The sequence below is a fragment of the Perissodus microlepis genome, chromosome 18 (genome assembly GCF_051167445.1).
Source record: "Perissodus microlepis isolate ML-2025 ecotype Zambia chromosome 18, ASM5116744v1, whole genome shotgun sequence".
NCBI classification, from domain to species: Eukaryota; Metazoa; Chordata; class Actinopteri; order Cichliformes; family Cichlidae; genus Perissodus; species Perissodus microlepis.
The window spans coordinates 5,016,929-5,151,553 of NC_140478.1; the positions used below are offsets into that span (position 1 = coordinate 5,016,929).

At 39.7% G+C, this 134,625-nt stretch overlaps 3 protein-coding genes across 3 annotated transcripts; 2 read left to right on the forward strand and 1 right to left on the reverse strand.

Moving 5' to 3' along the window:
* Positions 1 to 462: 462 nt before the first annotated feature.
* On the forward strand, positions 463 to 12,822 carry cryz (crystallin, zeta (quinone reductase)). Its single transcript, XM_084912540.1, has 8 exons — positions 463 to 682; positions 4,877 to 5,029; positions 5,263 to 5,426; positions 5,890 to 5,941; positions 11,039 to 11,188; positions 11,272 to 11,373; positions 12,123 to 12,218; positions 12,558 to 12,822. Exons 1-8 carry the CDS (start codon positions 575 to 577, stop codon positions 12,717 to 12,719), a joined length of 987 nt encoding a protein of 328 aa, XP_084768666.1. The 5' UTR covers positions 463 to 574; the 3' UTR covers positions 12,720 to 12,822.
* A 119-nt stretch (positions 12,823 to 12,941) lies between these two features.
* Positions 12,942 to 25,455, forward strand: lrrc53 (leucine rich repeat containing 53). Its single transcript, XM_084912539.1, has 9 exons — positions 12,942 to 18,638; positions 18,703 to 18,802; positions 18,879 to 19,007; positions 20,433 to 20,531; positions 21,287 to 21,462; positions 22,057 to 22,220; positions 22,332 to 22,521; positions 22,615 to 22,807; positions 23,033 to 25,455. Exons 2-9 carry the CDS (start codon positions 18,796 to 18,798, stop codon positions 25,285 to 25,287), a joined length of 3,213 nt encoding a protein of 1,070 aa, XP_084768665.1. The 5' UTR covers positions 12,942 to 18,638; positions 18,703 to 18,795; the 3' UTR covers positions 25,288 to 25,455.
* A 9,424-nt stretch (positions 25,456 to 34,879) lies between these two features.
* Positions 34,880 to 103,266, reverse strand: tox (thymocyte selection-associated high mobility group box). Its single transcript, XM_084911885.1, has 10 exons — positions 102,699 to 103,266; positions 74,972 to 75,037; positions 70,214 to 70,315; positions 56,203 to 56,487; positions 47,040 to 47,285; positions 44,090 to 44,314; positions 42,349 to 42,429; positions 41,758 to 42,246; positions 37,527 to 37,687; positions 34,880 to 36,214 (listed from the first exon to the last, which is right to left on the reverse strand). The coding sequence occupies exons 1-10, from the start codon at positions 102,801 to 102,803 to the stop codon at positions 36,178 to 36,180; spliced, it is 1,797 nt and encodes a 598-aa protein (XP_084768011.1). The 5' UTR covers positions 102,804 to 103,266; the 3' UTR covers positions 34,880 to 36,177.
* Between the last annotated feature and the right edge of the window lie 31,359 nt (positions 103,267 to 134,625).

Consider the following 134,625-nt stretch of genomic DNA (forward strand, 5'->3'; position numbering starts at 1 on the left):
CGCCCCCACCATGATGCGGCCCTGGGCAACCGCCCAGTATGTTCCTCTGACAGTGCTCCACTTTTACAGTTTCAAATCCGAAAATTTCAGATTTGAAAATGAGCAGAGTAAATTTTCCTGACACACATACAACACAGATTAATGCCACATTAAGAACTGGACTTACTGTGCTGACGTGCACTGAAATTAGTGGAAAAGGATCCAGCTAACAACTGTGATCAGTGTCGAGTATCAGACAGACTTTGCATAATAATTCCAGTGTGATGTGTAAATATTGTGTGGTATTTTAAAAAAAAAAAGTACTGCTAAATGTAACACATAATACTTGTGCAGCTGTGCTGGAGTATCCCACAGAATTACAAAGTGAAAGCCGTGTGCGCTCAGTGTTGGCCTGGACTGCAGATGTAGTCGACGGAGCACTTCCCCAGCCGCACAGGAGAGGGCGACAATACAGAAAACCTTCAACAAACGTCCCAAAACGTAGAAGAAGCAGCGCAATTTGACGCAGTGTGGAAGTCCTAAAGAGTACGACGTCCGACTTTCAAGGTTGATTTATCTGAGCGCATGTGCGGGCATGTCAGGCAGCAGGTTGATGAGAGCCATTAGAGTGAGTGAGTTCGGAGCTCCGTCAGTCCTCAGACTGCGCTCTGACGTGGCTGTCCCTCAGCCCGGGCGCACACAGGTGAGACCCACGCAGCTGGACTACTCCGTGCAAAGGGCACACAGCAGCAGCTGCACGTCACAGTAAAGTCACGCGTGATGTTTGAAACACACTCACTGCTAATGCTTATGATCTGCGTATAGAGTTTCATGAAATCATAAACCTGCATTACGGTGTGTTTGATTTTGGTGCTTGGCCTTCTGCAATACTTCTTTATTGTCTGATCATTTCCTGATAACATTTAAATTTACAGCAATTGATTACAGAGCAGTGGGGAGTAGATTTCTTCACAGTGGACGTCTTTCTGAATGTACTGCAACTAAGTTTAAGAATATAATCCACCCACTGACCGTCTTCAATGCCCTGTACCAACACACAGCAGAGCCGCTACCTGAACGCTACTCCAACAGAGGTTGATTATCTTGTTAATAATTTAACCTCACTATGAGTGACTCTGGATACTGTAGCTCCTGTAGACCTCAAATCAGAAGTACTTGACTCCCTGGTATAATTCTCAAACACGTAGCCTAAAGCAAATAACTCGTAAGCTGGAGAGGAAGTGGTGTATCACACATTTAGAAGATCATCATTTAGCCTGGAGAAATAGTTTGCTGCTTTATAAGAAAGCCCTGCTACTGCTAAGCAGATGACACCCAACTTGTGTTTTATCTGGCTTCACAATTTATCTGTTCATGAAGCCAGATAACACACACCAATTAGTTAAACTGCAGGACTGTCTTAAAGACATAAAGACCTGGATGACCTCTAATTTTCTGCTTCTTAATTCAGATAAAACTGAGCTTATTGTACTCGGCCCTGAAAATCTTAGAAATATGGTATCTAACCAGATTCTTACTCTGGATGGCATTACCTTGGCCTCCAGTAACACTGTGCAAAATGCAGCCTTTAAGGCTGCAGACCCTGAATTGGGATACAGCTAGGGCTGCCACAAACGATTATTTTGATAGTCGACTAGTCACCGATTATTTTTGTGATTAGTCAACTAATCAGATCATCATCCATTCGATGTAAAACGTACAGCTTATTGCACCAGCAGCATCTGCTCTTATATAACTATCATTAGCTTACAGCTTTAAGTGTTTAAGGTATGTGCTAACTAAAAATAAAGACAAGATGATAGTTTATTAAATTTTAATGAAATTTGCAGATTGTTTAGGTGAAGTTTAATAAACTCAGCCGTCTGCTCCTTGATATCTAACATATAACGGGACACCGGAGTAAATTCTGGAGCATCTCACACTTCTGATAATCAGCTGTCTGCTTGATGTTTATTCAGCTGTGTAAAAACTATAACTTTGATCTCAGCCAAACCGATTTACTCAGGAACAAGTAAAATACTAAAAAAAGCCAAACAATAACAACAAATTATCTAAGTGACTTATATATGTTTAACCTGAGTAGCGAAAGACGGAGGTGGGTTTGAAGCCGGGAGTCCGGTGTTCTCACGGCTCTAGTGAGCCTTGCCCCCGGCTAGCTATCGAGCTAGTGGGTAACAGACATCTCTGAAAACGTCGGAGCGCTTTTGAAAATATGTGGTGTCTTGATAAACTGAGCAGATATTTGAGGTAAACACAGCTACATTCTCGCCTGAAAATATGTTAAACGTTTATTTTGTGACCCAGAAAGAATAATAAGAGTAACATTAAAACTAACTAGCTGCCGCCATTGTTGGAAACTGAGCTGGGCTGCGCTATGAATTCTGGGACAGAGCTACTTCTTCTTCTTCGGGGTTTAACGGCAGCTGGCATCCTTGTACATGCAGTGCTGCCATCTTCTGTTTCAGTCCGTTATTACACTCTTAAATCCTACTACTTATTCCTGCGTCTTTTGTGATCTTACAAAGCTTCAAACGATGCGTCGACTATTAAATTAGTCGTCGACGATTTTGATAGTCGACGTAATCGTGACTAGTCGACTAATCGTGGCAGCCCTAGATACAGCCATTGTGTTCATAGACCTCTCTGCACTGAATCATACTTGTTATTAATCTTTGGCTGTTCCACAGCATGTCTTTATCTTGTCTTCCTTCTCTCACCCCAACCAATCACAGCAGATGGCCCCGCCCCTCCTTGAGCCTGGTTCTGTTGGAGGTTTTTTCCTGTTAAAAGGGAGTTTTTCCTTCCCACTGTCACCTTGCTCATAGGGGGTCATATGATTGTTGGGTTTTTCTCTATATGTATGTAGGGTCTACCTTACAATATAAAGCACCTTGAGACGACTGTTGTTGTGATTTGGTGCTGCACAAATAAAATTGAATTGAATATTTGTGGAAGTCAGATATTAAGAATACTACACTAACATTGAGATGTAAAGCTGTCTCTTTAATCATAGCCAAGTAACCACATGTGAACAATATCTGTGCTACAACTGGAAATGGTGGATCGAGCCAAATATCGATAGTATTGATACCAACGCTGGTATTGGTATCTGATCGATACATTGTAGTATGTAGCCCACTGAATTGTGTTAAATATTAATGAAAAATATGCCTCCTAACTTGAAAGACATGTTTGACATGTTTGAACCTTTTTGTGTTGACTGTCACGTGTAGTTTATTTATACCCTACAGCAGCGGTCCCCAACCTTTTTTGCGCCACGGACCGGTTTATGCCCGACAATATTTTCACGGACCGGCCTTTAAGGTGTCGCGGATAAATACAACAAAATAAAACTAGTACCGGTACCGAAAAAAAGAAGATTTATTCATAACACACGTGAAAAGACCAAGGAAAACCGAGTTAATGATCAAAACGATAACAAAATAACGCTGAAAACCGATAAAAACCCTGAAAACCATACATTTCACACCTGAGACTCTACTCTCGTGGCCCGGTACCAAACGACTCATGGACCGGTACCGGTCCGAGGCCCGGGGGTTGGGGACCGCTGCCCTACAGCACATTTAAATAACAGAGGTTCACCCAAGTGTTTTAGACACCATTACATTTACATTCCAGGTCTTCAAAAACAAAGTTTCAAAACACATGAAAAACTAAAACTGAGACACTTTGTCTCAAAACTCATGATACCCTGCTCTCCACTACATCCTTTTTTCAGTAAAAAGTATAAGTATTTGTAAACTGGCACTGATACTTGGTATCAGATTAATACCAGATTCTGCAGTGTCGCAGAGCACTAGCTGCAAGCATAATAGAACAGAAAGGTATGACCATTACGGAGGGGTGGAAAAGGAACGTGTACCAACAATGACCTGACAGCACTGCTACAAAACAAGTGCAAATTCATCTCCCGCTTCCTTTCAGTTAATAAAGCCCATAAACACGACAAAACAAATATACTTGCCTTTTTCTGAATGATGTTAATATTGAATTCTACATGTGAATGTAGAAGTCAAATCTAATTTAATTATTAGCAAACAGTAGTACAAGTAACACTTGTTCTGATCACAGATCCTGGATGGACTTCTGCACTGGTTATCCTGTTCTCAAAGAAATGTACTGAATCACACAGGAATAAATTGGCACTGAATGAGTGTTAAATGTCTGTACAGTACTATCAAAGTGGCAAAAGGGTAAACCCCCACTTGCGTCAGAACATGTATCAAGTGTCATTGCAATTACATTTTTTTACTTGAAATAAAAAAGCTGTGAACATATTTTTAAGTCAGAAATCTGATTCTGTTATAGTCAATAGCAAATAAATCAAGGGTAAAATCTGAGAAATGTATCCAGAAATGACGGTCAAATTGAAACATTTAGAAATTTTAAAGATTGAAGTAGCTAAGATTAGAATTAATGGCCCGAGGTGGACAAACTTTTGTTGTTTACATGGAAAATGGACTGGTTCTTATATAGCGCTTTTCTGAGCACTCAAAGCGCTTTACACAACTTGTGCATTCACCCATGCACATTTTTTTTGTGCTTGTGTGAATGCTTTCTAACTAACATTCACACACACACTCATATGGATGCAATTTGGGGTTAGTATCTTGCCCAAGGATATTTGGCATGCAGACTAGGGAAACCAGGAATTGAACCATCAACCTTCCGATCAGTAGATGACCTGCTCTACCGCTTGAGCTACAGCCACCCCGAAACGGCCAGTGTTTGTAACCTGTGATTATTATTCAAGTTCAAGTGATTTAAATGAAATATTTGAATAATAGTGTTTAAAATCTCCTAATCTCTCAGCCCACATGGCATAGTCCATCTGAAGTCTCTCTCTCTCATATAGGTGTTGATCCGTGTCCATGCCTGTGGAGTGAACCCTGTGGAAACTTACATCCGAGCTGGGACGTATGCAAGGAAACCCACCCTGCCTTACACACCTGGCTCTGATGTAGCAGGAGTGGTGGAATCAGTTGGAGAAGGAGTGACTGCAGTGAAGGTTAGAGTACAGACGACTGTATGGATGTGATAGCAGCTACATGTCAGTGCAGTTATATGATCATATCGGGATCAGTCCTCCATCTTCTGCTTAGCATCACTTAAAACTTGTGTAAATCCAAGTTCAAGTTCATCCTGTAGAAAATACACAGAGACAATGCGAGAAGGAACTCTTACATAAGGAGATACAGGAGGTGTCCACAGTGTGTGAACATGTGTGTGTGTGTTTTCCAGGCAGGGGATCGTGTGTTCACCACAGCTACAGAGACTGGAGGCTATGCAGAGTACACTGTAGCAGCTGGCGACTCTGTTTACAAGCTGCCTGATGCTTTAGACTTCACACAGGGAGCAGCCATCGGGATCCCGTACTTCACCGCCTACAGAGCTCTGATCCACAAGTAAGACACACCTGTTCTAATCAGGGCGAGCTGTAGCAGGATTCCACCAGCTGCAGATCTTAAAGAGCAAAGCAATGAAATTCAATATAATATTCAATTTAATATTTCTAATTCAAATTACAAGGTCCAGTAAAAATCTTTTAATGGGCTTATATAACAACAGAAAGTGCTGAAAAAGTAATGTCAGCTAAAATATATTATAACAACAAGAAATACATGTATCTCTTCCTGCATATGACCAAGTCTACACAGCTGCGTGGTACTTATACTGTCCTCTGGTGGTCAAAACCTTGATCTTCTTCCTTCCACACTGACAAGTCCAGATATATGCATATCCCAACTCTGAACATACATCATGTTACAAAGGGAAGATCAATGTTTTTAATAGAGGGGGTGGTTAATTAGTAATGCAGCACCATACTGTTAACTTTCACCTACTCTGTGGGTTTTTTGTGTTGTGCAGAGCGCACGCCAAGGCTGGAGAGACCGTTCTTATCCATGGAGCCAGTGGAGGGGTGAGACTGTTCTTCAGCTCTAGGAGATATAGCTCCAATTTCTAACAAATCATCATTAGGCTGACCTAGATCCCTAAAATATCCTGCAAGGATGCCAAAGTATAGTGACACCAATCCGATACATCTAAACATATTTTAGGAGCAGCTGTTGTATTAATCTGTTTTTAAAGCCCGAAAAAGATTTTGAACACTTGCAGTGCTTTCCTGATCTGTAGGTCACGCTAAAACTTGTTTTGCCTTTCTTTCCCTTCAAAAGTGGAAGTGTTATGTGTGTGAGTGGGTTAAGGGAGAGTATGATGGAGAATACAGTGGAACCCTGACTTACGAAATTAATTTGTTCCCGAGGGTCTTTCGTAAGTCGAAAATTTTCGTAAGTCGAAGCACCCATCGCGCCTTTTGAGTGAGGCGATGCTGAACGATAGGCTATAGACTAATTGCTAACTAGAACAACAATACGTCGTTCAAGTGGAACAGTGAAGCGCAATTACGAAAGCCAAGGGGTTGTCACATGATTCGGAAGGCATTCTGGGCATTCTGTGCTCGGCCAATCAGAGCCAGCGGATTTCATAAAATGGGCATTTTGCCGTAACACGGGCAGAAATATTGGTGTTCAGTGCCTTCGTAACTTGAATTTTTCGTTTAACGGGGTATTCGTAAGTCGGGGTTCCACTGTATTACAAAGTTTGTCCTCGAGTCTAAATACTTCATTATGCATTATGAAAAATATTACAATATTGCACATGAAATACTAAAGGAATGAACAAAATGTGTAGAAGGAAGAAAAGTAGTCCTGATACTGATCCCTGTGGGACCCCATATTTGATGGTTATACTTTGAGATTTTACCATTTACACACACATATTGCTCCCTTTCCTATAATTTAATTTGATTACAAATATCATTCACACCTAATGTAAGGGAGCTTGACTTCTATTTTTATCTCTTGGTGTCAAAAAGAAAGAGTTTTAAAAAATGGCTTTTGTTTATAAGTGACACCCTGAAGAGGGCTAATAGTTATGGATAGATTTTCTTTTCTTGAGATAAAATATTTAATAAAACTGTTGGTAAGATTTTCATGATTTGGAACATTTCTGGCATTTTACTCAACCCTGGTGTCATTGAGCATATTGGTAAGATGTGTGCTATACCTTCAAATCATACTGCCTGAAGGAAGCATGTACAGTAGGATGCAAAAGTTTGGGCAACCTTGTTAATAGTCATTATTCTCCTGTATAAATCGTTGGTTGTTACGATAAAAAATTTTCAGTTAAATATATCATATAGGAGACACACTCAGTGATATTTGAGAAGTGAAACGAAGTTTATTGGATTTACAGAAAGTGTGCAATAGTTGTTTAAACAAAATCAGGCAGGTGTATTAATTTGGGGACCACGAAAAAAGAAATGAAATCAATATTTAGTAGATCTGCCTTTTGCAGAAATTACAGCCTCGAAATGCTTCCTGTAGGTTCCAATGAGAGTCTGGATTGTGGTTGAAGGTATTTTGGACCATTCCTCTTTACAAAACATCTCTAGTTCATTCAGGTTTGATGGCTTCCGAGCATGGACAGCTCTCTTTAACTCACACCACAGATTTTCAATAATATTCAGGTCTGGGGACTGAGATGGCCATTCCAGAACGTTGTACTTGTTCCTCTGCATGAATGCCTTAGTGGATTTTGAGCAGTGTTTCGGGTCGTTGTCTTGTTGAAACATCCAGCCCCGGCGCAGTTTCAGCTTTGTCACTGATTCCTGGACATTGGTCTCCAGAATCTGCTGATACTGAGTGGAATCCATGTGTCCCTCAACTTTGACAAGATTCCCAGTCCCTGCACTGGCCACACAGCCCCACAGCATGATGGAACCACCACCATATATAACTGTAGGTAGCAGGTGTTTTTACTGGAATGCTGTGTTCTTTTTCCTCCATGCATAACGCCCCTTGTTATGCCCAAATAACTCAATTTTCGTTTCATCAGTCCACAGCACCTTATTCCAGAATGAAGCTGGCTTGTCCAAATGTGCTTTAGCAAACCTCAAGCGGCTCTGTTTGTGCTGTGGGTGGAGAAAAGGCTTCCTCTGCATCACTCTCGCATACAGCATCTCCTTGTGTAAAGTGCGCCAAATGAACGATGCACAGTGACTCCATCTGCTGCAAGGTGATGTCGTAGGTCTTTGGTGCTGGTCTGTGGGTTGACTCTGACTCTTCTCACCATTCGTCGCTTCTGTCTATCCGAGATTTTTCTTGGTCTGCCACTTTGAGCCTTAACTTGAACTGAGCCTGTGGTCTTCCATTTTCTCAATATGTTCCTAACTGTGGAAACAGACAGCTTAAATTTCTGAGACAGCTTTCTGTATCCTTCCCCTAAACCATGATGGTGAACAATCTTTGTCTTCAGGTCATTTGAGAGTTGTTTTGAGACCCCCATGTTGCTACTCTTCAGAGAAAATTAAAAGAGGAGGGAAACTTACAAGTGACCCCCTTAAATACTCTTTCTCATTATTGGATTCACCTGTGTATGTAGGTCAGGGGTCACTGAGCTTACCAAGTCAATTTGAGTTCCAATAATTAGTTCTAAAGGTTTTGGAATCAATAAAATGACAACAGTGCCCCAAATTTATGCGCCTGCCTGATTGTGTTTAAACAATTATTGCACACTTTCTGTGAATCCAATAAACTTAGTTTCACTTCTCAAGTATCATTGTGTGTGTGTCTCCTATATGATATATTTAACTGACATTTTTTATTGTAACAACCAACGATTTATACAGGAAAATAATGACTATTAACAAGGTTGCCCAAACTTTTGCATCCCACTGTATAATCTAAACAGAACTGGTCCTATCACAGAACCTTGTGGAACTCCATAATTAACTTTATTGTGGGAAAAGGATTCTCCATTTATATAAACAAATCGGAGTCTATTATATAGATATGATTCAAACAACTGCAGTATCTGATGTGTAAAAGATTTAAGACCATATTAGTAAACCTCCTGTCTAATAATCCTGACATCTAAAACCTAAGGATAAGGTAAAATACATAAATTCAGTACCTTATATATAGTATCTTGATTTAATGTACTTAGTCCTGTGGTAAAATTATGTTGTTTGGCCTTTTCTGGCCTGATTGTGTATGTCACTGCTGTATAACTAACATGAAAACAACTAACCAGGGTAACTTTTTTCCCAGTTTTTTACACTTGTTTTTAGTACAAGATTGTCTTAGTTTAAGAACTAAAGAGATGCAGTTTTCCAGAACAAATTGTCTTTAATCAAATAATATAAACAGAAATGGAATAAATAAACAAATGTGGGGCTTTTTGACTTTTTTACTGTTACATAAATACAGTGGCTTGCAAAAGTATTCGGCCCCCTTGAACTTTTCCACATTTTGTCACATTACAGCCACAAACATGAATCAATTTTTTTGGAATTCCACGTGAAAGACCAACACAAAGTGGTGCACACGTGAGAAGTGGAACGAAAATCATACATGATTCCAAACATTTTTTACAAATAAATAACTGAAAAGTGGGGTGTGCGTAATTATTCAGCCCCCTGAGTCAGTACTTTGTAGAACCAGCTTTTGCTGCAATTCCAGCTGCCAGTCTTTTAGGGTCTGTCTCTACCAGCTTTGCACATCTACAGACTGAAATCCTTGCTCATTCTTCTTTGCAAAACAGCTCCAGCTCAGTCAGATTAGATGGACAGCGTTTGTGAACAGCAGTTTTCAGATCTTGCCACAGATTCTCGATTGGATTTAGACACCAGACAGGTCAGGGATAAAGTTATTGAGAAATTTAAAGCAGGCTTAGGCTACAAAAAGATTTCCCAAGCCTTGAACATCCCACGGAGCACTGTTCAAGCGATCATTCAGAAATGGAAGGAGTATGGCACAACTGTAAACCTACCAAGACAAGGCCGTCCACCTAAACTCACAGGCCGAACAAGGAGAGCGCTGATCAGAAATGCAGCCAAGAGGCCCATGGTGACTGTGGACGAGCTGCAGAGATCTACAGGTCAGGTGGGGGAATCTGTCCATACGACAACTATTAGTCGTGCACTGCACAAAGTTGGCCTTTATGGAAGAGTGGCAAGAAGAAAGCCATTGTTAACAGAAAACCATAAGAAGTCCCGTTTGCAGTTTGCCACAAGCCATGTGGGGACACAGCAAACATGTGGAAGAAGCTGCTCTGGTCAGATGAGACCAACATGGAACTTTTTGGCCAAAATGCAAAACGCTATGTGTGGTGGAAAACTAACACTGCACATCACTCTGAACACACCATCCCCACTGTCAGATATGGTGGTGGCAGCATCATGCTCTGGGGGTGCTTCTCTTCAGCAGGGACAGGGAAGCTGGTCAGAGTTGATGGGAAGATGGATGGAGCCAAATACAGAGCAAACTTGGAAGAAAACCTCTTGGAGTCTGCAAAAGACTTGAGACTGGGGCGGAGGTTCACCTTCCAGCAGGACAACGACCCTAAACATAAAGCCAGGGCAACAATGGAACGGTTTAAAACAAATATCCATGTGTTAGAATGGCCCAGTCAAAGTCCAGATCTAAATCCAATCGAGAATCTGTGGCAAGATCTGAAAACTGCTGTTCACAAACGCTGTCCATCTAATCTGACTGAGCTGGAGCTGGTTTGCAAAGAAGAATGAGCAAAGATTTCAGTCTCTAGATGTGCAAAGCTGGTAGAGACAGACCCTAAAAGACTGGCAGCTGGAATTGCAGCAAAAGGTGGTTCTGCAAAGTACTGACTCAGGGGGCTGAATAATTACGCACACCCCACTTTGCAGTTATTTATTTGTAAAAAATGTTTGGAATCATGTATGATTTTCGTTCCACTTCTCACATGTACACCACTTTGTATTGGTCTTTCACGTGGAATGCCAATAAAATTGATTCATGTTTGTGGCTGTAATGTGACAAAATGTGGAAAAGTTCAAGGGGGCCGAATACTTTTGCAAGCCACTGTATATTCTTGCATTACTTGTACTACCGTGGCTCATCAGTTTTAAATAAAAGTGACTAGAAATGTGTGCTAAAAGGAAATTTAGCTACAATCAAATACTTTCTTCATCCAATAGGTGGGCATTGCAGCCTGTCAGTTGTCCCGTGCTCTGGGTCTTCAGGTTTTTGGGACAGCAGGGACACCAGAGGGGATGAAGTTGGTCCTTAACAATGGAGCTCACCTGGCCTTTAATCACAGACAAGAAGGATACACAGACAAAATCATGGTATTCACTCACATAGAAGTCAAGTGGCAGGAAAAACTCGTTCTGACCTTCTGAAAAATGCTCTGTGTGTTTATGTATTCCAGGAAGCCACAAAGGGCCGAGGTGTAGATGTGATAGTGGAGATGCTGTCAAATGTCAACCTCAGTAAGGACCTCCAGATGCTGGCCTATGGAGGGCGAGTGATGGTAGGACTACAGTTTTTCTTTTTTTTATAGTATAGTCATGGGATCTTTTACTGGTTTATCAGTTTACTACTCCTCAGAAATGTGTTGTTAACAATCCAGCTGTGGTGGACTAATAATAATTATAGTACAATATTAAAAACAGGACAGCTATAAGGAAACACTCACTTCACTCCACACAGGGAGTAGTCAGCTGTTGTTGACATATCAGGGTGTGATAAATACATCAGAGGGTTCCCCAGGCTGAAATGTCCTCTAGCAACAATCAACTACAAAGCAAGAGGTGAGAAGCAAATAACGGACAAAGCAGTAGTGTTCACTGTTATTGAAGAACAGGTAGTATGAATAAAAAGTATGAATGACATGGTGTGCAGCAGTAACAGGAGGTTGTCTGTCATTCCCAGCTAGCTCCATACTCAAACAATGCAGCTCTTTATAAAATGTATTTAGGTCTTCTTTAGCTCAGCTTTGTTATAAAATTTTAAAAACACCCAGTTGTTCTCTGTATTCTGACAGACCTGTTGCGGCATAAAAGCATAGCGAACTAGTTAACTGTAGGACATAACAACAGGTGTAGCAGGAGAGCACTGATGAAAATGCGTAGCAGTATTTCTAATGTTATGTTGTCAGGTTTGAAACAGTACATCATTGTGCTGGGATTCATATCTACCAGAAATGTTCTGATATACAGTTATATACAGTAGTTTACAAATACTCATTAATCATACCTCTACTTTGCTCTTTTTCTTTAGGTTGTTGGCTCCAGAGGATCTATAGAGATCAATCCCAGAGACACCATGGTTAAAGAGAGCAGCATAGTGGGAGTGGCCCTTTTCTTTGCAACACCGGTACAAAACAACAGCATCACAAAATTTATCTAATTTTTTTTTTTAATTTCATTTTAAAATTTAGTTTTTAATTCAGTTAAGCCTATTTTCCAGAGTAGGTTTGATTGTTATTATTTGAAAATGTTTAGTTTGTTAAGGTTAGTGTTCCGTGCTATTATTGTTATTATTTTTTATTTTATTTAGTTTTCCAAGTAAGCAAAATCATGTACATTGGTAATGCTACTGCCAAAACCTTTGGCTATGACTCCATACATGATACATGATAAATATGTACAGAATTCTTATTCCGTGCCCCACTTGGTGATTTGGACATCTTTCTTCTCCCCCTGCTCCTCTCAGGAGGAGTTGAAGGAGTGTGGAGCTCTACTGTATGCAGGGATGGAAGCTGGTTGGTTGCGTCCGGTCGTCGGTTCCCAGTATCCGCTTGAAAAAGCTGCCCAGGCCCACCATGATATCATCGAGTCTCCCGGGGCTGCTGGGAAGATGGTCCTGACTATGTGATGACACGACCATGTAATGGGTCACAGGTCACCTTTACAGTTTTTACAGTTCAGGCTGTTTTTAAATGGGTGATACTTTAATAAAAAATTTCAGGAACGGTTAATGTCGTTGTTTGTTGCTTCTATGGCAAAAATCAGTTTGCTAGATCACAGAAAATAATGCAGAAAATCCTTAGGCTGGATTTGTTTTTACTGTACCATGGTGGTGCGATTTGCCAATTGGATGAAACCTTACTGTATTGAAGTTATTTCTTTAGTTCGTGTTAATATACTTTTGTATTTCTAAAGCTGAATTTAATAGTTTTTTTTTCCAGAATGATCAGAGTGTTTTTGCAGATCTCTCCATAAGGTCTGTTGTCACTGATTTTAGGTTTAGTTCTTGAGTAATTTGGCATATCTCACTCTTTTCTCCTTGTTACCCTTCCTTATGAAGGGCATCTTGACAGCCAGCCTTTGCCTGAGAGCATTTGTAATGAGGCTTCATTAAACAGTAGATGAATAAACTGAAGGACCCCATGCATATATCATGTCCTGTGTCACGTCTATTCTGGTGTTTTTCACCCTTTTTCTTAAGGACATGACTGCTCATCTGCTGTAGATAGTTTTTTTTTTTAAGCCTCCCACTTTTCTTTTGTCCTTCACTTGTTCAGTTTCCTCACATTGTTTTAAGAACACACTACACACTGTGTCAAAATATGCCAGGTTTTGTCATCTACGGTTCATAACATCATCATAAGATAGACAGAAAATCTGGAGAAATCTCTGTGTACAAGGGATAAGGCCAAAAATAGGTATTGCATATCTGTAATGTTTGGGCCCCTTGGTAAAATTACATGAAAAGCATGCATGATTCTGTCCTACCCTCAGGAACACTTCCTGAAATCATTGTCTGTGAACACAGTTCACCGTGCCTTCCACAAATGCAGATTAAAGCTCTGTTGTGCAAAAAGAAGCCATGCACCAAAAAAGCCACTGCCTTCTCTGGATTTAAAATAGCCTGTGACAAAGTGGAAAACACTTCTTTTTTAAGCCCTAAGTTCAAAAGCCTGAATCTCTAATGCCTACAGAACCGACAGCTTGCTCATCTGGAAAGGCACCATCAGTGCTGGAAGGTATATGCATGTTGATGGGTTTGTCTAGCATAAACCTATTTGCTGGAACGTTCAAGACAATTCTACTACACAGCAAAGCAAGACACAAGTTGCCAAAGTTCTTTGTGTTACTCGTGCATGAGGGAGAGAACTGGACGAGCGCCGTTCCTTCACTTGACCCCAGTTGCTCTCGTCTGCTCCCTCGTAACACTGCTCTTTATTGAGGTTACATGAATATGCGTAGGTTCATTAACATATGACATCTTACATAGGCGTACATGTAAACAAAGAGTACCAGTCTGTGCATGGTGTAGGTGTGTGTGCCTGGAAGTCCAGCAGTTCATCTAAACAAAAGGGACTTCTACTAAAACAGATATAGAGTAGGTTTCCTATAATATAAATCAGTAAGAGAAGGTATGACCTCTCTCATGACCTTAAGATGTGTGTGCATGCCAGAGTGCTCTGGAAGGCACACAGAGTCTTTGCAGACTGCTAAGGATCAGACATCCTATAATTATGACCAACACCAACATATGCATGCAGATGACATCTTTTTAATGTAAATAAACGAGATCAGCTGCATCTCTTCCAATAGCACGGCTTTGTAGTAGGAGGATCCGGTGCTGAACTAGTCTGCCTACAGTTTGGATCTTTCACCAGTTCAAAACATTCTATTTGTCATGAATGTAAAATATGGCAAATATTATATGGCAGACTCAGGACTTGAATCCAATATCAAACAAGAATGGGACAACAGTCCTCTCCCAGCAGCTGGTGTCTTCAGCTCCCAGATGTTTACATGCTCTTCCTGTCCAAACTTCCTGTCCTGTTAAAACATGTCATTGCCATCAAATTCAAAATCACCTTATTTTCTTTCTTAAAATAGCATGTTTTCTCAATTTAATTAGCCGATTGCTCATTTTGAAAAATGCACCATTTTTACCTCCTGGTAACTACTTTGTTTGCTGCTTAGCGTTATTTAAAGAAAAAAAATCTGTATTTTTACTGGCATCACTTCCTGACATCAGTGAATGTCCTCCAGCTTTAAGTTGGTCTTTAGTTCCTAAATGGAAATTAGAGCATCTTTAAATGCAGTATAATGTAGCATATACATAGCAGAGAGAACCAGAATCTCAAGACTGGCTTTGATTCAGATGTAGCAGTTACAATGTGCTGAGTCCTGCGTGGTGAAAGTGTGCTGATCATGGAGCTCTTTTGCTTGCCATGGTCAAATTTGTGACATTCATTCGGGCAACCAACAGAAATGCAGAATGACAGGAAGAAGGTGCACATATTACAAATAAAGACCATAAGTGGCCACACACAAAAAAATGGTTAAACATAAATAGAAAATCCTCACTTTGAAAGCAAATAGTAATTATTGTGTAAAAAAAATGCATCTTTTCAGTTGCAGTCACTCTAGACATCAGTGATAGAGATAAACAAAACAAACAACAAAAAAACTAAGACAAAGTTTAAGGCTCTGTTTCCAAGACAGACATGACATCTGTTCCTCTCAGGTAACAGCCAGCTCTACTGAGCATGCTTCAGAGACGGCCAGGTAACCTGAGCTAGACCCACTCATATACACAGTACGTGTTGCAGCACTACAGCAACCAGTAAATGATGGCTCTACAGCAGACAAGCACTACAGGTCATTCTGATGGATCATGTGAGTGGAGTGCACCATATCAGCAGCAGGGTTAAAACACTTGGTTAGGAACAGGTAAGGAACATGCTAATGTTTTTAATGGATTTCTATGATGACGATCTGACAATGATCTTTTTTAAAATTAATATTTAGATGTTCAGAATAAGAAACCAAGCTGTAGTAGATGACACTGGAATAAAGGTGCACAATTTGGTATTTGGTAAATACCAAATTGTAATTGGGTCACTAATAAGCTCTGTTAAAAGCATATTTTCCAAATGTTGTAACTGTCTAGTGAGTTGCCGTGACGATGGTGGGTCAAACTTATCCAAGGAGTCAGTCAACTAATAAGATGGGAAAAGTTTGAACTGGACTGAAACCTAATATCCCATGGTTAACATGTGTGTACCCTGACCATCACACTATCATAAGGCCTGGCGTGCTTCAGTGAAAGTCTCACTAATGTAGTTTCCAGGCAAGTTCGTAGTTTCTTCGCAGCACTTCATTAACCAGTGCAGTTCATCAGGAAATCTAGGCTATATTACCAGCTGGTAATGCCATTTTCGACTTAAACCAGCATGAGGGTGGCTTTACCTCAGGAGGCAGAGCAAGTCACATACTAATTGTGACTTCCTAATCATGTACTAACTAATCCAAAGGTCAGTGGTTTGATCCCTGATTGTTTCAGTCTGCATGGTCAAATATCCTGGATAAGATACTAAACCCCAAATTGTGTTTGTTGAAGTGTGACTGTTGGATAGAAAGATGGTAAACAGTGCTTGTATGAATGGGTGAATGAGACATAGACTAGAAAAGTGCCACATAAGAACGAATCCATTCAGTATTACCACTGAAGCTATGTTTGGGTTTCCTCACACAAACCCAAAGAGATCTGTGTGTCTCCTCGGGATTGAACTGAGGGACCTTCAGACTGTTTTGTGAATGTATAAACCACTACGCTGTGACGTTGCTCAGTGATGTTTTACTAACAGCAGGCAGAAGATCTCTAAAGCAGATATACTAGAAGCTGAACATCCTTAAAACAAAATAACACATCGTGGACTTCAGGAGGCACAGACAGGCTCACTGCCCTCTCATTATAAATGGAGAATGAGTGGAATCTGTCTCCACCTTCGGGTTTCAGGGCGATCACATCTCCGCTGATCAAGTGCAGCAGCAGCTACACTTCCTCTGGCTCCTGAGGAAGAATAACATGGACCAGAAGCTGCTGCTGCTACTGTTCCTCAGTGTAGAGCAAGCTCTCCTACTGTGTGTATTTCTGATGTCTTATTATTTATATTTTGTTCCTGCACAGTAGATGTGGAGCATCCACAATTTCATTTTTTATGTACAAGGACAATAAAGGGCTATTCTATTCTGTTCCACTAAGAAATGTATATTTGTCCTGGTCCTAGGTTCTTGCATTTACTTTAGAGTTATTATTATTACTGTTATTCTGTGCCTAAAGATTTAGATTACTGTCTGATGATTGACTTTCTATCATATTGTTAATTCTGAGCGTCAGTTCTTGTTGTATTGTGTGAGGTCTGTAGGCTGTTTAGTTTCTATGAAATTTTGGCTACAAGTCTAGATTGCTTTACTGTTATGGTGTTCGGTCTGAGTTCTTTGTTTTCTGTCTCATCCACATGTGTCTTGTCAAGAGACAACAAAGAGACACAAAACAGCTTTAAAGAAATACAGTACACAAAAAAGAGATGCACTACAAAACAACTTTTTTTTTTTTTTTTGGCTGCTCCCTTTAAGTGTTGTCACAGCCGATCATCTGCCTCCGTCTAACCCTATCCTCTATCACACCAACAATTTCTGTTCCCCTTCACTACATCCATAAACTTTTTCAGAGGTCTTCCTCGTTTCCTCCTGCCTGGCATTTCCATCTTCAGCATCCTTTGTCTAATATATCCACTTCCACCTCGAGTTTCTAACTCTGTCCCCAAACTGCTCAACCTGAGCTGTCCCTCTGATGATGTCCATCCTGGTCACTCTGTCAGCTACTGCCTCCAAACCCTGCATCATAGTAGGTCTCACTACTGTCTTGTAAACCTTCCCTTTCTTGCTGCTATCCTTTTGTCACAAATCCCCCTGACACCATCTCCACCTACTCCACTCTGCCTACACTCTCTTCTTCACCTCTTGTGTACTGTCTGTTGCTTTGGATAGTTGACCCCAGATATTTAAAGTTGTCTACCCTCACTACCTCTATTCCTAGGAGCTTCACTGTTACACCTGTCTCCCAGGTGTCTACTGTCTCTTCAGTAGTATTAAGACAAACTATAATGTCAGTTAAAACAGTTCCCTACAAAAGAAAGCTATGCAAAAGAACAACAGTGTCGAGACTCACAAAAATGGGGCAACATGACAGAGACAAAAGAGATTAACGTGACACACAAAGATGCATGAAATGACAACAAAGAGACTTGATGTGATGAAAACAGACACAAAACAACTACCAAGAAATTCAAAATCACTATGTAAAAATGCACGAGATCAGAGTGAAAAAAAACAGTGAAAAAAGAGCTTAGTGAAGATGGAAGCTCCACATTGAGTTCAGTGTTAATAAAACATAATACTTAAATAGCTCTTAAATCAGGTTTAAGTGGTGCTTAGACATTATTGTTTCAATCAGCAGTGCTGTCTGCGCTAGGAATAAACTGCAAAATGCGTTTCTTGTATAGGAGATAAAAGTCTGCCAGGTTGAAATATAATTGCACTCTGTAATGAATGTGTTGTCTTGCTGGTCAATCTGATGAGCCATTCTGCTTTATGGTTATTGTGGAGTAGCTTACATTTGTTTATCACCAGAGAAAAGTCCATTAGTAAAAGAGCTTTAGCAGAAACATGATAGGCCTCATTTGGCTACAATGTCGAGCTGTTATCCATCAGTCAGCCTCCTCTGGGGACAAACTATCTCCCCAGTGCTGCCTAACACACAAATACACATGGTGATGCATTACCATTTAGCTTTATTTGTTTGCTTAGCAACAGAGAGCAAACGTGTACTTGGTGATGGTGTTGGCAGTAAGAATTATTTTCAGTCTGTGAAAACACCTATGAAGACATCTGTATGTGTTTTATTCATGATGTCACTCATTCGTCTACAGTACTTGTGTGTTGTTCTTTTCAGGATGCTGCAGGCTAAGGTCCACACTCAGCCACGCAGGTCTGACTACACAAGATGGGTGATTATGGTGTTTTTACAGTGATACAATTACGTCTTTTTGTAGGACAAACGGATGATAATGGCGATACGGATAAAGCTGTATCAGGTTACGACCCTGTGGAAGAGAGGCCTCATCATCACTGCACTGTAACACAACATGTACAGTGAGTAGTACACATGGATTTCTTGCATCGCAGAGGCCCGCTGCAGGCAGTTAAGATTATGCAAATTTCTTTTCAGATATTTTGCTGATGTTGTTGCTGCTAGTCATCAGCGCCCAGCGCATGTCCCAAGTCCCGTTGTGTCCTGCTTCCTGTATGGTTTGTTCTGAGGATGCTGTCATCTGCCAAAGACTGACTAAAATTATAGGTAAAAAAAATATGCCATTCCCCCTCTATAACTGAAAGCTGAGCCGAAATAAGTGCATAGTCCTACTGTACGGTAGTCATATGAAAAACATTATTTGTCAGTATTCAGAGCTGAAGACAGCAAAACACGAGAGAAAGGGAACTAACAAAATAAAGGAGATAGTAACTAAACAGGTAAACACTGAACACAGACATGAAGGATTAACAATCGAATAAGAGGGTACTGGGATATGGAGGAGTGGGAGAGTTACGTTACACTGAAATAAAGCATTTCATGCTTTAATAATCAATTGTAAATTAATAAAATAATTTGCTAATTACTTTTTGATTATGTTTTTTTTTGTTTTGTTTTTTTTTTAAATATCCATTATATGGTAATTTAATGGACAAAAACACAAGGAAGTTTGATTAGTTTCCAAGTTTATTTGTGAAAGCAGACATTAGCTTACCAAAAACAGTAGTATTAAACCCGATTCTTTGATCCCCATGATAGAACAGAGAAAACCCGACTCAGAGTGGTCAAAACATTTATAATTCTTTATTCAATCATCTTCCGGAAGAGAGAGCCCTGCACAGCCCATAGCCAGCTGCAAAATCTCTAACATTAGAAGCTCAGCCTGTGTCTCATATAGTGTTATTTTGGTACTTCACATGTCACACAGTTTCAATACAAACAACTCCTTATATGTCAGTAGCTTCCTCTTTTTCTGCCTAGCTTCCTCTATTTATTAATATGCTTGTACAGCTGCACACGGACTTCCTGTTTTTCAGTCTGGCTGAGCACTTAGTTTGTGAGTCAAAAGTGGCCTTGGTTTACAAGCCTTCATTACTAAAATACATAAAACCATATAATCAGCAAATAAGCATTAAGAATATATATTTATTTCTTAACAGTAGCTAGCTAGTACCCCCATATCACAAACTAACACAAGCCTACAAGGGTAGGGCTACCTGGAGTGATGCTAATGTTACGTGCTACTTTCGTGTTACCTTCCGCAATTCGTAATACTAATTTGCAAATGGATTCACTAATACATATTTTATTGCACAATGCATTATAAAATGACAAAATGTAATAATAATAAAATCAATCCTTAAAGCTCAAAGAAACATAAAAGCCAGTATTGCAAAACATAAACTAAAGAAAACCAACAGAATTTGACATTACTAAAAACTGTCATATATTACACTTTTTTAAATAAGCTTATATAATTAATAAAACCTAGAAACATTTTTACTGTAATTCATTTTGTTTTGAATTCTTTCCCAGATTAGCTTATTGACAAGTGAAATTCCCCAAAACTATGATTTGATGTAGCATAATGCAAAATTTACCACTTTAATGTGGTAAATTTAATTCTCAGGTATGTAACCGAAAGGCACTAATATGCTGATGATGTTGTGTGTTTTTGTATGCCTTGACCAGTTGCTCCGAATACCACACAGGCTCTGCTGCTAACAGAAGGCTCAATTTCTACAGTTCAGCCTGCCTCACTGTCTGAGCTGAGCAACATTACAGTCATTGGTGAGTAAACTGGTGAGTTCTGAGAATTGCAAAACAGCAACAATAGTGGTAGGACAAGTTGATTCTGTTCACGGGGGGCATGTTCTGATATGTTCTGATTTAGGACCTGGATGGCTTGGGGATAGAAGCTCCTCTTGAGTCTCTCTGTTCTTGCCCGTATGGTATGGAACCTTCTGCCTGATTGCAGAAGTTTGAACAGTTTATTGAAGGATGGGACGGGTCCTTCAAAGTAAAGCAAAGTTAGTTTAAATAGTGAATCAAAAAGCAGCCACAGTGGTCAAGAGGGGTATTTGAAGGTAGCAAGAAAAAGCTTCTAATGCAGCTTTTCATATTCATTCTATGATAAATTTTGCCTCTCAAATTTACAAAAAATAAAGACTCGAGACTAACTACACACAAGCAAGGCAATTAGTCTTGCTTGTGTTACATGTTCCCTCTTAGTACAGCCTTTAACTTTTGATCCATAGAGGTCAGTGTGCCAAACCCTTTTGCTAGATGAAATAGAGTTACTTTTAAAACTTTGACCCACTAAACTTCAGAAGAAAGTCCTCTGCACCATAAAAATACTGCAAAACAATGGCAGATGACAGACAGAAAAGAACAAAAGAAGGAAAATTGTTTCTTTTTCCAGACTCTTTTTTAGAAACAATAGCATAGCCAGGCAACAGGACATCTTTCACTTTTTAAATGCATTAAAACATTTGGACTCCCGGTTTTATAGCGTTCAAATGTATTTCTCCCTGCTGATCATCCAGGTTTGAGTCATAACAACATCTCAGAACTTGGTAAAGAGTCCTTCAGAAATCTGCCCTTCCTCCGCACATTACTGCTGGACCACAACCTCCTGAACAGTGAGTCTCTACAGGGTGGAGCTCTGATGAATCTAACCCAGCTACAGGTCCTTACCTTGGGCCATAATATCATTAGCACGGTAGGTACCTTTACTGGGGAAAATGCTACTATTTGCAACAGTAGCATTTTCAGTTGAGAGATTTTGCAGTTAAGTGATTACTTCGTTAATCATGGATAGTAAGTCATGGAAAAGATGGATGTAGCCGTTGTCACTTTACCAGCTGAAGGTTCGAGCTGAACATTTTCAGCCATCTTAGTTTTGTGATGACCTGATGTGACTAACTCATCATATATGCTGAAGCATATCCTCCTTTTCTCCTTCTGGACACCTATGGGGACAGTAATGAGCAAAATGAGCATCATATTGTATTCAGCAAAAATTTAAACCAGAGATAGAAGTCACAAATGATGAGTAAAGTGTTTACTGAGGTAATAGAGCAAGGCTGCCCAGGGTAATCTTCCTATGGAAGCTGAACCTTTTTCTACCTGCTGGCATTTAGAAAGAAGATAACCTTTATATAAAACATAAACAGTAAAACCAAATACTATGTGCAGATGGTAGTAGATGTTTATCATCTTCCACAACGTTTGTTGTGCATTTAAAGAACATACAGCATTTTAAGTTTTGGGACTAAATACATGAAGTAAGAATCAACTCTGTGTTGCCATGCAGATCCAGGGTGGCTGGTTTAAAGGTGCCAAGGCTCTGCAGAGTCTTACACTGGAGGGAAACCTGCTCACCAGCTTAGATTCTCGTTCCTTCCCTCTAAATGACCTCAGAGAATTGAGGAATCTGGATCTGTCAGATAATCTGATTGAACATGTGGACAGAAACAGGTAAGTAGTTAATATTACTATGTTTATTTTTTTCCTTTCTTTAAAAGAAATAAAGGACCTTCACCAAACCTAATGTAATATATATATAACATTGTCCCCTCTGTGTCTTAGTTTCCGTGGCTTGGTGAGCCTGACGACTCTGGATCTTTCCAGAAACCGCCTGAGTTCTGCTCCTGTGGATGCTTTTTCTTACCTCACCTGGCTGACAAATCTCAACCTGCACCTCAACTCATGGAACTGCTCCTGTCAGCTGCTGGAGCTCGCCGACTTCCTGTCCACCTTCATCCAACAACCTGACAAGGTACAGGAACTCCCCCTACTAAACCTACGTCCACTCACCAGTACAACCTGAACTGACTTAAATCTTTTCTCTTTCTATTTGTGCTGATCTCAGATTCTCTACAATGGCCGTAGGATGGTGTGTGCGAGCGCTGACAACCCAGCTGTAACCACAGTGCTGGAGCTGACCGATGCCAATTGTGTCCCGTCCAATCAGAACATCACAGTGCATATAGAGCCAAGAGCCAGCGTAACGCCTCAGTTGTATGCTCGAGATCTAGCCATCACTGCAGTCATCTGCTTTATTGGTGAGAATGATAAACAACACAGGATAAAAGAACAATGATTTAACTCTTAGACATTAGTGAAAGAATAAGAAAAGAGAATTAGAGTATTAGATGGAGAATCATAAGCACAGAACACCCAGCTGAAACAACACAGTTCTAAATGATCAACATTCGAAAATAAAAACAGGAGAAAAATACACTGCAGAACCTTTAATACCCAATCATACTCATTCTCCTGTGCTTCAGGTGGCGTTGGCTTGACTCTGCTGATAGTTCTGATTTACTATCAAGTGTCTCGAAAGAAAAAAATGAAAGAAAGTAAAAGACTGAAAGAGCAAGAAGGAGGAAGCAGCAGCACAGCTAACCACCGTGTTAATCACCTCGATGTTAGAGAGAGGAGGAGGGATGTTTTCTTGCAAGAAAACAGCAGGCAGCAGTGGAACAAGGACGCCATGACTTTGGACACATGGGCAAATGAACCCAGAGACCAGTTTAGATTAAGAACTGATGAGAACGGTGGCTGTTTCAGCTGTGCTGACTGCAGCAGTGATGCACCACAGCTGAACCCAATGAGAAGAGAAAACAGGATGAATGGAGGGATTGAGGCAGAGGTGGACAGAGAAAGGAGAAAGATAAGAAGGATACCCGATGAGGAGGGGAAAAGGACAGAAGTTCAGCATAGAATCTTGAACAGGGACACCCCTAACAAGTTTGTTTTTCAAGAAAATACAAATTCATCTTCTTATCCACAGAGTGAAGCCTTTAATCAGAGAGCAGAGATCCTGCCAGCCCGCAAGAACGGCAGAAATGTGAACAATCACAGGACACACGCAGAAGTAAAGATTAAAGGATATGAGAGTTTACGCTGTGAAAGTTGTCACAGGACATACAGAGCAGAGCAGGACATGAGACAACGGAAGATTGGGACCAATCCAGGAGACTTTGCTCTCCCTAATGGCTTCTCTTCTCAGTACAGGCTGAATGAAAGCGGAAGGAATGCTCATAACCACTCTGACATGATGAAGAACACAGAGTTGAGAAAAGTAATCAGAAATGTGTCGTTTGATCTGCAGAGTTCAAGAACCCTGGAGGAAGGAAATAGTCAAACTGAGGACAAGAGAGAGGAGGACGTAATAAGAGACAAAAGAAAGAGAAGAGAAAAGAGGCAGAAAGTTCAGTCCAGCCGGTTGGTGAAGGTCAAACTAAACTTGAATCCACTAAGAAAAAGCAAAGTCCATCCAAGGAAGAAAAATGAGCAGGGTCCTTTGGAGAAAAGCAGCTCCAAGAAAAGCAAAGAAAAAAGAAAGGATGGAAAAGAACGTGAGGAGAAGGAAGAAAAAGGAAAGTCTAGCAAGAAAAAAATTAGAAAATCCTCCAAGATTGAGACATCGGCTGAGGTTGGAATCAAGGAAGAAGAGGTCGGAGGAGAGGAAGGACAGAAAAGCCAAACACCCTCTGAAAAAACAACTTCCAAAAGTGATAACAGTGACCAGAAAAGTACAGAAGACAGTAGATACCCAGAGAACAACCAGTCTGTGCAAAGCAGCAGTGCTGCTGACCAATCAGGGTCCACTATTGTTAGTGGACATGGGCAAAGTCTGCTGGGTAATAAGTATCAAGGAACTGGCCTGACTCTGGGTAGTGCTCAGCATTCGTCTACCAACCTCTCACTGCTTGGCTCAGCTGGCTCACAGCTAAGTGGCAGCAGCCTCTCTCTTCAAGGGGGGAACTTTCTGCTCAGCACCTTCGCCTCAGGATCAAATTTGCTGTTCCCCAGAGGTCCAGCTCCTAGTATAGCATTCAGTGGGCCTAACGTGGCTCCAAGCAGTGCTCCTACCATGCTTATTAGAGAAGCTGCAGGAGGAGTTCTGTCTGCTGCTAACCCTTTCCATGCAAGTGCAACACCTCAGACCGGAGGAGCTCCCTTGAACTTAGCAGCAAACCCAGGTGTTAATCCTGCAGTTGTCCAGTCCCCCTCTCAGAGCCAAATGCTTCCTGACAGTGCTCCTCTTGTAGCCAAGCCAAAACCTGAACTAGCACAGGGACAAGTCATTCAGAATGCAGAACTGCATAAGCTATCTGTTGAACCTCAAACATCCATGACCAAAGAGAACCTCCCTGCCTCGCAGGATTGTATGTCTGAGGATGCCCCCAAAAGACTCGAACCAGCGAGCACAGTGGAGAATATATCAATTAGTAACAGTCAGGCAGAGACTGGGAATGTACCTGTTGGTACAATAGTTGATATAACAGTAGGGGGTGTGGCTCAAACTGAGGTGCCTGCAGTGGAAAGGTCTGGAGCCAGCATGCAGGAGGCAGGTGTATCAGGTGTGCCCGGTATATCCACAGAGAGTGAATCCTCCACAGCAGCTGCTCTGCTACAGCAAGAGTACCTGCCTGAGGAAGGAGGCTCCCCCTCCCTCAGGAGGAAGCTGAGACTGGTGCTTCCTGAGAAGACATCCAGCCGTCCTCTCACTGCTCTGGAGAGGAAAATACGTTAGAAGCTAACTCAGTATTTAAACTACTTTTTATCTGAGTAAAAGGAGATAATGTTACTACTGAATCATTTTGAGATTTAGAGGATTTCATATTGTTTATTTTTTATCAATTAGTATTTTTGCATTTTAAAATCATTCATGGCCTTTGAAGCAGGATTTGAATAAAATTACATCACATGAAAACCGTTTAGTGGCTTTTCTGCAGCTTTCTGTCGTTCCTCACGATCTTCATCTACAGATGGTATTTCCTTGTGTGTTGTGACAGTATAGTTAAAAATGACGACATTTATTCGTGGACATGAAGCACAGTTTCATGTAAGGCGGAGCTTTTGCTTAGTTCAGCTGCTAACTTACAACAGCCATTTACACATTTGAGGTTATAATTGCTCGAGTAGTACAGTAAGTTCTACAGTAAATACAGTAGTGAAATAAAGACAACATCTTTCAGTGATCTGAGGACTAAAACACTGTAACTTTGACCTCTATGCAGATTGCAGCAGGTTTCTGGGGTTTTGGTGTGCATGCAGGATTGGGTTTCAGTTTTGGCCCTAGGATGGCTGTTTGCAGAGGATTAGGTTTCCTGGTCACACTGCAGAGCTCTACATGCTACCTACACAGGGGTCCATTTACTGTCTGAGCTTTCCTCCTCCCGTGAGTCACTGTGATATATTATACTGTCGAACGTCACTGTCTTGTTAATGTTGTTCATGGATATGATCACAGAGAAGGTGTCTGTGGTCCTGATTCTTAGATGGCATTGCATTTCTAAGAATAATAACTTTATTTGTATATCTGTTTTTAAAACACACAGTTTAAAAAAAAAAGTGCTTCACAGATTGGATAGAAGCACGTGTTAATAATAAGTGTACATTTAAACACACAAATACTTACATTAACTGCTGCATGCACACTTCAACACACATATAAGAAGAATGAGAGCCAAAAATTAAAGATGAGGGTAAAGGTAACTTATAAAAACACTTTTTTAATACAAACCAAACATTGAGCTGACCTGATAAGGCAGAGGAGGGCTGTTCCAAAGTTTTGGAGCTCCAACCTTAAAATTGTGGTCACAAAAAATTCATTTCACTTCAGTTTTATTTATATAGTACCAAAGAGAAAAAAATGGCAACAATCAAACAACCCCCTCTGAGCAAGAACTTGGTGATAGCGGGGAGAAAAAAAACTCCTTTTTAAAAGGAAGAAATCAGACTCAGGGAGGGGCAGCCATCTGCTGTGACCAGCTTTGGGTGAGGAAAAGAAGATAGGGCAAAAGACATACTGTGGAATAATATCTAATGATTAAATGCAGAGTGGTGAATAAACACACAATGAATTAAAACAAAGTGAGTGAAGAAAGCCTAGACCTAGTGCAGTTTAAGTAAGGGAAGATTCAGGGTTACCTAATACAGTATAAGCTTCATCAAAAAGGAAAGTTTGATCTTAGAAGTAGATCCAAACTAGGAGCTGGTTCCACACAGCGCTGCTTCCCATTATACTTTTAAAAACCCAGAGCAGGAACCACAAGTAAGCCTGTAGTCTGTTAGCAAAGTGGGGTGATATGGTACTATGAGGTCTTTAAGATAAGATGGGGCCTGATTATTAGATTAACACGGAGCCAATGAAGAGAAGTTATCATGGGACAACTATCTTTCTAGTCCCTGTCGGTACACTTGTTGTAGCACTTTGGATCAATTGAAAGCTTTTCTGGGAGTTTATAGGACACCCTGATAATAATGAACTAGAGTAGTCCAGCTTAGAAGTAATAAATACAATAAGTAGCGTTTTAGCATCTGTTGTTTGTAATGTGTTTGTAATTTTAGAGATACTGCAAAATGCAAGAAAGCAATCCTACATATTTGCTTAATTCAAAGGTATTGAAAGACAAAAACCTCAAAGATTTCTCACAGTGTTTCTGGAGGCCAAGTAATGCCACCCAGAGTAAGTATTTGGTTTCTAAGATTTTTAGGGCTGAGTACAAATACCTCAGTTTGATCTGAATTTAGGAGCAGCTTGTTAATTTGTAACACACCTAGATGGAGAAAGAGTTTTACAAAGGTAAGGACTTTTCAGCAAGCAAACTTTATAAACAGGCCATTTAAAGCCTATTTTAATGTCCTAATTCTTTGTAGAGCTTTCAAAACTGATATTGGATTGATATATGATGTGTTGCTGAATTATATATATTGCATAAAAACATACAAAGTTTGGTATGGTTTTGTACAGGCTAAACTGGTTAGCTGGCAGTAGCAGTGTAGTTTGCAGTGATGCACTATGGTGGGCTGATGCATAGCATGCTGTGGTGTTTAATGTAATCATTACATCAAGAGTAAAAAATGTATATTTGAGGTCATGATGCTGATTAGATTCACTCACAGACTCCCTTTCATACTAGCTTCCTTAGTGTCTAGGGGATGGAAATCAGCCATAGAGCTTGTGAAACATCTGCTTATATGTTGTTGAATTCAGTGGGGTTGATCCTCAAAACATAGTGAATATCAGAGTAGCAGCACAGGCCAGCTGATTGCAGCCTTACACAAAGGAAAATTGACTGAAAGTCACAAAATAACACCAGGAAAATGTATGACATATAAGAAGTGGTTGCAGTCCTTGCCTGTGGTTGTTAGGGGGCAGTGTGTACCTGCACACACAAACGGAGGCACCCTTCTTTTTCAGCAGCTGCACTTTTGATTTATGACTCAGATCTGGCACTTTGGAGACATAATTATAACAGAGGGAAAAATACCTAATTTGCTTGATAGAGTTAGGGGCCTGAGTGTTGAATTTGAACTCATTTTACCAAAAAGACAAAGGCTGACAGGAGAGAATGAAACCATTTAACATTTGATATGATCTTCTAAAATATCAAAATGTCAAATGTACACAGGTTTATATTCTGTGGAGGGGGAGGTTTCCCTCAGTATAAAGGTTTAACACTTATAATAGACCAAAGATGGTTTTGTGGGCAAAAATTATTCTTTTTCAAGGTACCAAACCAGATCTGGATTGGACTCCAGATACCCCCCAAACAGGTAACCTGTTTGGTTTTCTCTTCACCACTTTCTCTCTTTAGAAACCATGATGGCTTTGTCGTAGAGTACAGAATAAGTCCAGAGCAAATCAAAAACCCAGAACACTACCACAGTAAAGCACTATACAAATACAGGCCATTTACCATTTACAGTAAGTGCAATGATCTAGCAACAACCGAGGACCTAGTAGCAGGAGAGTAATCAAATTGTACACAGGTAGATAATTACTTAACTGTTTCCAGGTGCATCAACAAGGAAGGTAGGAGAGCCAGCAAGACCTTGCCGCTGAAACAAACAAGCAGAGTTACAACAAACACACATGCACACCACAGAGGAGAGGGAACGTTCGAGCATAAGGTGGAGAAACGGTAGAAAATGATGATAAACACAGGAGGACAACGAGACCATGACGTACCCCCTACCCCACCCCTCAACAATAAGAGGCTCCTGGTGACCTAACCTGGCTTGTTGGAATGCCTACAATGAAAATCTCTAACCAAGGAGGCATCCTTGACTGTGGAACCAAAGTCCTCTCCTCTGGCAGATAACCTTTCCAATCAACTATCCGGTCTTTAAGTGATGACATGACAAATCCTGCTTCCGGGCCCAAACTACCCTGCGTTTAATAAGGCTTTTGTGTTTTTAATATGTTTTAATGCGTTGTATCTTGTTCTATTTAATCTCAACAGTGGTTACAGTCAGTGATCACTGTCGGCCTCTCTCGGTTTTTATTACCTCTATTCATTTTAAAGCTCAGTTTTTAAAACCTTACGATGTAACTACAGCCCAGCCCATGCAGCAGTATATGAATGACTAACCTCGTATTGTGGATGGATTATCTCAGTTGTTCTCCTGACTCAAGTTCAGTCCGTTTACAGCATCCTGTCATGCGATTGCATTTGTTCGCAACCATCGGGAACCTTCACGTTAACTTTTATCGGGTGGGAAAAAGTATAGCATTCATCCTCCAGCTTCACTGTTTTAATTATGCTAACATAGCTGTGTCACTAGCGATCACGTACTAGCTAGCCTAACTTCAGTAATCCTACAAATGTCACTGCTGTTTACTTTACTGTCTTCATTTATGTTGAAAGTGATAGCAGAGGTATACGTCTTAATTTGTTTCGAAAATCCCTCAGTCAGAACATGGTATATTATATTTAGATGGAAACTAGCGAGCTAACTCCCTGCTAATTTCTAACTCCATTAAATTTCATTGATGCCTGGATGTTAAACTTGATTGTTACACCTGGTAGAGCAGCCACACTGATAATTTTATTACAGATGAAAGAATTTAGACAGTTTTTTCTCTCAGTGATGCCGCAGTGATCGTGTGACTTAGGGACCTGCAGCCGAGTTTGGGCCCAGGCACGGCTAATGACGTCAGACTTAAAGACCGGATTGACAATCAGGCAGACATTTGTTGTTTTCAGCAGGGCAGTTTGGGTTGCTCTCCAGAGGCAATGACAACATTGAATATAGTGTTAGACTGAAGGAACAATGACCTCACCTTCCTGAGATGGACACAATGGTGGTTGGTAACTAAGTGATGCCTCAAATGAAGAGAAACCAGTGGCCATATATTACCTGATTCAAACTGCAGAAGGCTTATAAAGCCAATTAGGTAGTTTGCTTCGATGTTTTGGTCTGTTCTGTTGGTTGGTACACACCAGCGATTCAATCTCCAAGGTAAGGGAACACAGGAAAAAGGCAGGGTGGGTTCTGACTTGGAGGTGGAATCAAAAGTGTAGTGGTGCCAAAAAAGGGGTCTGGTTTCACATTGAGACAGTTTGGTTGATAGGTCATAGCTAAGTTAAATCTAGCATTGATTAGGGCCTACCTGATAGGAGTTCAGGCATTGGGCTTCTGGAGGTAGGGCAAATTCTTATGGTCTGTCCACAAGCCAAAAGGTTGCTCTGCCCCCTCCAGCCAGTACCTCCACTCATCTAAAGAAAGTCTGACACTAAGTAGTTCTCAGCACACATAACATAGTTACACTTTGCTGGATGAGCTGGCAGAAGATAAAGGCACAGGGATATATTTTGTTGTTCAGTTGCTGTGAGAGGGCAACTCTTGGCCCAATCAAAACTGAAGTTGGGAAAAACCGTCCTTTGAGAGTGTTAAATGCTTTTGATGGGCTGCAGCATTCCATGACTCGTGAGAGGTAGGGCAAGTCTACCGAAATCTCTGAACTTCCAGTAAGTTAGGAAACCCTATGAAGTGTTGCAACTGTTTGACTTGTGGGGTCTGGCCACTCCATCACTGCTTGAACCTTGGCTGGGTATACCTTGACCTTCAACATGAAACTTGAATTTTTCACCCTTAACATAGTGTCTGCTCTCAAGTAATCTTTGGAGTACCTGATAAACATGGCGTTAATGGTCCAAAATAGTGTGAGACAAGATGGGAATATTACCCAGACAGATTAGTATGGAGCGGTTGAGGAACTCTCAAGGCACATCATTCACCAACACCTGGATAACAGCTGGAGCATTGGTAAATCCGATGGTCCTTGAAGTGACCCAAATGAGTTAAATGCTGTCTTCCAGTATTTTCCTTCCTTGACGTGGACCAGGTGGTAGGAAGTCTAACCTTGGAAAGACAGTGGCTCCTTGCAATATTTTAAAACAGTTGGAAAAGGTAAAAGAGATTTTTCTTTTAACAGTGATCTGGTTCAGACCTTGGAAATTAATGCTGAAGAAGAGTCTTGTCAAGTTGATACAGTTGATTCAGTCTTGGATTGATACAGAAGAAGAGTTTTGTCTTGAAGGCCAGATGATACCAGCAGCCAGGGAGTAATGGATATATTTTCCCATTACATCATGTCCTGGTGTGATGAGGCTGTAGCGATAATTCGTGGGGAGCAGTTTACCAAATCTTTAAGGAAAACTTTCTCCAAATCATGATATTCTGCAGGATTGATTGAAAGATATGTAGAATCTGTGCTGGAGGATGCAGCACACTCAAACCTGGAGGGGAAGCAGACTGTAGACAAAAATTCATGGCAATGATGATGGCAGTAATCTTATTTGAATCCCAGTTAATTTGGGGGGGGGGGTGTCACAACCTTTCAGCCAAGTGTGACTCAGAACAAGCAGCCTACCAGGAGCATTAAAAATCTATAAACTGATATACTTTTGGCAAATACTTTTGGCAATATAATTATTGCCAAAAGTATTTGCTCATCTGCCTTCACATGAGCATATGAACTTCAGTGACATCCCATTTTAATCCATAGGGTTTGATATGATGTTGGCCAACCTTTTGCAGCTTCAACACTTCTGGGAAGGCTTTTCACAAGGTTTAGGAAGTAATTTTTATGGGTTTATGGGAATTTTTGACCATTCTTCCAGAAGCACATTTGTGAGGTCAGACACTGATGTTGGACAAGAAGAACTGAGGTGGATTGAGGTCAGGACTCAGGCCATGAGGTGCTTCTACACCAAACTCACTCATCCATGTGTTTATGGACTTTGCTTCATGCACTCGTTCAGAGTCATTTTGGCACAGGAAGGGACCATCCCTAAAATGTTCCCACAAATTTCAGAGCATGAAATTATCCAAAATAATATGGTATGCAGAAACATTAAGAGTCCCTTCATTGGAAATATGAAACTCCTACAACAACTCCTGAAAAACAGTCCCACACACCTCACCCCTCCAACAAACTTTACAGTTGGCACAATGCAGTCCGAGTAGTGCTGTTCCCCTGGAAAAAACCAAACCATCGGATTGCCAGACGAAGAAGTGTGATTTTTCACACCAGAGAACACATCTGCACTGCTCTAGACCACTGGCAGCGTGCTTTACACCACTTTATCTACGCTTTGCATTGCGCATGGTGATATAAGGCTGCTGCTTGGTGATGCAGCTGCTCCGCCATGGAAACCCATTCCATAAAGCTCTCTATGCACGGTTCTTGAGCTAACCTGAAGGCCACATGAAGTTCGGAAGACTTACCACTTTGTTGGTAGGCCACAAACAGTTGACTGTGGAATATTTGGTAGTGAGGAAGTTTCAGGACTGGACTTGTTTTGTTGTTGGCATCCTGTCACGATACCACAGTGGAATTCACTGAGCTCCTGAGAGCGACTCATTCTTTCACAAAAGTTTGTAGAGACAATTTGCATGCTAGGTGCTTGATTTTTATACACCTGTGGTCATGAAATAATTGGAACACCTGAAATCAATGATTTAGTTGAGTGAGTGATGTTTGGCAATACCCATCTGAGTACAATGGATCCATCTAGACACAAGACATCTTTAGGTGACAATGTATCGATATTTGTCCACTGGGGAAGACTTCAGGTGACAGAAGAGATATTTTTGTTGAGACAACCTACAACAAAGCCTGGTGACGGTGCTGCAGACATACAGACGGTGCTGTGCTTTTTTGGAAACCGAATTTCCCAGAGGAACCCACCCGAGGGATTAATAAAGTTTTATCTTATCTTATCTTATCTCTTATATGGACAGGCACTTGGGGGAGGTAGGCAGAGCAGGGAAACTGGATGCAAGCGATAATAATAAAAAAAAAAGACAATGAGACAGGCAAAGAAATAAAACTAAACTTAAGACATTAAAGACAAGAATATATCAAAATAAAACAGGAAGTGACTAAACATAACTAAACAGGGAAATGCAGACACATATATACAAACTCTAGAAGTGTGACTAAATTATAACAGGACCTAAGGACTCCAAATATTCAGTAATATGGATATAATAAAATTATGAACACTAAAAAAAGAATACAGCCTAAAAGGCTCAAAACCACAGTCAGATCCAGGTCATGACAAAAAGTCCACAGCAAAAACAGCTCTAATCAGGAACCAAGGAACCTGAACATCAGTCCAACAATTTAGCAACAACGAGGGATTTTTTTCAGCCTTAAGTAGCAGGTAATTATTGATTAGATTGCACATAGGTGGGTAACTACCAAACTGTTTGCAGGTGCGCCAACAAGGAAGGAAGGCGAGCTAGCAAGACCTCACCTCTGAAACACACAGAGTAACACCAAACTCATCTGCACCCACACCAACAGAGGAGAAAGAAAGAAAGCAGAAGGTGGAGAAATAGGTAGAAAAGGTATGTCAATGCAGAAGGACAAGAAAACCGTAATATTCTTATTACATATGAGCAATCCAAAAAGAGTAAGATAAGACTATTGTGCAGTAACTTCACCCTGTGCTGCCACCTTGTACACCTTGGTACAAATGTAACTGTGTCTGCAAGCATCTACATGAAATGCGAATGTTGAATGCAAGAGAAGTAATATCTAGTGGGCTCTGTTATAGCTCTGACTCTTCCCACGCCCATGGTAGATGTTTTTTCTTCTGAAAAATGGACATGTATAGAAATAGTTTAACAAAAATAGCACAAAATAAATAAAATATGAAGCTTATGGTAAGTTCAGTAAGAAAGATCTGCAATCACTCATCTTCCTGCTTTTCTGTTCTTTACATGACTACTGCTTTACCGCACTGTTCATCTCAATGCTGATATCATAACTCTAGTCCAATCATTTTCTCACCTGCCTTTTTTAAGCCAATCAACCTCCACTTTGCATGGTTTAAATCTTTCCTCTACATCTATTTTAGCTTGTTATCATTAAAGAGTAGATAGAAAAAGATGGATGTAGAAACCAGGACACCATGAAGTGCCAAAAACTGCAGTTCCTCATCTGGCCACATGAGGCTGGCACCATGTGTGAGTCATACTCCCATAACTTTATAGCATTAAAAAGCCCGTTTACAACCTGGTACAAAATGTGCTTTAGGGTTAAAATGTAGATTTTCCTGTGGCTTAATGTTAAAGCCCACACCTCAATTAAAGCCAAATAACTGGATTCCTACAGAACATTTAAAAACAAAATAAGCTTTTATACTTCAGTTTTGATGAGCACTAATTGCACTTATCCATGTTTATGCTAATTATGAATTTGCTCTCATACAGTTTGCTAAACACGCTTGCACTTAGCCCTTCATTCTGTTGCACCACTGTGAACAATTCTTGGCTCCAAACACCACCAACAACATGCTGGACTTGAAAACTAATTGGTGACATCATAGTGGATATGTCCATCTTTCACATATAGACTCTGTATGGGGTGGCTTTTGGAATCAGCCTCAAGAGTCCATTAGTTTTTGGCTAATCAGTGCTGGTTTTATTTTTAACCCTATAAATCATATATTAATGGCATCCAAAAATCTGAAATTCAATACTAAACACAATGTGACAAGCCAACGTATTAGACCATTTAAAAAATATTAACATTTTCACTGACGTCTCCATCTAAGAAACTAAAGCTGTGTGGCTACAAAAGAAAAGAAACACTAAAGTAGGATTTTCTGTTTGACCTAACAAAGATTAAAAATACTTATTTTGCGAGACTTTGCGAGAAGGGATTTGTTTTGCACTTGCAAACTACTTTAAATAAATGAAGGGGCAGGATACAGACAAAGGTGTATTGTGTCAAAGGAGTTGTAAAGGGCTGTGCTATTATGTGCAGTTAATTAAAACAGCTGTCACAAAGCACTCAGAAATAACATGAAAGAGGCAGGTTTGGAGTAATGACTGCATGTCAATGCAGCGTTGACTTTATTCTCAAACACATTATTAGAATCTAAAAATAAGGAAACCATAATGGGTGCTGTTGCCCAGAGTGCTTTCATCTGCCAAAAAAAACCAAACAAAAAACACATTAATACAAAGAGATACAGAACGAGAGCGATATGTCTCATTATCATTAACACTAGAACAAAAGCTGATTTAAAAAAACAAAACAAAAACAAATTTAAACACAGCCAACCCAGCAACAGTTAAAGTTTCTTAAATAGCCTCTGTGAACAGAGAGATAGAGATGACAAAGGAGACCATGCAACCCACTTGTGCGTTCTCATTAACACTTCACACACTCACACAGTTTGGATCCAAATCAATATTATCAACAGACATATGCCAGGAGGAGGAGCTGTCATCATACAAAGGGATGTTTTTTTCAGCAGACAACTGTTTGACATTTTATTATTTCATGGACTAAAATACAGTGGACTTCATCAAGAGAACAACAAACGTTCTTTAATCGTACACAATTATTCACAGTCGGTGCCTGGTTAAACAAACAGCTTCAGGTGCTCTTCCAGATCTTTTTCCAATTTGTCTTGAGCCGAACGAAGCGGTGCTATTTCAGTCATTATCGCAGTGTTCCACACTCACAGTAACCATATGTTCTCTGTCTCTGCAGACACCAAGTGGGACTTCAGACCAGACGGCATCAAACTGAGGGCTAACGTTCATGTGATTAAAGAACCAGTTATCAAACACAATTTGTGTCGTATTTGGTTAATAACATTTTGTTTTTTTTGCCGTTCCTCTGACTTTGGCTATAGAAGGAGACCGCAAGTATGAGTTAAAGAAAAAAGAAACGAGTAATTGTCCTTATATGGACAACTGAAAAGATTATGTTACAGCAATTTACAGCAATTAATTGTAAACACCATCCTTGCAAAAGAGGAACTGGGGCAGATGGGAAATCAGACAAAGGTTGGAGTATATACACCAATATACCTCTCCATGCTGGTGTACACATTTTCAGTTCAATGGTGGTACAATGCAGTAAATAGACAGTAGAAAGCGCCAAATGCAGATGTTTTGTCAGCATTCTCGAGAAATGTTCCATTCTTCTGTTGCTGGAACTATTATTTTAAGAGATAAACTAATTTATTCCGGATTTAGATGATCAACTGTGAGTCTGATTTTTGGCTCTCGCTGTGTTTAAGGATGGAGAGAACAAGCTGGAGGTTCTGTGGTGTGGCAGTAGAAGGGCTTGGCAGAAGGTTGATGCCATTTGGTCCTGAGATTAGCTCAGATACAGAGGTTTGTCTCTCTGGAGAGCCCTGGAAGCAGAGAGGAGAATCAATAAGGACATGTTTGACACGCTTCATTGTTTCAATGATGACCACAAGTTTTTCCCCTTTTGTTTCCTAACGAGCCTCAAGAAAAATCAAGTCTGTTATAAGATTATATGAACTGGTTTTGGTCATTTCTACTCTAGATTAATTTACGTTAATCCAAATCTTTTGTATGCCGAGGTGATATGCATTTAAAGTGATTAATGTAGACTGCATAGTACACATTGGTTAATATTACAGGTAATACAGTTGTATTTCATTTTAATAGGTGTAATCCCACGCATCTGCTTTTAGGCATTTTTCTACATTCATATGGAAACTGAGAACTACTGCTAAAAGGTTTTTATATTTAGCTAAGATAGAAAAGCTTCTGCTCCACTGGATGGCTATCAAGAGCAGTGGGTAAATGTTCCTCACATTATTATATATGAAAGACTAATAGAAACACCACATTCCCATCATGTTTTCAACACTATCTTTCCTTTGTCTTTCATTGACATCGTCTCACTGTATTCTCTTATCCTTTAACAGTTTAGCAGCACCATCTGGACAGGTAACATTTTCTTTCTGTTATTTTGTTTAAATATATGCTGCACCTAGATAGAAACCCATCTAATAATAGTGCAGTTGAATCAGTGAGCAATGACAGACAGGCTGGTTGTTCCATGGTGGAAGTATTTGCATTATTTTGTGTCAGCCAATGATAAGTGTCTATCAGCTGCTAAGGAGCTCTGCTTTGCATTTGGAAGAGTTACCTTAATGCTAACTATAGCTCTACAACACTAGTGGTTAGGCTCACTGGGCAGGACAGCCCTGAAATCACAGTTAGCTAACTTTTACTTTGGCTAAAGCTGTTAATTCAATAGAAATTACCAAGCTTTTTGCTGGTTGTGTGGTGGTAGAGATGCTAAATGCAAAAGTGAAAGTTAAATGCAAACTTTGACTAACAATCTCTCTTCTTATAGTATGGAATATAATGTTACATGCCAACTTTTTAAATGGTACTAATACTGCTATGTTACAAGTTACTTTTAAAAGTTTTGTTATCCAGGATTATAATAACATGTCACAGACTTCCACACAGGAAAGGTGTAGTCAGAAAGGGGTTGTTGCTGCTCTTGAAATGTATCTTTGATGTTACTTTTTTTCCCCTCCATGAACCATGTTTTCTTGATCGGATGTGGCCACTGCCATCTGTAACCACACATCATCTAACATCACTGCAGACAACAACACGTCTGTTGAGTATTGGGTTTCTTTTTAAACACCTGCAATCCAGTGCAGTGTTAGTACACACCCGTTGCCATGGTAATCAGTGCTCCAGTCCAGAGAGGGGTGATGATTCGGTGTATGCCGACCCATCTGGTGGTAATCCACTGATGATGACATCACTGCTCCACTGTTCATGATACCTCCACCTATTGGCTGGTAGTCAGATTGGAGGGAGGGAAGGTAGCCCTAAACAAACAAACAAACAAACATCCCCAAACAATTAAATTCAAATTCTATTTATAATGTGCCAAATCACAACAACAACAACTGCCTCAAGGTGTAAACAAACAAAACGATTATAACTTATTTAAAAAAAATAAAATAAATTCAAGAGGGAGCACCATTAACAATAAGTTAGTGATTTCAAATATGCATTTGACAAAAAAGGAGACCTTGAAAATATTCATTCTTTAACGCAATCATAATTACAAGCCCACTTTGTTCTGAGTGGCCACTTTCAAAGCTTGCAACAGGACAGGATTTGTGAGCGCCGCAGTGGAGGGTTCTAAAACAGTAACATATTGTGGCCCCAGATATAAATGTATGTGTCAGATCACATTAGCTGGTGAAATAATTTAGCAAGCAAGCCAACTAGTATTTCCACTTAGATGAAAGCAATAATGTTAGCAAGAAGGTTAGTATGTACGGAGCCCCTCTGATGACATGGTCCAAAAAATAAATAAATTGTGGCCACAAAATACTACTTCGTGGGCACGAAATAGTATAACGTGCCCACAAAATACTTATTTGTGGCCACGAAATACTATTTCGAGGGCACGAAATAGGTATAACGTGCGCACGAAATGCTAATTTGTGGGCACGAATTGGGTATAACGTGGCAACGAATTATGCATTTGTGGCCACGAAATAGATAATGTGTGCACATCCTGGACAGCTGCGTAGAGACATAAGCATGAGAGTAGGCTAAACCTATAAACCATGGACAGAGACGGTATGATTGATTTTTATTTTAGGCTGGGAATGAGCTACAAATGCATTTTGAAAAGCCTGGCAATGCAAGGAACCATTATTACGGAGAGACATTTAAACAGGATATTGAGAGCCCAGTTGCTTTACAGACATAAGTACGACCTGGATGCCGGGATCGATTTTATTGTCAACCAACTGCAAGGGCCTGGGAAAGATCACAGTTATCGGTCAAGTGTTTCGTGGCTACAAATTAACATTTCGTGCGCACGTTATACATATTTCGTGCCCACGAAATACTATTTCGTGGCCACAAATAAGTATTTCGTGGCCACAAATAAGTATTTCGTGGCCACAAATAAGTATTTCGTGGGCACGTTATACCCATTTCGTATATTTTGTGGCCACAATTTATTTATTTTTTGGACCATGTCATCAGAGGGGCTCCGTAAGTATGCAATGTTAAATGAAATTTTATTTTAAGAGATAGTTTGTAGTTTGTCCATTGTAACAACCCTTATTATGATATAGCACCGCTAGGGAGTGTCGTCCTATTATTGTAGTAGTTTGAGATTCTCCTAGTGTGAGTGCAGAGGCCGTCATTACAGCCAAGCATCTGTTTAGAGAGACTGTACCACTGTAATGGGCTGGCGCCGGTGACTACCTACCCCCGGCACATGCATGTACGAATAGAGTAGAGCCGTGGACACCTAGCTTGTATGGTCTTGTTCTGTTAATATAACCAACTAAAGGTCTTTTGTTCTATTTAAGTGACTCGCCTCCGAGTTGTCCGGCTAACCTCCACATCACATGCCCGCTGGACCTACTAGCCGCTCCTTCCTCGCCAGACCGCCGTTAGCATGTTAGCAAACATGGTAGCGTTAACACAAGCCAAAAGTTTGTGTTAAACCCAAACTTAAACTTCTTAAACCCAAGCCCCACGTTTCAAATTCCCTGCTGATGACCGATAGTTAAATACAATACTGGTGCTATCTATACTGGTTGATGAGATGGTTTGATTTCATAGATAAAATTAGTTTTTATCTGGCAAAAAGTTAGCTTACCTGCTAGTGCTAACAAACCACTTGAGACCCAGTGCGACAACCATACAGTACATTTTTACACTTATGTAGCGATGCCATGCATTTATGATTCCTAGCATGCACAGCAACAACAATACGATGACAATTAAATACCTAAAAAATAAATAAATAAATAAATATTATTTTAACAACCTGTAACACAAAACAGTTCCTGCTAAAAGTGGAAAAAGATTAACTTATTTCACCTATTTCCCCACTTAGGTCACAAATGCACTGTGACTTGCTTGCCTGCTAATATTGCTCATAGTAAAATAATAATAAAGTGTTTTTGTCCTTATGTGGACTTTGTGTCATAGAACGAGTCCATGTCACAGCTGCTCATTGTTGATGGTGAGACAGGAAAAGTAGCATTGAAGAAAAATACTGGGGTCTCTCTTTTGTTACACTAGATGCATTCAGACAATAGCAATGAAAGTGTTTAACAAGAAAAAAAATGAAAGGTTTAAAGGAGAAGTTGTCCTGAATAGTCTGAGAGGGTTCACTGTGCCAAACATAACTTTAGTGAAAATTTAGTCACAGTACTTGAAAAAAGCAGGTGAAAAGTAAAATCTTTTTTTCTTGCATTAAAGTGTCATTAAGGAAAGTTTTAATGATATACTGTTTATTTCCTCCTTCAACATGAATTAGTCCATGGACAGCTGATGGGTTCTGAAAGCCAGCTATTAGCACATCTTTGGCAGAATGGTTTCAGATGAACAGAGATAGGAATGAAGTTCTGAATGAAACTCACATAAAAAGGAGAGGGATGGGTCGCAGGTTCATGAGCAGTAATTACAGAATTTTGAGAGCTTTTCTGATTCTATCTCCCAGGAGGAGGGAGAGGAAAAAAGTGAAAATGTAAAGTTAGGAGGAAGAGGAAAAGAGGGGAAAAACATCAGCAAGCATGTCTCTAACCATAGGATACTCGAGGGAGGAGAGAGATGGAAAAATGAGTGTGTAAAATGACAAAAGTGTGTATGTGGGGGAGGGGGGACTGAAAGGGAAGTTAATCTGAGTGTTGTGAGTGAAAGAGGAGAAAGAGGAGGACAGCAGGTGGTTTGGTTCCCCCTGCTCTCCTCTCCCCCTCCTCCTCTACCTCACCTATTCATCTATTGTTGAGCAAATTCTTCTCCTTCACTCCTTCACAAAGACCCCATCTGCCTCTTTTGTCTCTCTCTCTCTCCCTTCCCCCATCAGTTCTCACTCTTGACTCAGTAAAAAAAAAATAAAACTTTTAGCGCTCTGTAGCTGTGTCCTCTCATTTTTGCCTTCTCTTTTACTTTTCTGTGTTTTCGGTTCTCTGTTTTTCTAAAAAAATATGCAAAATGGAGGAGAGAAAGGGATTATGGGAGTTGGGGATTAAAAAGTGTACCATAAAAAGGAAGGGGGATCAAATGGGAAGTGAGGCTCAGTGGTAATCTTCTGATTTTAACTATTCTGGAGGAGACCGTCTTCCATGAATTCATATCATAGCTGTTCATCTTTTCTTTTTCCCCTCTGTTCGCAGAAATACTAAATGAGCAGCTAACACTGACAGTAAAGGCAGAGGCTGACTGACAGACTGATTGACTCTGTTACAGTCAAGGTAAGTCCTTTTTCAGCTGTGTAACATTGTCGGTTTAACTAATCTTAAAGTGACAACATTCTGCCATTTAGACATTTAGTCACTAACATTCAGGCAAATCCACATCAGTGATGGAGAAAGCCATGGTACCTGTGCCAAAAGACTTCAAACACCTGCCAGCAACACCATTAGTGATGGGTAACCACGTGTTCTTACATGTAGTTAAACAGCAGTATCTGTGTGTTGTAGCTGTCCTCACCCCTCACACCATCTCAAAGTATTACTAGCAAAAATGACTTTTGTCAGTTATGCAGCAAATGTGGTTGGTGCATTGCACTTTTTTCCTACTTCCACAACAGACCGATATCAAACGCACAAACACAACGGTTGCTCAGCGGGTTCTTGGAGTTGTCCACACTTATTTAAGATTTATGCTAAAACAGATACATATAATTAAGACATGGAATCATTCTAAGTGAACAAAATCTTTTAGTAAACTGAATCAAATGCTGCGTCACCATTGCGATCCAACACACACATAAATGACCTTATGACCCACATCTGATGGAAACAGGGCAGCGACTTGTCCCTGCAGATTGATTCTAGGAGAAATTAGGAAACACACATACATACACACGCATGTATCATTATCATCATAGTAAGATTTATCAAGTGCAACTGACCTGTGTGATAGCAGGGGAGTGTGCCATTCCCATTGAGTGGCCACTGAGCTGCTGGTGCTGATGGTGTGGATTGTGCAGCCCTCCCAGGTGTGCCTGGCTGTGGAGCGGAGGGCTGATCTGGAGAGGAGGGGTGGATGCGGCCGCTACAGTGCCAAGGGACATGGCTCCCTGGTGGGGGACGCTGGCTCGTGGCACCGTCCCTCTGGAGGACAGAGCCTGGAGCTGGGGATGTATCTGAGTGTGGGGAGGGGGAAGATGGGGGCTGAGGCCAGGGCTCGAGGTGTGGGAAGGGTGTGAGGGGTGAGGGTAGGGCATGTACATGCCTTGATGGTGATGAGGAGGGAGAGGGTGGCTGAGTGGGCTGGAGGAAGGGTGCTGCCCTGGGTGACCAGGGTACACTGAATGTTTGGGTGTAATCATGGAGGTAGAAGAGGGGGAAGATGAGGAGGAAGAGTGGGGTTGCTTCATTTCAGATGGGTCATTGTAACTCTGTAGAAGAAGAAAAAGGAAAACTGAAAATCAGGAATTTTCTGACCCTTCACTCTTATAATCCGTAACTTAACTTGGCATGTATCAGTGTGTGTAGCGCACCTGTGAAACCAGACTGGCTCTGTAGGCAGCCAGCTGTTTGAGATACTCCTTCTTAGCTGTCTCAGTCTTCTTCTTGTACACCTGAAACGTAAACATTTAACTCTAAAAGTGTGAACCTTCATCACAGCATTTGATAAACAAAAGGCACAACTACAAAAATTAGGTTGGATTTAATCAGAATAATAATAATAATAATAATATCACTCTAGCGCTGAGCTAATGACTTTATCTAATAACACAAATTTATCAATTACCAAAGCATGTGCCAATACTCTCCGAAGCCCAGCAGTGATCAGTCCAGCTGACATGCCACTTGTATAACTGTTAGGTTCACATTAATGACTGTGAATCTCATTGGTATTGTTAGAGCTCACATTCCCCTAATAAACGGTTGATTCCTGTCACAAACATGATGCTGACACTTATCGCCTTTTTCACGCACACACTGTATATAAATGCCACTTGTTTTGCACATGTTGAACTACCAACCTCTGTATATTTTATATATTTTATTTTATTGTTTACTCTATTTAATTTGTAAAATATGTATATATACACACACACACACACACACGTAGAAAAACATATTTAGTATACACATCCAGTAATGCATACACTCTTATATTGTACATATATTTATTACTCTCAGATTTAGCCATTCTTATATTTTGCTTGTTTTATGTTATTGTATTTTTTTTTTTTTGCACACCTCTGTTGCTTGTGAAGCTTGCACACAAGAATTTCACTCGCATGTACTGTACCAGTGTACCTGCACATGTGATGTGACAATAAAAGTGATTTGATTTGATTTATTTAGACAGTGGTGATATAAACAAATCACTAATGTCAACATTCTCTCACAAATATAAAAATAGCATTTGCCATCATCCCAACCTCAATTTTGCATCCTAATTTTGGATTTTACTGTAAACTGATACCAAATACAAAACACAGATGAGAGGAATGAGAATCAGTTCTGTATATTATGCAAGTACCAGAATAAACGACTTACTGTTAAATCTAATTTGAGTACACCTGTTTTAGCTTCATTTCACTGTTGGCACTCAGCTTTTAAAATGCTACTGCTGATTTTTAAGGATCTTCGCGGCATCCGTCCTCTATATGACCTGCTAGTCAGACATGAGCTCCGATAGAGCCTGAGATCTTTGAACAGAGGACATCTGTTAAAACTGCAGCTGGCAGACATTTGCTGTCAGAGCCCTAAGCTGTGGGATGAACTGCCTGAGTATTCAGGTTAAGTCGATCACTCACAGACCAACGAAGACTAACTTATCGGTAAGCCTTTTCTGATTTGATTTTGATCTGTTTTAATATGTTTTCTCTCTCTGCTTAATGATTTTTAGTGTGTGTTATGCTTATGTTCTTTGCAGTATTTGATTTTCTGATGTGCTTGCTTTGGGCCGTGTTAATCATTTGTTTCAAAATGAGCTCTATAAAAGTGAAGAGCCTGCCTTCACAGGATCAGTTTTAACTAGAACTTTGCAGAATTACTATCAGTTTGGTTGCAATTTTGTGCAGCAAACCACCAAATATAAGCAGTGACACTCAGCGGAATCAATATGAGTCATGGGGGTGGGGTGGTGCTAATGACATTTTTGGAAATGTTTCACATATGAAGGGAGATGTCACAAAAAACTGAACTACTGAGATACAGTGAAATTTGTCTTTTCCTATTTATTATCCCTTATTCCTACTTTAGTACAGCCTTCCCTCCCCTTACCTGTTTCTCTTCTTCTGCCAGACCATCCCACATGGAGGCCACAATTTTTGACACCTCCCCAAAGGTGGCATTGGGGTTCTGTGCCTTGATATTAGCCTGGGTGTCCCTGAAGAACAAGGCGTAGGCAGACACTGGCTTCACTGGTTCATTGGGGTCCTTTCGTTTCTTTTTCTTTGGCGTTTTCGGTTTCTTGGAGATGTCCGCTGCTGCTGGCCTCTTCTCTCCCTGCCGAAACAGAATAAAGGTTAACACTGTATATAGAGAAAATGTGAATGGATGAATATATAGATCCTAGGTCACCAATAGGTGGACTGCGACTATTACTAGATTTTGACAGACTGTTTTTATTTTTCAGCTTTTCTTATGTTTACGGTAAGGTTATTTTAACCTCCTTTGTCTTTACAGTTGTCATTGTAATTAATTATTAAGGAAAAACACAGAACAATCTCAGCCAATCAAAAAAGCGCACGTGAAAACAGTAATTCAGAGAAACAGACAGAGGGAAAAGGAGTGTTAACACCGAGATGGTTTGCATGTGAAGTGTAGTTAAGGAAAAAGAAGAAAAAACGAAACTTAAATGAAACCTTTTCATTTCTCAAAATTAAACATTTTATTTGACGACACCTTTTTTTAAAAAAAACAAAAAAACTCCAAATCCTGTTTTACTTGAAATGAGAAAAGAACATTTTATTATTATTTTATTGTTAGAGTACCTGCCAGTCCATTGTAAAAGTTAATTACAAATGTTAAAATACTGTTAAATTGTACTTTCTTTTACAACTGTCAGTCTACTTGAAAACGTATTATATTTTAAATATATATAATTATGTGGAACTTTATGATTTTCTGGACCAATGTTTGAGGAAATTTTCTCTAACTGGACCTCCTTAAATTTTACTTGAATACCCCCGATATAGACTGACAAAGAGAAATTTGTATATAACACGTAAAACATAAAATGTTAGAATGTAAATTAAATATATCATTAAAAACTGTAGAGTGAGTGATTTTCTTTCTGTTGTCAGTAAGTTTGCATTTGAACAATTCACACCAAAACTGTTTTTAAAACATGTCCTCAGCTAATCTTTGATGTTAAGCAATAAGTAAACTGCAGAGATGGTCTTAGGGAAAGTCCCCACCAGCAGAAGAGCCTCTCAGTAGAGTGGTTACAGTCATTGCTGCGCTAAATGGGTGAAGTCGCCATAATACCTCAGCAAAAGCAGCACATCTGCACAGACGTTATTGTCTACATGGTTCGAAGTTATTCTTCTGAGAAACTTTCACTAATTACTGATTATCATTTAACAGTGTTCAGATCATATACTTTATGTCATAACAACATAAGCCCAGCTGAGGAAGAAGAATTTTCTATACTGTTAAAGAAATCCTTGTATAAATGTGTGCTTGAGGTGCACATGAAGTCGGGGGCTGATGTGCAGTTTTCTCACATTGTTAAAGGGCACACTGCATACCATGCTGAGATGCGTCAAGTTATTCGCTAATAGCTTTTTGGAAACCACCTTGTTAGTGCAAAAATGCCTGTCAAATTGTGTCATCTTTGACAATGTTCATGGATTTACCTAAAGAAGTAGTATGTAGTCATATGGTTTTGCAACAGGCTGCTAGTAACGATGTGCCTAGAGGTACAATTTACAGTTGCGTCATTGCTATGTTATCTAATATGTTTAAACACAACACTGGTTCATCACTTGAGGTCAGTGTTATTAAGTGGCTTAGTGAACAATTCTCTGAAAATGAGTGAAAAAGCAGCCAATGTCCAAACCATAACTTTGAAAGACATTCAGAAAGCTGGAAAACTAGTGCTCAATAACACTTTAAAAATGACAAGAAATGATATAAAGAAATGTTGAGAACGGGCGTTTAAACATAATTAAGTAATTAATGTTTGACTGAAAACAGCAAGTCTGAAAATAATACTACACACAAACTTCAGTCTCATGAAGGAAAGTACTGGACCCAGGGTGCAAAGTTATGACATCAAATAATGACCCTTGAGCAACATTATTGTGTTTACAAATTATATTAAAGTGGTATCAGTTGTGCTGCTTTCTCTATGATTTGATGGCTGCTAGCTGTTGCAGTGATTTTCTATAGAGAAATACATTTTCACTTAACCAAAACAAACTCATCTAAGCTGCTTCATCAGCACAGTATGTGCTTTAATCAAATTCATCTGTCTGCAGCCTTACATCACAGGAAAAAAAATCCTCCTGCTGTTATCTGATTCACGTAACATCACCATCTGCCCAATGGCATAACCAAAATCTTTGGCTGAAAATTGTGTCCTCAGGCAGGATCCTTCACTTGGATTATGAAGAAGGTCATATTTAGCCTGTAATGCTGCACCACAACTGCACTTTCTTTATCATGGTAAATTAATGCCTTTAATATTGCTCTTATGAATAATTTTTCTTCCTTAAAGCACTCTAAACCATCTGTGAGTAAAAGCTGCCAGATAAATTAATCTGCATTGTCTAATAAGCACGCTGGGTTTTCCTGAGCTTGCATACGGCTCAATAAAGGGGTGCCCCTGTTATGATGTGTATGAGTATCAGACTCATTTTTGCTCTTTTATTTTCCACCCTTCCCTTCCTGAAGAAAAAATTACCTGCACAGTGGCTTATACTGTTTCCTATCTATAGTGTGTGACAAAGTTGGTAAATATTATTCAGCAACACAGTAATAGTTTCATTTCCCCAGAAAATGAGCAGTTAGTGTGGAGCGGTGTGAGACAGCCAACAATGAGAGAGCTGATTTTTGTCTAGTTGATATGCATGGAGAATGCCTCCATGATGACACATAACATTATTAAAATAGCTCTCTAGTATCTATGCAATCACAAAAGAAAACACAACTGGGTGTTACAGCCCAGCAAGATGTGAGTCATTTGAACAGAAGATGCTGCGTCCATGTGTCTGTGTGTTGTTACCCTGACTCCATCATCATTGTCGTCCTCGTGTGCTGAACTGGAGGGAGATGGAGTGGCAGATTTACTTCCAGGAGGTGAAGGGGAATTATGGGTAGCAGAGTTCCCACTCAGTCCCAGCTGGGATTGGTTGATGGTGGACAACTGGTTTTGCTGGCTCATGCCTGATTGGCTCTTGGGCCCAAGCGCTGCTTCGATTGGCTGTTGGCTGCTGGTAAACCGAGAATCTGAATTCACCATCTGCTGCATCTGTGTAAACAAAACAAGTGATTATGGCAGTGAAAAAAGTGGATGACTTCCCTTTGTTGCATTTATGTTTAAAATATTCCAATCTGCTGTTAGCTCTCTTAACTTTTCATTATTGTACATTATTGTAGAATCTTTGTTCCAAAAAGGCAAAACACATTATGTAATGCACTATAGCCTGGGATGCAAAATCCAATCAGTATTAGTTGATTTGGATAAAAAAAAAAAAAAAAAAAAAAAAAAAAAAATGAAGCATCCTTGATCTGGGCCTCTGTGTGTGGACGTTCTACCCCTCATATGATCAGGTTTTGTCTCTGCTATGCAGCAGTCCAGGATTAACTGATAATGAAATCTCACAGTAATGGTGGTAACAACTGACAGGTCTGAGGAAAGATGGGATCAGAAGCCCAAAATTATTCACTACAGATCTTAAACTCCACTGCTACTCCCATGAGAAGCTAGTGCAAAACTTCACGTGTGGGATAGGATGAGTGCAAAGTAAATAATAACGCACTACCTTACTGCGTGAGTGCCTCAATTATTAGACTGCAATGTCTGTCAAATCCCGGGCTTACATTTATAACAATGGTATGGTGGATACCAACACTTTTCACTGAGTTTTCTGTTATTTATTCCCCCTTACAAACAAAGAATTATTTTATATAACTAAAAAAAAGAGCAAACTTTAAACTTAAAAACTTTCTTTACCTTACAATATAAACTGATGTGAGCCAATTGTTGTTGTGAATTTATATAAATACAAGTCAACTGATTAACTGTAAGAACACAATGAAGGGTTGAACAATGCTGAACAAATCCCACATAAAACTCAAAACATAATATTTCATCTTTTTTGTTAATGTTATTAAGTAGATGTCAAAACATATTTAATAAATATAGAAAATCATTTACTTATAGAAATGAATGACTTGATACAAAGTTTTTTTGTGTGAACACTTGTAATAGTTGAGTTTTTACTGCCATTCCTAAGGTTGAGCTCTTCTTGCAGTGAGCCAGTCATCAGCGATATTCAGTCCACTTCTCAGGAAAACAAAAGTTATCACTGCTAACACCACAGATGTGGGGACTTTGACACCTATGATCACAAATATGAAGACGGGACTCCGATGATGGCTTGTATTTAGAGTTTCCTCTTAGTAAGCATGTGAATAATAACGGATGTGGTCTAGTGTGATGTGTCCCTGTTGGGAACATGTTACCTCAACTCGGCTTCTGTGTCTCGGCAGCGGTCTCTGCTTTGGCGTTTCGATAGAACTGTGAGTGACATTTCTCTTACATGGGAACAGGTTTCAGAACGATGTGTATGTGCTGATGGAAATGCTGAAAATACGAGCTGTGGTTTGACATCGCCTGGGTTGGGACTTTAATAAATGTCATAGTAATAAACTGTCAAAATACCCTATCGCCATAACTTTCCACAAATGCTTTTGCTCTTTGCCAGATTTATTTGACAGCAAAACTATAAAAAGAGGAAATGATATTAGGGCTTCATTAAAAATCTAATATTTTCTTACTATACCTACTGAAATAAAATTACAAATCAATATTTAGTTATTTTATTTGATTACAATCTTACTATGCTCAACTCTATTACAAATTTTAAACTGCCTGGTTCTGAATAACAAAGAAAAGGAGCAAAGGTACCAATGGAAAATTCAGAGCAAGATATGTAACAAATGCCCGTAACATCACGAGTAGCAACAGTTAACTGGAAATAAAGGTCGCAAGGTTATACCAGAGGCTGTAGGCACAAAATAACAAAACTGTTTCACAGATAAAAACATTATCGATGGAGAAAAAAAAAATATCTGATTTTCCTTTGCGGGGGTCATTTCTGATGATGGCCTAAGACAGCCACAGAGGGGAAACCCCCGAAGGCTGAGTAATGACTGACTCATGCCATGAAACAAGTGCTGTATGCGGTATTTTCACACCTTCACACAGGTGTGGTTATTACTGGGTTTCATTATGAAAAGTAGAGGTGAAAAATTCTAAATATGTTCCTGTTTTTAGTCAAATACAATCTGTATCACTCCTTTGCATGCAATCTCAAAACTGCCAGCAAGAGCTGCCATCATGCCTGAACAAACAGAAAAGCCATTTACCTACATGACATTTTATAACAAGCATGCCAAATAAAGGATTTATAAAGGGTTTTTTTCCTGGTCAATTAAACAACAAAATGTCAGCTTAGTAAACATAGATGAACATACAATATGTTTAATGTGTAAACAAGACTGCATATAACATTCAGGATACTATAACAAATAAACTGGTCCTTGGTTTGGTCCTAAAATGATTTAAATACAACTTCAGATGAGCTAGAAAACATATTATATATTACAGCCTGCCATTATTTATTTAACGATTTAGTCAAAATGCAGAAGCACCATGTGAAAAACTAAACATACCCTTTGCTTCCATAGAGGTTAAGACACTAAGCGGCAAACATCAGGAAGTGTGAGCACCTTAATGTTTTGGCATTTTACAGGTTTGGAGCATTCAGGTGAGTGTTAACGCAATGACAAGGAAGAAAGATCTCAACGTGATTGGAATGCCGCTGGTTAAGAAAGCTGCGTATAAACAAAGTGAAGCATCAATGTAAAGATGAGTGGACCAAAATTCTTCCAAAAAAAATGCGAGCGACGAATACTTGTACTTAGTTTTTCACAATCTGCATTTTGGCTTTGTTTGACCAAATAATGATGTGGTGCAATACACCATGAGTCATTGGTCTGATGTTGTATTTACCCACGTTTAAGACCTGCTATGGACAAGATAATTTTTTATTTCGTCCTGAAATGTAAAATCATAGAAATGATAGAAGGTGTACTTTCTTTTAACCTTGATTGTATTTAAAAAGTTATTTTCCAAAGATCAATTTGATCTCTGATTGTGTTGTTTATCACTATACATCTATATCTAAGGGTTTTCCTAGCTAAATGGGCTTAAATGGGAGTGAATGCATAGTGACAATGACTGACATATTTAATTAAAGCAAAGAGTCTGTGTTACCTAATTTAATATGCATTTTCTTGTCATTTTATACTCTGGTTAATTAAACCCCAGTTAAGAAATATTTTTATAATGGCACAAGTGATATTCCCTTTGTTTGGCATCAAGACTGTTTTTATATGGAAGTAAAACCCTGTTGAAGCCAGCACCATTGCTTGTGGTTACTGACACTGAGACTCAAGGACAAGTAGAGGCGCGAAACATTCACATTTAATGTAGAAAGTTTTCAGATTTTAAATGTTTTATCAATAAAAAAACTTGATATTTTTACTACTGATATTTTTTGGGGGGGGCTTGGAATTCAACCCACAACTGCTTTCATTAAGGCTTCACCTGAACGTTGCCTTCATTGTTATTCATGTTTTTAATAAGTAACCGCAAAATCCCCAGATAATATCCTAGAGCTCAAAGAGAGCTTAGGATTAATCACTTGTTACCAAAATGAAAGACCAGAAGAAGAACAACTAACTCTCATCTTTAAGACTTAAGTCATCAAATATTTGTCCTTTTTGCACAAACAATTTTCACACATTCATCAGCTATAATCGATTAATCAACTAATTGCTGCAGCTTCAATTAGAACAGTGACTTACAACTGAGCAGTTGTAAGTTGTGTCTAACAGATTTTAAATTTAGAAATCTTGCTGCGTGTCTGTAACTGAAATATTAGGATAAGCAATAATTACATTGCACCACATCATATGAAATGTGCTGCCATCCATATTATTATACACATCTTCTGGATTTCCAATTAAAAAGCTGAGATGGAAATATCTGTTCAGGCGACAGGTGTTCAGGAAAATATATCATAGTACTTCCCAACACCGCATAAAGCAGATGTACGAAGCGCTCCACAATGAACTCAAAATACTAGAGGGTTTGTAAACTTGTAAATGTCATCATGCAATCTGTATTATCATTTATGATTTGTTTGTATTTATTCATAATGCCCAATTTTGGGGCGACACATTTCTGCAGAGTGGTGCTCATTCCTGCGTTCATACATTTGAGTTCACAGCTTGTTCCTTCACTATACAATAGACAAAAGGAAAAATGCTGTTTCGTAAAGGTAAATATCACAGAATGAGTTGGAACCAAGTTCCACCAAAATCACCATTCAGAGCAACAACTTCCAATCAGACTGCAGCCAAACATAAAAACAGAGCCATCCACATCTGAATGTTAACTGCATCTGAGTAGTCCTGCCCGTCCTAGGAATCACACACACACACACACACACACACACACACACACACACACACACACACACACACACACACACACACACCTTCTTGCTACCACCCTCCCAACATTAGCCTGAGCCAGGCACGGTTGCTAGGCAACCATAATTCATGGACTGGCAATAAATGTATGTTAGCATGAAAATATAAAACTGAGGTACAGAGAAGAGAGAAACTGAGACAGACAAAGACTGAGAAATAAGAGCTTACCTTTATTCCCTTCAGCCCATTAAAATAATTATCTGTATTGTTCCGCATTTAACAAGCAGGTTAATCACAATCAAAGAGTCTGAATCTGAAAAAAATCTGAATATATTTAAAAGTTATTTACAACAGTCTATTCACCTAAAGTCAAAGCTGACAGCTTTCTGTGTTTTTTCAAAATGATACTTAATATTACAGCAGGTACACTTCATATGGAGACAAGAGACAAAAAGGCTGAAAGATCAAGAGTGGGAGATGAGAAAGTTTCATTCTTAACAAACATTGGAGCAATCTTTATTACTGAGACTGACAAGTACTGATACTGTTTCCTCTGAACAACCATTTTTTTTTTTGACAGTTCAAGTAACTATGAGTCTCGAGTCTGGCTTTCATTTCTTTACTGTATCACACAGTGAGCCACATGTGAATGTCACCGCTAAAAGCAAGAGTTTCACTTTACTGTGAAACGAAGATTAAACATAAGAAGAAAATGTCAGATCAACCAGCTGCCATGATTGGCCTTCAAATAACACTGCCCTGGGCAATATCCTCTTTCACACAGTTAAGCTGAATAAACCATTAAAGAGTACAGTTAAAAACACATAAAGCTGTCAGTTTGACTCTCTTGGAGTCTCCATTTCCTTGAAATAAGTACATTTGTACTTTTTGTACCTAATTGAAAAGATAATTTTGCAATCATGTGTTTTTGTTTATAGATTTCCATCCATCTTCTTCCACTTATCCGATTTAGGGTTGTGGTGGGGCTGGAGCCAATCCCAACTGTTACAGGTTGAGAGTCAGGGCACCAGTCTGTGGCAGTGCTAACACAAAGAGAGAGAGAGCTATTCACCCCTACAGCCAGTCCACCAGTTAACCTAACATACAGGACCCAGAGAGAACCCACACACACACGCATAAATTCCACACAGAAAGGCCCCATCTTGCCAGTGGATTTGAACCCTTGGACCCTCTTGGTATAACACAACAGTGCTAACCACCGCACCACTGTGGCATCTGTTTAAGGAATCATTAATATTATACTGAAATGTCTATGCTTAATGCTTTACTAAACTTGTTGTTAATCCAATTTTAGTCCAGTTAACTAAACTATTTACACATTTTGACTTCTAGTAAATGGAAAATTGCTTTTTGAGTTTGTAGTCATACGTGTCTCTGTGTGCAAGTCTTTTCAAAACCTAAAGAGTAATTTTTCTTTCCAGCATGTCATTGTTTTTTTTGAGTGGGATATGATTTCATCGTTGTAATAGGGCTATAAAAACACACAAAAAAAACAACCCAAATACACACACTGATCTTGGGCTACATTTAGGCCTAACACAGCTGAGTTTACAATGATTATTTTTTAGGCTAATTATAAGCCATTGAAGACCAGATATATTTAGCCCAGAAAAGAATATCCACGGATGCTGATATTTAGGACTTGGCAACAACTCCGTGTATGAAGGGTATGTAGTTTGATTATTAAAGAGGTTTTTAGAGGGAAATAAATGCAAAACCCTTTATTGCGATGGTCAAATCTCCTCCATCTAAATGTATATGTGAATTACCAAAATATGGCTGAATACAAAAACCAAAACTGATTTAAAGACTTAAAAATATCAGCAAACATCTCTGAGATCATCCATGGAAACACATTTGTCACAACAAGTTTATCTTGACTAACACAATAAATAAAGAAAAGCTTGGCAGTGGATTTCAAGCTTCACATTGTCACACAAACAGCAGTTCAGATTGTGGCTGCCGTATGCGTCGTGTTCCTGTAAACTCTGATCACCCAACCCAATCAACCGCACATTACCGAATTTAGTCACCCACATAACATATTTTGTTCATTAAGTGCTGTCAAACCCGGTATCGAACTATACGTGAATGAAAAGAGAATCTACATCTGAGTGTGTGCATATACTTTTCAACATCAAACATGGTAATGTGACCTCATTGTGTGCTTTTTAAACATTTTCAGCACATTACACACACACACACACACACATACATATATATATATATAGTAACATAAAATTTAAATATCCAAAATCCATTTTCTTATTGTTTAATTGATTTTAATCATGTGAATTATGTTTATGCTTTTAATCAAGCATGATTTGATGGTAAGTGGAACGAGATGATGACTGTTCATCTAGGGCAAATGTAGTGCGTACCTCACTTTTAATGTGAGATGTTGTTGGAACAAAAGTTCAGTCAGTTTTTCCAAGGTAAATACATAACAACTAACAAGGGAACTGTTGCATCCATGCTGAGGATTATATGTTTTATAGTAAAATACCATCAAACATGTCAAAAGAAAAAAAAAGATTTTGTATCAGAGAAAAAAAATAAGAATTTACAAAAATGTAATTGAATTGAAAAACAATTTAAATACACTACACAGGGACATAAAATTGGAAAGAGTAAAAAACAAACACTAAATTCTTTAATTCAAATAGGTTACTATCATCCTACTAAGGCCAATGTTACAGCAAATTGTAACTTTCCATTAACATTGACTCCCTGATTTGTGTGTGCAGAACCCTCAGTGTAAACTCACAGAACTCAGACTTCAGCCAAAAAAAAAAAAGAAAAAAAAAAGTCTACTCAGACTCATTTTGCGTAGGTCTGCATTTTTTGATTCCATGTGAACTTGTGTGTACAAACCACAAGAAGAGCCATATGGACTCAAAATGTGGTCATAAATATTTTGTACTTGTAAAAAAGATTTGTATGTGTAAAAAGAATTTGTGTGTGCGTAAAAAAGATTTGTGTGTGCGTAAAAAAGATTTGTATGTGTAAAAAAGATTTGTATGTGTAAAAAAGATTTGTGTGTGCGTAAAAAAGATTTGTATGTGTAAAAAGAATTTGTGTGTGCGTAAAAAAGATTTGTATGTGTAAAAAAGATTTGTATGTGTAAAAAAGATTTGTGTGTGCGTAAAAAAGATTTGTATGTGTAAAAAGAATTTGTGTGTGTGTAAAAAAGATTTGTATGTGTAAAAAAGATTTGTGTGTGCGTAAAAAAGATTTGTGTGTGGACTTAGCCCAAAAAAAACCCTGCAAGTTACAAATACGAATTTTGACCCTATTTTTCTTCCTTTCATCTGATTGGTCAATGTCATGTCAATCACAAATGTAACAATCCAATCAGAGAACAGATGGGTTTGGCTCTCGGAGGGGCGCTTTTTTTGAACTGCAGGTCCTTGAAGGGAATAAATGCCCTTTTACATGCCAACCCAGCGTTTTCCTTCATCACCACGAAGGAAAACAGTCTGTGGTCGTCCGAGTTTGGTGATTTTTATGTCACAGGTCTACATGTTTAATATAGGGACTTCCACAGCCTTTTCAACAGCGCTGCGGACCGCGGGGTGGGGGCGGGCAGTGTTTTGGAAATGACAGTCTTCATTACAAAGCTTTCTTCGTTATGAATTAGCATACATGTTTTTATTGAACATTTGAAGAACTAGCAAAAAAAAACAGAAACTCTTGTAGAGGACATAAAGTCAGAGACAGAAAAGACAAGGAGCAGGTGCATCTAGTACAGGTAGAGCTGCTGCAAAAACCCACAGAGCCCAGCAGCCAGCGCAACAAATTCTGGATCCTTTGCTTTTAGTTAGCAGTTAGCATTAGCAGCACATCCTGTGTCCGATGTGAAAGGACTTTTATGCTGCGCACTGTGACTCACAGCAATGGTCCCGGGTCAGCCCTAACTTTGTGTTAAACTAATCCTAAAGTAATAATGGTATTTCTAACCACTGATATAGCACAACTTTATCCTTTCAACAGCTGCTGAAAGTTAGGGGACCTAGCTGCTATCGGATATTTATATAGAGATCCTCCAGCTTCAAACTGTATTACCCTTCAAGGACCTGCAGTTCAAAAAAGCGCCCCTCCGACAGCCAAACCCATCTGTTCTCTGATTGGATTGTTACATTTGTGATTGACATGACATTGACCAATCAGATGAAAGGAAGAAAAATAGGGTCAAAATTCGTACTTGTAATTTGCAGGGTTTTTTTGGGCTAAGTCCACACACAAATCTTTTTTACGCACACACAAATCTTTTTTACACATACAAATCTTTTTTACACACACACAAATTCTTTTTACACATACAAATCTTTTTTACGCACACACAAATCTTTTTTACACATACAAATCTTTTTTACAAGTACAAAATATTTATGACCACATTTTGAGCCCATAGAGCCATACAAACCTTGTGTTTGTGAGTAGACACCAATTAGAACAAAACTGGCTTAAAGTGCCTGCACCAAGGTCTCGCATCAAATGTAAAGGGGCGATTTTGAAATGAATCATGTAAAGCTACTCTGGTAGTTATATTCGTAAATCCATCTTTGAAATTTTATTTCCCCTACTAGTAAAGCATAAATGCCAGGTGTATACACAGTGACTTATTTGGAACCACTTACCACAGACAGAGTGCTAGTCATTGGGCCACCATCCCGGCTGAATGTGCTTCCATCTTGGCTCAACATAGTGGCCCCATCCTGGTTACCAGGCATGCTGGGCAAATCCATGCCCTGCAACTGGTAGGGGTGGTGTGGAGCTGAATTGGAGGGAGGGTCCAGAGAGTGATACGGTCCAGACGGGGAGTTGTGGGGGAGGTGAGGGGGTACCATGTGATCTGGCAGGGTAGGAGGAGTGATGGGTGGAATGTTGAAATCATCATCGCCCAAACCACTGACTGGGTATGACTAAAGACAGACAGGACAATGAAAATAAACAAATACAGTTTAGTCAGGGTCACTGTATTAAATAAAATATTGAGTCATCATTAGCAACATGGTTCTGCTCAGGGATTCCTTGTTCTGTCACACATGGAAAGTACGAGATGGAAAGAGCAGCAGCAAGATCCCAGCACAGAACAGAGCAGGTATCCATGACAACAGATATGACAAAGATTGCATCAAAATAGAAGCTGCAGTGGAGGTGGGTTGCAAAGAAGCTTGCATGTATGCAGTAACATTGGGCAGGGTAAAGTAGCTTAAACAGCACACCTTACATGTGTAGAAGCTAAATCACCATCAGCTCATGACTGCTGGTATGATATCAGATTTTGACTTCATGGCTGACCTGAACTAACAAGCGTCCTGCCCCCTTGCTCTAGCTATTGGCATCAGCAGGAAGGAAAACCTCACTTTTTCCAATCGTGGCTCAAGAGTTGGTATTTCGTCTTGTAATCGGAAGGTTGCCGGTTCGAGCCCCGGCTCGGACAGTCTCGGTCGTTGTGTCCATGGGCAAGACACTTCACCTGCCGCCTACTGATGTTGGCCAGAGGCGCCGATGGCGCGATATGGCAGCCTCGCTTCTGTCAGTCTGCCCCAGGGTAGCTGTGGCTACAACTGTAGCTTGCCTTCACCAGTGTGTGAATGTGAGAGTGAATGAATAGTGGTATTGTAAAGCGCTTTGAGGGTCTCGAAAAGCGCTGTATAAATGCAATCCATTATTATTATTATTACTTTTAATAGGAATCAGCCTCTGACAGAACCAGGCTCAGAGGCTGGGGTGATGGGAAGTAGGCATTTATTTAATGCCAACTAGACTTCTAATTTTATTAAGCCAATGTACATTGTTGTTGCCTCATGGGCACTTCATTGGTGTTGGAAAAAGTCCAACCATCCATCGTTGTTTCCTTAGAGTGTTGAATCTACACTGTACTTTGAACAGATGTGGGCATCCATGTGGCTTGCAAATACGGGATATGATCGCTGGAGGGTATAAACTAAACCATCAGCTATTGTGGGCTGGTGCTGAGATCAGCTGATTTACCAGAAATGCTGAAATTCATGGCTTTAGTGCTTCTTAATATTATCTTATTAAACAAACAAACATTGCTATGACCTTTCTGAAATGTTATGGATTTTAAAGTCAGGTGTGGGGTAGCTGACATAACATGATGGGCAACACTTAAAACTTGAAGTGACTGGGCTATGTTGCTTTTAGCAGAGTGCACAACTTAAAGAAAATCAATAATAATTGCATAGGGGTCTATAGGAGTACAAGAGTCATAAAACATTACTGTCAGAGTTATTAAATGACTGCGAGTGGAAAAACTACACACCATTGTTTCCTCAGACTCTAGTCTACAGCTCCGTATTGTGTCATGCAGTCTGTCTTCGTCAGCCACAGCTTGTATCATAGACTAATTATCGCTAATGATATTCCCCGTCTTGAAAGAAAAGCCTTGTGAACAAATACTTGCTCATTCAGTGACACAACATTACAGTAATTTATATGTACAAGCCCATTTTGCCTGAGAGAATAGACACAGGCAGGTTTTTGTGTGTAAAAAATACAAAGGTGCTAATCTGGCATACAACAAAAAAAAAAAAAAAAAAAAAAAGAACAGGAGCAGTCCCCATATCATAACAAATTATGCTGAGAGCAAAGACACATGAGAGGGAGACATGAAGAGGGAAATGAGTGAGAGAATCATGCAAGAGGAGTGAGAGATAAAGAGAGGGAGAGAGGCAGTGTTAGAGAAGCCCTCTCATACTAATCTGACAGAGGAGATCTTTTATAGAGACTGACAGTCTTTTCTGCTTGGCTAGCCACACCAGTCTCTCCATCTCTTACTTTTTTGCTCTTCATCTCTCACCATCCCTCTCCTTCCACCCCTCTTTTGCTCTCTCTCCTAATCTCATCCTCAATTTCCCTTTCATCTCTCACTCTTTTCTGCTCTATCTCAAACCCCCATGCAGTGTTGAGTTACAAGTTGCATGACTTGTGAACTAAACGATGAGTAATACAGTATAGGTTCACTGTGGAACTCACTCACACCGTGCTAAAACACGGTTCCACTTATAAGTTTCCGCTTCAATTTAATATTTAGGAAACAAGATATAAAAATAAAACAAAATGATCAACAAATTGAAAAAAAAATACTTTCATTTCCCTTCATTTTGTGCTCATGTTCTCTATATTTTATTAATAATCAACAACTCATATTATATGCCATTAAGCTTGTTGTGCAGACTAACAAAAGCTAACTCACATCAGTGAGTCAAACTGCTGCACTGGGTCACAGAACACAGCAGATATGCATCGCTCCCTCTCACATCTTTCAGTTTTAGGCAAATTTAAAACTACTTTGATTTGGCTGCAATTCAACAGTCAATCTACAAAACAAGTTTGTTAAATAAGTCTTTATGGGTGTGTCATGTAATCCCAGTATCAGCTTAGAAGGGCATTACCAGCGCTGTCTTGACTGTGTCTTTTCATAACTTCACAGCCTGAGTACTTATCAACTTCTTACACGAGTAGCAAAGTTTTAGGTGCCAGGGGCATATTTTAAGATGCTTTTGCACATTCTAAACAGTGCAAAAGCAATTAAGTCAAGCAATGTGTCATACGGTGGAAGCGAAATAGATAAATGCTGCATATAGAAAGAGTGTTTTATTAATCCCAAAGGGGAATAGCACTTTAAAGGAACATCAAAATGTTGAATATGGATTGAAGATTTGCATGATTGAATAGTGACGCTATTTATTCTCTGATACTTATTTTGGCTCTGTCCTGTTGCTGTAAATACAATCTAGAGCACAACTCTGAATAGTCCCAAAATAAATGCAATTCAGTTTTCAGTAAACTGTACTAAAACGACAAACACAGTCGCTAGCCATACTGAAATGTTACCAAGCTATTTCATTAAATAAAATTATGGACAACAATGTTTTAATTGACCAAAATCTGGTCAGAAACAGTAAATCTGTGAAGCCAAAATGAAAATAATTGGGCTCTATAGACGAGAGACAATTGGAAGATAATTGAGGGAAATGTCAAAATGAAAATAAATGATAAATAACTGAATAAATGAAAGATCAGTAATGACATATAACAGGATACAGTACCTCCCATAATGCAAATCAACTGCACTGTTAATGTTCTGTGACTTAGTAATTTAATCTGAAATGTTAGCCTTTAATTATTGTTAAAGAGGATCAACAACCAACATGTAACTTTAGCATCTAATTAAAGAAATGTACCACTCATTTTCACTGTTGTACTCATCCATCTGTTTCTCTGCAACTTTTTCAAACTACTCATGGTTCTCCACAGGTTACACTCTGCTTACGATGAATATCATTATATTCTATGTTTTAACAACATTTCACAAATAGTACATTTCCCACATATTCTCTGTGATCAGCCCCACATCCATTTTATTGTTTACAGTGCATGTGTGGTCAAGTGCAGTTCAACTATAGCTTAATTATAAATGGCACAACTATAACAGTTTCGGGAGGCATGATGTTATCATTTTATCATCAGTCTCACCTGACTAAGGTGTGTCTCGATTTCTGAAAGCAGTTCTTGCCTATGCTGTCTGTGGACTTTTGTGAGGTGATTTCTTTTTAAAAATAACCCACAAGGGAAAAATAGCTCAATCTTGCAAGAATGTTGTTAAATTTACAACAAGGAGTTGCGAGAGTACGTGACACTTCTACATTAAAATAAAACAAAACTTTACATACCAAACCAGTAAAGTAAAACTTGATCTAGTGCAGTAATTTTACTAAAACCTGTGTGACCAACTACATAGCCCTGCAAGCATACTGGGTTTATCGGGCAACCATCAAGCCGAATGGTCCGTTTTCTTGGATCACTGTTACACTGTTGAGCTCTGAGCTGTGCATAAATTATACTGCTTGTCTGTCTGCCTCTCTCCCTCCCTCTCAAACTCTGTCATTCCTTCAACTTCTGCATAAATTATTCTTCTCCTTCTCTCTTCCATTCATGTTGGTAGTACAATAGACTGTTCCTTGTGCAATGGGAGCTCCTAGAAAGACTAATGTAGTCAGGATTAAGTCCTTTCCCACATGTAGTGTTCATGTTACAAATGCATGTCTCACAACTCCATGTCTATTTCATAAAATTTTTAAAAAAGCACATATGAATGTGAGTAATATGTTGCCAGCCATTACAGAAGGAGGTTATCAAATACATCTGCTGCAGACAGGTTGCTGATTTGTGAAGTATCCAATGGGCATTCAGTTAGAAATTTCTTAAATTTACAATACTGTAAGTTGCTTAAAAGTCAATATTCAGTATGACCACTTTTATTCTTCAGCACAGATTCTGATCTTAGGCAAGCTTTCTTTCCAAAAGCTCTTCTTTGGCTGTTCTGTTCTCCGTCAAGATAATGTTATAGAGCAGGGAGAGGTGTGGAGGACGCTGTTGTCACACTCCTGCATCTCTTGTATAAGCATCTTGAGGCCCCCCACACCCATGCAAGATTATTATTTGCTGACTTTTCATCTGCATTTAATACAATTCAACCCCTCTTACTTGCTGACAGGCTTTACAATCATTTTAAGCTTGACACTAGTCTGGTCGGCTGGGTGACAGACTTTCTGATCAATAGGTCACAATGTGTGAGGGTGAATCGTGTATTTTCTGATGTGCTCTCCTCCTCTACTGGATCACCCCAGGGTTGTTGCCTCTCTCCCCTTCTGTTCATTCTGTACACAAATGAGTGTCGCAGCAATTTCACGAACAGACATATCCTGAAGTTTGCTGATGACACAGTGATCGTCAGTCTTCTAGTGGGGGACGAGTCAGGCCATGGACAGGTTGTAGATGATTTTGTGAATTGGTGTGATGAGTCCTTCCCTTCATTAATGTGTCAAAAACTAAAGACATGATTATTGATTTTAGGAAGTCCTCTTATAGCTCATCACCCACTATCATTAAAACTGCCGATATTGGGATAGTTGAGAGTTATAAATATCTAGGTGTGGTACTTGACCATAAACTGTGTTTTGAATCTCATGCTGATGCCACTACTAAAAAAGTTCAACAAAGACTGTTCTTTTTAAGGAAAATGAGATCTTTTAATGTCTCATCTGAGATGTTGTCCTTGTTTTATAGAAGTTTTATCGAATCTGTGATGTCTTTTTGTATTGCTGCGTGGTTTGGTAACCTGACGGTGAAGAATAAGAATCGGTTGGGACTTCTGGTAAAAACTGCTAGCAAAATTTCAGGGCGCTGGCAAGATGGACTTTTGGCCATTTACAATAGAAATGTGCTTAGAAAGGCTCATTCTGACTTCCGGTAATGGCGTTTACTGGGTAGACGTGTTTTAGGTCCGCTCCGCTACACGGCTCAGCATTTACCTAACGAACCTACTTCTTTGAGATTTTGATTCCCAGCTTTGGATGTCTTTTGCCTTTGTCGACTACTGAAGATTTAAAGAATGTCTAAGACAAGGGGCAAACAAGACCGAGAAACCTCGACACTTGCGGCGCCTGTAACTGCAGCCGAGATTAGCTTAATGCTCGAGGAGCATAGAGCTGCATTGCTAGCGGACTTCAAGTTATCCTTTCAGGACTTGTCCTCTAAGTTAGACACTGTGCAGTCTGCAGTGCAGGACCACGGTCAACGCATTGATTCTCTGGAATCGACATACACTGAATTTGACCAACGTCTGGACCAATTAGAGTCCGAATGCTCTACGCTTCGCAAAGACAACAACTGGCTAAAATCCAAGGTGGCAGACTTGGAAGGTCGCAGCAGGAGGCAGAATATACGACTTGTAGGACTACCTGAGGACATTGAAGGCCCACGCCCGACAGCTTTCTTTTCTCAGCTCCTCGTCGATGTTTTCGGAGCGCAGATGCTTCCCTCACCGCCCGAGCTGGACAGGGCGCACCGGAGTCCAGTTCCGAAATCGACGAAACCACGGCCGGTTATTCTGCGATTTCACCGGTACCAAATAAAAGACCTTATAATCCGTGAAGCTCGTAAGAAAGGCGAGCTCAACTACAACGGCCATAGGATCCGGCTATATGAAGATTACAGCCCAGAGGTGGTGAAGAACCGAGCTGAGTATAAAGACGCGATGTCTGAACTTTATAAGCGGGGATTTAAACCTGCGCTCCTCTTCCCGGCTAAACTGCGCATCGTTCTGCCCGCAGGGGAGAAAAAGTGGTTTACGTCTGCTTCAGAAGCCGATAAGTTTGTGCAGGGCCTGAGGAACGAGGCTGAAGCTCAAAGGCCACAGTGACTGACAGCTGCGAGTAAAGTGGCTTGAATCCTTGTTGACTTACAGGCAATCGGACGATTGCAGAGAAGGCAGGCAAGCACTGTATGTTTCTGTTACTTTATGGTATACTAGTTGTCACCGTTTTGACAATTGGTTCTTATGTTTCTTTTGTAATATTTTGAATTAATGTTCACTGATCCCTAGAAGGTTCGACTTATACTGGGATATACACTTAGTACTTCAAAGTTAAGGTTATATGGAGTTTCTATGTAGCAGGAGTTTGGGCTAGGAGGTTGAAGTTGTTGGGAATATACTGCGGTCACCTTAGTTCAGAAATGGGACCTAGTGGGTGGGGGTGGGGTGGGGTGGGGGGAACTATGGCCCCGAGTTATTGTTCCTGTGTTTGTTTGCTTTGGTTGTATGTGGGGTTTTTTTTTTGTTTTGTTTTGTTTGGTTTTGTTTTGTTTTCTCTTGTCCCCTCCCATGTACGGTCATCTTGTCATTGTCACCAGAGTTCAGTAAAACATATATATGGCTAGTTATAGCACTAACAATAGTACTATTAGATTCTTGTCTTGGAATGTGAAAGGCTTGAACGGTCCGGTAAAGAGATCCTGGGTTCTCAGCCACCTAAAACATCTCAGTGCAGATGTAGCTTTTCTCCAGGAGACTCATTTGCGAGTCAAAGATCATAAAAGACTTAAACCTCCATGGGTAGGTCATATGTTTCACTCAAACTTTGATATTCGAGCCAGAGGAGTGGCAATTTTAATTAGGAATAAAATACATTTTTCTCTCACTAAATTGATTGCTGACAAAAATGGGCGATATCTAATTGTTGTAGGGACCCTCATGAATAACCCAGTTGTTTTAGTGAACGTCTATGCCCCAAACTTTGACAACACTCTGTTTGCTAATAATCTTTTGAGGATGATTCCTGACTTAAATACACACCTCCTGATATTCGGAGGTGATTTAAACTGCGTTATTGACCCAGCTTTAGACAAATCCGCCACTGGCTCTAAAGCATCATCTGCTATGTCCAGAGCTTTCTCACACTTTATGACCCAAAATGGATACATTGATCCTTGGAGGTTTTTTAATCCCCAAGCCAGAGAATATTCCTTTTTTTCAAATGTTCATCACACATATTCTCGGATCGATTACTTTTTTATAAATGGCTCCATGGCTTCTAAAGTTTGCAACTCTGAATATCTTCCGATTGTTATATCTGATCATGCTCCATTAGTCCTGGATATGGCTTTGTCTCCTGGCTATAGACCTCAGCACCCATGGAGGTTGAACTCTCGTCTTTTGTCTGATTCAGCTTTCTGTGACTATATTTTATCTGCAATTGATAACTTCTTAACTACGAATGAGTCTGAGGACATCTCAAATTCTCTACTATGGGAAACTCTTAAAGCATACCTCAGGGGCCAAATAATTTCCTATTTATCTCACCTATCTAAATCAAAGAAAGCTAAGCAAAATGAACTTTCTGCCAAAATTCAAGCTCTAGACCGGCAACACGCTCAAACTCCCTCACCTGAAATATATAAGCAGCGTCTTAACTTGCAATCGGAGTTCAGTCTCCTGTCGACCCATGATGCAGAGCAATTGTTATTACGGTCCCGTGGCAACTATTATGAACATGGGGATAAAGCCTCTCGTCTGCTAGCCCACCAGCTACGTCGCCAATCGGCATCTTGCCAAATTTTGCAAATTAGAAATGAATCGGGAACTTTGACTTCTGATCCAACGGAAATCAACTCAATTTTTAAGTTATTTTATAGCTCTCTGTATACATCAGAGTTCCCCTCTAATTCTATAGATATGAACCAGTTTCTTAACAAATTGGATACCCCTATAATTACAACCTCAACAGCAGCAGAAATTGATGCACCGCTCACTTTGGATGAGGTTATATCATCAATCACATCCTTACAGTCTGGAAAGTCCCCTGGTCCCGATGGGTTCCCTGCCGAATTTTATAAAAAATTCCACTTAAAACTGGCCCCTTTGCTGCTGTCGGTTTTTGAGGAGTCACTGAAATGCGGCTCTCTCCCTCAGACACTAAGACAGGCTTATGTCTCATTACTGCATAAAGAAGGAAAGGATCCTACCTCTTGTGGCTCCTATCGACCAATAAGCCTTCTTAATGTAGACTTTAAAGTTTTATCCAAACTGCTAGCAACCCGTTTGGAAAGAGTTCTCCCTTCTATTATATCAGACGAACAGACAGGCTTTATTAAAGGAAGACATTCCTTTTTTAATATACGGTCCCTTCTTAATATAATATACTCCAAAAATCATAGCACCGTCCCTGAGGTGGTGATCTCATTGGATGCTGAAAAAGCATTTGATCGAGTGGAATGGGAGTATCTTTTTGCAGTCTTCAGGAAATTTGGTTTTGGTAACAGTTTTATATCTTGGATTCATCTTTTATATACTACGCCACTGGCCTCTGTTTGTACTAATAATGTGAATTCTGAGTATTTCACTCTATCACGTGGTACACGTCAAGGTTGCCCACTCTCACCTTTACTTTTCACTTTAGCAATAGAGCCTCTTTCTGTGACTCTCAGAACCTCGCCTCTGTTTCAAGGGGTTATTCGTGGTGGTACGGAATATAGGGTTGCTCTGTATGCAGATGACTTATTACTATATGTTACAAATCCAACAATTCATTTATCCTCTATAATGGAAATACTTCTGAGTTTTGGCTCTTTCTCTGGGTACAAGATTAATATACAAAAAAGTGAATGTTTCCCTATAAACCCAGCTGCAAAAGAGCTTAGACAGACAGATTTTAATTTCCATTTAGCTTCTTCAGGTTTTAGATATCTAGGAGTGCATATTACCAGTTCATTTAAAGCTTTGCGAACAGCAAATCTTAACCCTTTGCTGACCTATGTAAGGTTGGCTTTTCAAAAGTGGGCAAATCTTCCTGTATCACTTCTTGGCAGGATTAATATTATAAAAATGAATATTCTACCTAAATTCCTATACCTTTTTCAGTGTATCCCATTGTTTCTACCTAAGTCCTTTTTCAAATCTGTGAATCGAATGATTTCATCATTTATATGGGCAAATAAGACCCCCAGGATTAGTATGACCTCACTACAACAGGGTAAGCTCAGTGGGGGTCTTGCTTTGCCCAACTTGATGTTTTATTATTGGGCAGCCAACATTCAGAAGTATACCTATTGGCTGACTGATCCACAGGCTTCTTGGTGTTGCCTTGAGGCTCAATCATGTTTCTCTTCCTCACTCCCAGCACTATTATTTTCATCCCTTCCTGTTTCCCTGTTACGATTCACAGACAACCCTGTTCTAATTGGCTCTCTAAAAATATGGTATCAATTCCGGCGTCACTTCAATTCTGTCTCTGCTTCTGCTCTGACCCCAATCTGCAACAACCACCTCTTCCCCCCATCCCTGGTGGACTCCTCTTTCAGTATATGGGCAAGAAAAGGTATCAAATGTTTTTATGACTTTTTCAAAGATAACATTTTTCTCAGCTTTAGTGAACTTTGTTCTTTGTATGATTTGCCCTCGTATCATTTGTTCCGCTACTTTCAAATAAGACACTGTGCATCTTCTATCTTGCCAGAGTTTCCAAGTCAGCCTCTCAAGCCTTGGTGGGAAGACTTATTCCAGTTGAAGCCTCACAGTAAGGCTCTAATATCACAAATCTATACTTTAATTATGGCATCGGGCAATTACTCAACCAAGAAAATTACCTCGAGTTGGGAACAGGAACTGGGTCTTCAGTTTGTTGAAGGTTACTGGGACAAAGTAATTGACAGAATTCATTCTTCAGCCTCATGCGCAAGACTCTCCCTTATTCAGTTTAAGACGGTATACAGATTACATTTCTCAACATCTAGATTATCTAAAATATACCCCAGCATTCCTGACCTGTGCAACAGATGCAACACCTCCCCCTGTGATTTAACTCATATGTTTTTTGCCTGCCCGTCACTTCAATTATACTGGACTTTTTACTCTGAAGTGCTCTCTCATGTTTTGAGCGTTACTCTCAAACCATGTCCACTGGTTGCCATTTTTGGTGTTTCTGAGGATGCCACCCTGAACCTTAGTCGTAAGCAACTGGATATTATCGCTTTCACATCACTGCTGGCACGGCGTCGAATCTTGCTGTCTTGGAAAGCTCCTCACCCTCCAGCCCGATCACGTTGGCTGGAAGATGTTATGTTCTATTTAAAAATGGAGAAAATAAAATTTAGACTCAGAGGAAATGTTAATAAGTTCTCACAGATGTGGCAGCCTTTTATCATTTACTTTAACTCATTGAAAACACTTACAATAGACTAAACTTTTGTACCACAGGGTTCCTTTTTGTTATGGTTTTGGGAGGGAGTTGATTTTTTTTTTTTTTTTTTTTTTTTTTTTTTTTTGTTTTCTGTGCGTGGGTTGTTGTTTTTGTTTTTGTTTTTGTTTTTTTTTCCTTTTTCTGTTTTATTGTTATCATCTGAATTTTAATGGCCTAATTTGTTTTGATATATGTCTTTATATCGGTTGGTACTTGTTGTATTGGGCCTGATATGTTAAATTACATGTGCAAAACTTTATAAATAAAGAGGGGAAAAAAAAAAAGGGAAAAAAAAGAAAGGCTCATTCTATTATTAATTGTTTGAACCATCCACTTCACAGTGAGTTTGAGTTGTTGCCTTCCGGCCGCCGTTTTAGAGTACCTCCGAGGAGGACTAAAAGACTCCAGGTCTCTTTTATCCCTACTGCGTCTTGTCTCCTTAATGGCAAATAATTGTCCTTGAACTTTCTATCATTATTATTGTTATTATTATTTTATTGTTCTGTTTATTTTTATCCTGCTGCTAAACTAATTTCCCCTTGTGGGACAATAAAGAAATTGAATTGAATTGAATTATACATGTTATATCAATAATGTTAAGGTCTGGTTTCAGGGGAGGTCAGTTCTTAACTGATGGTAATCAATCCAGGTACGCTTTTATTCCATTGGCTGTGTGTTTTTTCAGATCATTGTCCTGCTGAAAAATGAAGTTGTTGTCAATCAGACACTTTCCAGATTGTATTCCATGGTGCATCCAAATCTGATGGTACATGCAATCATTATTTCATCAATATTGACAAGATCTGCAAAAGCATTCGCTGGAATGAAGCCCCAAACCACAACTATGTTTTACAGACGACTGTAGACACTCAGTGTTGTCTCTGTCCTTTGATGATAGTTTGAACCAAAAGTTTTAAAACGGGATTTATCCTTCATAAGACCTGTTCTAGGACTGATGGATTATAGCAAAATAAAAATATAATCATGATTATTTTACTACAGTTATTCATTTACTTAACAATCATGCCGTTAATGAACTTTACAAAATGTGCCTTTTAACAGTTGATTGCCTTGAACTTTAAATGTAGCCTAATTAACATGAAAAACAAATAAATGGTAGAAATAGAAGGTGAAGGTGGTGGGGGCACAAGGTCATCTCATAAGAAGTCAGACTCCGATTAATGGATGTTTCACTGTAAAGCCAATTATGCAGCTGGAGCAGTTGCTTCCTGCAAGTCCTTGGTGGCCTACAGTCTCTAGAGTGGGGTGATTAGGGCCATGGTGGATTACCTGTTGCCCTTGCATACATGCACAGTAGTCACACAGATAGACGGTCAACAGCCAACCAACACCTCAGACACATACAGCCAAAACTGGACCGGACAAGACCCTTGATGATCCGGAGACAAACAGTGAGTGAATTTGGGCTTTTAGATAGAGGTGAAAGTGCACCAGGTTTAAAATGAAAATCTAATTTTATCCCTTATTCATTATCACTGAAGGCCAAAAATCATAGAATTAAAATTCTACTGACACATGGTGGGGTGGTAATTAGAGTTTTTTAATGTCCACTAGTGGCCAGCTGTTAGCTATACAGCAGTGTGTGATGCATAAAGCCCTGGTGCACGTGGGTGGGGATTTACAGAAAATGATTCCACTGTGCTGTGATTCTTTCCTGTGTCTTTATAAAAAAAAAAAATAGTGCTTGTAGAAAGATGATGTTTAAATTGATTGTGCAGAGTAAACTGAAGAGATACACATACACTGACTGTATCCTCTGAGAGCTGGATGTAAACACACTCACACACAAGCTACAGTATGGTTTTATGAATGCTGAATTTCTCAGTCAGTTGTCTTCCTGATAAAACGTGGGAGCTTGTTTAAGAGAAAGAGAAACAGACAAAGCAAAGAACATCGAAACAATAGTGTTTTTTAGATTTTGGAAGACTTGGTGCCCCGACATATCTTCCACTGACATATTAAATTTGTAATTCACTGATACATCATGATTTTCCACACTGCAAAACACAGACTGAAGAGAAATGTTGCATGAAGATATGTTGACGAGTTTTACTGGAAATAAACTGATATCTTAAAATAAAATGTAAAAAAATTAAAAAATAAATAAATAAATAAAACCATGAACTAACAAAGGTAAAAAAGGCAAGAAAACAAATCTGTCAGACTCTTTGATTATAGTGTTTGTTGTGTAAACTGAACAGACAAAACCTAAAGGTCAAGGTCAAAGCTATCTAATAATAAACATCAAACCTCTTTTGTATGATACACAGCTCAGATTTTCATGAAAGCACATGAAAGCTAAATTATACGAGATGTACAGAGACTGTTTTTGTTGTTTTTGTGTCAGATGCACTCACTAAACCATATCTTGCTGCATGCATATATTATGACTATATACCTCATATGACGAATAAAAGCTGATTTTTCCTTAGACCAGGTCAAAATACGCACAATACAACGTACAAAGTTCATGGTTTAACCACAATTAATGACCTTTGACTAATACTATGATTAGAGGCTGTTAAGTCATTCTAAACTGCACCACCTTCAGACATGGAAAATAAAAATAAGCAGCATCAATGTACAACTGTAGGTGCAAACATATTGATCCCAGAGATCAGGTGTGCATTAAGGTTTAAATGATCTGAATGACTTTTCCCACAAGGTTGGCTAGTGTAAGCCAAAGCGTCACAGTTTGGGAACTCACCAATTTCTGGTCTTGTCTGTTCGTTTAATAAAATAAATATCATGTACAAGTGAAGTCTAAAAATTCAAACTGACTTCAACCTGGGCGTGAGTTTACTAGAAATTGGGGCAAATGCCTTCCACCTAACTTAGTTGCTGTGCAACTCCAGTTGAATTCTGGGTATTGCAGGCTTTGACAAAGAGATGGTGCTGCAATGATACCAACACTTCAGCTGCATAAATTCTCATCTGATTTTGCGCAAGCGTTATAGATGTGAAATGCTAAATTCCAAATAATCTGCAGTCAATGCTTTTACTTGGTACAGTTTTCTGTGGACACCTGGAAGTGTTTGGTTTTGTGCATGTAGAGGTGTGTGTCTGTATGGACATTCACCCAGGGCAGGCGATGTGTTTCGGCCATGTGTGCGTCTCTCCTCCAGTGCTGTGAGGGTGGTGTCACCTTGCTGAGAGGGTGAGGGGGATGTGGCACACGAAACTGTGGGAAGAATCACAAAGACAAATACAAATTCAAATGGGCCCAGAGGTCAGAGGGAGGTCAGAGGTCAAATCAAAAGGTCATGAAAAGCAGCAAGGAGAAAGCAAGAGACACACACACAGAGAGAGAGAGAGAGATCAAGTTTTCACTCACATAAGTAAAGTTCTGTCTTTATAAATGGCTAATATTGCTTTGCTTTATGTGAAAGTTGGGCTGCAATGATACCGAGGTGATAGAAGGAGCAGAAAGAGAGAAAGAGAAGCTGTAAATAAATTGCTTGTTTGTTTCCTCCACAGCTAATCCCCGATAAGAAAAGGTCACCCGGTGCTGCACAGCTGCAATGAGACCGAGACAAACACATAAAAACATCATTGTGACACAGTGCTACAAACAGGCTAGTCACTTTGAGTAAATGTGGCGATCACCACGTTCTTTTTAACACCACTGTGCTGCTGTGATTCATTTCTATGCACTCACATTTCAAACTCTCCTGCTAACACAACAACCACCGACCAAAAACTATTTTGTTATTGGATATAAACATGTTCACATTATCACATACTGTAAAAAAAGTTATTTTCATGATATAAATCCATCTTTTCTCGAATACATCCTCCATATTCTTGGATTTGCAGGTCAGTTTTTCTATAAATTGTACTTCTTGTATCATACTGGTACATTTACTTCACTCAGCAGTTTAGTTTTTCCCACCCTTTTATTTGCCTCTGTGCTGTTATGCTTGATATTCTGTATCAGCCCACGAATCTTCATGACTTTGCTGATGCCCTGACTTTTCCTCTAGCACTACCATGAGGTTTAAAGTGAGTTTTCTTTTGTTTGTTTGCTTTTTTTGGGGGGGGGGGTTAACACCTAGCACCATTACCAGATGATATATATAATCATCTGTTCCATGATGTTGTAAACCAGCAACATGGAAAAGAGGGTCAGATGACTTCTCATAGAATTCTGCTGCACTGTGTGGAAGTATTTTAACCACTTGATTGGAACATCACATAACAGCATTCAATACAAGTATGTGAACTTTAGCCTGCATCAAAAGAAGACAATGTACATGTGAAAGGTCATAGAGAGCACAAAGTTCCACACATGTCAGAGGCATTTAAAATACCATTTGGTTACTGAGACAGCTTCAAATGGCTCGCAGATACATTAAGATAGAACAGATAATGTTTGACCAGTGCGTGTTTTCTGAGTGTTTTGTTACTGTTAGACTAACTACTGTAGGAATCAGAATGTAACTCTTAAATCAGTGCTGGGTGCATTTGTCTGTAAAGCAGTAATGTGAAGATTTCTAAATTCAGAAATCAAGTTGCAGTTACTAATCATTATACAGCTACTCTCTTACACAAAAACTTTTTGTATATGCATGAATGATGTACAAAAAAAATTCCCATGGGCATGAGATTCCAGACCAATTAATGTTTGAAGAGTGTCAATTTTCACATTATTTAAAGTTTTCTACAATAAATATAAGCATGTGATGGTAAACACCATCATCACTTTCCTCATCACTGCAGTGTCCATAATTAGATGGTATCACATTACAGTGATTTTGTAAAGCGGAACAGGAAGCCAACGCATTATATTTCTGCATCGATGTCTTGTCTTACCCATACTAGTTGATTAGTCTATGAATTTATTTCATAGGCTAATCAGTGAAATGAATTCAACAATTAGTCACCTTTACTTTTTTTTTACCATTACCAATTCTTTCATGTAGAATTTTCTGTAGAAAAAAAAAATCACAATACCTTTAGACTGCAAACCTACACGTATTATTGTTATGCCTTCCAAAGCACTGATTCACCTGTCTTTCTCCCTGTTTCTGCATTAATACACTAACATTACTGCCACTCCATTAACATTTCCAAAAATGACAAGGATGAGGGTCATACTTGACTGAAATTGGTTCCATTCATCACAACAACCTGCCTTTATAAAGGCAGTGGTGATTCAATAATAAAGCCATAAATTCTTATTCCACACACACAACTCCCCATCTTCTTATGGCAAAACACTATGAATAAAACATCAAATCATGTATTTCTTTACTGCACAATATTCTCTATATTGTACTCTATGAATAATGTATCTATAGTAGTGCATCTTATTAATATAAGCTTTGCTTGGTGGTGAGGTAATTCTGCACTAACAAACACACATCTTAGGCTTCCCTTAGGAGCTTGAAGTGTACTTTCAAAAGCAGCAACACCCGCTTGCTGTGTAGTCTGTGCAGTGTACTGTTCTAGGGCTGTTGCTAAGTTATCTTGTAACAGCTGATGTTTACTATGTTGGTCACTGCACCGAGATGACATAAGACGGCTGTACATATCCAGTCACCTACTGTTAAACCTAGATCTCACTTTATATAATGAACAATTGTTCTCTAGTGGAAATCTTCCCATTTTTCATGATCATATTTTCAGGTAAGTTGAAATTTAAATGAAAGCAGACCCTTCATAGTGCTTTCCCCCCCCCACAAATCTAAAACTCAAGGATTTGAAGTTTGTATCACAGAAGACAAAGAAAAACAATTATTCCCACATTTAGGATGACCAGCAAATACTTCTGATTGACAATGACAATTAGTTGATTAAAATAATTTTTCTATAGGGGTGCTGTGCCAGTGCAATTTGGGTTTTGGCGTAAAGAAACATACCGTTGGTATTTACAAAGAGAGCGTAGTGAGAAAACTGCATATGTATAGATATATATATATAGGAGGCCTTTTTCTCTTCTCCCGTGATGCCCTGCTGTGTAAAGTGCAGCTGTTTACAAAGTAGTCTGCATCACGAGTTCTCTTATAAAAACTTTGAATACAGGTGATACGACTTGCTTTGTCTCATTGGTTTTTCAAACTAATCCCTAAATCTCAACTTCCCCCTCTTGGTAAACTAATCTACCCAATTTATGTATATTCAAACAGTGACACACACACACGCACTCCTCCTATTAATGTCAGAAAACCTTCCAAGATCACATAGTAAAGCTACATTTCTGCATGCTGTAGTTTAGATTGCATTTATCTTATTTTATTTAAATTTGATCTTTTAATGTACTTGAGATTATTTACATATTTTTGAAGTAAAAAATGTATTTTGATACATTAATAAATGTAAAATGATTTATCATTTTACATTTATTAATGTATCAAAATACATTTTTACAATGAAATGAAAGTGAAATGAAAGTGTTGTTTTTTTTGTTTTGTTTTTTACACGTTGTATACAATTATAAAACACTGTAATCTCTAAAATGGAAACCAATGAGCAGTTCATTCTGAAACACCAGTGTTTCTTCTCTTTTGAATATTTATTATTGCTCATTAATAAGACAATTGATAGATTACTCGATTACTTAAATAATCGATAGCTGCAGCCCTGATTCACAATGCAGTATTATTGGGATTTTCAACATTTTGTGATATGGTAAGTATTGCAATAACATGTATTGCAATCTATCACCATTTTTCAACTGCAAATTATGTCCTGAAAGTTAAACTTTGACAAATCTGACTTATATAACAACATAAAGTTATCTCGCTTCATTTTTTTTTTAACTCCAAAATAGTATTCTCAGACACCGTCAATAAAATCTGCCATAAATGTCGTCATAAGACAGTTTGATGTCAGTGAGCAACTGAATGGGGTCAAGTTGGCAAGTACATGCAGTCCATTTCTGATAATACAGCAATTAACTGTGATAAACTGTCTAAAATCACATATATGAATTTGAGTTTTCAGTGGAGTCAAATTAATGTAAGTTTGCTTGTCTAACGTTATCTCAGGATTTTGGTATGTAAGTTTAGCGTATTTGTTATATTCATTTTTATTTACATTTTTATTTATTTAATAAAATATCAATATTTGATATCCCTGCATTGCTACATACATTGTAATACTATGCTGTATCGAACTCTCCCAATACACACACACACACACACACACACACACACACACGTGTGTGTAGTCATATCCTTGTGGGGACATCTCATTGACATAATGCTTTTCCTAGCCCCTTACCCTAACCATCAAAAATGAATGCCTAACCCTAACCCCTACCCTAAACTTATCCATAACCTTATGGTAACCCTGACACTAAAACCATATTTAGAGTCTCAAAAATGCCTTCCAACTTGTGGGTACCGGGATTTTGGTCTCCATAAGGGCTGTTGGTCCCCACAAGTATAGTAAACTTCCAATTTTTGATCCCCACAACGATGTCTAAACCGGTACACACACACCTGTTTCATATAGAGCAGCCTGCTGCCTTTGTTTACTCCAGATAAATGACAACCACACTGCATGATTTTAGAAAAAAGGGAACATTCATCCCATGAAGTCACCATGTTACACTGATCCATGGTGCAAGATATCCCCAAGATAATTTGGCTGCACGTCAGAGAAGCTGCAACTTTCTCAAATGCACTCTATGCGTTCTGATTACGGTTTCTCATTAGTAACCATATTCAATAAAATATGGAACATCCAACATTACTGCTGACATACTTTTAAAAGGAATTTAGAGAACAGCTCAGTGTGATTTGAAAGCAGAAAGTCAAACAAACAACTTCACTGGGCACACTCTGTCTCTACACACAAATGAACGCACACACACAGTCTCATAAACACACACCTGATTGGTTGAGGCGAAGTCAAGGCCTGGTTCTGGCATACCCAGGAACATGGTGTCCCCATCCAGCTGGAGAGAACAAAAAGCAAGAGCAACAATGTCAACAAACCATAATCAAACACAGCAAACACATAACAGAAAGCCGGCAAGGACACAATAAGTAAAGATGGAGGTAGCAGATTGCTGGCTGGCTGCCAGTCAACTATCTGTTTGCCATCTTCTTCAGACATTGAAAATCCTGCAAGCTGCCTGAGTAAGAGGGCCGTAAACACACTTCTGTTTTATTACTGTCCATGTCCATCATACACAAGCAAAGATGAGGTGATTTAACAGTGACTGTCTTTGCCAGTCACCATAAAACAACCCTATTATTTCAGAATTTGACATTGTCAGAATGACAGATATTAGTATTTGTTGTTTGCAAATTTGATATGCTGAATCTAGAATTTTGATCCTGCCATTTTAAGTCACTGTGTGACTGACATTTGTTTAAGCACGTTACATAACTTTCTGTTACACAACAGGAAATATTACTCTATATCAGGGCAACTCATATACTATGAGAATAAAACATTATATAGTCCACAGAGCATCCTATTTGTATGCAGGGCCTTTTACTTCCTTATTTCTCTCTCTTATCTGCACAACACTTCCTCCTGTGAAGCCCTTTCTTTCACAATAGCTTTTATTTGTCCTACATCACAGACAGCAGTAAAGAACAAAGGGTTTTAATGTCACTGCATGTCACAGGCAAGCCACTAGAAGAAAAACAGTCTACAAGATGGTTTTTACATTTCTGTATTCTATTTGTTTTTCATTTTAACTGCATTTAATGTTCAAAGAAATTCATAGTGAAGAAGATAATTATAATTGCTCATTAAATACATGTTTCTGGCAGTGTATTTATAGACTAGGTTGACTCCCCCAGCAGGTCTATTCATGTGATAAAAAACTAAATTCATTAACTGCTATGGTCTCTATTAGCCTACTGTTCCAGTTAACCTTTTTTATCAACATGCAAAATAATGATTATATGAAATTTTCGCTTGTATTTTGTTTATCTGCTACATCTGTTCATTTGATATCTAAACACTTAAGTCAGCAAGTTAACAGTCATTCACTGTTCCATGTAAATAAGGTTAAATATGATTTGTGTTCTCCTGCTGCTATATATACAGATTAGTTTGTCTTCATGTTGGAAGTGGGTAATAAACTCCATGGTGCCTCTCTCCTCCTGTGTGCAGAGCTACATACAAATAGCTCAGCTGCTCTAAATGTGCAACTACACTTAACAACTAGCATTATAGCACGTGGATGGTGCTACATTAATTGTGCCCCAAAATGTATTTTGTAACGTATTCCGTTACGTTACTCAATGAGAGTAACGTATTCTGAATACTTTGGATTACTTAATATATTGTCAAGCTTTTTACAACTACATGAATGTACTATTGCTGTGTGAATTATTACTATTACTGAAGGCTACTCGCCATACCAATACAAACTAGATTTTTAAATCTTAATATAAAATGAGTAACAGTAGGGTGGACGCTTTTTGCAGCGATCACTGAAAACTATTCCAGGCGTATATAAAACAGGTCCGCGGCTCCAAACTGTAGTAAAGGGACCTCTGGCTAATACGTCGGGTTCCGTGTCGGGCTCGTAGCCGAAAACTAGCTTTATTTTGTTGTCTGGGTCAACTTTGCTAGCACGAGACAGAGAGAGGCGTTGAAAGGCTGCTCCAACTGAGCTTATTGTTTCGGAGGAAAACACGAACACAGTGTACAGTCGAGTCTTAATAGCTTACTTACAACTGGGCTCGTCAGGCACTCTTTTTGGCTGCAGTGGTTATTATTATATTTACATGCTTCTACTTCCCGTTTCTGGTCGGTGACAATTCGTACTTTTCGACTCACCTTTTTCTCCCTACCTCGCTCACAGACGCATAACGGGTATGGCAGTGCATTCTCCCCGCAGCACAGACTACACTGCCCATGAAGCTACATTCTTTAGGGCTATGCCTGTAACACTCTGCCTATTGCCTTCATATTAAATAATTTTTTGAACAATAATTTTTTAAATATTTCATCACGTCATTATGCGGGCTGCAAGTAGGTGACATGGGCCGATACATGTATTCCGTTACTCCCCAACACTGCACATCATTTAAAATGTTCTAATTTTCAAAGACGGAAGCTGCAATTTGTTTGTATTACTTGATTTTTTTTTTTTTTTAAACTACAGTATATGGACAAAAGTACTGAGCCACCTACACATTAAGCCCACAGCAGCTGTTCGGTCCCAACGAAACCCATGCTATGAAGCTCCCGGTGCAATCTCTGTGCTGATGTTAATGTCAGAGAGGGTTTGGAATTTTTCCATTATTTATGTATTTATTTTTTAAATTCAATCCCATTTTATTTATAGAGCGCCAAATCACTACAACAGTTCCCTCAAGGCATTTTAGAATTCTCCAGAGTGTCTTTTTTGCACTATTCACTTCAATCTCTGAACCCACTATGTCACTACACATTCTGCACTTTCTGGCTGAGCTGTGGTTCGTAAACACTCCAACTTACAATAGTAGCACTTACAGTTGATTGTGGAATATCTAAGCGGTAGAGCAGGGCAATATGACCAAAAATATTTATCACGGTATACATTTGAAAATTTGCGATAACGATATAACTGACGATATAATTGACACTAGACAAAATACTTTACAACTCCACAACTTTATTAGTGCAAAAAACAAAAAAACAAACAAACATCAATGTATTTTCACTTAAACAAGCAGCTGTTTTTTATGTCTCCGCCATGCTTTTTCCACCATGTGCGTATGAAAACAAAGGCACTGCACATGCGCGTTTTACCCATATTCTATCGCGATATTTCATTTTTTTTATCATTGCCCAACATTATACTGGTATTACCGTGGACGGTATGATATGGCCCAGCCCTACTAAGAGGGAAGAAATTTCACAAACTGACAACAGTGGCCTCCTATTTACAATACTACACTTCAATTCTTTAAGCTCTTTAGAACGACACATTTGTTCACACATTTTTGTAAAGCCAGACTAGGCTAGGTGTGCTGTACTTTTATTATGGTATAAAGGTTCTGACTGCTACTGCTTTAGTGTAAAACAGCAGTGACTATTACTAATAAAAGCCTACACAACTCATGGGACTAAACAAAACAGTATTTGAATCCAGAAACCATATTCAAATCAATCATGGTATCCTTGGTAGATAATCATTGTCTTGGTTGACAAACACAAACAGAAGAACAACATTTGAACAGGTGGGTAAAAGCAAAGCACTGTTTCTTGTAGACTAACACACGCACACACATACACACACAGGTGACAGGTGGACAGACAGGTGTAGCTGCTCTATCCATTTGCCAGCTGTTGGGTATTATGCAAATGAGGTGTAGGTTTACAGAGTCAACAGAAAGTCAAAGAACAGTGTTGCTTGTTGCCTGGTAGAATTAACAGTTAATTTTTAATGCCTTACAAGGAACACGTCCTCAAAAAAACATAACAATTACAGGAAAGGTGAGATTTGCATCTCTCTCCTCGCCATTCTTTCTCTGTGTGGGTTTCCCAGAAAAATCAGAGGACAAAAAGAAACAAGCAGACCTGCTGACTTCACTGCTAACCTAGCTTCTTCCATTTACCTTTGACCTGAATATATGACATCTCACAGGCACACACACAAAAATTACAGGGAAGCCCTTCAGAAATATACACAAATAGCAACATGCAAAAAACCATCATGGATCAAGACTGATGACTGACAAGTTTACCATTTGTTACTACATTTGATTCTTTCTTTATCTCATTAAACACAGTGGCAAACAAACTAATATAGGTTAAAATATATCTGCATACAAAATAGTTTAAGAAGGAGTATGGCTGCTATTTCAAACCGCTATTATTAGCCAAATATTAGTAAATATATTTGCTCTGATAACAAAAACAATTGTTAGTTAACCATAACTGATGTATGTTGCCAAGTGTGTAAGGATACAAATACTTAAAAAACAAAAATACTTTTTTGCATCAGTATAATTTATTATTGGGAGGATGTATTGCAACAGCTTGACAATACAGTCTGCGCTACTTTCCACTGATCAGCTGACAAATTCATCCACGTTTATAATTTCCACTTCAGGTGCCGCTTGCATTAATTTAAGAAGACCTCATGAATTCGCATGATAAGGTGGGGCCAGGTTTCACAATGAACACACCCGAAACTCTGGCTGATTGGGACCCACACCCAGTTTCACACCTTGGCTCAGGCGATTAGAGGATCATCAGGGGGTCCTTTTGTCCCTCTGTGGGGGGATACTCCCACTAGGTTTATATCTGGGACTCTCCACCATTTGACCTTAGAACCGAAGAAGCTTCTCGGATGAGAGGTGAAACGTCTTCAAGTAAACTTAAAGAAGTCCAGACGCTTTTCTTTGCAAGCTCCTTTGACTACGATGACCTGGATGACTGAGAACCTTCACAGACATTAATTTAAGAAGGTTCCTCTAGTCTTGCGGCTGCGTAATATCCCTCACACGAGCACAACCAATGTGAGCACCTGCCTCAGCTCTTATCTTAACCACCTGCTTTGACGTATGATCTAACCTCAGCCTAATGCTGGTGCCTTAAGACTGTAAATTGTGGTGTTAATGCCATGCACACTTACCCTCTGCAAATCATAAATAACAATTCATCAATTCTTGAACTTTACATAAAAAACATGAAAAATTTCAAGACCCACATTTACAAACCAGGGTACAAATACTCATTTATACATGCTAAGCCAAGTAGCTAATGTGTTCTTGCTATCTAAAGGACAAATACAGCTCTCAACCTACAGTAAGTGCCATGAGAAGAGAGGAGATGAGAAAGAATGAGGGCAGAGAGGTGAAAAAAAGCCAGGAGAGAAATGGTGATGATTTCTTTTCAGCGGGCGCTCAGTCTGAGAGGCAGAGTGGAATCTATTAGGCTTTTCATTAAGTCAGAAGGACAGACAGAGATCTCAGTTGCTTTCAATGACTTGAATTTGTGCTTATTCGCTCAGCAACCGTGTTGAAATGATGCAGCCTCAACCTAAACACTAACATTTATTTGACCGAGGTAACATTAGGTGGTGGTTTGCCGTCGACATTACCAAGGACAAATATTTCTCGATTTCACTAGTATCATTGTGGGGGCATTACGTTTGTACAGACTATTACTGATTGCACATTTCAATTCATTAACCACAATAAGGCTGCGGCTGTGGACTCTTTAAGTAATTGAGTAATCTACTGATTATTCCATTGATTAATCGAGTAATTGTGTAAAAAATACTTTTGTCTTATTAATGAGCAATAATAAATATTCAAAAGAGAAAAAAAACACTGGTTTTTCAGAATGAACTGCTCATTGCAATTTCTAAAATGAAAACCAATGTTTACAAGTTTAACTGCATATAACATCTGTCAAAAAAAATAATCCAACCTTTTGATTATGTGTTGAAATTTAATTGTTAAAGAAAACATTTTCTTACAGGCAAAAATATATAAATAATTTCAAGTACATTAAAAGATCAAAGTCAAATAAAAAAAAGATAATTATCTAAAGTAAGATAAAAATGTTACCGTTACTCTGTCTTCTTGGAAGGCTTTCTGACATTAATAGGTGGCATGTTTTTGTGCTGCTGAAAACAGATCGTATGATGGTGTAGGCAATATTTAATATTAATAATCATTCAGTGGCCTACCTAACAACCTTCAGGTCAGTGGCTCATTTTTATTGGCTTGTGAATGTTATTATTTTTATATTTTTAAATATTAATGCAATTAAATTAATACAGTATTTTATATGATTTCACTTTCAATCTAAAAAAGTTACAAAAGCCTTGAAATTAATAAGGTCTAGTACACCCCATCCCCCCCTTTAGACCCACCCCTGTTTGCTGCAGGTACGGCTTCCATGTAAAATAGGACGGCTGCTGTCGGCCGTCATTAAGCTGTATAATTTAAACACATATCAGGCTAAGTTAACAGTTCATCTGCATATTTTATTACAACTTCTGGAGGCTTACTGCTGATTTTTTCTGTGTAAAATAAACGGCGGTGGATGGAGCAGCTACAAAGTTTGCTTTTATTCACGCCTGAGTTTGTTGATCAGGTGCTTTGATGAAGGACTCCCACCAGCTTTTTCCCAGTAAAGGTTTTAATGCTGATCACAGGAACAGCGCTGCTGTTTTGGAAGCTAGAAACATATTTTCTTTCATTCAATAATGGCTCCGCCTCTTTGCTCCTCACTGTTTGTAAAAAGACTCCCTCTACGTTAAACTGTGCCAGCGTCACTGCCTCTCTGTAGTGTGTTATCAGTGTTTTTGCTTAAAACTGGGGACTGCGTGGGCAGTTTTTTCACACTTTTTATTCACGCGCTGCTCATAAATAAGTTTCTATTGGAGGTCTGATTTTAGTCATCAAATGAGGGTGAAACGCTCTTTGTTTACATCATTTAAAACATCTGCTACAGAGCCGTGCCTTAAAAGAAACATTGAGGTAAAGAATGTGTGTCGAGAATTTTTTACAATCAAATTATTCAAATTACTTGATGAATTGTTGCAACCCTAAACCACAATTATGTTTGAGGGCAAAAAGTCACAAATGCTGATTAGCAGTGCAACATACTCAATCTCAGCAAAAACACAGCTCATCTGTTTAGGTTACTAATGAACTGGTTGATAGCTGGGCTGCCATTTATTGTTAATTTCCTAAAGACATTATGTCAGAGAGTTGACATCATCCCCACTGTAGATGGCTACAGTTTACAGTACTGTTGTAAGACCACTGTAAACATTCATATAAATTAAAAGAAAAAAGTCACAACTTGAGACCATTACTTTTTTGGGCAACAAGCTGGTTACTGGATTTTCTCCAACAAAATTAACATACAGTCAGTTGGGTTATATTCTCTATAAACCAACCGACCTTATATCATCCTTTTCAGTTGTGAGATATGATCGCTCTGTTCCTGTCTCCATCCATATACAGTCTGTGTTTATGCACCACATACACACAGGGTGAAACATGGAGCAGAGGGGAGAAACTAGTGTCTCTGCAAACAAAATTACTTTAAGCTCTATATTAAAAATCCATCAATTTTCTTAACTACTTAGCCAGTTTAGGGTGGGGGGTACAAGTATTATAGCAGCTAATTTGTAGCAAATTAGGTGTCAGGTTGGCAAAGTTTAAGTCATAAGTTTGAGACAAGCTTGAGACAAAAGTCTGTGTTTCTTATTATTAGCATTGCAATAGTGTTTTTGTTTAAAGAAAACTTACTACTTCCCCAATCCAAGGTCACGGTGGGGCTACAGCCTATCCCTGCAGCCACAGGGCAAGAGGCAGGGTACATTTTGAGACGGATGCCAGAGAGATAGACAACCAGTCACACTCACAACCACATCTACAGCCAATTAACCTAACATGCATTTCTATGAACTTTAGAAGAAAGCTAGTGTACCAACAGAGAACCCATGCAGGCACAGAGAGGCCAGTGGATTCAGATCAGGAACCATCTTGCTGTGCTAACCACTTAATCACAGCAAGCTCTGTTTTCTGCTACTTTCTAAAGGATTGCTTTTTGTGATCCTCACACACACATTCATTTCAATATATTGCGAGAAAAGAAAGAAAAGGGGGAAAAAAGAGCAAAAATAGTCCCAACTAGCAAGATACTGGCAATTCTGGAGATGGTGTTCTGCTGGCGCAGACCTAATGTGCAGTACAATGGATGGTCTATATGTCCTGTGACCTTCTCTGGGCGGCATTTCTGTAACCAACCAACCTAGTGTAATGTGTTATACCCTGTAGATATAAAATCATCAGTTTTATAAACCCTGTCGACCGTAAGTACCTGATTAAGACTAGCTAGCTAGGTTTAATTTAGTATTTAAAACTAATTTGGGGTTTAGTAGTTCACGGCTGAGGCAGCAGCTCTGCGTCAGTCTGATTGGGAAGCACCCACATTAGCACGGTGTGGCTTTTATGTGGAAATGTGTTGTTTTGGGTGTTTTGTCTTCGATTTCACTCTGCTGTTAAAATCAGACATTCTTACACTTATATGCTTATCAGTAGTCGTACCACAAAACAGAAATGATTGTAAAAGTTATCAGTGTGCATCTCAAACCTACAACTGAGAGAACAAAAAAGGATGGCAAGGTTTGTAGTCGAACCAAATTCCTATCTCTTACTCTCTCCCCTCTCATGCCTCTCTCTCTCTCTCTCTCTCACACTCTCTCATCTCTGCTGCTCCCTTTCTTCATTTCTGTGTATGTGAGTCTGTATTTGTGTGGGTAAAGCAAAGGTTTGAATAACAAGCAGCCAGCTAAGTGGGTCAGGGTCGGAGGAAGGGGGAGAAATGGGAGAGAGAGACTATTAGGATGACAGACAAGGACAAAGGAAAAGAATACAGTGGAATACAGTGCATCAAGAAAAGGGGGAGCAGAATGTGGAAGAGAAAGGGGGAGAGGTTAGAAATAAAATGTGTAGTAAACGAGATCAAAAGAAGTCATTTGTGAGGGTTACAGAAATTCATTCAGGGGTTTTTTACATTAATTCGCACTCAATATTGTAATCTACTTGAGTCTGAAGATCAAATGAAAAACATCTTAAGTGTGAGGAATCATCAATCCCAATCATAAAACCAAAAAAAGCTTAATTTTTAGGATGGAGTAAAATTTTAGCTTAAAGAGATCACAGCATAGCTTTAGGTGTTAGAACAGCAATAAAAACTGCAGATGCGTGTACAACAAACGATCTGTGCTCAGCGTGTTTGCAGCGTTGGATTCGACTTACTCTTTGCACAGAGCTCAAGCTGGAGTGGGAAACATGACATGTCCTCTTCTTGTGAAGCGATCTTTGACTAAATGTGTCACAAAGACAAAGTAACCATATTTATCACTCATGGTTTTGGGTGGAGGTTGAAACTACTTGGCTGGACCAGAGTGAATAGATTTAAGCTAACTCTGAACTGCATCAGGAGACATAAATCAAAATACAAGTGTGTACAGAGAGATAGATGGAGAAGGACAGGAAGACTTATTTTGTGTGTGTGTGTACGTGCTTGTGTGGGGAGCTATGATAGTTCAGCTCTGCAATTGTTTATCTGTCTTATCTTTGTCACCCCGACAACAATATAAACCAAATTTTATTGGCTAAATGTATTCACCCTGACTGTAAATTTAGACTGTGTGTGTGCACTTTTATGTAAATATCTTTCAAATATGCGTGCCTGAGTGTGAAGGGAAATTTTACATTCTTGAAACAGCTGTTTAATCATATTTTTCTGTGTGTTTATGCTGGCTCTGTGGTGGCCATTTCCCCATTATGCTGCCAGTAAATAGCAGCAATCTTTTTTTAAATTTGGAGCTAAGAGTAATCCAAGTATAAAATCTGAATAAATCTCACGAGACAAACTGTCTTTTGAGTTTCTAATATATTTTCTGTAAATTACAGCGTCTTACCACCAGCGAACAAAAGCCTGAACACAGGTTCTTATTCAAGAATTACTTGTTTCGACTAGCAAAACACAGGCAAGTAGGTCTACGAAGGCAACGCAGTCAAATAAAAGGCTATTAACACATTTGGCAAATTTGGTGTTAAACAAGGGGACAATCTTTTGCTATACACTTTATATATAACCCCAAATCCCCAAAATGTTGGGGTGCTGTCTAAAATGTAAATACAGACAAAATGCAATGATTTTCCAATCTCATAATCCCATATTTTATGAACATAGAAAACAAACTGTTTAAAGTGAGAAAATGTACCTTTTAAAGAAAAAACAAGGTTATTTTCACTTGGATAGCAAAAAAAGTTGGGAGAGGGCCATGTTTACCACTGTAGCATTTCCTCTTCATCTAATAACAGTCTGAACTTCCAGAACGGAAGAGACTAGTTGAGAGGAGTATTGTCCTATTCTTGTCTGATGCAGGATTCTAGCTCCTCAACAGTCCCAGGTCTTCTTTGTCGGATTTTTCATTAATGTTTTCTTTATTTTTGTGAATACAATATATGAGTTTAAAAGATTTACAAGTCACGCATTCTGTTATACACATTTCATTTAAATCTGCTCCATGTTGTGTTCAACAAGACTTCAAAACAGACTATCCAGTCTTTAGGAAAATATTTGCTGAGCCCACAGATCAAGTGAGCTAAAGAGTCACTCTTATTTAGACTTCTATAACATCAGACCAGGACATTTGCCCACCACTGGCAATTACAAAGGATGCTTGTTTAACAAAACTTCTGGATCAGTTTCATATTTCAGATCTGAAATCCATCCTTTAAATACAGTCTATGATTTTACACCATCTAGCACAATCATAAAAAAGTTAGTTTAGCGTTAAAGTGTAGTTCAAGCCTTTGCCAAAATTACTCAATACACCAACACAACTGGCTATTACTTTGACATAATGAGATTAATGTGCTTGTGTACACATCCAGAAGTTAGCCAGCAACACAAACTTTCAACTGCAAGTGTGCTGGTGGTTACCTGTTAATTAGTCAGCCCAATATGCACTCTCTTTTTGTTCTGTTTCTGGTCCACCGTAACTCCAGAAGGCCTCTGACTCTTTACCTCCTTAATGTTAATCAGCTACTGTAGTGATAATGGTATGTGTTATTATCCTAGAAGATCTGGCGCCTGTTTGATAACAAACGTTCAGCTCAGCAGACCCTGTGATCAAAAAACACACTTACAGAGGTCTATTGTGTCTAATAGCTATGTGTCATTACTAATGACCAAAAGAGAAGAAGATATTGAGAAATGTTTTTTTATTCACTGTTAAAAAAATTTTTAAAAAAAACCACTGCTGTTTGGTGCTGAGCAGAGAATGCATAGTGGCCTTTAGTAGTCTGCTGTTTTTACAGAGCAAGAGCAAAAGGCTGTAAGTTGGACTCGAACTCTGGCCACTGTATTTAAGCCATCCACCTGCTCAACCAGTGAGTTAAACTAATGTCCAACAGTGATGCATAAAAAAAACTTTTTTTTATTGCATCAACTGTAGAAAATGCTGGGAGAGTAAACAGTGTGAAGTTTTGCCTTTTGTAAGATGGAGCATTAGATGATGTCCTCGCTGCTGGAAATGCTGTGGTTTAGGTGAAGGAGATGCCATGATAGAACATGCAGGAGGCAGGACGCGGGACAACCACAGCACGAATAGCAGACCCACTGATATTCCAGACAGGTTTTTTTTTACATTACTGGTTTTGTATGATGTTATAGAAAGTGGATGTTTCTAAGCTGTTCATCTCAGGGACACAGGTATAACTGTAAGAGGCAGGGGTAACAACAAATGCCGTCGGACTAAGGGCCTGCTCCAAGTGTGTCAATGTAACAGATGTCAGTAATTGTGTTGGACAGCAGTAAACAGTGAACTGCTAAACTATGAAGTGAAAGTCACTCTAGAGCTGTGGGGGGCTGTAAATCAGATCACACCTAAATGTCTGCAGTTTTATCACCAGAAAGCTTTCACACAGTTACACAGTTTTAACTTGTTACACAACTAATTATACAATGATGTTACGCACAATTTCCTCATGGCATGACCAGCATTTCCTATATAACTGCAAGAAATTTTAATACCTGAAAGAACTTCAGAGCGTGCATTCACTTTTGCTATGTTTTCGTTTACTGTCTTGCAGCAGGATTTGAGGTTTACATTGTGACAGTAACATTTATGAAAATCTATCATAAACAAGCACCTTTGTGAAAAAAGTCTGACCTTTCCTGAGAGAATTAAATTGACACTGACACGTCACACTCCATGCACTGAGACAAGCAGCAGAATCACAGAAAAGTTTGTTTGAAGTCTCAGATAGTTTATAAGAGAAGAGGAAACAGGGTCAAAACAGATACAAGTTTACACATTTCTAATGTGACAAAGTTATTTCAATCTATCCATGGTAATTAGCAGTTCACTGCAACAGTTATGATTGTATGATCAGGAACAAAAGCTGAGTGCTAAAAAAAATAAAAAAAAATAAATATGGGCCGCAACAGCTCTTGAATAATGCCTCGGGAACTGATCCAATCTCTTCCACGACAATTGATCCAAGTCATTGTCACTAATACAGTACACACACACACACAAAGAACAATGCAGCAACGAATGCAGTATGTGATTTGATTGCAATATGTTTGTTTTGGAAATGAAATCCTGATAATTAGTCCCTTCTGGCAGCGCACTGTCTCTGCCCGTCTGTTCCATTTGGCATTCCTCCACCAACCAGGAGTCCCTCGCCACCCTGTCCCCATGATTCCACCAACTGAAACACTTTCAGACACACCGGCACACAAGCAACAGTGCTGAAATTCACCCAATCGTGCGGGGGGGGGTTGGCATGATGTTCAGTAGCGTGTATGACAGCCAACTCGGACAGACGGACGGACAGATTGATTGGTTGTGTTCTGATAGATAATTAGATGAAATGCCGACACTTTGGAGAGTGCTATAGGAGTAAGACTATTGTAGAGGTACTGTACAACTTTTTAAATACCCAACACTGCTGATATATGACAAGAGCATTCTAGCAGTCCAGCATAGCACTTTGTTACTCAAAGAGCAGGTTAGTTCTCACTCACTGTGCACAGAAGCACATTTTCATACTGCTGATATGTCATTTTAAAGTCACTGCCAAATCCCTATTAATTCATTTTTTGTAATCCTGAGTGACAGCGATTGTTCTTTAAAAATGCTAATACTTCCATCAGGGTTTGGTGAGGAGTGCATTCTTTTTCACAGTGGAGAGGATCGTCTGTTTATGACATGGCTGTGAGCCAGCAATTACAATATACAGTAAGCTAAGTCAGCCAGCTCATGTGGAGCAGATTTATTATTACATGAACACAGAGCATGTTCCCTGCAGGCGTACACTGAGCCTGAGGAGAACAGGGTGTGATGATGATAATGTAAAGTCCCCCAAGGTGACTTAGAATGCTTTAACAAATAACCTGTCGGCTTTGGTAAAAGCCGGCATGTTTGTTGGGTTAATTTGGGGTTGTATGAAAACCCTCAGTCGACATCTAAGAGTCTGTTAACTGGTGATGATGTTGTATTATTAAGCCTTGGCTCACCCCAAGGATTTGACGCTCCCAAGTTTGTCAATTCACTGTTTTCATGGTATGTCCTGGACCCCTAGATTGGTCGGATACTTCCTCAGAAGGAAGCTGAAAGCCATTTTTAGGAAGCAATAGCAGAGGCTGTGACCCAGTTCTTGAAAAACTCATACTTGTGGTGAAATGGGGAGTCCACATAACCACCTGCACATAAACCATCTCAAAAGCTACTGATCTGGGATGCCAGCAGCCTTTAAGTAAGCACTCTTAAGACATCTGTTGGATGAAGATGGTTAATGCCAAAATGGTGCATATGAAGGTAAAGAAGCAATCAAACTTATTCTACTTTAAAATAGCCCTGGATCTGAACCAGAGGCAGTAAGACCATTGATGGACATTGATGTCAAAGTGTCAGATAAAGTGATATGGAGAGGCAGCTGATTATTGCTATGTGGTTTCTTTGTCACCAAACAATCCAGCATCACCTGCCATAACACAATACTTACTAACAACCCACAGGAAGTAAAGAGAGCCAAACCTATAGTTCAGTTACCATGTTCAGTAAGAGAAAATAATCATGATACAGTACATTATATGCACTAAACTAAAATATGTGCAAGATGTGACAAGTTCAGTTCTCTATTTTCTGATTTTTACAATCTCTTATTCCATCTTTTTCTTTCTTTAAAAAAATAAAATAAAAAATCTCTGTTTCACAAATCCTCGTCTTTCCCCTCGCTGTCTACTAGGACTGCAACAATTCATCGAGTAACTTTAATAACTCAATTATAAAAAGTCCTCAACGCAAATTTTTTTACTCCAATGCTTCAGTTGTCACTATGGAACGAGTTTAACATGAAGCCAGAGTCGGTCTATACACACACGCGTTCACACACACACACGCGTTCACACACACACACACACACACACACGTTAAGAGCAAAGAGGTGAATGAAGAGACGGCAAAAAGAGCAGTGTTTGTTACTGTAACTGCCATTAAAACCTTTACTGACAACAGCTGGCAGAAATCAAACCCCCTGTTCAATAAGATCCAAGTGAAGAAAAGCAAACTTTGTAGCTGCGCCCATCCATGGCTGTTTGTTTTACACAGCAAAAAAAGATCTGCAGAAGTTAAAATAAAATATGCAGATGAACTGTTAGCTTAGTCTGGCACGATGTTTAAATTACGCAGCCGCCCTACAAGCACTGATACCTCAGCAAGAAGGGTTAAATCTAAGGCATGGCTGGGTGTATGAGGCCATATTTATGTAGATTAATATAAAATATAAGTATTAAGATTTATTAAAAATATAAAAACAAGAGCTTTTTTCACCCCCTTCTTCTACAGGACAGTAAAAATATACCTCGACCGGTAAAACGCTGTTAGGTTGGACACTGAATGATTATTAACATTAATTATTAACATCTACACCATCATCAAGTCCTTTTTTTTCTGGACCAGGAAACATTGCATCAAAATACAGGGCAAAGAAGACTGCTCGCCATTCTTCATTGCAGGCACCACATATTCTTTTTACAGGCTTAAAGGCACACACACTCACCCCTTCACTTGCACACTTAAACATGTAAACACACTCACAGGAACACACACCAAATCTCCCTCATATCCAGGAGACAACACTGTCAGAACTCCTTTGCTACATATTAATGTAAGAAAGCCTTCCAGAGTAAAGGCAGTTTGATTTTACGCCTTACTTTAGGTTGCATGTACACCTTGACATGACTGTACTTGTGATTATTTTACATTTAAGAAAATGTTTTCTTTAAGATTATGATAGTGCATGTAAACACAATGCGAGGGTTTAGGTTTTTCACAGATGTTGTATGCAGTTAAACTATTAAAACACTGCAATTTTTAAACAAATGAGCAGTTTGATTTGAACGACCTGTATTTTTTCTTTAGAATATTTATTGCTGCTCATTAATAACACAAAAGTATTTATCGGATAATCAACAAAATAATCCATAGAATACTGAAATAACTAAATTACTCGATAGCTACAGCTTACTGTCTATCCCCCATGTTTTTCTGTTCTTGTCTCATGCCCTCCTTTTTCCACCATGTTCACTTTTTCCTCAGTATTTGCTTTAGAAATACCTCACCCAGCTTACCCAATCATCATGTTTACATTAGGCTCTCTCTCTTTCTCTCAGTGCGTCTTTATTCATTCCTTTCTCACTTGCATACAGTTTCCCCACAAATACTTGTGTTGACATATATGCACTTATGTTACTTCACGGTACTTCAGATTTACAGTGAATTCACTTTTGGATCAAATTACCTTCTCCTTTTCACATCTGTTCAGAGTCACTATGAGCGCTGTCAGCCAATCATAGTTCAGCACAACTCACTTCTGTATATACTTTCATTAAAACTAGCAGCTGGCCACAGGGATGACGAGCCTGACGCTCTTTACCTTCAGTTTCTTTGTTAACAAAAAGTACAAAACCCAGAAATGAACTAGAAGAATGAAGCACACATTGTTGCTCCAATTAAAAATACACCATGCCATCTGGCAGCGAGAGCACAGTCCAGCTGATGTCAATCATTGTTACGTGCAACACAAATGATGCCCTACAAATAAGACAGAGGGTGTAAAACATTTAGTGAATTCTAAGATTTACAAAAATAACACATTGACAATAACTTTTATATTTTCACAGCTGGATGTGGGGATGAGCACTACATTGTGTAACTAAATAACCTGCAACTGCACATAAGTCATTGGCCCTGATGCAATGTTGGTTAAACTTGCAAGTTTAATGATCAATCACAGAGTGTGCCAATTCAATTCAATTCAATTCTATTTTATTTATATAGCGCCAAATCACAACAAAAGTCGCCTCAAGGCGCTTCATAGATACAGAGAAAAACCCAACAATCATATGACCCCCTATGAGCAAGCACTTTGGCGACAGTGGGAAGGAAAAACTCCCTTTTAACAGGAAGAAACCTCCGGCAGAACCAGGCTCAGGGAGGGGCGGCCATCTGCTGCGACCGGTTGGGATGAGAGAAGGAAGACAGGATAAAAGACATGCTGTGGAAGAGAGACAGAGGTTAATAACAGATATGATTCAATGCAGAGTCTATTAACACATAGTGAGTGAGAAAGGTGACTGGAAAGGAAAAACTCAATGCATCATGGGAATCCCCGGCAGCCTACGTCTATTGCAGCATAACTAAGGGAGGATTCAGGGTCACCTGGTCCAGCCCTAACTATATGCTTTAGCAAAAAGGAAAGTTTTAAGCCTAATCGTGAAAGTAGAGATAGTGTCTGTCTCCCGAATCCAAACTGGAAGCTGGTTCCACAGAAGAGGGGCCTGAAAACTGAAGGCTCTCCCTCCCATTCTACTTTTAAATACTCTAGGAACAACAAGTAGTTCTGCAGAGCGAGAGCGAAGTGCTCTAATAGGGTGATATGGTACTACAAGGTCATTAAGATAAGATGGGGCCTGATTATTTAAGACCTTGTATGTGAGGAGCAGGATTTTGAATTCAATTCTGGACTTAACAGGAAGCCAATGAAGGGAAGCCAAAACAGGAGAAATCTGCTCTGTCTTTCTAGTCCCTGTCAGTACGCTTGCTGCAGCATTTTGGATTAGCTGAAGGCTTTTCAGCGAGTTTTTTGGACATCCTGATAATAATGAATTGCAGTAGTCCAGCCTGGAAGTAATAAATGCATGAACTAGTTTTTCAGCGTCACTCTGAGACAGGATATTTCTAACTTTAGAGATGTTGCGCAAATGGAAGAAAGCAGTCTTACATATTTGTTTAATATGTGCGTTGAAGGACATATGCTGGTCAAAAATGACTCCAAGGTTCCTCACAGCATTACTGGAGGCCAAGGTAATGCCATCCAGAGTAAGAATCTGGTTAGATACCATATTTCTAAGATTTTCAGGGCCGAGTACAATAACCTCAGTTTTATCTGAATTAAGAAGCAGAAAGTTAGCGGCCATCCAGGTCTTTATGTCTTTAAGACATTCCTGCAGTTTAACTAATTGGTGTGTGTTATCTGGCTTCATAGATAGATAGAGCTGGGTGTCATCTGCATAGCAGTGAAAATTTATGCTATGTCTTCTAATGATGCTGCCTAAGGGAAGTATGAATAGTGTAAACAGAATTGGTCCTAGCACTGAACCCTGTGGAACTCCATAATTGACCTCAGTGTGTGAAGAGGACTCTCCATTTACATGAACAAATATGAGTCTATTAGATAGAGACAATACAAACCACTGCAGCACAGTACCTGTAATACCTACAGCATGTTCTAATCGCTCTAATAGGATATTATGGTCGACAGTATCGAATGCTGCACTAAGGTCTAGCAGGACAAGCACAGAGATGAGTCCACTGTCAGAGGCCATAAGAAGATCATTTGTAACCTTCACTAAAGCTGTTTCTGTGCTGTGATGAGCTCTGAAACCTGACTGAAGCTCTTCAAATAAGCCATTCCTCTGCAGATGATCAGTTAGCTGTTTGACAAGGATTTTTGATATGAAAGGAAGGTTGGAGATTGGCCTATAATTAGCTAAGACAGCTGGGTCTAGAGATGCTTTTTGAGTAAAGGTTTAACTAAAGCCAGCTTGAAGGCCTGTGGTACATAGCAGATTATTAGAGATAGGTTGATCATATTTAAGATCGAAGAATTAATTAATGTCAGGACTTCTTTGAGCAGTTTTGTAGGAATGGGGTCTAAAAGACACGTTGATGGTTTGGAGGAAGTAATTATTGAGTTTAACTCAGAAAAAAAAAAACTCAGAGTCTAACTTAACATCAATGGTACTAAGAGTAGCTGTAGATAATATTACATCTGTGGGATGATTATTGGTAATTTTTTCTCTAATGATAAAAATTTTATTTGTGAAGAAATTCATGAAGTCATTACTAGTTAACGTTAAAGGGATGGTTGGCTCAACAGAGCTCTGACTCTTTGTCAGCCTGGCTACAGTGCTGAAGAGAAACCTGGGGTTGTTCTTATTTTCTTCAATCAGTGACGAATAGTAAGATGTTCTGGCTTTGCGGAGGGCTTTCTTATAAAGCAGCAAACTATTTCTCCAGGCTAAATGATGATCCTCTAAATTTGTGACACGCCATTTCCTCTCCAGATTACGAGTCATCTGCTTTAGGCTACGTGTTTGAGAATTATACCACGGAGTCAGGTACTTCTGATTTGAGACCTTAGTTTTCACCGGAGCTACAGTATCCAGAGTCGTACGTAGTGAGGAGGTAAAATTATTAACAAGATAATCGACCTCTGTTGGAGTAGCGTTCAGATAGCTGCTCTGCTCTATGTTGGTACAGGGCATTGAAGATGATAACAGTGGGTGGATTATATTCTTAAACTTAGTTACAGCGCTTTCAGAAAGACATCTACTTTGATAAAGTCTACTCTCCACTGCTGTGTAATCAATTATTGTAAATGTAAATGTTATCAGGAAATGATCAGACAGGAGAGGGTTTTCAGGAAACACTGTTAAATGTTCAGTTTCTATGCCATATGTTAAAACAAGATCTAGAGTGTGATTAAAGTGGTGATTGATTGCGCAGAGAATTGCTGATCGTTATGTAAGTATGTGTGTAAAAGCAGATGGATTTACGCAGGTATTTTAGTTCTGCAGAGCCAAACAAGACAGGTCAGGGTGAAGAAGGGGCAGCCAAAGAAAAGCCTACCACAAAACGGAAAAGTTATGACAAATCAGACTATGAGGCAAAAGGAAAGCGCAGCTTTTTTGGTTTCATGGACAAAAGAATTTATGTGGCTGGAATATGATGACCTAAATAACAATGTTCTGCCGGGTGTGTTGTGAGTTTCCCTCGATTTCTGAGTCGACACGCGCCTTTGTTACTGGGACCAATCATTTTAAGAAAGACCCCCATCAGAACCCATGAGAAATGCAAGAAATGCATTATTTCTCAGTCTGCAGTATCTTTCCCAGAACAAACACCAATTGCAAAAAACATGCTAAAAATAAACCAAGCACAACAAGAAGTCCTGAAAAAGCTGTTTAGAACAGCGTACTATGTTGTAAAGAGTGAACTACCTCTGGTAAGATTTAGCAGTCTTTGCAAACTTCAAAAAGCAAATGTCCTAGATCTTGGTTCCACTTGCCTCTTACTGAACACTGATTCATGTTCTACACAGTTCTTGAGAGTTCATAGAAATTTTTGTTCAATTAGAACCAAATATTTGAGTTGATGATTGTAATTTGTTGTTGTAATTTGTGTTTTAAATATTTTTAGATTGATGTTTTGTTTCCTTTACAATATTATACATTAAAGTATAATATTGTAAAGGAAACAAAACATCAATCAAAAAATTGTCCTCTTTTTTTTATTCGGGCTACTTAAATTTATTTTGGGCTACCAAAAACTGAAGAGTGCCTGCCTGAAGGGCTACCAGGGATTTTGACATTTTGCGAGCCCTGCTCTTAGCCATAAACAAGCACAGTTTCAGAAGCTAGAAGACGTTACCTTACATATCAAGTCTTCAGGCATCTGGCCTTCTGTGATAACACTTCCATTTAGGATTAGCATACAGGGAGAATTTCTGTGAGAAGAGCTAGTTGTGAAACAAACTCTAAACAGGATACTGGCGACCTGTGGACATTAGAGCTGGGCGATATGAGATTTTTTCATATCACGATATGTTTTTTTCATTTCAGGCGATAACGATATCACGATATAAGCCAAATAACTATATTTGTAAGTAAAATGTGAAATAATCAGCAGCTTGTTTTGATTTAAATATTTATTTCCCATAATAAGTTCAACAGGGTAGATGTACTTAAGAAACATGAGACATTTTCAGATAAATAAAGGCAAATATGCAAACTACACAAAAGGCAGCCGCTAAAGCGTTTAAGTTTCAAAATAGAACAAACAAAACAGGCTACTAAATTGTCAATTCCACTTAGAAACAAAATATTAATTCTAAAAATAAATTGTAGTTTGTTTTACAGAAGAACAGACAAAATTGACTAACTTTTGTCAATATCAAATAAACTGAGAACTAAAAGGAAATTCTCAATCTCTCCTTGTTGTATAGCTTAGCTTTTCAAACAGTTTTAACAGTTACTTTAGTCTGACAAAAGCCGAATGACGAATTAGCGCTTTCAGTCAGAGATTGAGCATGCACCGCTTTATTGTATTTCCAGACTTGCTTTCGGCACAATTTACAGTGCGCGCTACTCTGTTTTTTGTCAGACTTGAAATAGCCAAAATACCTTCACACTACGGAACTTCTATGGCTCTTCCGTTCGACAATCTCTCCGGCATTGGAACCATCATCTGTTTTCTCTTCGGTAACGCTCTCGGTTGATTTTTCTCTAGTCGGCACACTCATTTCCTCCATTACCCGGGCGGCACGGCGGCTGGCTGCTTCCCAAAACAAATACACATGTGCGGCTTGGCACTTGTGCTGTACGTAACAAGTCACGTGAGGTGACGCTGCGGCTGTGATTGGTTCCGCTCTGCACTACTTAATTTGGATTGGCTGTTCTTTTTTTTTTTTTTTTTTAAGAGGACAAGAGCGGTGAGGCCTATCGCAATAGTTTAATTTTTCTATCGAGAAAAAGTTATTTCGCAATACATATCGTTATCGTTCTATCGCCCAGCTCTAGTGGACATGAACACTTTAAATTTGCCCTCCTGTTCACTGAGAGGATCTCTGAGTAGAACAAGAACTGCCAGCTGAAAGCCCTCCCAGAGGCAGATGAAACATTCAGGAACACAACGACAACAGCAACTGAACTTTTAAAATGAGAAAGAGGGGAATGGTTTATTACTAAATTAATTGCAAATGGCAATCAATTTACCAATGGGCAAATGCCCAAGTAAAGTGGAGAACAGTGTATATGCAGATGAAATAGAAAGTTGTATATTAAAATAGAGCTGGGCGATAGAATGATAACATATGTATTGCGAAATAACTTTTTCTCGATAGAAAAGTTAAACTATTGCGATAGGCCTCATCTCTCCTGTCCTCTAAAAAAAAAAAAAAGAAGAACAGCCATAGGGCTGGGCGATATGGCCTAAAATTCATATCGCGATATAATTTGAAGCATGTGCGGTAACGATATATATCACGATATCAAATCAAATCAAAATTTATTTATATAGCACATTTAAAAACAACAGTTTTGATCAAAGTGCTTCACAAATTAAAAAATAAAATAAGACAAATACAACGCAAGACGAGACAAACATAGATATATTCTTTTCTTCTGTATAACGTATTTTCCACACTGTAAGGCACACTTAAAATCCTTTAATTTTCTCAAAAATTGAGAGTGTGCCTTATGTATGAATTCTGGTTGTGCTTACTGACCTCGAACCGATTTTGGGCGTGCAGAAATCTGTTAAAAAATGTTTTAGTACAACTTTGGTAAGCCGCACTGCTTGATGGATTGTCAGAGCATTACGGCTGCCGTAGTGAGGAGCTTCGCGGAGTAATCTGGGTCCAAAACTCTGCCAACTTCAGGCCCCAAAGTCAAACGAAAACTAAGAGTTAAAAACGGTCTAAATTATTTCATCTTTAATAAAATCATCAGCGTTGCTGCTTTATCGGGTGTAACAATTAAGTTTAACATCCATGCATCCATGAAAACAGAATTTATTAAATTTAACGGAGTTAGAAGTTAACAGGAAGTTAGCTCGCTAGTTTACACCTAAACATTTCAAACCATGTTCTGACTGAGAGATTTTTGAAACTAATTAAAACGTACAGCTCTGCTACCACTTCCAACATAAATGAAGACAGAAAACTAAACAGCAGTGGCGTTTGCAGGGTTACTGAAGTTGGACTACCTGGTATATAATGTTGTGCTACGTGATTGCTAGCGACACAGCTATGTTAGCATAACATTAGCACAGTGAAGCTGGAGGATGAACGCCAACTTTTTTTCCACTCGATAAAAGTTAATGTGAGGGATTCTGGTGGTCAGGGACAAATGCAATCGTATAGCAGGATGCTATACACGGGCCAAACTTCAGTCAGGAGAACAACTGAGATTATTCATCCACAATACGAGGTTAGTTATTAATATACTGCAACAACATGGGAACAGAACAGCTGCGAGAGAATTCAACATTAATGAATCAATGTTACAGAAGTGGAGGAAGCGCAGTTTTTGGCTTTCCCCATATTTCAAGAGTGCTTCATCTCTTTGCTATGACTGTCGCCAGCCATAATTTGCAGATGATAATGGTTTTAGCCGCTGCGATGCTTTCGACCAAAACAGGCGCAGCTTGATGACATCATCAACATGCGCTATCGCGATATAGTCAAAATCTCTATCGTTGGCCAAATTTATATCGTTTCTATCGTATATCGTTTATATCGCCCACCCCTACAGCCAATCCAAATTAACTAGCGCAGAGCCGAAGCAATCGCAGCCGCAGTGTCATGTGACTTGTTACATACAGCACAAGTGCCAAGCCGCATATGTGTATTTGTTTGGGAAGCAGCCAGCCGCGTGCCACCCGGGTAATGGAGGAAATGAGTGTGCCGACTAGAGAAAAATCAACCGAGAGCGTGACCGAAGGTTACCGAAGAGAAAACAGATGATGGTTCCAATGCCGGAGAGATTGTCGAACGGAAGAGCCATAGAAGTTCCGTAGTGTGAAGGTATTTCGGCTATTTCAAGTCTGACAAAAAACAGAGTAGCGCGCACTGTAAATTGTGCCGAAAGCAAGTCTGAAAATACAATAAACCATTGCATGCTCAATCTCTGACTGAAAGCGCTAATTCGTCATTCGGCTTTTGTCAGACTAAAGTAACTGTTAAAACTGTTTGAAAAGCTAAGCTATACAACAAGGAGAGATTGGGAATTTCCTTTTAGTTCTCAGTTTATTTGATATTGACAAAAGTTAGTCAATTTTGTCTGTTCTTTTGTAAAACAAACTACGATTTATTTTAAGAATTAATATTTTGTTTCTAAGTGGAATTGACAATTTAGTAGCCTGTTTTGTTTGTTCTATTTTGAAACTTAAACACTTTAGCGGCTGCCTTTTGTGTAGTTTGCAATATTTGCCTTTATTTATCTGAAAAAGTCTCATGTTCCTTAAGTACATCTACCCTGTTGAACTTATTATGGGAAATAAATATTTAAATCAAAACAAGCTGCTGATTATTTCACATTTTACTTGTGAGCAACGGCACATTTAAATCTTACAAATATAGTTATTTGGCTTATATCGTGATATATATCGTTATCGCCTGAAATGAAAAAAACATATCGTGATATGAAAAAATCTTATATCGCCCAGCTCTATATTAAAAGCACAAGCAATGTTGGACAGAGGTGGAAGAATCATGTGACAACAGAGTTGGGCGATGTATAAAAATTTTTCAACCGGCAATCGTCAGTCCAACAATCGCCGATGGGCGATACATTTGCACATGCACAGACTTTTTGATGGGCAGGGCAATGTTATCATGCATGGACTGATTTGCGCGTTTACAACACAGAAGAAGTCCAAACATGGACGAACTAATTCCCACCCAGGGATTTTGACTCTGTCTGCGCAAACCTTAATTGTTAATCACGCTAGTCGTGATGACGCCGCATTAACGCTGACAGCACAAAAAAAAAAAAAAAAAATATATATATATATATATATATATATATATATATATATATATATATATATATATATATATATATAGTCACCAATTTGGGATTTCTTTGGCTTTAAACCAGATGAAAGAGGTATACCTAAGGATGTAACCAAAGCGGCATGCCACTTGTGCAGATGTACAAGTGGCACACCGCAAAGTGTTTGAGTACTTTGCGAGCAAAATACTCAAACACGACTAACTTGCATGAGCATGTACGTGTCCACCATCCAGCTGAGTATGCTAGGCTATCACCAGCTTCTGCAGCTCCATCAACAAGCATTTGGGCGCACTCTGAGGAGGGTGCATTTGCTCGCAGATGAAAGAGGTTGCTGTTAAAACAGTGCTATTTTTTTCTGTTGACTGCTTCTATTAGCTCCATCATTATTAGCAAACTTACTCACTGGTAAATAAAGAAATAAATCGCCCTTGTAAAAACTATCGATATATTCGTCCAATCACCCAACCCTATGTGACAACAACCTCTTATTGAACTTTACACCCATTAACATGTAGCAACACATCTGTAAAAATTCTGACTGTATTCAGACATGCTGCACAGTTTACTTGCAATTCTTCAAGGTTTTTATTTGCAGCCAATTGCATGCCAGAAGGCTCGGCTGTAAACTCTCTTTATATTTAGTTTTGTTTTTTTATTACATTTCTCCACACAACCAAGCTACTCATTATTTTTGCACCAACATTTTTCTTTTTATTAAACACCCTACATTATCAGTAGCTGTCATACTCAACCTTGAGAAATAGGTTGTTATGAATTGGCTATAAAGCAGCCTTAATGCAGAGCTCTAATCAGAATGGATTATTTTGGATTAATGGATAATTTAGCTTGTTTAATCCATTTGTTGATGAAGTAAGGATTCTAAGACCACATTCTGCCAAAGATATACAAACAGACACAGACAGTAACACAGAGAGACTCACAAGCTAAAAGTAGCATGGGCCTCACCGTGAAGCTATTCAATGCAGTGTATTTTAAGGGTGTACGAGCAAAGGGTGCAATCAGACTTATTTTGCCACTTTAGAAAAGTAAAACTGCTCTGTATTTGAGGTTGAATTCCTGAAAACAGTCACTCATTTCAGATTCAGAGCCAACCAAGAAGCTCAAGTACGTCTTTAAAAGAACTGAATTAATGTTTAATCAACTCTCCTACTTTTGGCCTCTCTCCCTTTTCTTCAGTTTTTCTCTGCCCCTCCATGCAGTAATATGATCTCTTCTATCAGGCCGACAGGGCCGTGAATCAAAAGACACAGAGGAAAAAAAATATAGTACAAACCTTGGTGGCCCCACCCCCACTACACACACTCTACCTCCTCTGTGTGTGTGTGTGTGTGTGTGTGTGTGTGTGTGTGTGTGCGCGCGTCTCCCTCTCCCTCACTCACGTTCTCTCTCTCTCTCTCTCTCTCTCTCATCTACAACATCCCTACCCCCAACAACTCTCTCTCTTTCTCTTTCCAATCCCTACCCCCAACCACACAGGCTTGCTCTCTCCACATCCTCCGAGCTCTTATCTTCTATCTCTCCTTCCCTCTTTCTGAAACAAATACACACTAGCAACAACATGGCGCAGTGCTATATGGGGCCTTTCCACACTTGATGTGATTATGAGCTTAAAAACACAGTCCAGTATACACCACAGTGAGTTTAGTCATTACGGTAACAAATAAATAAATCAAAAAAAAATGGGGGAATAACTAACATATGTGCTGCTTACGCCCAATAACCACAGATTAAGGTCAGAGGTCACAACAGCTTTGTCATCACTTCTGCTCCATGACCTACAAACTGCATATAGTTTAGAAGTTCTCCAAATCTGCTATTTTTGTACTTTATTCAAAGAAAAATTACATTTGTGGACCATCAGAGATCACACAGCACGGTCATGTCAGAGTCAAGAAATAGTCTCCCCACTTTTACCAAACTGATTCATAATCCAAACAGAGCGGTGGCATACACAGACTCCATCAGCCGAGCATATTTCTTATTCCAGCACATATACACGTATATCAGCATATTTTATTATTGAACAAGAACTTAACAATGACCATACTAATTTAAATATGTCTATCATTGGTTAACCACTTCAAGCAACTCAAGAAGTCTTGAACTCAAAATGGGCTTCACCAAAGGAAATATGGGTTCTCACTGATTTTAATCAACTTCCACTTCCACTTTACAGCCCCATCCCATAATTTGTGATTTGTAAGTAAGTTCTCTCCATTTGAAGTGTCATTCTCTGGTATATAATATTTTCTAACATCTGTCTTGTCAGCGAGCTCAACAGCACCGTGGCTGGTGTGACTGTTTCATTAGATGGTCTCCAGTTGTTCATGTGGCCAACAATGAAGGAACTATCCTGACAGTGGCATTTTTGGGGTTCCAGAGCTTCGGAAATAATGAGGTCTGAACTGTCGGGCACAGACGCAATGGCACAGACCCAACCGTATGAGAAAGAGTTCAGTTAAACTCATCAGTGGAAACAAAGCAAAGGTGGAGTCAAAAGTTATGACTGTAATGTTACATCAGGCTACAGGCCTGCCTTTGTTGGTTCCCCCGGTGCGCATTACATTTTACCCTCTTAAGTAGGTTACTAGCGACCAATCTAGGATTACGACTAGAGTTGGGGTTAGGTTAACCTCCAACCTTTTTTCCAGCACTAGCTGAAAAGTTTCTACAGGAAAAAAAAATGAAATGCAAACTTGAATGTATATAACCTGCTTTGGAAACTTAGTTCTTCTAGTTTCTGAACATTTGCATGTTTAGCTTGTGGCTAGAATGAAATCCAACCCTAACACTAATCCTACATGCTTTGTCAGTGACCTGATGGATATTTTGATGTTAAAAGGACTTAATCATGAAAACTACTGCACAGGTTTGTTAGGAGAATTTCATATGACATGAGTATTTAATTTGAACTTCCAGTTGCTGTTGTTTGCATGGTATGTCAATAAAACAGATTGAAGTATAAAAGAAAATAGAGAGAAAGGGTTCAACACACCTTAACTACAGGTGCACAATTGACTTAGAATGATTTATTGATTAATAGTTCATTAAAGTCAGTATTTTCTTGTAATGAACTCATTATTACTATTTTTTTTTACTTCTATTTAAAAGTACCAAACTACAAAATGAACCAGTCTATTTGAGACAGAGGATAATCGAGGTTAATAGTAGCAGTCAATTCACCTGGATGCAGTCATTAGCTAAACCTAATTAAATAATTAGGCAATTTTCCACTGTCAAATGGGCATGATTTGATTGAACCAAGACAATTTACTCTGACAAACATCCCCATACACTGGATGGGGATGGATAGTCCTTAACTGCAATCTACCTATAAGCTAAGCATCCACATCCACCCATCCTGGATCCCTATCAGGTCCAGGTTTCTACTGTAAATCTAACCCTGACCTTTGCTTCCCAAACTCCATTCACCTTGACCAAGATAGAATCAGAAATGAGTACTGCAAATTCTACACAAGATCACCTCTGTAAGCATACTACAAAAAAAGATCCTGGTTTCCTGTTTTCCTCCCTCATGCTTGCCATCTCTTTCATTCCAAACATACATCTTCTGTTTGGACTTCAAATATGCAGCATATTTAAACCCGATGGCCTTTCTATTACCAGTGGGCGTCTTTTTAATTATAGGTGTCATCACATCACAGACGACAAAGTCGGAATAAAATTACAGGCTCTGCACCCTCTAGTGAGTGAAAAATATAAAAAAGAAGCACTCAAATGTAGTTACCTTCAGTAACTACGATAATTAACTGGAGCCTAACAAGCCAATTAATTACCCCTTAATTGGCAGGGCGCGGAACATGAACACGGAGAGGGGAGACAGCTGAGTGGGACTAATAAGTCAGAATAAGACAACACAAAAGTGTATTTTATCTGCTAACAGAAGAAGCCTATGTGCGGTAGTTTGCTTTCTTTCCCCCACTTACCTTGTTGGTCCCAAAGGCCGGGTCAGGGTAGGAAATCTGTCCCAATCTATTGTGGTCTGGCGCGGCTAGAGGCTGAGGAGGAGGCGGGTAAACTGTTACATCCATGGCTGGAAATACATCCACTTCTCTTCCGAGTTTCTTTCCTTGCTTTTGTATTTTCAAAATTAAAGAGATTTAACAAAAACCTGAGCTTACTCTAAAAAACAACTTTTTCAAAGACAGAAGTAACTGGTGAAATAATTCTTAAACCAAGCTGTGAGAGGCAGCGAAGTTTTAGGCTGGCGCTGTTCTCTACACACCGGCTTTCCTGCCCAAGAAACTGCTGCTCTGGGGAGCAAAGTTCCCTGTTCACGTACTTCTCACGTTAAAAACAAACGTTAAAATGAAGTAGTGCTTTTAAAAAGCACCGTTTCCTCTAGTGTGTCCGTTAGCCCTGTGTATGGTTCGGACAGGGGACGTCGTGGACACTGTCTGTCCCTGCTTGGGACTCTGTTTGAATTTTCCTCCACTGCTGATGCTGCTGCTGCTGCTGCTGCCGCCGCCGCGCGTGTGCTCAGTGCTGCGGTGCCTCGCGGACCAGTCATACAAAGAGCTTTTCTGTCAAGTTAGCGAGAGTTAGCCACACGAAGCCGGAAGTACGTTTCACCTCACAAAGCCCGGGTTCTGTCAGGAGAAAAAAATAAGAGCTTAGCGATGACAATACAAATATTACCTTTTTCAGGCTTTTCGTAGAATTAACACGCTGACTAAAATAATGATGAATGATTTAAAAGAATATACTATTCCCCAGAGAGTGACTTTATTTTGGTGGTAACTGACTGTATGAGGCGTTTGCAGCTACCTTGGCAAAAAAAAGATGGAGCTTATGGCAACACGTGCTCCATCTAGAGGGGGGGAGAGTGTTATAAGGTCCAGCCAGGTGCTGTACAGTTAGCTGTTGTCTATGTATTAATTTTGACTGTCATCACCTTGTCCAGCTTGTTGGCTTATCTGTTAAACTTTGGCTAATCATTATAGTTTAGTCTTACCAGGACATAGGTTTGCCAGAGACAACAAGGCAGGAATATTGTTGTTTCCCACTTTCTATGAAATTAACCTGTTCCAGAACACTCCAGAATTGTACATGCTTAATGACTCAGTCTGCTGAGGTACACTGAAATGTTGTTATGTATGAAAAACAAATACACAAAACTACACAGGTTACCAATGTTTAGCATGTACAGGACTTTTAGCAATATTTTTATTCAACTTTCCACACTCCTTTTCTGAGTAAATACAATACACCTGAAAGCTAAGCAAAACCTGAGAATTGCCTTCCACCAGCTTCACCAATGTGATAAGAATATTTCCAGTCTTTGTTGTAGCTGCAGTTCCCTTTCTTTGTGGTAGTTTCCATCGTGTCTGCTGAAATATGCATAGTGTGACTTGGCCCATAATGGCAGCCCTTCCTGCTCTCTTCACAGCCACTGGATAAAAGGCAGTCTTTAGAGATGTCTGACAGGGGCAGAAAAGATGGAAATGCTGCGCAATGTTTCATAAAGTAGGACACCTGGTCACCCTATCAGTGACTGACTGGTAAATTTAATTACACTTCTGCATTCTCTTCTGAATTCGGTGGTTACACTGGTGGTAGCTACAGTGAACCTATAGCAGAATGTAGCCTAATGCAAATTTTCAGGCTACAGGTTCACTGTACAAAAAAAACAGGTTAGGCCAGCCAGGCCTGATACCGTCTTTCACATTTCTCTTGATGCCACACAAGTAAGCTAAATTTTACTTTCATTTCTCTTGTCTGAGCTGGCTCTGGTAGCAGTGGAGCCATGATCATCAATCTGGTGGTCCATATTTCTCCTTGGATCTCCAAAGAGTTTCTGAGAGCTAGTTCAGAAATAAAGCCTGAACTGGCAGCAGATCAATCTATCGAACTAAGGTGGTATGTGGAACCTTTAAAATACATTCTCCTGACATTCAAATAAAACTATTTTAAAAAAAACACCCAGAAGCCAGAAAAAAAACTCTGTTTCCACCAGAGTTTAAAGGGCCTGTGATAACTGCACTTAATTTTTAATTTTTCAGTTTGAGCAATGCAGTCTAACTGGTGTTGGCAGAGTATACCATCTCTCTTTATTCCTCTGTCAGAATGCCTTTATGTAAATGGAAACTGATGTCACTTCAACAGACAAAGGTTTTCTCTTCAAAAGTACAAGCTGTGCAATGTCAAATTTCGACAACACACGATGAATATGCACTAGAATATGCACTTGTAGAAACAAGAATGTAAAGAAACAAGAAAGGAAAGCAGTGGGTCGACCTGTCTGGAGAAGCTGAGCCAGAGTCTGTTTGTCCTTTAGCTCATCTTTTTTGTTTTTGATCAGCATCATAGCACATTCTATGAAATCTGTCAGAAAATCGATGGAAAGGTTCAGATACTGGGTTAAAACTCTTTTTGTTGATGCAGCATCTACTTTATTACAGATCAGAATACAGTTCAGCCCAGCCGTCATTTTTCAGTCTGTTATCAGGTCAGTATGGTGTGACAGTTTTTGTTTGCTGTTTTGTCTACAGATGTCCCAAACAGCATTCCTAAAAGGTGGATTGAAGTCCCAAAACGTTGCCACAGAGAAAATAATGGGGTGGGGAGGACTTCAAAAGCAGAAATAATGACACTAATTTTCAGTCTGGGAGGTACTCTGGGACAGTGTTGGGTTTAGTTGTGGACGGGGAAACAAATAGATGAGTGTGAACTTTGGTAGGGAGGGGGGGGGGGGGCATCAGGGGTTGCATTGGGGTTGGGGTCCCCCTCCTCCCAGAAAGGTCTCCAGTCCATCAAAGGGCAAGTTTATTATGTGGTTATTCTAAATTTACCATATTATAGCTGTTGATGTGAGAAAGTGTGATGGTCTGTCTCTCTGTGAAAATCATTTACTTTCATTTAAAAACAGCAAATGTAAAAACTGCAATGTTGTCTCTAATTTCAGATGTGGTGGTAGAAAAGTAATGCATTTAAATTGTTTGTGTATGGATATAAACAAGACTTATTTTTATAGTCTCCTGTGCTCATTTTAAATCAGATAATTGATAGTGTAGCCCTTAATTTAGGTTTGGGCAAAGTATAAATAGTGTCAAATTCAAAAGTCATGTAAATCATGGAGATGAAACAAGATAATCATAGGGTAGGGATATTGTAAAAGAAACAAGGAAGCAGGCTGTGTGTTTTAGAGTGAAAGAAAGAGACCATTCAATATAAACGAAAGAGGAATGATTCCTTTCATGTTTGCATGATATTTAATGACAAAACATATAGCCAGTATCTGCAATTACATATGTGTACACAGTTGCACATAAACAAAGAAAAGCTCTCCCCCTACGCACAAATACACGCACACACAATATATTCATCTTGCAGATTCACACACAGTAAACTTAAACAGATGGTCACACATGCACATCAAATATAAAAAAAACTGCTCACACAAAAAGTATGTGCAGAACCCCACATAATTATACCCTATATGGAATAATTATGCCACAGCCACATATAAGCATTTGTGTGCAGTCCAAATACACACACACACACTCTTAGGAAACATGTCTATGCTCATACCAGAACACTCACGAACATACTGCACACACAAGCAGGTATCATAAAATACATTTTCTTATTTTTATACATCCCCGATACTCTCACATCACACAAACACACACAGCACAAACCAGCCCACACATACTTAGCGAACATACAGTGTTTGAGTTGCCCATCCCCCCAAATACACACATACATATATGCACCCCTCCCCTCTGAAAAAGGCATAATTCACTTCCACATTCTCCTCCCCCACACACAGTTCCTCTCTATAAAACTCCACACATACATAGACTGTATACACACACGATGTGCACATGAACTGAGCCAGTCAACACACACACACACACACCTATATATAAGAGTAGATGCAAGGACAGAACTGCAAACACACACACATGCCTGTGCTGCAACACACATGCTAATGCATGTCAAGACACACACAAATATGTGCACAAACAAAAGACCGCACTCTCTCTCTCTCCATGACTCACTCTGCCTCATACAGTGTTAAGATTGCCATGCATGAACTTTCCAACATATTTTGGGTTAAAATTGCAGTGTACTATAGCATATGAATGATGTGTGTCCCTTCATGTTGGGGGATTACATTATAGATTCATGGCACAGCCATGCACTCCTGAATGAAAACAGCCAGTGCTATATGTGTTACAGCTTTCTAGTGGGAAAGAGACTATGCAAAAGAGGAAGGAAATCAGAAAAAAAATGAGTTTATTAAGGCAACTGTTGCATAGAAAAGAACACAGTGAGATATTGCTAATGTGTTGTTTTGTTTTGTTTTGTTTTTTGGCTAACAGCAACCATTGTAGAGTTAGAGAGTTTTGATTTGGAGCTAGAAAAATTATATGCTTGGGTTAATCAAGCATGTGAAACAAAAGGGTTTCAGTCTGATCATTTAAAAGCGTAAATGCCAGTCATTATGAGGGTCAGCAGTGAGCATCTTTATACCAAGACATAGCACAGACTATACCTGTGCTACGGCTTCCTAAGTAGACGTGATAAATATGGATGGATGGATGAAAGCACAGTGATGTTCATCGTAGAGATACATGGGTTTTTTGGTAAATGCCATAAGTTACAGCTTATATTTGCATAGTGTATTTTTGGAAGATTTATCTATGTAGCCAGGTCTCATTTGAATGTGCTGCTGAGATCAAGAATGTGATGTCAAGTGTCAAGAATTAAGGTTTAAGGTTTACTTATTTATATAGCACATTTTACAACAACAGGCTTGATCAAAGTGCTTAACAATCAGCAAAAATCAGCGAGACATTGAAAGGCAATGCACAGGAAAAAAGTAACAAACCAACAACAGACACACCAACAAACATCAAAGGTGACAGACATGTAACAGGCCTGATGATAGATAAACTAATTGGATTCAAAAGCCAAAGTAAAATGTGAGTTTTAAAAGAATGGATAGACTCAGAAGTGCGGGGAGGTTATTCCAGAGTCTAGGTGCTGCAATTGCAAAGGCCCGATCACCTCTGGACTTCAGCCGGGATCTAGGTTGTTCTAAGAGCATCTGGCAAGATGATCTTAGTGCTCTCCTGGGGTTGTACAAGGGGTTGTTCAGTCAGATAACTAGGTGCCAAATTGTTTAAAATTTTAAAGTAAGCAAGAGAATTTTAAATTCTATACAGTATTTGACAGGGTGCCAGTGTAAGTTAGCTAGAGCTGGGGTGATGTGATCATACTTTCTAGTACCTGTTAGAAGGTGTGCAGCAGCATTTTGAACTAACTGCAAACGGTTGAGAGAAGAGTGATTGAGGCCCAGGTATAGAGAGTTACGGTAGTCCAGTCTAGACGTGGATAAATGCATGAATACGTTTTTCAAGTACTTTTAAAGGAAGATAGGGCTTTGCCTTTGATATCAAACATAACTGGTAAAAGCTGGTTTTTACCACTGAGGACACTTGTTTCTCTAATTTAAGAGAGCTATCCAAAAACACTCCGAGGTTGTCTGGTGTCTGGGTGTCTGTTAACTGGCCCAAAGGGGTATGGTAAGAAGAAGACCTAAATACAAGTAACTACAAAAATAAGGACAATAAAGGGCAAAAGCAATCACATGAATGAATTTAACATGAGGGAGCTGAAACAAAAGGCTGGCCCAAGAAATACTGAAGGAAAGAAATTCAAAATTCTAAAAGCTGAATTTAGGAACTTAGGACTAAAAAGACCCAGGAAATATACAAAGATGAAAAGATAAACATTAAGGAAACTAAGAGTTAAAATAAATAAAAATTTAATAATAAACAGAACTTGAAAGTCTGAATAATTGGTCATAACCTGAGCTATGGTTCACTTTTTCTATTGGAGTAAGTACATTCAGATACTGCTATGCATTCTTTCTAATGGCAGCTAGGGAACTCCTGCTGTTGGAAAAACACTTCCAGCTGTAACATCTATTGGAAAATACTTTGATTCGGAACTTCCAGATGAGCTTATGGCATCAGTCAGATGTTTGCACAGTGCTCCCATCTACTGTGCACTTGTTTCTGTTTTTGTGTTTTTTATGTCTTTTCGTTGCATCTTTCTGCAACGCACTAATCACTTCCTGCAGAAACTGATAGACATTGGCCTCAGCCTGAACCCAGACTTTACTTCGGATTGGACCGACAGTATTGATTCCAGATTGCGAGACCAATCTCAGGTGGTGTTTGATTGGATAATGGACGTAAATAGTTGAAGCATATCCACATACATAGAGCAATTTTAGATTCATATGTAAAATATGTGTTAGACTGCATATTCAATGTTGAAAAAAACAACAATTTTTTAAAATATTATTATCAGCATACTGTATGGGGTGAGTCGTAATGCTGTGGCACAACAAACAGAGGCAGTGCAGCATATGCAGAACTGTACATGTGTTTAAATAAAGCATTTCATTAATCACCAGAAATACCAATGAATAATAAAGTATGTATAGCAGACTTTTCAGAATGACCAAGCATGATTCATATTCGTGTACTGTAAACCCATCAGAGTCAGATGTTTGAATCTTTGAATGAGGTACACACAGCCTCTGATCACAGAAAATGAAATGAAAATGTAATGGTTGTTAATGCAAGTCAAATAAGTGATTTAATTTTTATTGAGAACTTAACCATTATTTAGTTAAACTCAATTTGTGTTTGTTTCTTTTTATATTCCACAAAATTGGTGTATCACTATAATTCCATTACAGTAGACAAGAAAAAGTAAGTAATTATCTTGTCCAAATAAACTGAGAAGAAATGAAAAGGAATAACTAGTGGTACTCAAAACAGATTGTAATGGCAAATTGTAAGTTTGGCTTGAATTCATTCTTATTAGCAAGACAGCCTGAGGTTAGTTTTTCTTTAAAAATAAATAAATAAATATGAAGAAAGGTTGAGTATAACTAATTTCCCTTTCAAAAAGAGTCGGCTAACCTAGAATTTTGCAAAATGATTACTTGGCACTGCTTGTGTCTGCAACATTTCAACAATTAACCGATTACAGCTGTTATTATGAAATACAATTGCAATCGAATCTATTTTGATAGATATAAAAAGACAGATATAAAAAGAACAAAGGTCTTTTTATATCTGTCTTTGGTCAAAATAGATTTGGACAAAATAGATTCTTGAAGGTAAAGTTCTATATTCTGTCTCCTTAATTTTTTTCATGATTAAAACACCTTTTTTTTTTCATGCCTGACTGTTTCTTGGCCAGAAACACCAACTTCCTGCTCTGTTGTTACTGTGGGGTTGCCAAAGACCCAGTAGAGACTCAGAGAAATAACTATACTCAACCAGGAAACACTCCAATTATATTTTATTTAGTAGAGTAACAAGAAGGGTAGAAACAGATATAGATCAAAGTTCCTCAGCTAGACATGACAGAAAATATACTAAATGTGCAGTCAAAGGAGCTTGCAAAGAAAAGCGTCTGGACTTCTTTAAGTTACTTGAAGACGTTCAAGTAACTTGAAGTAACTAGGGGGTCCTTTTGTCCCTCTGTGGGGGGATACTCCCACTAGGTTTATATCTGGGACTCTCCACCATTTGACCTTAGAACTGAAGAAGCTTCTCGGATGAGAGGTGAAACGTCTTCAAGTAACTTAAAGAAGTCCAGACGCTTTTCTTTGCAAGCTCCTTTGACTACGATGACCTGGATGACTGAGAACCTTCACAGACATACTAAATGTGCAATTTAGCCCAAAATAGCACTTTTGTACTCTGAGCACTCAAAGTACTTTATACAACTTGTTTCGTTCACCCATTCACACAAGCGCTTTTGTGTGGTTTACTAGGTTTTCCCTCTGCTGATCAGCTCTGTTGGTCAAGAGTAGAGAGCCTTCGGACCTTCTGGAGAGAACAGAAACAGACTTGCAACAGGTGGTGAGGACAGCACAGCGTGTCATTGGTGCAACTCTAGCCTCTCTCAGTCATATTCACACTAACCGACTACAAAAGAAAGCTAGTTGTGTTATAATGGAGCACAATCAGACCAGATATTGTCTTTCCCCTGTATTATGTATATACAAGCTTTCTTAAGTTTACTTTAATTTATGCTGCTGTCTTTTTTTTTTTCTTTTTTTTTCCTGTCAAACCTAGAGCTGTTATTTTTTTCTCAAAATGATAGACTACCCATTGCTGGACAGTCAGGCAAGGAGGTGCTAGCTAGCCACTTGCAGGATGAGAAAATAAACACACAGCACTGTATTATAGTTTTTTTCTTGTGTGACGCCCTGTGTTTCACAGTTAACCTTTGGAATACCTGCAACAGCTCTGTGGTCTCACAAAAGTGACAGAACCTTTGTGCAAGACCAAAAAACATCTCACTTGTTCTTCTGCCTAAACTTTGTGAAGTTTGCCAGCTATTCACCTATTCTCATTCTCATCTTCAACCGAGGCCTTTTGATGTCAGGATTAGACCATACTTGTTCTGACATTATGCAGTCCAAATCCAGCATTACTCAAATATGTCTTCATCTTAATATTTAGGTACTTGCTTTGTTGCCATAATATGAGAAATACCTGGACACACACACACACACACACAGGCAGTCTCCTCTGATCTGACAGTCTCATATTCGATGAATGCCCACTGAATTCATTTGCACATTTTTAGCTGAAGGTTGATGCATCATTCAGGCCTATTTTTCCCCGCAGTCACTGTTTTACACCCCATCTCATCATTATTTCATACAAGGCTATTTATTATGCTACTGTATAGCACATACACACACACACACACGCACACACACACATGCACACACACACGCACACACACTAGAATAAACCCTCTGTATGGCTTCATATACACCGCATGAATACAGATTAGATGTGCATAAATACAGAAGTAGCCTGTTTGGAACTGAAATCAAAGGCAAATCAATCAGTTGCTCTTAAGCTTATACAGTTTTATATACTACTTTAACTGCTGGTAGATTTCACATGACGTGACGTGAGGTTTGTATTTGGGAAAACCTAAACAGATTTCCAGAGAAATGATGTAGCTACTTTATATATTGACCTTACCTCACAGTGACAATACTTCCAAGTAAGGGAATATGTTTTGGAAGAATAACCTTCGTTCCTCCTGTCCAGCATACTTGTAGAATCTAACACAAGAACCTTGAAGCTATTCTGGATGCTTAACTCACCGATATTGGTCAATACACACACACACACACGCACACACACATACACACACACACACACACACACACACACACATAAAATTAAAGCTAACACAAGGTGTGTGTGTGTGTGTGTGTGTGTGTGTGTGTGTGTGTGTGTGTGTGTGTGTGTCTCTAATACTGGACTATGTTTTAGCAGTGTCAGCTTCAGTGTGTACATGTGTACAGAGAAAAAGCCCTGTGTTTGTACTGTACTTAACAGCTGCGAGTGCAGGCAAAATAAATGTAACTCAGATTAAGATCTCTTAATAATTCAACCAATCACACGTCTTCCAGGATATACATTTCAGTGTTATGGGGTAACTTCCTCTTTCTGCCTCACGCTGTTTGGGCCTGTTTGGTTGCTCCATAACTGATGGCTGCTGACTCTACTAAGCAGTGGTATAAAAGAAGTAGTTAATTTTCTAGTTTGTTGAGGTTTTTAAAATTGTGATGGTGGTGGTATTATTTCTTTTTTTTCTTTTTTTTTTTTTTCTTTTTTGTGTCCCGTTTGGATCTTTAGCCATCAGAATTGTTGTCTTAAGGCCAAGAAAGATGCCAAGCGGATTTATTTTACCAAGTGGATCATCATGGCCTTGCCATATTGGTCCATTTGATTGACCTTTATTATAATTATGTATCTATTTTATTTTCGGTTGCTACAAACGGGACAGACGTGACTGGGGGATAGGACAGGGAGAAAGAATGAAAGAAAGAGAGGGAGAGAAAGAAAACCAAAGGGGAGAAGAGACGGTGAGAAGGGGGGGAAGAAAGGAAAAAACAAACAAACAAACAAACAAAACGCCTGGATCACCTGTATGGAGAAAAAAAACAGAAGAGAAAGCAAACAACAAAGAGCAACATAATAAAAACAGCACCATCACAATAAACTAGCTAGCAGTAGATAACAGTAGATACTAAATAATAAACGATATTGTGCAGCACGCAAGATAGACAGCGCACAATGTGCTTTGAGGCAGCAGCCAAGAAAGGTGTAGTCCGCGTCTGTGAACACCCGTGTGTACACCTGTGTGCATACCTGTGTGGATCAGCATGCTTGTATTCCAAAGGTTTCTCCATGTAACGATCTGCTAGGGAGTGTGGGGAGCCATAGCCCCGTCCACCAGGGTATGAAGCAGGTATGGAGGAGATCCAGGCCCCAGATATCCAGAGGCCCCAGAGTACAAGGACCTGAGGAGGACCACCAAAGGGGGGGGGGAACCGTGCCACCCTCCTGGGAAGAGCTGAGTAGAGCCCCAAACGAGAGGTCACCCCGCAGCTACGGAGCAGAGGCCAGAGGGGGTTGCAGTGGCGTGCCCGCGGGCTCTGCCGGCAGCCAGCTGTGCCAGAGAGGACCGAGCTTCAGGCCCAGAGGCCAGAGGCCTGAGGGCATCCCACCCCCCGGAACGAGCCCAGCCGGGCCACAGGCGCCCGGCCCCGCCAATCGGCCACCAGGAGTGAGCCGGTACATGCATGAGCGCCCAGCCCCAGATGACAAGGACCACCAACACACCAACGTCTGAGGGCATCAGCCACCGGCAGGGAGTGTGGTGAGGGGAGATAGGCCTCCGTACTTTAGAGGGCCTGAGATGTACCCAGAGAGGTTGAGTCTAAGACCCAACCTGACATATAGACACAGACAAACAGGCACACGCGGACACAGACGTGCATTCCCACCCCCATATGCACAACCAAATACTCGGCACTCACCCAATGTGTAGACAGACACAAATAGACACTGCACAGACAGTCGCACTCCCCAAACATACTCTATATCCCAGGTCCAGGTACCCCCGCCCCCAGAGGGGCAAGCCGCACCTAGACCCAGGAGATGTAACCCTTCTCTCTGGGGTGGAGGCAAGCGGACCACCTCCTTATCTGCAGTAGCAGGGAGGCCCCGCATCCCAGACCCCAGTCTGACGGCCAGCACCTCCTCCCAGCCCCCCAGCCCTGACGGCTAACAGAACCAGGGTGAGTGAAGACCTCAAACCTCCCTACGCCCGCTCATATGTAATGTTGTTGTGTGCTGTTCTAAAGTGCATTTAAAACTCAGGAGAGCATGGTACTAGCTTCCTCTCAGAGGATGCTGTAAAACGTGCCCACCCCCAAGGCCCTATATGTATGTGTTATGTGAGAGTGTGAGTAATGTGGATGTCTAGGTTGCAGAATAAAATTGAGGCACAGGCGGCCAGAAGGGGACAGAGGGGGAGTGCCTCCCCTGCACCCTGGTGACATACCTGCACCCCAAGCCCTGCGTGTGTGGGTGGGTGTGGTAGAGCGGGAATAGGGAGGCAGCTGAGGATGGGGAGGGAAGAAAGGGAGGGGCAAGCGGCCCCTCCCTGGGGCCAGCTCCCCCGCTGACCCCAGTAGGCACCCCCACGCTCTGGAACCCACCAGGGCAAGGAGGCCCAGGCCCATCCGGACCGGGGCCCGCAGCAGCAGCACTGCCCAGCCCCACAGAGTCCGGGGCAGCCCACCCGACTCCACCCCAGAGAAAACTGCACCCACCCCATCATCCAATCATCTCCCAAACTACACAAGACAATAGACACCCAGGTTGAGTTCATTCTCCCCCTCTCCTATATCTCTCCCCCCACCTGCAGAGTGAGCTCCTGTAGTGAGGAGACCACCTGCAAAGATGTAACAACCTCCCCACCAGTTAGAGAGCCCCCTAGTTGGGCCGATGCACCAGAGGTCCCCTGCACTGGGGCTGAGCCCCCCTGCACCCACCCGCCCACTGCTCCGGCGACACAACAGCCAGGACCCAAGCCCCCAAGGCCCGGCCAGCACCCCAGACCGGGGGGCGGAGCACCCCCAGACCCCCAAGCCTCCACGCCCGTCCCGGACCCTCCCAGGGGCAGCCAGGCTACCAGGCCAGTAACCAACGTCCGCCAGCACAGACCCTCCCCCATCTCCGCTGTACGCAGCCACAAGGAAAACACCATCCAAGAGCCCCAGAGCTTCTAACCAGGTCATGGCCACAGCCCCCAGGTTAGGCCCTCCAGGGAAACGTCCCTAGGGACTCCCCAGACGCCCTAAGGCCGTCCCTACCCCCACATCAACCACAATAGCGAAGGCAGGACCAAACCATGACCCCCCACCCCTACTAGGTGATGAAGCCGATCAAAGGAGCCCAAAGGGATTGATCAAATGTGATGGCAGAGGTTGTATCAAGACTAATGTGATCTATTAGATGGTTTTTATATTGGTTAGAATTAAGATTACTTTTATTTTTCCAGTTAATGAGGACCATTTTCTTGGCAATGCATAGGGCCGTAAAAACAACGTGGGCTGTGTTTATTTCTGCAGTGACCTCATCCAAGTTGCCCAGCAAGCATACTAAAGGGGAGGCTGGAATGTTACATTTCAGACACTTTGATAAGTCTTCACATATCTCACGCCAAAATTTCTGAACTGGTGGACAGAACCAAAGAGCGTGGATGTAATTGTCCGGTGTATTTGCTGTGCAGTGTGAGCAGTTGTTGGAAGGCGTATAGCCCATCTTGAACATCCTATGACCAGTATAGTGCACTCTGTGTAATATTTTGTATTGTATTAATTGCAAACTGGGATTTCTGATCCATTGAAAGGTTTTTAAGCATATCTGAGACCAAAGGTTTGGGTCTAAGTTGATTGATAAATCTGCTTCCCATTTTGCAATAGGAAGGGATATTGATTCATCTATTTTAGAAAGTTTTCTGTATATTTTAGACAATAATTTGGGGGGTTTTAGACTAAGAAATTGTACCACACTTGGTGGTGTTTGTAATTCAGCTTCACTGGGATTAAATTTCTTTTTTACTATGGATTTAATTTGTTGATATTCCAAAAATCGTTTCTTGTTGATCCCATATTGTATAACTAGTCTGTCAAACGAAATAAAGTCTGTTCCTTCCAATATATGTTCCAAGTATTTAATTCCTTTGCAACTCCAATCTGAAAAGTTTATCATATTATTGTTTTGTAATATGTCCGGGTTGTTCCAGATAGGTGTACGTTTGCATGGGATTAATGAAGACTCTGTCATTTTTAGAAACTCCCACCATGCTGTCAGAGAAGAGCTAATATTGATGCTTTTAAAGCATTCATGTCGTTTGATGTTTGAGCTGATAAATGGTAGGTCTGAAATTTCTAGGTTATTACATAGTGCCTGTTCTACATCTATCCAAGGTTCATCTAAGAGGGTGTGTTTAAACCATCTAGAGATGAACTGAAGCCTGTTGGCTAAAAAATAGTGATTAAAGTTAGGCAGATCTAATCCTCCTTTATCCTTGGTCCTTTGTAGTGTTTTTAAGCTGATACGTGGGGGTTTATCTTTCCAAAGGAATTTAGAAATGTACGAGTCTAGAGATCTGAACCAATCTTGTGATGGCTTATTTGGGATCATTGAAAATAAATAGTTTATTTTTGGCAAGATCATCATTTTTATAGCGGCGACCCTTCCCATGAGTGATATGGGTAAAGATTTCCATCTAGCCAGGTCGCCTTCTACTGTCTTTAAAAGTGGGATGTGGTTTAATTTAGTTAATTCTGAAAGTTTAGGAGAGACATTAATACCTAAATATTTTATATTTCCACATTGCAGTGGGGAAGGAGAAGAATTATGGAAGGAGCAATTAATCGGAAGAACTGTTGATTTCGACCAGTTAATTGAATAATCTGAGACACTTGAGAAGGAATTTATCAATGCAATTACCCCAGAGATATTGGTTTGTGAGTTTTGGAGAAAAAGTAACACATCATCTGCATAAAGGCTGATTTTATGTTCTATATTCTTACATTTTATGCCCTTAATTGTTGTAGCCTGTCTAATTGCTGCTGCTAATGGCTCAATAAAAATTGCAAACAGTGAAGGGGAGAGTGGGCATCCCTGTCTGCTGCCCCTCAGAAGAGAGAAGCGGGAGGATGTTTGGTCATTTGTTCTGACACAAGCTGTTGGGGAGTTATATAATATTTTTAACCAGTTTATGAAACAGGGTCCAAAACCAAATTTATGTAAAGTTGCAAATAGAAATTTCCAGTTAACTCTGTCAAATGCTTTTTCTGCATCTAAAGAAAATATTATGGTTTCAGTGTTTTTACTGCATGAGTAGTCTATTAAATTAAGTAATCTACGTGTATTTGTTGATGAGTGCCTACCTTTTATAAAACCAGTTTGGTCAGGATGAATTAAAAGGGGGGTTATTTTCTCTAATCTCTTTGAGAGAGCTTTGCAGATTATTTTAAGGTCTACATTAATAAGGGATATTGGACGATAGTTTGAGGGATATACAGGGTCTTTGCCTGGTTTTTGTAAGAAACTGATATTTGCAGAGTTCATATTTGGTGGTAGTCTACCATTTTCTTTGATTTCCTGCAACATCCTGTGAAAAACTGGTGCCAGAATTGTCCAGAATTCTTTGTAAAAATCTGTTGGAAAACCGTCTGGACCTGGAGCCTTATTATTGGGCATACTTATCAGAGCTTCCTGGAGTTCACCTGGCGTCAGTGGCGAATCCAGTGCCATTGCTTGGGTGTCTAATAATTTTGGAAGAGTTATGTTGTCGAGAAATTGATCAATTTCGTTTTTAGATGGGTTTATTTGTGGTGTATATAAAGTTTCATAGAAATCCCTAAAAATTTTATTTATTTTTTTAGGATCATATATTGTATTCCCAGATAAATCTTTAACAGCACATATAGTTGTTTTTTCTTTATTGATTTTTAACTGGTTAGCAAGAAATTGTCCGGATTTGTTACCGTGTTCATAATTTTGCAGGCGAAGTCTTTGTACTAAGAATTTAGTCTTTTTATTAATAATTTCATTTAATTCTAGTTTTGTCTTGCGTATTTTGTTTAATATTTCTTGATCTTGGTGTGACACATAGGCTTTTTCTAAGGATTTGATGTTTTTCTCTAGTTCCTGAATTTTTTTGTTTTCTTCTTTCTTCTTATGTGATGAGAAAGAGATTATTTTACCTCTCATCACGGCTTTCCCTGCTTCCCAGAGGACAGATGCTGATGTTCCAGGAATGTCATTAAAGCCTAAATATAGAGTCCATTCTTTTTTAAAGTATTTGATAAACTCTTCGTCTTTGAGCAGTGATGTATTAAATCTCCAGTTTTTTCTTGGTGTAGTATTATTCATCTGTATTAGTGTTAAAGATACAGGAGCATGATCGCTGACAGCTATAGGATGAATCTCAGTGTCTGTAATGTTACTCAGCAGTGAGCTGCTGACCAGAAAATAATCCAGACGAGAGTAGGAGTGATGGACATGTGAGAAGAAAGTATATTCCTTACTATTGGGGTGAAGGGAGCGCCATGCATCGCAAAGACCAAAGTCGCTCATATACTGTTTGATTATATTTGTGGACTGCCAGTTACGCTGAGTTCCTGCTGTATTGAGCCTATCCATTTCTTCATTTAGTCCCAGGTTGAGGTCTCCCCCCAGAACAATTGTGCAGTCTAGGTGTTCGAGTGTGTACTAAAAAAACCGTGGAAGAATGAGGGGTCATCAACATTTGGACCATATATACTTACAATACCTAGCTTTTGGTTAAGTATAGATAGTTTGACGATTAGGAATCTGCCCTCTGGATCTATAACTGTATCGAGTACTGTGAAATTAATATTTTTATGTATTAGAATTGCTACTCCTCTTTGTCTAGAATTATAACAGGCTGAGAACACATTAGGAAACTCAGGTGTTTTAAGTTTATTCAAACCTGTGACAGGCATGTGGGTTTCTTGTAATAAAACAACGTCTGCCTGTAATTTTTTAAGTTGGTTAAGTATTTTTAACCTTTTTTCCCTAGAGCCAGCTCCATGCACATTCCATGTGACAAATCTTAGCATGCCCATAGTTGTGTGTTTGTGGCTAATGATGTACGCTGTGTGTCTCGCTTAGACGGGTGAGGAAAATGGAAACACATTATTTCTTTTATAGTATATAACAGACTTACTGATGTTAAATGTGAAATTACATCATTACTAAACAAGCCATTTTGTCTGAAGACTTTTGTAGCTGTCATATATGATTTTTATTATATAATATAATGACTGATTGTTATCAGTCACTTCTAACTGTTCCCTCTGATCAATTTCAGGTTAATTTTTGTATGGTGAAAATACTGCAGCACGTTGTCTTCAAATTCACTTGTGTTATCTTAACATTTAAATGATTAGCTTATTCGTCATTTATACTCTGTGTCTATCATTTAGATTTTCTTTAAAATCTAGCAAATCTACATACAAGACCTTTGCTACATTAGGACACATTTTCTCCTGAGTCCAGAGTTAGCATCAAATTTCAATCCACAAATAGAGAAAACTTGGAACAGTGGTGAACTTTACCAGGACTGGCCGGCCTACTAAAATTACTCCAACAGCTCACCAACAGCTCATCTGCTAAAGAATGCAAATAAAAGAACTGTGGCCTCAGTTCATGATTTAATCATAGAGATTAAAAAAAAGATGACGAGACAAAAGTGGAACTTTTTTTGAAGGTTTGGGTGAAAGTCAGGTGTCACAGGACTGAATTTCATAAAAGGAACATTTTACCAGCAAACACCGTGGTAGCCTGAATATTTAGCCATCAATTTATGCCCTGAATCTCAAGCTTGCTTAGTATATGTAACAGGACAATGATCTGAAACACACCAGCACACCCACCTCTATATGACTCAATATAGCAGGGTGGCTGTAGCTCCGCTGGTAGAGCAGGTCACCTGCTAACTTGAAGGTTGGTGGTTCAATCCCAGTTTGCTCCAGGCTGAGAGCCAAGTATCCTTGAGCAGGAAGTTGATACTAATTCTTGAACACTGTTCTTGCTGGCAAGGGTGCAAAAAAAAAACAGTACAAAGGTGTTTGCCCCATAAATCCAGTCTTTAGGGGGACTGGACACAGACGGTTAGGTTGGATAGGTTTTTTTCCCGTAATAATTAAAATCACAGTTTAAACACTGCATTTTGCTTTTACTCGGATTATCTTACCCTAATCTTAAACTATTTAAACCTGAACCATTAAATAATTGCCAAAAAATTCAATTTTTTTGAAAATGGAGTTTAGTGAACATTTAGTGATGTCATTAGAAAATAAATGAAATATTAATTTGCATTTACAACTTTTAATTTGTACCATATTAGCTGCATCAGGGATTGATTGATTTTTTATTGATTTATTTTTGCAATGTATTCATTAAATATTTATTCTTCAACTTATTTCAGTTTTTCAGAGGAGAAAGAAAAATCCCACTGATGTAGAAGTTCTAAAAACTCACAAAAACTCACGTATCAAATATGATACACTTGGCGTTAAAAGGTTAAAATTTATTTGATGATCTGAAACATTTCAGTGTGGCAAAAATGCAAAAAATAAAAAACAAGAAAGAATGGCGACAAAAACCTTTTTACTGTACTGTATAAAACTTTACTTATCAAATTCTCTCCGGTTTTAATCATGAAGCTTCCTTGAACCTTCCTTCCTTCCTTGAATCACAAAGCTAGGTCTTCCTTGAAATGATATTTTTGTAAGACTGGATTATCTTCCCAATTATTACTGGTGCAACACCACATTTATGTCACTTAAGTCCATTCGGCAGGAGATTGTTTGGGGTAATTTCATCTGCAGAGAGTCAAGCAAGTAGTTTTGTCAGAGCTATTTATTGGTGTCTTAGAGATAAGAAAAGGTGTCTGGCTGAAGCAACATTGGACACTGTGAACAAACAATCCTGTTTTGGGGAAAAACAATTTTAACATTTGCATACGCAGGTAGGAGGAGGAGGAGTGGCTCAACTCACAAGTATGTATTTACTATAAGTGAAAATTGTACTGTAAGATGGGATGCTGTGGGAGAAAACAATGGTCTGTCAATGAGAGCATTTCTGATCATTTCAGTAAGAATTTATCTCTGACTTCATTACATTAAGATAAAATGTGCACTTACACTTCCTTCTCAAACTATTATTGTTTCGGTTTGCAGAAACACTCCCCTCAGTTTTTGCTGTACATCATATCATGCCCAGACTGTCATTCACCATTTCCATCTTCACTCAGATAGCTGACGGGGAATATGTGTGACAGGAAATTAGTTGAGGTTTGCAGTGAAGCATTTTGAGATAATCTGAATGGAAAATGACCCAACTCCAGCTCTGACCTGTGCTTCTATGAAGGTAAAACTCAGTCAGTATGACAGGGCGGCACTGACGCTTCTATTTTAAAATGTATGTAGAGATAGAGACTGGTAGCATTTCCATGTGTTCATCTTACTCAGCATAGCAAAGCACAGTGCAGCAAATTCAATTCAGTTTTATTTATTCAGCACCAAATCACAACAACAGTCAAGGCGCTGTATTTTGTAAGGTAGATCCTACAATAATACATACAGAGAAAAACCCAACAATCCTTTGGCAACAGTGGGAAGAAAAAACTCAATTTTAACAGGAAAACCAGGCTCAGGGAGGGGCAGCCAAATAGATACAATTTGATGTATTCATTTTATTTATTCACTGATTTCAAATATCAAACTGAGGTTTGCATCTACGTAAGTAATTCCAGGATAACTCAACATTTATTGTGCATCTCTGTGGTCTCTGTTCATCAGAATCTGTTAGCGCTAACACAAAAATTTTATGTACTCCAAAAACTGTAAATAAAAGAGGTCACCACAGTGACAAGTTGGCCAGTCTTTTATTTATTTTTAATTTTTTTTAATTTTTTTTGCCAGAAGTCAGCAGGCCTAGTTATCAGCTAACAAGTGCTAGTTATCAGCTAACGCTAGCAAGCTTAGTTAGCATTTGTTATGCCTAATTTGTGCTAATATACCAATGAAATGCTCAAATTTTACTCACAAAAATGGAAGCAAGAACATGCTGGATTGTGCTACAGAGAAAGTGACACTGTTATCAGATAAGTCCATTAAAATTCTCCAAAAGGGGGCAACAGCACAAACACAGTGCTGAGGTCCAGTTGTGAGATTTGAATTAGTGGAGGTAAGGTCTATCAGATCACTGTCACTGGCAGTCCTGAAGAAAATCATGAACTTGTTTAGTTTAGTATAAATATTACATTAATTGCAGTACAATAGTTGACCCTCTAATACAGCTGTCTCCAACCGTTTTTGGGCCACGGACCGGTTTAATGTCAGACAATATTTTCATGGACCGGCCTTTAAGGTGTCGCGGATAAATACAACAAAATAAAATGATACGACCAAGACAAAAACTGTGGTATTTTGTGAATATATATATATAATAGTAAATGCAAAATTCACTTTGTAATTGTGTAACTTTATTAGCAGCGTCCTCCTGAAATGCACCAACAACATTGAGAGTAACATCCTCCTCTCTGCCCCTTAATGCTCTCTGGTCGCTGTGGTAACGCGTAAATATTTCTTTCAAAATAAGACACACAACTACAACACGGGAAAAGACCCAGGGAAACCGAGTTAATGATAAAAACCATGAAAACCATAGATTTAATACCCGAGTATCAACTCTCGCAGCCCGGTACCAAACGACTGGTACCAGTCTGTGGCCTGGGGGTTGGGGACTGCTGCTCTAATAGACTTAAAACTATAGGACTACTCTGTTTCATTCATTTGTGTTTCGTGGGGGAAAGCAGCAAGAAGCACAACAAAAAACAAATGAATAAATGAATATTTACCCTTTTTTAACAAATAGCTCACTGTCTTCATCCATCTCTTCAGATAAGTTCTTCAACATTGATCATAAGGAGCTAAAAACTTTCTTCCAAATGACATGATGGCATGATTCTCAAGTATCAACAACCCAACTCGTCTTTATGTGGCCCATTGACAAATTTTCGTTAATTTTTAGTGTTTACACAAGATAGCAGGTATCATTCATGGCTTTTTTTTCCATTTTGCTTACACTCTTGTTTCCTGTAAATTTTTTCAGGATCCAAATTTCCAGCGAACCCAAGCAGATCATAAAAGACATAAGCTGAGATCGGTTGTGATCAGGCCAAGTCCTGGCTAAAATTTATGAGTTTGTATTGCTCTGTTTTATCTGAAAATTCCCAGATAAAACAGGATTTTCCCAAAGTATGTTAATTGTTCTGCTGCCATGGCAGAAATAAAATCATTACTAGTGAATATGTCGAAAGTGTGTCCCAGCATCTTCACTACTTATCTGTCAAACGGTCAGGAAGTGCAGATGATGGTAAGCTTAAAATGACAGAAAATGCTGAAAAATGTTAACTGTCAGAAAAAGTAGCCTTGACCTGTTTCCAAGAGACAGACTGGAGAGCAAGTATGTGACTTCGCCCATATACCTGATAAAGTTTGGATAGAAGGGGGGGGGGAGTTTAATAAATGTTTCAGCTTTAACCAAGATAAATCTGAAGCCACTGAACCCTGAGTTACTCCTCATGTGTTCTTTATGAATGCATACATGAATGAGTGAGTGTGGGTTTTCATGTTAAATTGCTTAAAGTGAGGTCAATAAGACTTGAAAAGTGTTGAAAAAATCCAATACCAGCCCACTGTGCATTAATATGTATTTGCAGAAAGACTCAAGCTTCTATTTGGCTGCTGTCTATATGTGATCACCACACACCACGGGGCTTGGAGAGAGAAAGTAAGAGAGAGGGAGAAGGGATAGTGTTGGTGACAGCCCGTCAGTTTGCATTGACAACAATGTGACGATGAGGTCTACTCCGTTTTGACAGGTTGCCCTATTCGCGCACACTTGCACACACGCCGATATAACAAGAGTGTGTGTATGTTGCAGAAAGGGAATAATAAATTGGACCACATGATTTTAAAGTAATTGCTAGTTGTCAAGGTGACAGAGAAGTGAGGCAAAGAACTGATTCTATGGCACTGAACTGATTAGTAGTAAACAAAAAACTAATCAGAACAAGAATATGCACACTGATATAAGAGGGTCCTACAACTTCAGGCTTTTTTGTGTGTTCCCTTTCATATCTAATGCATTTCTGTAATTCACTGTAATTCAAACTTTTTTCTAAATTTTTTTGTCGAATTTAGTTACAGCTCCTAGAAGATATTTTAAATGCCCTTCAATACGCTTTGCATTCAGTTATTATTTCATAATATTATGCTAGACTCAGTAAACCCTTGACCAGTGACATTTTATTAGGGCTAGGATTAAGGGATGGAATTTACACTTATACACAGTGTTGGGAAGGTTACTTTTAAAATGTATTCCACTACAGATTACAGAATTCATGCCCCAAAATGTATTTTGTAACATATTCCATGACAGTAACGTATTCTGAATACTTTGGATTACTTTATATATTGTCAAACTTTTTACAACTACATGAATGTACTATTGCTGTGTGATTTATTACTATTACTGAATACAAACATACCAATACAAACTAGATTTTTAAATCTTAATATAAAATGAGTAACAGTAGGTGCACATTAGGTAAGGCTACACTTTTTGAAGCGATCTCATATAGAAAACTATTCCGGGCGTATATAAAACAGGTCCTCGGCTCCGAACTGTAGTAAAGGGACCTCTGGCCAATACGTCAGGTTCCGTGTCGGGCTCGTAGCCGAAAAAACTAGCTTTACTTTGTTGTCTGGGTCAACTTTGCTAGCGAGAGACAGAGAGAAGCGTTGAAAGGCTGCTCCAACGGTACTTATTGTGTCGGAGAAAAACACGAACACAGTGTACAGTTGAGTCTTAGCAGCTTACTTACAACTGGGCTACACTGCCCATGATGCTACATTCTTTAGGGCTATACCTGTAGCACTCTGCCTATTGCCTTCATATTAAATAATTTTTTGAACAATAATTTTTAAAAATATTTCTTCACGTCATTATGCGGGCCGCAAGTAGAGATGACATGGATTGAGACACAGGTATTAGAGCATCTTAATGTGTGTTTTGTTTGGGTTTCCACTGGCGTGGAATTACCAAATATAGAGAGGGCATAGCTTAACATATAAACAGGAAAAGACCGCTGTGTAATCCCTTTATTTCAGTAACTGTATCCGGAATATCAACTTTTTAAACTGTAACTGTGACTGTAACGGAATACAGTTACTCATATTTTGTATTTTAAATACGTAACGCCAGTACATGTATTCCTTTACTCCCCAACATTGCTTATACCTAAACACAACCCAACTCCAACCTACCAACAACCTGGTGGATGTTAACAAGTGAAACCCTAAAGTAGTTGTTTTTTTATGCTTCCTTATTTGTCTTACCAAACGTTAAAACCACATTCATTAGCCTCGTCTTCCTTCAAGACAATGAAGATCAGACTCAGTCCAGTGTTTCCCATGGATGATTAAATTAACTTGATCGTGGAAATTGGAAGACCATTCCAATGTTTTGTTGTCCTGCTAAGACTGTGGCCACTGGGAAAATGCAGTTGCCTGTGGGGCTGCACTTGGTCTGTGTCAGTCTCTCTCTACTGATAAAGATCATGTTGTTAACTGGTAATACTGGTAATACTGGTAATACTGGTAACGGTTGCTTGGGCACAACACTATGTCACTATACTCTGCTAGCACTATAGCATAATAGCATTTTTCAATAGCATTTTTAATGACCTGCTGAATCTAACTATGCACATTTTCTGACCTACAAGATAGATTTTTGTCTCCTCTTTCTCCTGAACTACCAACTCCTCACCAAGCGTGGTTCTGCTTGAGGTTTCTTCCTTTACACTATCGCCAAGTGTTATTAGTAGGGGATCATCAAATTTGTGGAGTTTTCTCTCTAGAACTGAAGGTGTTAAAAAAGTAAAGAGCCTTGAGGCAGTTATTGTTGTGAATTTGCACTACATAAGTAAAATTCAATTACCATATTTTTCGGACCATAATGTGTATTAAGTGAAACTAAACAGTCAGATAAGTCAAACTTTATTCAACTCATTCACAATAACTCTCAACATTGTTCAGTTGTAACACATAAAATTCAGAACAATACACTTACTTTTTCGGTTCATTCCTCTTCCACAAATCCAAATCTTCGTCTTCTCAGCTGCTTTATTCCCATGTTTTACTGACTGATAGCCTTGAATTTGAAATCTGCTTCGTAAGCATGTCTCTTAACAGGTGCTATTTTTGGGGTCCTCATACACACACAATACAGTAATATTATGTTGAAGCATAGTACGTATTACTCTACAAGGCTCCTGACTACAGTAGTCGTAATGCTCCGACAATCCATCAAGCGGTGCAGCTTCATAGCTTACCAAAGTCGAACTAAAACATTTTTTGTCAGATTTATGAGGGCTGTGTACCACATAAAATCCGTTCGAGGTCAGTAAGCACAACCAGAATTCATACATAAGGTGCACTGGATTATAAGGCACACTGTCGAGAAAATTAGAGAAAAATTTCGAGCAAATTAAAGGATTTTTAGTGCGCCTTATAGTCTGAAAAATAAGCTAATACATAAATATGATTAATGACTCTTTTCTTTAAAAAATACACCATCAAAACTGGCAGTCAAAGAAATAAATTGCATACGTCAAATCAAAAAGACACAGAAAGGAACAGAAAAGGTGAAACAAATAATAAAAAGACTTCAGCTTTTCTTTTAAACTTCATATTTCATATCCAAAGTATATCCAAGGTTTATTAAAAGCAACAAAAACACATTCAATGGGAAGCTTGTCACAGTACTTGGTCCCAGTATTTTGTGTGTTTTAGGTTTATTCTTTGATTATTGTTATTTTCTCAGTGTTTCCTGGTTTATTTTGAAAGAGCCTTGTGAGCCTTAGTTTCACTTCCCCTGTGGCGTCATTATGTTGATTCTAGTCAGCTGTTTCCCCATGTGTTTCCCTTCCCCTGTCACCTCCTGTGTGTATTTAAGTGTCTTTGTCTTCCTATGCTCGTTATCAGGTCATCTGTTTACCTTCCACGTCTCGTCTTAGTCTTCATAGTCTTCGTAGTTGATTCATAGTTATCACCGTTAGCTGTTAGTTTTAGGGTTTTTTTCCAGTTTAGGTGTTAGTTGAGTTCTCGTCACTGTTCATGTTGTTTGCACTTGTCGTCATCAGCCCTAATAAAGGCTCGCCTTTGTTTAAAGACTACAGTTCTTCTCTCAGTGTCTGCATTTGAGTCTGTTTACAAAACACACTGGCGTACCCTGTCATGACAAAGCTGAATGGGTGATGTGTGAACAGAAGAGAACCACCAGTAAAATGATGGACTTAGAAAATGAATAAGGCACAAGAACTGAATGTTCAGGTTAATGTTCTGGAGATAGCAAACAGTTCAAACAGCATTGCAGTGAAACACACAACAGGCTGCTTTTGTGAAGAAGAACAGTTTAAGATCTCTATATTATAATCCTCCACTGACTAATGAGATGGAAGCGGACATGGAGGGTGTCTTACCAAAACAATGTTGTAATACTGTTGGAAAAAATGTCAGCCATCTGTAAAATTGTACATATTTTACATCTAGACAAGATTCCCAGCTCCATGTTTTTCCATTATTAATTACTGGATTATATTTTCATATTTTCAAACTGTCTTTCCTATTGGCTTCCCCTTGAAAGCCAATAGCAAAGACCTAACAGACAGTTTGAACAGGAGGTAGGTGGGATAGCCAGAGTCGTGTGCCGCACATGTCCATATTAGGTATATCCCTTCTTGCTGACATCATGCAAAGGCAAAATTAGAAAAAAAATCTGAAATGTAGCATTCATAGCAGTCTAAAATCTGAGCTGTGATTACTTGTGGGATTACACAGGGATTACTTGTGCACTAACCTCTGACTTTCCCTCTGTCTAATGTAAGCAGCCACCAGTGTACATATCTGCAGGAAAAGAAGAAGCACAAGCAAATTCCTTTTAACATTTTTGAATTTCTCATTTATGTTGTAAAGTGACATTTTTATGACAGAAAGTCCGTTCCAGCACCTCTACCAGGGTGCAGGTAGAGGTACTACCCCCTTCTACCCCCAAGCCATAAAAAGATGTCATCACATATAAAAGACCTCATATTCAAAAGGCCAAAATAAAAGAGTAACAGATTCACCAAGAGACGTACACTTTTTTCAGTTTAGTTCAAATCAAACGGCTGGATACAGACAGGCTAGTAAAGTAATCCATTTCAACATTTATGGAGCAATTTGTGCATAGTATATTGCAGGGCTATCTATTATGACACTGTATACACCCACCCAGCCACCCACAGACAGACACAACGCCTGAATGGTCTAATGCAATGACACAGAGGGATTGATTCAAGCTCCTAAACAGGCCACATCATATTAAATACTCTTCTCTTCTCTTCTCTTCTCTTCTCTTCTCTTCTCTTCTCTTCTCTTCTCTTCTCTTCTACATTATTCATGGCAGTACAAGAGCAGAAAATGTGTTTTAACAAAGGTGCATTTTGTAAAATGACAATTTCTCCTTGTTCCGCCAAGATTTTAATGAGCATCAGTTTGTTTGTGTTTGCTTATTTGTTCATTAGCACATGAGCATTTATCATGTTATAATGCATGGATGCAGAAAAACAAGACACAAAGTCTTTGACACACAGACAGACACAGACAGGCAGACAGAATGAAAAAAAGTAAAACAGAGAGAGAGGGAGAGAGTCCAAACAGGGAGAAATGGAGCGCAGCACATCAATCATTAGGAAGATTATTATGGCAGTTGTCATGGCAACGCACACCCTTCCATCTCTCCCTCCTCTCCCTCTATTTCTTTCTCTTTCGCTCTCAAATCAATTCAAATGCACTTAAATGCCACAGCGGGTGTAGCCATGTCGCTGTACCTGTAGAAAACAAGACAGTAAGAGAAGAACATGAATGAGGCAGCATGACAAAAAGGACGACATTTTAAAGTCGCTTTATATTGTTTAATTAAGGAACCGTACATTTCTCATTTACCTAAAGCTTTACATGAGGACCATAAACAGCTGGAAGCCACTACTGGCAGCCATATTGTGCAGATATGACTTTATCTACCTTTTATCTCCCCATCCCCCACCCCCTAATCAACACACACACACAAAATAACCTGCTGTGGGTGGGACGGGGGGTGGGATGGTTACTACAAACTGCAGGAAGAGGGAGCTGCTCTTCCATAAGCATAAGATGGTGGTGACGCTGTGTGGCGATCGGTTGATCATTTTTTTCAGTATTTCACGACTGCCTGCTGGTTTTCACTATTTGGTTATGAGGTCAAAATGTAAATATTTCTTATTTTTAATGCCTAAATTACACTCATTGAATTAAGTCTGCACTTCAATCTGTGGTGGTGTACAAAGGCAACATCACAAAAAATATCTAACATAAACATAATATAAAAACCTAACCTGGACTTAACTGTGTCTAAACATCCACAGATGTATAAACACATTTTTCCTGGTATGTGATGCATCACAGGCAGCTCATTTTGTCTATAAAAAGCTAAATGTGCTGAAACATATATAACACATATAGTGTTGGTCAAGTTACTTGAAAAAAGTAATTAATTACTGATTATTATTTACTTCTCAAAAAAGAAATCTCGTTACTTTACTGATTACTTATTTTCAAAAGTAATTAGTTACTGTAAAGTATGTGTCACACACGGTGATTGTGCTCACGAGTATTTGTATTTTATTGACAGCTCTGGTCTCAAGGGAAACAGTCCGTTCCAGTCCAGCTCTCTCTCCCCGCTCGACTCTGCCATCACTATATAGGGAAACGGAAAGAAACACCGTCATCAGTCATTCGCCAACACCTGTGGCTCACCTGCCTCCCGGTACCGCCCCCTTGACCTCACTCCTCCCCTGCAGCTGAGCCAGGGATCACACCTGTGCCACACACCCCCAGCGCCCGACTGAGGCCAGGGAGCCATCCGGCCGAACAGAGAGCTTTCTTTACCTGCACAAGCGCTGCCTGGCACGGCCGTGTCCAATGGACCAGATCTGGAGCACCCGGTCAAGGGGCTGGTCAGCTCTGCAAACCCTGGCACGAAACAGCGGTAGTAACCCGCCAGCTCCAGGAACTACTTCGCCTCCTTTTTCGTCTTGGGGCATGGGCAGGATGCAATAGCCGCCATCTTCTCCACCTGTGGACGCACCTGCCTGCCCCCCAAGTGGTACCCCAGATACTGTACCTCCCTCCATCCAACCGCACAGCCCTGCCTGCCTCAGAGACTCCAGGACGGCGGCCAACCGCTGCAAATGCTCCGCCCAGGTGTCACTATGGATGATCACGTCATCCAGGGAGGAGGCAGCATGTGCAGCGTGTGGACACAGCACCTGGTCCATTAGGCGCTGAAAGGGGGCTACGAACAAGCCGAATAGAAGCGTAACGAACTGGTAAAAACTGTACGGAGTGGAGAAGGCCGTTTTTTCCTTGGACTCCGCAGACAAGGGAATCTGCCAGTAGCCCTTGGTTAAATCCAGTGTCGTGAAAAAACGGGCCGTGCCTAACCGGTCCAGGAGCTCGTCGACCCGGGGCATGGGATAAGCATCAAAGCGTGACACTTCATTCACCTTGCGATAGTCGACACAGAACCATATAGACCCATCCTTCTTCACCACGAAAAGAATGGGGGCTCTGTGTGACTCTTCTATTACTCCCATTTTCAGCATTTCGGCAAATTCCCTCTGAACGATTTGCCTTTTGTGTTCAGGAAGCCTGTAGGGCTGTGGATGCACCGCCACACCAGGCTGCACTTCAAAATGATGCTCAATGAGAGACATTCGGCCGGGCAGGGGGGAGAACACGTCCGCAACGCGGCAACATCCGCTCTCTTGGCCAAAGTGAGACGGTCATCACAAAGGAGGGAGGCGGGAATGATGGAATTTTGCACCTCCGGCCCCAACTCATCTCACTCCTTAACCAGGCTCACCAGAGAAGCGGTCTCAGCCTCCCTCCACATTTTCAGGAGTCTGAGGTGATAAATCTGTGTGGCCCCTCCCCTGTCCGACCATGCGACCTCATAGTCAATGTCCCCCACTCACCGTGTGACCACGAAGGGTCCTTGCCACTTGGTTAGTAACTTTGAGCTAGAAGAAGGTAGTAATACAAGCACTTTGTCTCCCGGTGAAAACTGCCTGAGTTTAGCCCCTCTGTTATACAGGTGTTGCTGACGCTGCTGAGCCTGGAGTAAATTCTCCCGTGATAACCTCCCCAAAGGGTAGAGTTTTGTTCTCAGGTTCAACACGTACTGAATCGCATTCTTTGCAGGGCTCGGACCATCCTCCCAGCTTTCTTTAATCAGGTCGAGCACCCCACGCGGCTTCCTGCCGAACAGCAGTTCAAAGGGAGAAAATCCTGTGGAGGCCTGGGGCACCTCCCGCACTGCAAATAACAGAGGGTCTAACCAACGATCCCAATTGCGTTCGTCCTCGTGAATGAACTTACCAATCATGGACTTCAAAGTCTTATTCAGCCGCTCCACCAGCCCGTCAGTCTGAGGGTGGTAGACGCTGGTCCAAATAGATTTAATGCCCAACAATTTGTACAGTTCCCGCAGTGTGCGAGACCTGAACGACGTGCCCTGGTCAGTCAGTATCTCCTTCTGGATACCGACTCGGGAGATGACCTGAAACAATGCCTGTGCCACGCTCTTTGCAGAGATGGTGCGCAGTGGCACTGCTTCCAGGTATCACATTGCATAATCCACCAGAACTAATACAAAGCGATAGCCACGTGTGCGAGCGTCACGACTCACTCAATACAAGCTATCTTTTAATAACATGAATCGCGGGTAGGTCCGCACGGCTTCAGGGCGCACCACGTGACCATCAATCTCAATCATTTGGTCAAAGGCTGAGCGTAGGGTGTCATCACGAGAATGCTCCAGTGGGAAATCTCCCGTGGGGGTAATTTCCAGAGCCGGCAGGTCCTCCCTTGAAGGGCCCGCTGTCTCCCCCTCCCCGGAGTCAGTGTCGGACGACCCCCCATCAGTGCTGAGTGCCACGCAGACACTACACGCTACTAATGGTCGTGATTGCATCCCCGCGTATTGCCCCAACAGCTGATGAAACCCCGGCCAATTCATGCCCAAGATAAGGGGATGCAACAGGCGCGGGCTAACCACAGCCTTAACTATATGCATTTTGCCCTTATATTTTAACAACTGTGGCACTATGGCAGGGGTGGGCAACTCCAGGTCTCGAGGGCCGGTGTCCAGCAGGTTTTAGATGTGTCCTTGAACCAACACAGCTGATTTAAATGGCTAAATGACCTCCTCAACATGTCTCCAGAGGTCTGGTAGTGAACTAATCATGTGATTCAGGTGTGCTGACCCAGGGTGATATCTAAAACCTGCAGAACACCGGCCCTTGAGGCCTGGAGTTGCCCACCCCTGCACTATGGGATACTTGTGTACATCACCATGAACACAATTCACCTCCACCCACTCCAGCAATGCCCCGGGGCGAACCAAGCTTTGGTGCATGAGGGTCTGCGTACAACCCGTGTCCACCAAAGCATGGCGTATACCCCCTAGAGTCCTTACCGGAATGCTGTATGTCCCTCCTCGACCAGGGGAGGGTGCTGGGGCACCGGCGACGTGGAACACCTGCACCACTTCCATCAGAGTGGGGCAGGACAATCTCGTCTCAGGTGTCCCGGCTGCCCACACTTCCAGCACTCCTGTGGCTCAGGGGCAGCGCTGGTTGTCTCTGATCCCTGGGGAGGCAAGGCGGAAGAGAACGGGTTAGTAGGAATCCAAACTGGGGCCTGTTCTCCCGGTGCAGGCGCGGGAGCCCGTCGCCTGGGTGCCGGCACTGGGGCTTGCTTGCTCAGTGGCCGGCTGGCTCCCCCTGGCTCCTCTGCTTTGGCGGGCAGGTGATCCTCCGCCAGCGTGACCGCCACCTCTAGGCTCCCTGGTCTATTGCACCGGACCCATCTAGCTGTCTCCGCCGGCACCCCCTGTACAAACTGCTCAAGCACGACTTTGTCCACCAGCTTGGCTTCTCCTGCCAACTGCCCCAGCTGCAGCCACCACTGGTCCAACACAGCCCGGCTCACCTCAGCAAAGTTGGCCCGCGAGGTTGGCGGTAGGCTTAGGGTTGCCGTTTGAGCCTCCCCCAACAGTAGTGGAATCAGCCGCGGGGCCCACTCCGCTTGTGGCCACTGGCACGCCTCCTCCGTTGCACAGAATGCCTCCAAAACAATCTGGGGATCGTCACCATCCCCCCATCCAGTGCAGCGCTACCGACAGAGGCGGGGACTTCAGCGGTGCAACGGCCCCAACCAGTTGCTCCAGGACCTGAGTGTTCCTGCAGCTTAATCAGGTGTTTCTGCTGGGCCACCGCCTAGTCTCGGCACACTGTTGCCAACTCCGCCAGCATCTGTGCCAACAACTGCACAGGCTGAGCGGGTGATGCATTGTGTGGGTCAGACATCCCACTTCCTGGGTTTCGGCACCACTTATAAAGTATGTGACACGAGTATTTGTATTTTACTGACAGCTCTGTGCTCAAGGGAAACAGTCCATTCCAGTCCAGCTCTCTCTCTCCCCACTCGACTCTGCCGTACTATATAGGGAAACGGAAAGAAACACCATCATCAGTCAATCGCCAACACCGGTTACTCACCTGCCTCCCGGTACCGCCCCCTTGACCTCACTGCACCACTCCTCCCCTGCAGCTGAGCCAGGGACCACACCTCCGCCACAGTTACTTTATTACTTAGTTTTTAGCTTTTAACTTTATGCACATTGCATCAAGCAAAAATTAAATTATATGCAACAGTCACTGACTGGAAGAAATTTGTTTAAGATTTATATTTTCTGCATATTCCAGCATATAAAATAAAATAATTTGTGTTTACACTCATTCTTTCAAATAGATGCAAGTAAAACACAGCAAAGAATAAGAATAAATAAAATCAAAGACTCAGCGGCACTGAGTCCTGTCGCTCTTAAATCTCTTGTCACCTGTTTAGCAGAAGCGGAGCAGTCGGAGATTTGCCCGGTGCTGCAGCAGTCATGTCAGTGGGGGGATCCGGGTGTTTCTCTGTGAATTTCACATTCCCGTGGCAACGTGTTTATTGCTTGCTCAGATTTGAGGTTTAATTTTTCACTTTAGATAGATGTTTTCTTCCCACACAGAGTGTACAGCGGACACTAATGTTTTTGTCACTTTTCACAGAATCGAACTCAAAGTAAGGTCAGTACCTTCACAAACTCTATATTATCTATTGTTGATCTACTCAAGTCTGTTACCATGGACGTCGCATGCGCTTACGTCATTGTCATGAGACACTCTCGCAAAAAAATCACGGTTTTAGTAACACAATAACGCAGTGTGCTTACAGGAAAGTAACAGTAATCTAATTACTTATTATCTCTGTAGATGTCATTATATTTCTATGAAAATGTGAAATAGGTACAACAACTTGTTGAAACACCAAACTTAAATGAAAACACACAGTAACGAGCAGTGCAATCCATGAATACATAAGAATACATAAATAAAATAGATATAAAATAAAATAGAATACAAATGTAATAAATAACACTGTCCTTTTTTCCAGAGGTCTTCCCCTCTCTGCATGCTTTCCTGGCAGTAGAACTGTAAATATTTTATTACTACCTTAGTTATCTCACTATCTACTGTAGCTGCCAAATGGTCGTGGAATTTTTTAGAACCACTGCTTTTGAAAACCTCGCAATGAAAGTAAAATGAAATTAAAGGGTTTTTCTGCTGAGAAATTTCCCATCAGTGTTTTTGGTTAATCGAGTGATTTCTCAGAGGTGCTAATATGAAAGCTCTGGT

Excerpts from the sequence above, each read along its gene's own strand:
- cryz (XM_084912540.1), top strand. The coding sequence starts at position 575 with ATGTCAGGCAGCAGGTTGATGAGAGCCATTAGAGTGAGTGAGTTCGGA. Across the intron at positions 683-4,876 it reads CTCAGCCCGGGCGCACACAG|GTGTTGATCCGTGTCCATGC; the intron begins GTGAGACCCACG and ends TCTCTCATATAG. Across the intron at positions 11,374-12,122 it reads CCTATGGAGGGCGAGTGATG|GTTGTTGGCTCCAGAGGATC; the intron begins GTAGGACTACAG and ends CTTTTTCTTTAG.
- lrrc53 (XM_084912539.1), top strand. Across the intron at positions 19,008-20,432 it reads AAGACTGACTAAAATTATAG|TTGCTCCGAATACCACACAG; the intron begins GTAAAAAAAATA and ends TGCCTTGACCAG. Across the intron at positions 22,808-23,032 it reads TGCAGTCATCTGCTTTATTG|GTGGCGTTGGCTTGACTCTG; the intron begins GTGAGAATGATA and ends CCTGTGCTTCAG.
- tox (XM_084911885.1), bottom strand. The coding sequence starts at position 102,803 with ATGGATGTAACAGTTTACCCGCCTCCTCCTCAGCCTCTAGCCGCGCCA. Across the intron at positions 56,488-70,213 it reads AAACACATCGCCTGCCCTGG|TCATACCCAGTCAGTGGTTT; the intron begins GTGAATGTCCAT and ends GTCTGTCTTTAG. Across the intron at positions 42,430-44,089 it reads TGGCAGAAGAAGAGAAACAG|GTGTACAAGAAGAAGACTGA; the intron begins GTAAGGGGAGGG and ends TTTACGTTTCAG.